Source organism: Podarcis erhardii, assembly GCF_964252035.2.
Source record: "Podarcis erhardii genome assembly, chromosome: 15".
Lineage (NCBI taxonomy): Eukaryota > Metazoa > Chordata > Lepidosauria > Squamata > Lacertidae > Podarcis > Podarcis erhardii.
In genome coordinates, this window is record NC_138505.1 from 14,684,118 (window position 1) to 14,811,086 (window position 126,969).

The 126,969-nt window shown below is 47.3% G+C and overlaps 4 protein-coding genes across 7 annotated transcripts; 3 read left to right on the plus strand and 1 right to left on the minus strand.

The window, feature by feature from the left end:
• The first annotated feature begins 27,223 nt into the window (after positions 1–27,223).
• LOC309330828 (C-reactive protein-like) lies at positions 27,224–30,001 on the plus strand. Its single transcript, XM_081842715.1, has 2 exons — positions 27,224–27,408; positions 28,774–30,001. The coding sequence occupies exons 1-2, from the start codon at positions 27,345–27,347 to the stop codon at positions 29,391–29,393; spliced, it is 684 nt and encodes a 227-aa protein (XP_081698841.1). The 5' UTR covers positions 27,224–27,344; the 3' UTR covers positions 29,394–30,001.
• Positions 30,002–39,723: 9,722 nt separating this feature from the next.
• Positions 39,724–71,669, minus strand: AP5B1 (adaptor related protein complex 5 subunit beta 1). 4 transcript variants are annotated; one of them, XM_081842338.1, is made up of 4 exons: positions 59,997–60,184; positions 59,674–59,899; positions 43,647–43,809; positions 39,724–42,394 (listed from the first exon to the last, which is right to left on the minus strand). In XM_081842338.1, exons 2-4 carry the CDS (start codon positions 59,733–59,735, stop codon positions 39,812–39,814), a joined length of 2,808 nt encoding a protein of 935 aa, XP_081698464.1. In that variant the 5' UTR covers positions 59,736–59,899; positions 59,997–60,184; the 3' UTR covers positions 39,724–39,811. The 4 variants fall into 4 exon arrangements, with proteins under 4 accessions (XP_081698464.1, XP_081698462.1, XP_081698463.1 ...); XM_081842336.1 differs by lacking the exons at positions 59,674–59,899; positions 59,997–60,184 and adding an exon at positions 71,475–71,669; XM_081842337.1 differs by having other exon boundaries at positions 59,674–60,184.
• Positions 71,670–77,186: 5,517 nt separating this feature from the next.
• On the plus strand, positions 77,187–89,617 carry OVOL1 (ovo like transcriptional repressor 1). Its single transcript, XM_081842561.1, has 4 exons — positions 77,187–77,849; positions 87,228–87,418; positions 87,771–87,957; positions 88,842–89,617. Exons 1-4 carry the CDS (start codon positions 77,750–77,752, stop codon positions 89,138–89,140), a joined length of 777 nt encoding a protein of 258 aa, XP_081698687.1. The 5' UTR covers positions 77,187–77,749; the 3' UTR covers positions 89,141–89,617.
• Positions 89,618–99,205: 9,588 nt separating this feature from the next.
• LOC309330633 (solute carrier family 22 member 6-A-like) lies at positions 99,206–120,594 on the plus strand. The gene is made up of 10 exons (XM_081842344.1): positions 99,206–99,831; positions 102,922–103,025; positions 105,020–105,174; positions 107,376–107,544; positions 108,619–108,742; positions 110,886–111,001; positions 113,371–113,585; positions 114,363–114,471; positions 115,690–115,893; positions 120,146–120,594. The coding sequence occupies exons 1-10, from the start codon at positions 99,430–99,432 to the stop codon at positions 120,231–120,233; spliced, it is 1,686 nt and encodes a 561-aa protein (XP_081698470.1). The 5' UTR covers positions 99,206–99,429; the 3' UTR covers positions 120,234–120,594.
• The last annotated feature ends 6,375 nt before the right edge of the window (positions 120,595–126,969 follow it).

Here is a 126,969-nt window from a genome sequence, read left to right on the forward strand (position 1 = left end):
TGAGCCTTTAAAAAAACCAACAACACCACAAGCTCTTGCTCAAGTGACTCCCAGGTTTAATATGTAGCCAGCTCTGGTGCCCTCTTTTCAATACCAAGCCCTCAAATAGCAAGAAATTAATTAATGACTGGTTTTTGTGGAGGAAGCATGTGGAGAGAGCAAAGCACGTCCTGCAAGTTTCTGAAAGAATCCGGATGGCTGGCTGTTTTCTACCTGACACTGGCGGTCTGGAGTTCAAATTCTGTCCATTCCCTTCCCCTTCCAAGCTACTGGTCGCCAAAAAGGCTAGAACAGTGTGAATAAATGGGAGGTTCATGAGGACATAAGGAGAGCCCGGTGGCTCGGGCCAGTGGCCCCACTCGTCCAGCATCCTGGTGGCCAGAGTAAAAGAGTGCCTCTGAGCATGTGCAGAGGTCTGCCAACCCCAGCGACCTCCCCTGAGAGGAAGACAAAGAAGGCTGCCGAGGCTCACTCCCACGTGTTTATTTATTCTGAAACTGCAGCTGAACCTTCCTTTGGTCTCCTCCAACCCCCTGCCCCAAATTTGGGGAGGGGAATCCATCGCTCAGGGAAACACAACACCCTCCCCCCCCCCAATTTCCTGCAACGGGAGAGTGTGCGTTGAAGACCCTGGGCGGGCGTCCTTGTTAACGGGCTTTGCGCTCGAGCGGCGCTTGGGTGGGAAAATCAGCCATCCGGCCCACACACAGACACTTGCCGAGGGACGGAGCCAGGAAATGGGGTGGGTGGGCGAGGCCTGGGAACTAGGACGCCAGGGTTCCCTTTTAGGGACTGCGAGCAGCAGCAGCAGCAGCGCCTTGTGGTTAGAGACGAAGGTAGGTCAAAAGAGGTGACGCTATAAACCCTGCTGCACACAAGATGCGGGAAAGGGATAAGGAGGGTTAAGCTGGTTTGTAGGATTGCCATATCCCTCCCTCCATCTTCCCATAGTTCGGGCATCTTTCGTGGCTTTAACATTGGCAGAAATTCAACAGGTGCAGCTCCCATCCCATATTGGAAGTGAAGTAGAACCAGCACACTTGATGAATTTCTAAATAAATACAGACGTTCCAAATATGACACCCCCTGTAATTATTGCATGGTAGGGATGTGCTGAAAGTCTGAGTCTGCCCCCCCCACTTTAGTATATTTATATCCCAATTTTTTTGCAGGGAGGTGGAGGTGATGTATATGATTTTCTCTCCCCCCCCTCCCTATTTTACTCTCCCAACAACCCTATGAGGAAGACCAGGCTGAGAGAGTGCCTGGCACACTGATCACCCAAGGAAGCCTTTTGGAGAAGTATGGATTTCACCCCAGGCCTCTGACAGCCCCAGTCCAACACGGTAACCAATTACAGCACACTGCTGGCACTCCAGAGCGGCTACCTGACCAGCATTGGGCCTGCTCCTCTGCCTTTAGCTGAGGCTCTCGTTGGAGAAGTTAGCTGGGGACTTTCTACTGCTTGTTGTGCCCAATCAAAACAGCAGAGGAGCGGGGGCTAGATGGGCAGTTGGCAACCCTGTTTCTCAGCCACTGCTGCATGCACATGTGTGTGGGGGGGAGGTGCATAGTGGTTAGAGCGCTGTGTGGCAAAGCTATTCCTCCATCTCTAGGTAGGCATCTCAGAGGCGGAGAATCTGCTTGGCAAGCAAGCAGAACGCCAGGGATCCGCGAGGGACTCCTGTCTGAAACAACAGAGAGTCACTGCTGCCGGTCAGTGCAGACAGTATTGAGCCAGATGGACCCAAGAGGCTGACTCAGTATAAGGCATCTTCCTCCAGTCCTCCGTTTCCAGGCAGGGTGGAGGCCGCCGGCCGCCCTTGCTGCTCGCTGGCTGTTCCTCCTGGCCAGGGTTGCTGTGAGGTCAGGAGGAACGCTCAGTCCTTTCTGCTGCAGACGGCCGTGTTGCTGTTAGTGACCAGGGTGGCCCCCACCCAAATGGTGAGCCGGGGCGGGGCGGGGGGTGCTGAATCCAGCCCACAAGATGGTCTGCTTTGTCTCATGTATTTCTCCTAAACCTCTCTCCCACAGTTCAGCTTCTTCTTCAAACTTTTTTTAAAAAAATAAATCCCAGTTTTGTCATTTCAGCCTTCCTGAGAATAAATGGAGGCTGGAAGCGCTGGATTAGGAAGGAGCAGCTCCCACCACTAGGCACCGCTCCCTCCTGCAAGGCCCAAGTTCTGTTGAATGCCAACCAGAAGCTTAATCCCTTGCATTTATATATGCCCCACTTCTCCAAGTTGCTTGGGGGGGGGCACTTCTTATCCTCAAAACTACCCTACATGGCAGGTTAGGCTGAAGGATGGCGAATTTAAGGTTTGCAGAGCTGAAGGCAAGCCATGTTGGCTGTGTGTGGATTTGAACCCGATACCCCTTGGTCCTAATCTAAACGCTGTGGGGCTTGTAAGCCTGAACCCTTCAGACTTCAAGCATATGTGTGGAACTGGTTCTGGTGAGACTGTGATGGTGGGCACAGAAGGCACTCTGTACATTCTCAGAGATACTGCTTCCTATTTAACAGGGCTTCACTTTATATTGAACCTGTCATAAACAGCTGATTTGGAGCATGGAAAGGTTGCCTCAGTACCTCCATCATGCTTTACTTACAGGTAGGTGGAATCCCCGGTGTCCCTGTAGTCCCTGAGTACCAGAACCAAACTCTTCCAATGGAGACTACCAGAGGACAGTGAGATGCCAAAGGCAGGCTCTCACCAGACCAAGAGTAGGCTGGCAGCTCTTGCCTCGTTCAGTGTGGGGCTTGCATGGGAGTAGAGAGCTTTCCAGTGGCTCAGACTATACGCTTTCCATTCTGCTGCTCTTAACAGCACCCCAAAATTGCCCCTGATGAGGACTCCTCACCTCACCTCACTCCAGAGCTGTCTCTATAGCCATACCCCCCACAAGCCTCCTTTTCCCTGGGAAACATGGCATCAGGCCTGGGAAAGGTGGCTGTGTTTAGTCCAGAGGTTCCCCATCAGTGCACTGAACAATAATTTAGGAAGGGGTCTGCCAATTCATACACGCCCCCCCCCCATTAGATATCTCAACGGGGAGGAAAATGGGAAGGACCGCTGAAGTTAGTCTTTATATATATATATATATATATATATATATATATATATATAAAATTTTTTATTAATTTCCAAATAAAAAATACATAACACATCACATTTCAACTCTGACAAATTTTTCACTTTTGGACTTCCTTCAGCCTCTCTGATAATCATCCAAATTTAATTTTTAAATACACATTTCTTAAATTCACTATTGCCTTTCAATATACCCTTTGAAACCTGTTTTTCTTTTTTGCAATATTTCTTTGACTTTTACAGAGCTTCTTTAAATGCCACTAACGTTATTTCTCTATCACTTATGCCTTCCCACTGAAGTTAGTCTTATCCCTCCCCCACAAACTTCTATGCCTCTCACTATTGCAGGACAGGCATAAATTCAACAGGTGAAGGTGGCACACCCATCTCTGTGTGCGACAGCTCAGGGCTGGGGGCAGTTGCATGTCTGCCTGTCTTGACAGGAGCCAGGATGAGTCCCTTAGCTGCCCCCCCACCCCACATCCCAAAGGGAGTAGGGTACAGCAGTTAGAGTGAAAATGCTTCAAGCCAGGGCATTTCATGGTTAAAAGCGGGGGCTGTGGGCCTTTCTCCCTGAGAACTCCTGGGTCCCAACAGGCGATGACTTGAGATATCAAACACATGGAAAGGGCTCATCATTCAATTCCCTGTTTTCTGGCAGAGATGGTGGCACTTAATTGTTTTAGAGCAGAGGGAGGTGGAAGATGATCTTTTTCTTTTCTTTTGCTGCCCCCTATTTTAAAGAGGGAAGTGTGGGGCTTTGCACGGGGGGGGGGGGGGGAGGGGCTGGCAGTCAGGACTCCTGGGTTCTTTCCAGCCTTTGTCCTGCAAAAGCCATTTCCCCACTTGGCTCTGCCCCAGGCTGAGAGGGTGGGAGAGACATCATCGTGCGCCACAGGGGTTGGGGTTGGGTGTGGGACACTGAGTTCCTTCTCTCCTTCTCTGGGGGGTGGAAGCCCCCCCCAATCCAGACAGCTATCTCGGCCCCTGCTGCTGCATATGGAACCCTAGACCAGCCCCATAAGAATGGGGAGGGGGTGTTTGCAGGGGGAAAGGAGAGGCGTGTGTGTGTGTGTGTGTGTGTCTTGGACTGGAGGGTATTTTTTCAGAGGGGAGTGAATCTTTACTTTTCAAGGGTGGGGACTGTGTGTCAAGGAATCACCCCCCCCCCTGTTCTTAGTTTGCAAGAGCTGCTGGGGCTGAAATTTCAGAAGCCCTCTGTCTGGCCTGGCTGTGATGATGACCCAGCTGCAAAGGAAGAACACCCTCTGTCCATGCTCAAGGATGCTGTCTTTCCCAAGCAATTTGCAAAGAAAATGCCCATGTTTCCCTGCTATTGCATGCAGGTTCAAGAGCTGAGCTCTGGGAACTCAGGGAAGGCTATCGGACCTCACTCACCCAACCTGGCAAGATGCTACCATATTTAATAGCGGCACAGAGCAGCAGAAAAGAAATATTACAGGTTTTACTTTCCCCAAAGTGTGGAGCTGAATTGACTGGAGAGGGAGGGCAGCTTCTTCTCTTGAATTTCTGCCTGTCCTGCAGGTGTTAAAGGGGGTGGGGGAGAGAGAAAGGTGGCAATTGTAGAGGCCTGGCAGACTCTTATTTCAGGAAAATCCTAACCCAGATGCAAAGTAAATAGAGCCAAAAGGGTTGACTCCATGTTAGGGTTAAGCCCCAAAATGCATGGATGCCTCTTTCTGCCTCCATCCCACCCTGGTTCTCATCACTGAATTTCTCCACCTCTTGCCTTTTGAGTCTTGGATTGATTCTCTGCCAGAGATGTCCACAGACCCAGATTGCATCCCTCCCAACATGACCACCAGCTAGAGAAGCTCCAGCCCTTTCAAGCATCAGCAAGGCAGCCCCACCCCATGTGAAAAGGGTACCTGACGCATCATCATTCCCAGCATCATAGACTCTGCCGAGCCAAAAGCTGGGGCTGCAGTGTTGCTGGGGTCAGGGCGACAGACTGGGAAGGGAGACTGGACTCAGCTACAATTGGCAAAGAAAGAGCACTTTATATGCCTTGTTTATGCATTCTAACACTGCGACAAGAGATGGCGCTGTGGAGTTCAGTTTTTTGCTAACCTGATTTCCCATACAAAGTTTGCAACTCGTTTATCTGAAACGCTTCTTGGATGTGTCTAGATCCAGCCTGAGTTCTTCCCCACCCCCACCCCCACCAAAACAACAAGAAGAAGAACAACAACCCAGTCAAAGAGCAAAACAGTGCTGCTCTAAAATGATTGACATGACGTTTCTCCAGTGGAAACGTCCTTTGGAAAGTACTTAGCCACAGATTGCACTGCAGAATTGACCTTTGGAACCTCTTGCTTCAGGATGTTGGGGTCACCGCTGGCGGAATTGGGAGAGGAGCTGTACCTTTGTGATCATGCATGCTGCTCCTCCTGCAGAGTCCATCTCTAGCTCAGTATTGTCTACAAGGGCTGGAAGTTGCTCTCCAGGCCTCCTCAGGGGCCCTTTGCACCTCAAGTGTTTATGGCCGGCTGGGATTTGTCCCAGAACTCTGGTCACGCCTCTTGGGTCAGTCACAATCTCTTAACCTGACCCACCTCACAGGGATGTTGTGGGGGTGAAATGGGGAGCGAGGAAGAAGCATGTTCAGCTCCTTGAGTTCCTTGGAAGGAGGGTGGGATAAAAATGAAATAAACAAATCAATAAATCGTGGCAGCTTGACAAAGTGAAGTTGCAATCACAGGGATTGCAGCTGTGTCTCAGTTAAACCACACACACACACATGGAGGCTGCATATGCACCATACATTGAAAGGACATTTAAAGCATATACACAACCAAGAATCTTGGGAATGATAGTTTGGTAAGGGTGCTGGGAACTGTAGCAATGTATGCATACATTTAAAGCACACACAAACTTGGTTTTGTGTGTATGTGCATGCATGCATGTGTGTGCTTTAAATGTTTTTTAAATGTATGCTGTGCACACATGCACACACACAGGCACACAAACACACACAAGGAAGGGTGGGAAACCTGGGCAAAATGTGCATTATTTTGTCAGCTCTAAAGGGGTGGAGATCTGCAGGCTTTTGCAATCAGGGCTGGACCTCAAATGGATGCAAAGTGGAATTGGATGGGGACTGTATGATCTCATCCCATACACTTAGCAGATACAAGCAAGGAACAAACAGGAAAACACACAAGGCCTAAAGATGTGAATTGTGAATGAAGAACCACAGTTCTGTTCTCGCTGGCTCTCTGTGCAGAGAAAGAGGGGTGCATGTGGGGGGAGGCAGAGTGTCACGCAACCTGGGGTCCCAACAAGAGTGGGAAGGTACACTGCTAAGCCCAGATCCACGGAGCCAAAGATTTCATGACTCTTCTGGAAGGGCCCTGCGGGTATTCTCTAAGGGCTGGTCTACAGTAGAAGAATTTATTGAAGCTCAGAGCTGAAGTGCAGCTAATTTAACCGGCAGATGACTGGAAACAGCCTGAGTAACATCTGGGAAGCAGAGTTGGCATTGTCAAAAAATGTGCTGTCTGTGCACTCCGTTCAGGTTCTGCTGCTTCGAAGGAGAGGGAGCAATGTCACCAACTCCGGAAACTGATTTCAAAGCTGGGAATCATATGGTGCAACTGTCAAGGGCGGCTCGATCTCTGAGCAAGCACAGAGTGCAAATTCATAACAAAGAAGAGAGTGACCTCAAACATGTGCAGAGCTTTTATTCTGCACCATGGAGGAAACACAACTATGTTTCAGGAAATGAAGAGTAAAAAAGGGATGCTGGTCTGAGCCCCAAGCCCATCTCGTTAGCCGCTGAGCCAAATATCCATAATTATCCATAATTAACCGCCAAATATCCATGCTGAAACTTTAGGTAGAAAACTGAGCTGGAAACAGACAGTGGCATTAAGTAGGGCTTGGCTTGTGAACCTGTCAGGCTAACAACATTAGGCTCTTACACAAGAGCAGAGGGTTTCCTGAGCATGGGCAGAGTAGCTTTCCATCACTGGCCCTTACACCTGTGGAATCAGAGGGAAGAGTTTTCAGGATAGGGGAAATAGCATCTGGGTGTAATGATCTTTTCTTTCTTTCCCCACTTCCTTCAAACCCCTTTACAATCAAGGACCTTTCCTCCTTTATCAAGGATAGGGAGCCAGTGACCCTTAAGATGTCGTCTTCATCCACTTTGACCAGCAGCACCAATGGTCAGGGATCATGGTCAGAGTAATTAATTCAGTAACACCTGGGGGGCCACAGATTCCCCTTTCCTGTTCTATAATCACCGCGGCACTGTTTACCATGGGCACATTCATTTGTGTGGAGCAGAGTTCAAGAGTGGCAATTAAACATCTCTGTACTGAATTGTCATGGGTCAAAGTGGCAGGTGGGGGCTCTTGCATAGAATCATAACATTGCAGAGTTGGAAGAGACCCCAAGGCTCAACCCCCCTGCAATGTGTTGACTGTGAGTCTTTGGCCTGGTACCTTCCTGGGACGAAGGATTCCAGCAACAACTGGAAGGCCACAGGTACACTGGCTGTCAGCAGGGCTCCTAGGTTCCACCAAACAGGCTTACCTGGAGATGCCAGGGTTTGAGGCCAGGACTATTAGCATATAAATGGTTGGGCTTTAGCTATGGCCCACCCACAGCTCTTGGACAGGAATCCCGGGATGGCTTTATAGCTTAGATAAATTCACAACAGCTAATTTTCTTAATGGCCACTAGCCGTTACTGCCCTCCAGGTGTTTTGGGGCTACAACTCCCATCATTCTGTTTGTGGCTGATGGGACCTGGAGTCCAATGATGGGCCACAATTTCTCCATCCCTTCGTGATGACAGGAGCAAGCCCAGCAGTAAATCAGACCGTGCAAGTTGGAGTTAACTCTTTATTAGCAAAACAGGGGAGTCAGGCCTAATGAGTGCAGCAACCTGTTTCCACTAAGTCTTGCCCTCCAGGAAGCAGTTGCTGCGACTGAAGGTCGCTGCCTAAGTCTCCTCCTCTCTAGGGTTTTCCCCAAACAATCTGAGACTGTGCCTGCATGAAGCCAACTTCTCCTCCTCCCTCTTCATGCCTCTCCTGGTTCTGAGAGACCAGGGACAAGGGGAGCTTGTCATAGCAGGAGGGGAAAACACCCTCCTGATGTATCTCTGCCTCTTGGCCTCCCTCCTCTCCTGCTTCAGCTTCTGCCTCTGATTCTAGTCTTCTCTCTGCCACAGACTCTCCCTGCTCACTAAAACCTGGTGCCTCTTCAGCTTCCGACCCCCCCCCTCCTCTTCTCCCTCTGACCACTCATGCCCCCCCCCCGGGCTCTGAGCCTCCTTCCCTTGGAGGTTCCTCAGCTGATTCCTGCTGCCATTCCTCTGCATCCAACCAGTCCATGACAATACGCAGCATCCAGGACTGTGGCTTTGCTGTCCTGCTAGTTGGCTTTCCAAGGGCACCCGACTGGGGATGGGGATGGTGGTCTATATTGGCCTTTGGCCTCAGGTTCTTACAAGGGGAGACTGCTGGCAGGGCCTCTGCTTTTGTGGGTCAGGCTTGCGAGTGCAGCAGATCCCGGTCAAGGAGGGGGTGCCTGCGTGGGCCCATGCAGCCAGGGGCCCCTCATTCTGCACCGTGGGTGTGTGGGAAAGCCATGCGGAGCTTGTGATTAGAGCCAGGTGGATGTGGGTGAAGGGCAGGGCTTGTGCTTTCCCCCCACCGCCCCGCCCCCTGGGAGGTGAGTCAGCCCGGGAAGAATCTGGTGAGTTCATCCCTTCTGTCCCCGCAGCAGGAGCCCCACCCTGGGCCAGCTCTTTGTTCCAGAGGCCATGAGCCAAGATGACCCAGAGGAACAGCTGGGCCCGCTCTCTTTCCGCGGTGCTCGGGTCCAGCCTGCCTGGAGAACTTTCGGCGTGGCCAGGGTTACGAGCTGTCATTGACCTCAGTCTCTGTGTGCGCTGAGGACTCCCATGCACCTTCCCACCTCTGGCTTGGGAGGATTGCCCTGGCTGGCTCTAACCACTAGGGGCCCACTGCCTTTCTGGAACTGCACACAAGCTCACTTCCTGTGGAGCACTTGGAGAGGGCAAGCAGACAGACAGAAGCAGCGAGGGGAAATGGAGTTAGGAGGCCCCGGGGGGGGGGAGGCAGTGGGTCCCCTCCTGAAGATGGGGCTTTGGCGACGAGGAATTGGACCACCAGTTCCTCTAGCTCCATATCATCCTGGCAAAGGGGCGTAGCGCAGTGACAGGACGTCTGCTTTGCATGCAAAAGGTCTTGGGTTCAATCCTCAACATCTCCAATAAGGATGAGAGAGACCCGTGCCTGAAATCCTGGAGATTCTCTGCCAGTCTGTGTTGGCAATACTAAGCTAACCAATGATCTGATTAAGTCATGGGTAGGCAAACTAAGACCTGGGGGCCAGATCCGGCCAAATCGCCTGGATGGTCCAGGAATCAGCGTGTTTTTACATGAGTAGAATGTCTTCTTTTCTTTAAAATGCATCTCTGGGTTATTTGTGGGGCATAGGAATTTTTTCTTCCCCCCCCCCTTCAAAATATAGTCCAGTCCCCCACAAGGTTTGAGGGACAGTGGACCGGCTGACCTCTGGATTAAATATACGACATCATTTCTACATTCCCAGCTCTACACTAACTGGCAGAAGCTCCCTACAGATTTGGGATGGGGACATTCCCAGGTATGCCAAGGTTTGAACTGAAGTCCACTTGCATTGTAAGGCAGGTGCTCAGACATTGGGCTATGGCTCTTGTTTAAACAGAGGGACCTGAAGACAACAAAACGATGCTCGTTCTAGGAGAGTCTAGAAGGATAGAGTTGGAAGGGACCACAAACATCATCTAGTACAACCGCCTGCAATGCAGGAATCCTTGACCCTGAGGTTAGAAGTCTCCTGCTCTGCTGAATGAGCAGCAACGGCTGGGATGGGAATGGGGCAGGCAGACTGATTCATCCTCTTTTTTCACTGCTACCCCAGAAAGTCAGACCTCCAGACCAGCCTGTCCCCACTCCTGGCCATGCCACCTGAGGCCGATGGGAGATCCAGGGGGACACAGGTCCCTCTCCCTGTTCCTTGGCAAAGGCTGCCTCTTTCTCTCCCATGGCTGGTGCTGGAAGCCCAGCTGAGCTGCTCCCCAGTTCCCAGCCTCTTCCATCCCCGTCTCACTTCCTGTTCTCCCAGGGATAAGATGTCTGAAGGCTAAGGGAGGGCAGGCCAGGCCGGATCCTGCCTCCCTTGGGACCTCGTCCCCACGGCAGCTGTGGGGCACAGGGGCAGGGTGGTCAAAGGATGCCGCGGAAGTGAGGGCGGGGGGCGCAGCTGGGCCTCTGTGGCTGGAGCAGGGCGAGGGAGAGAAGGAAGATGTCCTCTCAGTTCTTGGTCTCCCACCCCCATGCTCAGCAGGGACCAAAGGAGACTTTTCTTTAAGGGGGGGGGGTGTCAAATGGAAAAACGATCCCTTGTCCTTTGTACTCACATGCTCTGCCTGCTTCCCTCCTCAGAGACCCAGCGTCTGAGCAGAGTGTTCGTTTTGCAGCGCACCTCTGGGTCGCAGCAGCGCCATGAGAGGGGGCTGCTTCGGTGCAAATCTCTGGCAGCGCAAAACATTGGGAGAGAGCCTGGCCACAACCTCCTATGTTGCAAAGGAGCTGCTGTGCTCTTCCTAGACCAGATGTGGCTTCGCTGGGACCCAAAGACAGGCTGTGTACACACCCTACATTTGAGGCACATGACGACCTTCCCTTCAACCCCCCCCCCCAATTTTCCTGGGAACTGTAGTTTATCCCCATTCCCAGCACCCTTAAACTACGGTTCCCAGGATTCTTTGGGGACAGACATGTGCCTTAAATGTACAGTATGCCTGCACCCAGTGGTGCGCGGCAGAGGAAGGTGCGCTCTGCAGAAGTGGGGGGAGAGGGGGAGAAGTGGGGGTGGACAGGTGCCCCCTCCCAATATTTTGTTCAAGTTGGTTGCTTAAGGTCACAACGTCTTCCACACTGTGGTGAGATGTATTGCATTTCTACTTAAACTTACACAATTATTTCTAAATCTGCAGCTATAAACCAACACGTGCAAATCATGCGCAAATTAACCCCTGTGCATTTTAGGCAAGTTTGCATCTTCTTTTGTCTTTTTCGGGGTCAGGAGTTCCTGGCAACGGCTCAGCAACCGAAATCCAGTACGTGTAGGCTCAAACTGGGCAGTCGTTATATCCCATAAAACCTGGGATTTGACCACACAATCTGTTCTGGGCCTCCTGGCCTCGGATTTCTGTGTACGTTAGATCCCTGTGCAGTTGCGACACCCACACAGAGAGATGATTGAGGGGCCCAGAGGCAGGGCAGGCCCTTGCAGTGGGTGGGTGGGTGACCGGCCGTGTTTGGGTCACCTGCAACATGCAGCTGCTCTCTTAGTCCGAACGAACCGGCTTTGCAATGCTAGACTCTGGGATACAGGACTGGGATGTGAGCATTTTCCTTTCCTTTCTTTGCATGGGCCCAGGGAAGTTTCCCGTGACCATGCTGGAGAGGACAGGGAAGAAAACCTGGAGGTGTTCCCGAATGATCTTGGCCAGGGATTCTTCCACTGTCTCTGTCCCTGGCCTGTCTGGCAGAGTCAGCATCTCCAAGGCCTCTTGGCTAATTCTCCCATACGCTCTTTCAATTTTCAGTTACCAGCCAAGAAAGGAAAGACCTGAGCAGGGAGCGAAAAAGTTCTGGTCGCCTCCCCTCAAAACAGATACTGTAGAGCTGGGAAAACTTCAGAAAAGGGGATCCAAAATTAACCGGGGGGGGGGGGGATTGGAGGGATTCCCCTGTGAAGGAAGGCTGCAGCATTGGGGACATTCTAGTTTCGAGAGAAAGACGAGTGAGAGGAGACATGATAGACGTTTTATAAAACGTGCATGGCAGGGAGAAAGCAGATAGAGAAAATATTTAGTCCCTCTCTAGTACCGTAACTCTAGAAACTGGGATGTGGGTGGCGCTGTGGTCTAAACCGCAGAGCCTAGGGCAGGGGTCAGGAACCTTTTTAAGCTGTGGGCTGGTCCACTGTCCCTCAGACCTTGGGGGGGGGCGGACTATATTTTGAAAAAATAATAATGAATGAATTCCTATGCCCCACAAATAACCCAGAGATGCATTTTAAATAAAAGCACACATTCTACTCATGTAAAAATACCAGGCAGGTCCCACAAATAACCCAGAGATGCATTTTAAATAGAAGGACACATTCTACTCATGTGAAAACATGCTGATTCTCGGACTGTCTGCGGGCTGGCTTTAGAAGGCGATTGGGCCGCATCCAGCCCCTGGGCCTTAGGTTGCCTACCCCTGAGCCTAGGACTTGCTGATCAGAAGGTTGGTGGTTCGAATCCCTGTGACAGGGTGAGCTCCCATTGCTCGGTCCCTGCTCCTGCCAACCTAGCAGTTTGAAAGCACGTCAAAGTGCAAGTAGATAAATAGGTACCACTCTGGCGGGAAGGTAAACGATGTTTCCGTGCGCTGCTCTGGTTCGCCAGAAGCGGCTTAGTCATGCTGGCCACATGACCTGGAAGCTGTCTGTGGACAAACGCCGGCTCCCTTGGCCTGTAAAGCGAGATGAGTGCCGCAATCCCAGAGTCATCCGCGACTAGACTTAACGGTCAGGGGTCCCTTTACCTTTTAGTAACTCTAGAACTGCAGGACGGCCATTGAAGCTGAATGTTGGAAGATTTGGGACAGACCGGGGGGGGGGGGGAGTAGTCCTTATTCACTCAGCGCATGTGGAACTCACTTCCACTGGAAGCAGTGACAGACCCTCCAAGTGCTCTTATTTCCCAGGGACAGTCCTGGATTTATAGAAACCATCAAGAGACAATTTCCGCGACATTATTAATGCAGTGAGATCTGTGAAGGAAAGGAGGATGATAAAGACTAGACCACCCGCAAGAAAGAAGGAAAAGGAAAAATCACGGCACCTGCCACCAATTATATTGGAACACATGAGCAGAGAACACATGGTTCATTTGGAAAAAGTAAGTTTTTACATTATTATTATTATTATTATTAAAGTTATTATTAAACTTATTAACATTGTTAAATTTGAATTAAATTTAAATTTTTATTATTATATTAGTAGTATTATAATTAAATTATTAATTAAATTTCTATGCCGCCCTTCATCCAAGAATCACAGGATGGTTTACAATATAAAAACGCAAAAATACATGCCATAGTAACAAACAGAAAGAATACCCCCACCCTATCCCCCCCCCAGTTTAAAAGGCCACAGATGACTGAATCAGGCAAAGGGCTGGGAGAAAAGGAATGTTTTTGCCCGGTGTCTAAAGATATTTAATGAGGGCACCAGGCGAGCCTCCCGGGGGATAACATTCTACAAATGGGGGCCACTAAAGGGAAGTTTTCCTTCTGCACATATGTTTTCCCTCTGCACATAACTGTTGCATTATAGGGAAGCATTGCATCGTTCTCTTTCTACACATAACTGTGGCCTTATGGGAAGCATTGCTTCTTTTCTCTTGCATTCTGGGAACTCTCACTTATAATCTTTTCTCTGTTTCTGCACACACTGTACGAACCTGTTCCAAACACCAAGATATTCTCTCATCGTTCAGTTTACTTTAAGTTCATGATGACTTGTACTCCATGCATAGCTGACCACATCTATAGCTATGTTAATCTTTAGTTATTATTAATTAGGAGGTTTCATGCTTGTCTAGTCCCAACCTCGTTTCCCAGCCTTTAATCTACCAGTGATTAATGTTCACATGTAATTCCCACCCCTCACATGTAATTCCCGCCTTGTATGTATGTTAACCAATCAGCATTAAGTTTCTTTGTGTTTGTATCAACCAATCAGCCACAAGCACACCTGTGGCAATGTTTGTAATATTCAATAAAAGAGAGTTCCCGGGACTTCCCCGGCAGACGCCTCATGACACCCACTACTCGTCTGTCGTGATTTTCATTCCTACATCTGGTGACCCCGACGTGCCAGATCCCTTACGCAGCCCAGCCCCTGTACTTCACTCGACTGGAAAAGTCTCAGCGCGCTATTTCGTGAGTATGGGGGGCGATTTGACTAAATTGCAGAAAGAACATGCTAGGGAATTGTTTTCTTTAGTTAGACAACGGGTTGTGGGTGCTCATGTTTCTTTAAAAGAAATTGAACAACTACTTGGTGAAATTAATTGCCAATGTCCTTCCTATCCTGAGACTGGCTCTCTCGACGTGGAGACTTGGCAAAAGATCGGGAAGACCCTCTTTACTGAACCGAGGGCTCCAATTCATTGTCTGCTCACCTGGCAGAAATGTGCAGAGGCCGTTGCAAAGTTTGGACCTCGGGTCCCCCAGGCGTCTCCTTCGGCCCCTGCTCTCCTGCCTGCAGCAGACAATCCCCCCCCTTATCCCCCTTCTCCACAGCTTCTGCCTCCTTCTCCTTCGCAGCCCGGCAACCCCCCCCCTGCTTCTCATCCATCTCAACCTGCTTCCACCCCCCCATCCCCCTTCCCCCCCTCCTTCTTTGCCTGCTCCTACTGGAGCCGTGCGTGCTGCACTTTCTCAGGCAAGACAGAAGGGGCTTTTGTCCTTGCAGGAAGAATCTGAGTGGGCGGGGGAAATGCCATCTGTCTTCCCTATCACCTATGCAAACGCAGGAAATGCTCAACAACAGGTGTTTTATGAAACCCTTCCTTATTCTGTACTGAGAGAATTGAGGAGGGCCATCGCTGATTCTGGCTTAAAATCCTCCTATGTCACAGGGATGCTGGAGGGGATTGCGTCTGGTTATACAATGCTACCCCAAGACTGGAAAGATTTAATGCGCATGTTGCTCTCACCAGCCCAGTATGTTGTCTTTGATAGTGAATTTCGGCTTAGTGCTTCAGCCCTGTCTGATGCCCAGCATACAGCTAATGAACTTTATGGTGCCGGTCCTTTTGACAATATAACAGCCCAGGCGACGCTGACGCCTGCACATTTTAGCCGCACCGCGACTTGTGTACAGCGCGCCTTTCGGAAAGTCCCTGTCTCAGGGCAGCCGCTGAGCTCTTTTGTTAATATTAAACAACAGCATTCGGAACCCTACCACCAATTTATAGATAGATTGAAAGAAGCAGTGACCAGGCAGGTTGATAATACTACGGCCCAGAATGAGCTGATGAAAAAATTGGCTTTTGAAAATGCAAACACCGACTGTAAGAAGGCTTTGCAGTCGATCATTAATCGTCCTAATTATGATCTGGCACAGATGATTCAAGCCTGTGCGGACATTGGAAGCCAGAGCCATGCCATGTCCTTGCTTGCCGGTGCCATCCAGGCTGGCAATAAGCCAACTGGCAACTGTTTTAATTGCAAGCGCCCTGGTCATTTTGCAAAAGAATGCAGGGCACCTGGCGGTGGGGCGCACAGGGATGGTACTGCCAATAAGGCTAAACCCTCCAAGAAATGCCCAAAGTGCGGTAAAGGCTATCATTGGGCTAATCAGTGCAGGAGTTCGGGAAACTCCATGCTGGCCCCGCCCTCGGGCCACGAGAATTAGAGGGCCCATTGCCATCAGCTACCACCATTGATGCTTTTCCTAAGGAGACACCTTCAGATTTCACCATTGATTTAATTAATCAGGAATCCAAAGATTCTGTTTTACCAGGTGAAATCGTGCTCATGCCCACCCAATTGGCAGGCCCACTACCTCCCAAGGTCGCGGGCTTGATTTTGCCGAAATCTTCTGCAGCCAAAGAAGGAATCATGGTTATTCCTGCAGCCTTGGATCCTGACTATGTGGGCACAATAATGCTTCAACTTTGGAGCCATATGCCCATGCAGTTAAAAAAGGGTGACTCCTGGGCACACTTGGTAGTGCTTCCTACCCCTCCTACTGCTTCTATTATGGATAATAATTTGCACCAGCTCTGTCCCCTTTCTCCACAGCTTTTAGCTGTAATCCAGAGGATCGGTGAACAGAAACTTCTTCGTAAGTATAAAATCAATGGCAAAGTTCTGGAAGGCTTGATTGATACAGGCGCAGACGTTTCTGTGATTTCCAGTAATTGCTGGGACCCCACGTGGCCCCTTGAGTCTGCCTCTGCAGTTTGGGGTGTAGGTGGACCTCAAACCTCTTCCAAAAGCGTACAATGGCTGCCTGTTTCTCTGCCTGATAGCTCTGAAACCATTGCATGTATTCAGCCCTGTGTACTGAAAATTCACCTCAATCTGTGGGGCAGAGACCTACTACAACAATTACAAGCTACCATTCAATTTAATGAGTAAGCTTGCATTCCCCCTCAACTGGAAATCCACCATCTTTGTATGAGTGGAACAATGGACCAGTGACAAAAAGCATCATTTGTCCCACTCTAGATATCGCCACTCTGTGGAATTGATTAATGATTGTAACGATTTTGTTTTTTCCCCTAGCAGATCTGAATATATTTTTTTAGCTGTCTCTTTTTTAGGAGTCCCTGGATTGGCTGTCCGGAATAGCAGAAATATTAACTCCTTAGCTTGCTCCGCAGCAAAAGCCTTGAATTCTACTTCACAAGCTCTTCACCTTTTGAATAAAGAACAGAGGGAATTGCGTCATGGACTCTTACCGCGCTGCTATCGATTACCTATTGATGCTCCATCATTACGGATGCGAACAAGTGGAAAACATGTGCTGCTTTAATATCACTGACAATTCTAAGGCCATCCAAAAACAAATCTCTCATTTGCAAAATCTCACACATCACATTAAACAGGATGTTGGTTTTCCTGCTTTCTGGGATTCTTTCACCCAGTGGCTTACCGCTTGGCTGCCAAACTTTACTTGGCTTCGTAGTCTTTTTCAATATGCCATTGTTATTATATGTATATTAATTTTGTTTTGCTGCTTCCTCCAATGCATTCCTGGCCTCATAAGTCTTTTCTCTCGGCTTCTCTCTCCCCCTCAGCCACCCAATAAAATCCTTGCTGCTTATCTTGCGAAATGGCAACACCAACAGTAAACCAAAGGGGAGAAATGGGCAGATTTATTTCGAGCATGCGCTGGCAAACCACGTATCTCGTAGTATCTTCTGTCCCATCCTCCCTGGCGAACTTATTTTGGGCATTTGCTGGCACACCACTAATCCCGAAATATTTTTGCCTTACCCAGTACGCCTCGCAAAAAAGAAAAGAAAGGGGGAGATAAAGGGAAGTTTTCCTTCTGCACATATGTTTTCCCTCTGCACATAACTGTTGCATTATAGGGAAGCATTGCATCGTTCTCTTTCTACACATAACTGTGGCCTTATGGGAAGCATTGCTTCTTTTCTCTTGCATTCTGGGAACTCTCACTTATAATCTTTTCTCTGTTTCTGCACACACTGTACGAACCTGTTCCAAACACCAAGATATTCTCTCATCGTTCAGTTTACTTTAAGTTCATGATGACTTGTACTCCATGCATAGCTGACCACATCTATAGCTATGTTAATCTTTAGTTATTATTAATTAGGAGGTTTCATGCTTGTCTAGTCCCAACCTCGTTTCCCAGCCTTTAATCTACCAGTGATTAATGTTCACATGTAATTCCCACCCCTCACATGTAATTCCCGCCTTGTATGTATGTTAACCAATCAGCATTAAGTTTCTTTGTGTTTGTATCAACCAATCAGCCACAAGCACACCTGTGGCAATGTTTGTAATATTCAATAAAAGAGAGTTCCCGGGACTTCCCCGGCAGACGCCTCATGACACCCACTACTCGTCTGTCGTGATTTTCATTCCTACAGGCCACCAGATAAAAATCCCTTTCTCGAGTTGCCAGCCTCTGGACCTCTTGCAGAGGTGGCACATGAAGAAAGGCTTCAGGAGATGGTCACTGTATTTAAATACCGATTTCATTGATGCTTTGCAAAACATAAATGCACTTCACACTTCACATCTGGAATTCCCCGATTCTTAATTGGATTGCTTGACACTGGCATGCGCAGCCGATGAAGCTGACATGTAGCGCTGAAAAGCTCAGGGTTGACCACATGTGCTTCTCTAATTCTTTTTTGCAGGTCAAGGTGGGATGAAGGGAGGTAGCCAACAACTCTAGACCACTGAAGGAGAAGCATCATCTTCACAGTCCTTGTCTGTGGGTGAATGAAAATCAAAGTTTAACAGGTATGCTCATATTTAAAACCTGGCTACCTTTAATGGTTGCTTTGTGCATGGTGGCAATTGATTTGTCCAGGACATTTCATTCTCTCTCTCTCATATATTTGTTGTTGTTTTTAGTCATGTCTGACTCTTCATGACCCCATGGACCAGAGCACGCCAGGCACTCCTGTCTTCCACTGCCTCCCACAGTTTGGTCAAACTCCTATTAGTAGCTTTGAGAGCACTGTCCAACCATCTCCTCCTCTGTCGTCCCCTTCTCCTTGTGCCCTCTATCTTTCCCATCTTTTCTCTTCTCTTCTCATGAGGGGGCCAAGGTACTGGAGCCTCAGCTTCAGGATCTGTCTTTCCAGTGAGCACTCAGGGCTGATTTCCTTCAGAATGGAGAGGTTTGATCTTCCTGCAGTCCGTGGGACTCTCAAGAGTCTCCTCCAGCACCATAATTCGGCAGCACCTCTGCTTCAAGGGAAAAGCATTTGCTGGTGGCAGCAAGTCTTTTGCAGAGATTGGCCCCCTCCCCTCTCTGGCACTCGTACCAAAGTTCACTGATGTCCTTGTATGTTTTATGCAGATTACTGTAGCCCTTTGGGAGCTTACGTTGTACTCCTTACATGCCGCGTTGCCCATATAAACAATTGGCAGAAATATCATTCAAAACGCCTGGCTCTGAGCCAGAGAGCATACTCAGTGATAGGATAGGGGAAGAAAACTATGTTACCAAGGGAATATTCTTAGAGGAAGGGTCTGGATTAGGCACAGTGTAACCCAAGTACTTTTCTTTCAGTTGATCCCCCAAATCCCTCCAAGTCTCACAAAGGAAGGAAAGTGCAGACATCGCTGCTTCTCTCAAGCACAACCCTGACTTTTCTTTGCCAATGGCTATAAAGGCTTTTTGTAAATCCTCAGACCCAGTACTGCACTCAGCTCTGTTGAGGAATCCCAAACAAACAGTGCCCAAATCTTTTTGGAAGTAAAATCCTCTCATTGTAAGGAAACCTGGAATGTGTTTGTGTCACACATACAGCCAGCCAAAGAATGGGGAGCAGTTGATGGATAATGTACAGTAGGTGTGTTGATGATTATTCATTCTGAAGATTTGCTCGTGCCTTCGGACCACCAGACCCCAGGCAGGTTGGCAGAGGCTCTTTTCCCCTCCCTCATACCTTCCTTTCTGGCTCATGGAATCGCACTTTGCAATCACGTACAAGTTTTTTTTGAGTTGCAGGAGTTTCAGGCTAGAAGAAACTCAGGGTCCCCTTCCAAACCTGCCATCCTGTATTTGCGAGAGTGGAATGTGCAAGGTAAGGAACGGCTTTGGCTGGCTGGCTTAAGTACCACAATTCAGCATACCCAAAGAAGTTGCCCTGTGCCATAAAACAAAAATGGGCGGGCCTTTCCCCCCAGCCTCTCTCACTTGGCTGGTAAGGAGAATAACAATAGACTGAAGTGTGTGTGAGAGTTAGAAGGTGGGGCACACAGAGACATGTCACCCCTGGAAAACCTAAAGACAAAGCAAGGTCTGTCTGATTCTTAGGTTGTATATATGTGTAAATAAAATCGTATATCCTAAAGACACCACAGTCTCTGTTGACCTTCATTCCAAGGAAGCCAAACCTGGGTAAATACAGGAGTCCCCGAAGTCCCTCACCTATCAGAGATTGGGGTGGCAAGTAACATTCTTTTCTGCAGATTCACGGTAAATGTGTGTGTTGCAGAAATCCCACCCCCACTAAACAAAAAGGCAAATGGAAACTCAGCATGTTGTAGACAGACTTCAGAATGTCTCCTGCTTTACAGGACCAAGAGTCCAGACACTTAAATAAGAATTTAATGTACAATTAACATACGTGACAATAGTCCACATGTCTGTTCAGAGGTCTTTTTGTGTTTAATTCAGCTTACTCCCATTAGCCTAAACAAAATAAAAAAATTCCTTCCAGTAGCACCTTAAAGACCAACTAAGTTAGTTCTTGGTATGAGCTTTCGTGTGCATGCACACTTCTTCAGATACACTGAAACAGAAGTCACCAGACCCTTCTATATAGTGAGAAGGTGGGGAGGGGTATTACTCAGGAGGGTGGTGGGAATGGGTGATTGGCAGATAGCTGTGATGAGCCTGTTGACGACTCTTAACGACTGCAATAGGTCTTACAGGAAAAAGCAAGGGGTGAGAAGGTGAAAATGGCTTTGTCATGTATAATGAGATAAGAATCCAATGTCTTTGTTCAGACCAGGTCTCTCCATGGTTTTAAGTTTGGTAATAAGTTGCAATTCAGCAGCTTCTCTTTCCAGTCTATTTCTGAAATTCCTTTGTAATAGAACAGCTACTTTGAGATCTTGTATAGAATGTCCTGGGAGATTGAAGTGTTCTCCTACTGGTTTCTCTGTCTTGTGATTCCTGATGTCAGATTTATGTCCGTTTATTCTTTGGCGTAAGGTTTGGCCTGTTTGTCCAATACAGAGAGCTGAAGGACACTGTTGACAATCTGTAACTCCCATTAGCCTGTTATGTGCAGATGACATGCCATGTGATTTCAACATTGCCAAGTGATGCAAGACCCCCCCCCCTTCATGGAGAGACACCTCCCCCCCCTTGAGTTTCAGCAAAGCTTTTGGGGTTCCATGTATAACTGCTGCAGCATGACACCGATCTAGAGATCAGATGGAGAAGTGCTGCCCCCTGCTGGTGGATATATAGAGGACTTCAACATGACAACCTGGGTTGGTATCTAACAGCAGGGATTTAAGAGGCAGGGATAGGGATTTGAACATCTCTAAATATATGCTTTGTTAGACACACTCTTTATTATCTCCCCCACTCCATTGATGCCAACAATCTTGGCTGAGCCTTTGCTGCATCACATGACGTACAGCAGGGGTCAGAAACCAGGGCTGTGGGCCAAATGCGACCAGGTCTCTCTCTCTCTCTCTCTCTCTCTCTGGCCCTTGGAATGCTCTCCAGGCCCCCCCTCTCACTGGTCCTCCCGGAGCATTTTTGCTGCTGAAACCTTGAACTCTTGATAATGACTCTTGCCTGACCTGCATGGAGGAGAGAGACTTGCAAGTGTCTGCAGAAATGAGAGGTTTCCTAAGAGGGTTTTTTGGGGGGACTTATCCAAATTTTGGGGGCTCTGTAAGCCTGCTGATCAGTGCCAGATTTATGTATAAGCTAAACAAGCTATAGCTTAGGGTCCCACTCTTTTGGGCCCCCCCAAAAAAATTAAAGGAAAAAATGATGTACATTTCCAAAATATAAGATAAAAAACAAATAAAATAAAACCTACATACAGCAACAGTGTTTTGTGTTGTGTAGGCTCCTATGATGTAAGTAATGAGCCCCACCTGCTAGCCTGCTCCCTAAGATATCACTGGTTTGCTCATCTCTATACATAGGGTACCTACATTCTTCATGGACTGGTTGCATGGCAACATGGGCAAATGGTTTTGATACCTATTCGGTCCATAAATTACCATATAGCATATATTCAACACAAAAAACAGTTGTTGACAAAGGACAGCTGGACATATAAAAGGCCCCATTACCTTCAGTAGCTTAGGGCCTCATCAAACCTAAATCTGGCCCTGCTGCTGATATTTCCCCCTTGGGTGTAAATGGTACCATTTTGGTGACAGAAGGGACTAAGTGTATATGAAGACTGGGGAACCTTTGGGATTTGACTGCAGATCCCATCAGCTTGGACTACCAACCATGCTAGCTGGGGGGAGATGTAACTCAGCAATATCTGGAGGGCCCCGATGTAAGATGGCACCCATTCAGTTTTATTTTTTATTACAAGTAAGGTGAAGGTAAAGGGACCCCTGACAGTTAGGTCCAGTCGTGGCCGACTCTGGGGTTGCGGCGCTCATCTTGCTTTATTGGCCGAGGGAGCAGGCATACAGCTTCCGGGTCATGTGGCCAGCATGGCTAAGCTGCTTCTGGCGAAACCAGAGCAGCGCATGGAAACACCGTTTACCTTCCCACCGGAGCAGTACCTATTTATCTACTTGCACTTTGATGTGCTTTCAACCTGCTAGGTTGGCAGGAGCAGGGACCGAGCAACGGGAGCTCACCCTGTCGCGGGGATTCGAACCGCCGACCTTCTGATCGGCAAGCCCTAGGCTCTGTGGTTTAACGCACAGCGCCACCCGCATCCCGCATCCCAAGTAAGGAGTGGGTATTATTTCTTGGCATTCCATTCTGTACACATTTGTTACTCATTCCGGAGTACATTCCTTCCTCTGTTACAGGAGAGGTGATCACAGCCACCCTTCTATTCCCCCAGAATGAATAACTAAACTGAGTCAGGAACCTTTTTCAGCCTGAGCACCACATTCCCTTTTGGGCAAACTTCCTAGCTGGTGGGTGGAACCAGAGGTTTTAAAAGTGGGCAGAGTGATAGATGGGCATTTTACATTTTGTACTGCAGTTTCCACACAGGGTAACAAAGCTTCCCCACCTCTGAACTAAACAAATGTGATATAAACAAAGAAAGGAAAGGAAAGGAAAGGAAAGGAAAGGAAAGGAAAGGAAAGGAAAGGAGATTTTAATAACCAAAACAGATGGAACAGAGATGCAGAGGGAGAGGAGGGGATCATTCCAGTAAGAGGGAAAGAAAGCAAAGAAGGAGGGGAGGAAGAAGGAAGGAAGGAAGGAAGGAAGGAAGGAAGGAAGGAAGGAAGGAAGGAAAGAGAGAGAGAGAGAGAGAGAGAGAGAGAGAAATCCTTCCACACTTGCAGCCAGACCTGGAATAGTGCAAAGCCAAGTAATCTGACTGAAAGGCCAGCAAAATCCAGACTGGAAGGCGAAGTTTCTTGCAAACTCTTGCAGTGGATCCAGACTTGAAAGCTGACCAGGCAGCAGTACGAAGAAAACACAAGCAAATGCTATTAAAAGCTTGCTGGGCCAGGTTGTTGTGAGGAGCTGGGGGTGGCTACTGCAGCTTCAGAGCATAGAAGACCCCCCAGCGCTGGTCCCCATCCACAAAGCACCGAGGGACAAGTTATAGATATCTTTCCCAGTTCTTTCTGCCAAAGTTCCATTCCTTTATGTTCTCTTCATTTGGACAAGTCTTCTTGCCTCTAATAGCTTCTTTGACTCTGCTTCTTCACCATGCCACTGTCCTTTTGGCCCTCATGGTACCTTTCCTAATCTGCAGTATACAGTTGAACTTCTGACACCATGTTGTGTTTTGAAGCAACACCCAAGCATTTTGGAGTGATACAGCCCTTTGCCTTTCTAGTTCCTTTTCACCAATCATCTTGTTCAGGGGGCGTTCCTCTTTTGAAATCAAATGTGACCGTGATAGATTTTATCGGCAATTGCCCAATTGCGTCTTTGGAGAAGAATTAAGTTCACAGTGAGTTCATCTATCTCAGGGTAAGCACTTCATCCTTATGACATAGAGCAGGGCTGGGCAATATCTGGTTTTTAATATCATGATATGTGAGGAGGTATAAAGGTAACGGGACCCCGGACCATTAGGTCCAGTCACGGACAACTCTGCAGTTGCGGCGCTCATCTCGCTTTACTGGCCGAGGGAGCTGGCATATAGCTTCTGGGTCATGTGGCCAGCATGACAAAGCCGCTTCTTGCGAACAAGAACAGCGCATGGAAATGCCGTTTACCTTCCCGCTGGAGCGGTACCTATTTATCTACTTGCACTTTTTAGCGAGCTTTCGAACTGCCAGGTTGGCAGGAGCAAGGACCGAGCATGGTAAAAATCAATAAAATATATATGCTGTCAGGGGCTCAGGAGCAGAGGCACAGGAGGAGCAGTAGTTGGAAATCAGGACCAGCTTCCCCACCAGAGCAGAGTGGGGGGGAAGAGTCCCAAGCATCGGGGCCAGTGCATTCCCCACCAGGGAGAGAAGATGAGGCAGAGCTGACCACGCCTCCATCGGAGAGTCGGACAACGGAGGGGAGGTCAGATCCAGCCAGTATCCCGGAAGAGGGAAGCAGTGACAGAAGTAGTGTAACGGTTAGGAGAAAGGTCACTGGGTTGGCGCGAGAGGCAAGTTCAAATGTACAGGAGCGCGGGACAGCAGAGAATGAGGATTGGGAACCGGGTCCTAAAGCCCGCCGGAGGCAGGGGGAGGAGCTAAGCGACTCAGCCTCGGAAGAGTCCAGAAAGGGCAATGCCCCAGCGGGCAGGAGGACCCAGAGGAGGAGAGAGCAGCGGAAAAGGTGGAGCAGGGCTAGGATCTTAAACTGGTGTCAGAGGGGAGGAGACTCAGACAGGACTTCGCCGATCTAGAGTTTAAGACGTAGGGCTGCACGCTGCGGCTTTGAAATGGAAACTGAACTTCAATAAAGACTTTTGTACATTACGACAGCCTAGCGTTGGTCCTCTGTGAGCTGGGACCTAGAGGCAGCCCTGACATATGCTTTTTTTTTTTTAAATGCTGCCCATGCTTCTCCTTATTCACAACCTTCCCCCCCCCCCTTTTCAGCTTTTGACTTCATATGTCACTGTGTCGTTTCCATCTAATATCAAACTCATGCAGTGAGGTTTGACAGAAAATGAGGGCAAAATCGCCCAGCTGTGAGGCCTGAAGGTCGCTTCCTGCAAGGCCCTTTCCACCTTGCCTAGGGGGCAGGACCCAAACTCACCAGCCCTACAAAAGAGGCTCCTTAATTGTTTTATTCCGGGTTGGCGCCATCGCCGAATGGCAGACTCCCTCCGAGCTCCGGAGGGAGCCTGCTTGGCAGGGGCTGGGTTCCACCGCGTCAGCGTCGCGGGGACCCTCAAAAACCATGGGCGCTGAAACCCATGGGCATGGTGACTCGGCGGGCACCGTTTGCGCCCCCCCGACCCGCGAAGGAGCCTTTTTAAAGGCTACGGAGCGGGTGCCGGGGGTGTGTGTGGTGCTATGAGTCCTCCGCTTCCCCTGCCGAGCGAAGCCGCATGCCATTTGGCGGAGACCGCTGACTTCTTCCATTGAAAATTCGGATTAAAAGAACAACCCGTGAGTAATTGGAAACTGGACTTAAAAAGGGAAAAGATTTTAAATTTTAAATTCGGAGCGGGCGGGGGAGGTGCAAAAAGGAAGTCAGCCTCCCCCCTGTTGTAGAGGACTTAAAGCAAAGGATTTAACAACTAAGATCGAGTGCTACCTAAGTTTGATAAAGTTACTAATTTCACGATGGAAAATTATAAGACTGGGCTGGAGGAGAAAAGTAGAACGTCAGCTAAAATGCAACCCCCCCCCCCCGGGAACCGGGAGCGTTTCGCGAGAGCGCCGGGAGAGGAGAAACAGAGGCTTTGACAGCTGTCAAAGGAGCTGTCAAAGCTGAAGAATAAAAAAGAGACTTTGTTATGAGGACTTTGCCGGTTACATTTTGTTACAAATTAGATATAAATTGTTTAAAACAAGGAATAATAAGTTATTTTGACTGTTGGGTGTGATCTGGAAGGAAACTGAGTTACTATAATCCCTCTAGAGGGGCTGTGGGACACTACAAGTATTGCTGGTATGGAATTTGAATTGGACTTTTTATCTCCTGGGAAACTGCAGAAATGGAACACTATTTTGTCTACAGAGGTCTCTACACTAAAGGAGACAATAGACTTATCTATTGAAGAATGGAAGGGACTTGACGTAAAGTTTTGTTCCTGAATAACAAAGCCTCTGTAGGAGATTTAGAAGCTTTTGGAATTGGAACATTTTTGCAGGAGAGCAGGAAAAGAAATTAGAGAAAAATGAGGAGAGAGAATAATAAGAACAAGATGAACAACAAGAATTGGACTAAGCTGGAAGTGGGAACATTTGGGACATCCAGATTTGAAAGGCCTAAAGAAACAAAACTGGAGTTTTTACTCTTAAATACAGAGATCTGGATGGAAGAAATGGACCTTTTTGAGATAAAGTTTTTTCCAAGATTGGACGCTCGAAACTAAAGATGATCAAAAAGATGGCAAAGACTATTAAAAAGACGGCAAAGTGGACTTGTGAAGGATTTCGGCCTAGATGTGGGATCTCCAGGATGACAACAGGCATTGATGGACATTGGGGAACGCAACCGGGAAAGGGGGGAGGGAAATTTGGAATCCAAAGGGTGTTAAATTATACTTTATTCTATTTTTTATTTTTTATTATTTTAATCTGTTCTGCATACTAAAAAGGGGAACTCGTGGAAGGGAGCGGGGTCGATTTTAGGGGAGGGAAAAATATTTTTAATATTGGGTTAATAGTAATAAGTTTAAAATTTGGGGTAAGAATTTGTTGAATCTATTTGAAGGAATTGGAATACAAGAGGGGGTGGGGTGGGGAAGTCCTGGAAGGATGCTAATGAAAATAAGGTTATAAAATGGATGTTTTATTTTTTTTCCTGGCTTTTTCTGTTATATTTGAAAATGTTCAATAAATATTATTAAAAATAATAATAATTGTTTTAATATGCTGTAAATCGCTTTGAGATTTTTATTAAAAATATAAAGCAGTATAGTATTTTTTTAAAAAAATCAAAAAAAATCTGAGAAACAGGAGGAGAACCCCAGGGATTGCAGAAGATTCAACAACCTTCACATAGACTGTGTTTCAGCAATGTACCGTATTTTTTGCTCTATAAGAAGCACTTTCCCCCTTTCTAAAAAGTAAGGGGAAATGTGTGTGCGTCTTATGGAACGAATGCAGGCTGCGCAGCTGTCCCAGAAGCCAGAACAGCAAGAGGGATTGCTGTGCAGCAAAAGCAGAGATCCCTCTTGCTGTTCTGGCTTCTGGGATTCAGAATATTTTTTTTCTTGTTTTCCTCCTCCCAAAACTAGGTGCATCTTATGGTCTGGTGTGTCTTATACAGCGAAAAATACGCTAAGTGTGCAAGTGTGGCCATTTCTACTATCTCCAGAAAGGGCCCCACCTGCTACAGGCTCAGTTACTTTTTATCTTATGTGCAGTTCGCTTTATAACCTCTTTTTCTGAAGAACTTTAAAGGAGGAAGCATCAGATGCAACTATTAGGCAATCTTTCCTGGGAAAGGAGTTTCCTAAACATGCTTCCACACCCCTCGCAGCTCGAGGGTATATTTTGCGTGGAGCCTGAAGCTCTCAAGCCAGATTCTTCCTCTTCCAGAGCGAGAGACCATCCCAAGTCCATTTCTTGACACCTCTTCTGCCTTGCCTTGGTTCATTCTGCAGACGGCCAAGATGAAGGTGCTTCTCTTCTTCCTCCTCCTCCTCCTCAATGCCTGTCAGTCTTTTGGCCAGCAAGGTAGGTGACCAGGGAGGTGGGTGTCAAGCTTTGGGGAATTGACTTCCTCCCCCCATGGCAGCAGATAAGAAGATCAAACGAAAGGAACGTCTTACCAGTTAGAATCTTTAATAATCACAGCGAGAGAACAAAGAACATGTCTCCTAGAAATGGCGGTGCTCCCAATTAAGGGTCACCCCCCCCGGTCCCTATTAATCTATGTCATTCCTACGTCTTGTAATCTGAGTTTGTACCCTCTGCCCTTTCTGTTTGGACACTTTCTGGGGGGTGGGGGATGAATGCTGTTCAGAGACTGAATCTGTTAACTCTCTCTCTTCCAGTGTTTCTTCTGCTAGCTGTTCCCTATCCAGTATTTCCCAGCTTCTGCCTTCTGAACTGTGCCCCTCTGCACACTGCTGTTCCAAACCTATACTGTCCTCCTACTCCTGGGAAGATTCAGGATCAGGGGGAGGGGGTGGCTCCCACCTTCCTTCTTCAGTGCAGCCCTCCTCAGCACAGTCTCTGACAGTGGGGTGGGAAGGAGCAGGGCACGGACCATTTCACTTGGAAAACACACACAAGCCACATAAGCACTGGGTGGAGGGGGGTTTGACCTGAGGAGTGCCTGGACACTGGCTCAGAACCTTTTTACATGTCATCGCCCCGGTGCATGCCAAGTCCCCTCCCATCTGGGTCTGCAAGAGTAAGGAGGAGGGTCGCAGCAGCAACTACTGGAGAAGAAAACCCACTGGCAGCACTGCAGGGCTGTTGTGTTGCAGCTGGGCAACAACGGAGAAGTGAGAGGCTCTCTTGAGCATCTCCCCTTTGTCACACCTGCTCAGATGAAAAGTTTTGAAGAAAGCTATAAAGAATTTATTTATGTATGCGACAACAGTGGCAAGAGTCTTGATTGCACAAGGATGGAAGAATGAGGAAACCCCGACAAAAGAACAGTGGCAAGAAAAATTGATGAACTATGCAGAACTGGCAAAATTGACATGCAAACTGCGAGACAAAGACAACTGTGACTTTAAGGAAGAATAGGAGCCTTTTATAAATTATCTAAAAAGACAACAAAATGAACTGGACTCCTTGGCAGGTTTTGAATAAACATACACAAATTTACTGAGGGTTAATATATTAGATATATAATAGAAGGATGTATACAATTTTACAATATGCAGAGGTTAACATAGGTTGAGAAATCAGAAAGAGGAGCTGAGGGAAGGAGGTTTTGCTGGGGAGGTGGGAGGGGGAAAAAGGGGTGAATAATGAACATGATTTGCTTTGATAATTTGTTATGTTGAAATTGTTAATAAAAAACTTTTTAAAAAAAGTTTTGAAGAAAGCTGCGACATTCTCTCTTCCTCCTTCCTCTTCCTTCAGGTTCAGGCCTCTCTGGGAAGCAAGTCGTTTTCGCGCAAGCATCGAATAAAGCCCATGTGGTTTTGAAGGCCTCCCCGAAGCAGCCGTTGACCGCCTTCACCGTGTGCCTGAAACATTACACGGACCTGACCCGTGCTTACAGCCTTTTCTCTTATGCCACCCGGAAAAGCCACAACGATATCATCATCTACAAGTACAAACCCAACCAATACAGCTTCTACGTGGGAGGTGAAGCAGTGACCTTCTTGACCCCAGAAAAACAGTCGCTTGAAAGAGAGACTTTGTGTGCATCTTGGGATTCTGCCACAGGGCTGGCGAGGTTGTGGGTGAACGGAAAACGTCTGCCGCCCAGGAGCCTGAAGAAAGGATACTCCATCAGCGCAGACTCATCGATTGTGCTCGGTCAAGATCAAGACAACATGGGGGGTGGCTTTGACATCAAGGACTCCTATGTCGGAGAGCTGCTGGACGTGAGGATGTGGGAGAGGGTGCTGTCCCAGGAGGAAATGAAGCGTGCCCTGCTTGACGACAATATTCCTGGAAACGCCATATTTGATTGGGAAACAGTCAATTATGAAGCAAAGGGTGGTGTTATTATTGAGCGCGCATGGTCACCTTAAACACAAGAGCATGTTATGGAAAGTGGGCGTGCGATTATTCTTTAAAATGTCTTGGTTGTTCATGTTTGTACACAACTGGTTCGTGTGCAGTGAGTTTGTACGTATCTTCAATCCAATCATTGAAGGGAGCTGCATTTTTATTCTTCCAGTTAGTCAATAACCTGTCTTTTTGCCATAGTAAGGGTACGGAGATTCCACTCATATTGTCCCTTTGTTAGGTTCCATGTATAATCCAAAAGCCTATTTCCCTCTGCAAATTTGAGATCATTCTGTACAGTCATGCTGATCGTCCCTACTACCTCCTGCCCAAAACTTATCAATATTGTACAAAACATATGTTTTAGAGAAGCGTTATCCTTGTTACATATCCAGCAGCTACACGGCTTAGCTCGTCCTAAACATAGACATGCCATGGACAAATTCAATGATATTTGGAATTCAGTTTTATAAATACTGTATTAGGTTAAGGTCTGGTTAACCACAATAACTTGATTTGTTTGTTTTCTACATGGGTCCTATCTTTTCTTCTTCTTTTGTGTCTTATCTAACACTGTGCACTTGCAATTATGTACTTTTTAATCTTTCAGTAAAGAATATAAAAAGGGAAATGTCTTGGTTGTTCAGTAGATATGGCCTCTGGGCTGATTCCTGCCATTTCCTCCAGATAAAATATTGCATTATACAAGCCTCTACAAAAATGTGTTCTGTCCACGGCAAAGCAGCACAGAGTTACCAAGAGAGCACTTCTTCCTCATGGTTATATGCTAACAAATCCCGTGAGAGGGACAGGGGAACAAGAAAGTACTTGGTTACGACCTTTGGTTCATCTAGCTCAGTGTTACTCACACTGACTGGCAGCGGCTGTCCAGGGTTTTGGAAAGGGTACCAGGGAATGAACCAGACAGCTCTGCATACAAAGCAGGCACTCCACCACTGAACTATGGCCTGTCTCCAAATATTAGTGTATGAAAGTTGCCATCATTTGTCTATCCAGCTCCGTTTCACTTACTGGTTGTTGTTGTTTTTTTAAAAAAATAAATACTCTACAACATGCAAAGCAGCATAGAATTATAGAATTGTAGTTGGTAGGTTTCCCCCTTGGGTCATCTAGTTCATGGGTAGGCAAACTAAGGCTCGGGGGCTGGATCCGGCCCAATCACCTTCTAAATCCAGCCCATGGATGGTGCGGGAATCAGTGTGTTTTTACATGAGTAAAATGTGTCCTTTTATTTAAAATGCATCTCTGGGTTATTTGAGGGGCACAGGAATTCATTCATTGTTTTTTCCCCAAAATATAGTCCGGCCCCCCACAAGGTCTGAGGGACAGTGGACTGGCCCCCTGCTGAAAAAGTTTGCTGACCCCTGATCTAGTTCAACCCCCTGCAATACAAGAATCTCAACTAAAGCAGCCATCCCAGACCCTCCAAGTATCCTTATTTTCCAGGGACGTCCGTGATTTAGAGAAGCTGTTTCGGTTTCTGATTTGAACCCGGAATGTCCTGCTTTTCCTTAGGATGTCCCTATCTTCATTGGAGAAATGTTGGAGGCCACGGCATCCACAGACCCACCCACACCCCAGACCCTTTGAACAGTAAGGTCTAGGATAGAGAGCTCACCCTGTCCCAGCCCACAGCCCTCCAGGTTCAGCCCTCTCCCCAACACTGGGACCCATCAGCTCTCAGACAGTTCAGGCAGGTGGCATGAACCATGAGTTTCAGAGATGTTCTGCCGTTTCCAAATACTGTATGACTGTGGCAGCACGGCACTGATTTGTTGATCAGATGGAGAGCTGCTGCCCCCTGCTGATGGGTTTATAGGACTTCAACGTGACAAGGAGGCAAGAAGGAAAGAAGGAAAGAAACAGAGAGAGGGAGAGAGGCAGAGGCAGAGGCAGAGGCAGAGAGAGAGAGAGAGAGAGAGAGAGAGAGAGAGAGAGATCCTTCCACACTTTGAGTCCAGAGGCCAAGGACTCAAACTCGCTCTCTGAGAATTCCTAGGCAGAGAAGAAAGAGGAGAAACAAAATAAAAAAATTCCTTCCAGTAGCACCTTAAAGACCAACTAAGTTAGTTCTTGGTATGAGCTTTCGTGTGCATGCACACTTCTTCAGATATCAGGAATTTTTTTATTTTGTTTTGACTATGGCAGACCAACACGGCTACCTATCTGTAACAAGAAAGAGGAGAGTCACTCACAATCCCTGGTGGGGTGAAATTTATTGTTTTGTTCTCTGTCTAGGGAGGGGACAGATCTGTCAATTGAGGTTTCTTCCAGTTTCTCATTTTTCCAAGCATAAGTTCAGTTTTTTCCATCTGCACATCAGTTTGGGGACTTATTTTTAAAGTCCTCGTGAAAATCCATCAGCATTTCAGTACAAATTTCTCCCAACATACACATTTTCTTAAGTATTTTTGCCTAATGCATGCATTTTTGCAAAGCGTCTTTCCCCATATATTTTTTATTTCCCCTCAAAATGCATTTTTATGCTTCCTTTCACCAAGGTGTGCTTTTTAAATGCACACCTTACCTTCATTTTTGCATTTTTGTACATGTTGCTTGGTTAGAAACTGCTTTGCAAAATCCAGAAAAGTGCAAATTTCCAAGAATAGCTCTGTTTCAGTTCACATATTGTTTCAGTTAGTGCAAATTAGGTAGGTTCGTCTTTAAATTCAAACTGAATCATGTTGTCCCCCCCCCACCCCTATCACCATATGGTTTGTTTTTATTTACACTGCTCAGAAATGCTATGATTATGCACAATATAAATGCTGTAAATAAACAGAGAACAATAAGGAATTGTAAATGTCCTCATGGTGCAGTAGAAATATTTATACTGCCCGCTCTCCGCTCCCTTGGAAGTTTTGCCTAATGTTTGTCTGAAATCTGCTTGCCTGGAGCTCCCACCGGCTGCTTGATATTTTTTTTTGAGGGGGGGGGGGAGGATTATTACAATTAATTACACCTATTTGTTGCTCATAAAAGGTCTCGAAGCAACTTACAACTGTAAAAAAAGAGAGAGAGAGAAGTTCTAAAGCTTAAAACATCATATTCTAAAAGTGCTTCTCCTGCATTTTGATAAAAAGGACAAATCCTGCCTCACCTCAGCCAAAGATGAACACCATAGCATTATTTACTTTGAGTGGCCATAATGCCACATGATAAAAAGGACAGATTGTACCCCAGCCTAGGTCACTGGTTCTACTTCGGCCCTTTTCAACTGCTTGCCCAGTCCTCAGAAATGCCCTTGCTCTCTCCCAATATTTGTTTTCGTGGTGCTGTCATTGGTCAGGGCCAGCCTACCCATGAGACAGACTGAAGCAGCTGCCTCAGGCGGCGGAATCCCAAGGCGATTCTCTGCTCCTGCCACCAGAGAAGTGAGAAGCGGCAGAGGCAGCTTCCGACGACATCTTACCACTGCTTCTGCTCGCTTTTTCCCTGTCACTGGAGAAGTGACTCTGGCTTCCAGGTTTCGGCAAGATCTCCCCGGAAGCTGGAAGCCAAAGCCGTGTGACCCTGGTAAGCGAGGCTTTGGCGGAGGGGTGACGAAACAGGACAGGCTGCTCCTGCCTGTGGTCCAAGTCCGTCAGTTTTCAACAGGTGTGTGTGTGTGTGTGTGTGTGTGTGTGTGTGTGTGTGTGTGCAGCCACACAGGGAGAGAGATAAGCTCAGCTCTAGGCTGCTTCATCTCCAATCTGCCAACCCACCTGGACAAATTGCTGCCGACTTCTTTCCAGCTCTTGCAGCTCTTGAGTCAAGGCTGACAGCATCCGCTCTGTATAGTCCAGCGCCTGGACCTGCCTGAATCCAGCCTCCTGCAGCACCTGGAAGGTGATGGCAATGAGGATGAGAGGTGAGGGACCTTTCTGAATTCAGCTCTGCCAGAATCAATGGCTCCCACCTCTACCACACCCAGCCTTTCGGGAGCCTGTTTATACGATCACATTCCCTACAGCAGTGGTTTTCAACCAGTGTGCTGTGGCACCCTAGGGCATAGATGTCAACTTTTACCTTTTCTAAAGGGAAGTTCCCTTATTCTGAATAGGACTCACAAGAAAAGGGAAAAGTTGACAGCTATGCCCTAGGGCGCCTTGAATGGTGCTCAGGGGTGCCTTGGGCAACACTGGCCTCCGTCCCTCCTTCCTTCCCTCCCTCCCTCTGATGCCCTCTCACGTCTCTGCCTCCCAAAGGCTTGCACAGCTGTTTGTTGCAGCAGCCCTGGCTACAAGCTCCCCAGGCGAATGGTGCCTCTGGCGCTGGCCAAGGGGTGCTGGTTGCCAGGAGCTGAGGTGGCCTCGGAGTAAGCAAGCAAGCAGCTGAGGGAGCCCAGCCAGCCAGCCCTCCAGCCCGTGCTGTTGGGAATGGACAGGCAAGTCCCAGGCCCCGGTGGGGCAGTGTGAGGAGACACCTCTCTTTGGGGTGGGCGTGGGGAGCAGCTCAGAGACCAGGAGTGGCAGCAGCGGCTGGCCAGAGGACTCTCAAGGAGAGGGGAGAGGAAATGAGGCTGAGGGAACCCTAAACACAAGGGAGGGGGTTCGAAAAAGGGTGAGAGGCTGTGGGCTCTGCAGGCAAGGGGTGACATAACTGGGCTCCTGAGCCTCACAGGGGTGCCACAGAAAGAATGCAGTGGGTCAAGGGAGCCTTGGACTCAAAAAGGTTGAAAACCCCTGCCCTAGATTGAAAGCAGCATGTGAAGGACAATCATGAACGATTCTGGATTGAGAAAAGCTATGTTTTGGGGCTACAAATAGGGTACGCAGCCTTAATCATACATGCAGAAGGTCCCAGGTTCAATCCTAGCATCTCCAGGTAGGGCTGGGAATGTCTACCCTACCTGAAACCCCAGAGAGCCCCCTATCAGTCAGGTGGACCTGAAATAGGTATAACTAGTATAATAGGGCATCTTCCTTTGGTTCCCCTCCCTTTCCCCTCATCATTACCAAGGATCCAGTCTCCTTTTGCGCTCGTTCCAAAGCCAACTCCACCATGTTGTGGGAAAGATCCATGGCCAGGACTTCCACGCCAAACTCCTGGGGAGGAAAGAAGAGTCAGGCCACCTCAAGGCTAGATGATAGCTCAAAGATGGGACCATAATCATGGGCTGTCCGTGAACTCATTTTCTTTTAGGTTTACTTAAAATGTTGTGGTCCGGAGGTTTAATGCTTTGAGTTTTATAATGTACACTCTGGGAATGGGAGATCGTTTAATCCTGTTTTGTATGGTTTCCTTCCTTCCTTCCTTCCTTCCTTCCTTCCTTCCTTCCTTCCTTCCTTCTTTCGTTTTTCCTTTCTGCTCTTTTGCTATATCCTTGCTGTCGTGTTTTTATGCTGTCACTGCTGAAAATACCATAAAAAAATTCCCTCCCCATAAAAAATTATGGGGCCATCATGGAAGAAAACAGGAGCTTCCAGCACTCAGTGGCATAGCGTGAGTTGCCAATGCCCAGGGCTGCCCAGAGGAGGTGGTGGGAGAGAGGGAAACAGATGGAGAATGCATGCACATTCAGCTGTCTAACAGTATCCGCGCCAGCCAGGAGATCACAGCCACAGAGATAAGAAGAGTCGTTCCATTGTCTGGAGAGGTCACTCCCTAGTTCTCACTGCGAGAAGTGAGGTTACAGGGAACCAGGCAGAAGGCCTTCTTGGTAGTGGCACCCGCCCTGTGGAACGCCCTCCCATCAGATGTCAAGGAAATAAACAACTATCTGACTTTTAGAAGACATCTGAAGGCAGCCCCGTTTAGAGAAGTTTTTAATGTTTGAAGTTTTATTCTGTTTTAGTCCTCTGTTGGGAGCCACCCAAAGTGGCTGGGGAAACCCAGCCAGATGGGCGGGGTATAAATAATAAAATTATTATTATTATTATTATTATTAGTTCGCATGGAGAAGCTGTTTTCAACGGAGCCCAGCGATGGAAGTGCTTAGCTGCATTGAGGCAGCACCGGGTGTTGAAATTTTGCGCCCCTAACAATTGTGTGCCCGTGCCCCCCCTCCCACGCCACGTCACTGCCAGCACTAGAGTCTTACGTCAGCCCTACTCATTGCAGTAATCTGATGTCTAGGTTAGATGACTGCAAGGTGTTATACGTGGGGCTGTCTCTGAAGACGGTTCAGCTGGTGCAGAATTCAGTGGCCAGGTTGCTCACAGGGGCAAGGCGGTTTGAGCATATTACACCAATCTCGGCCCAACTGCAGTAGCTACAAGTCAGTTTCCAGGCCCAAGTCAAAGTGCTGGTTTTGACCTATAAAACCTTAAATAGACTTCATGGAAGATACAACTATCGGTATCTACTAGCTGGGATGGCTGTGTTCCAGCCTCTGAATACCAGTTGCTGGAAATTGCAGGTGAAGAGAGTTGCAGCGGCACCTCTCCTGTTTGGGGGCTTCCTATAGACATCTGGCGGTCACCGTGAGAACAGGATACTGTACTAAATGGACTTTGGGCCTGATCCAGCAGACAGGCTTTTCTTATGCTCACAGTCAACCCATGTTTTCTGGGATAAGGGACAAGAATGGCATGCATGTCAAAAAGGCCATACAGTCTGATAGAAGATGGAATGATGGCGGATGATGCAATACTGCGATGTCACAAGTTGCACTCTTGCATCATTCCTTCTTGTCCGCTGCTCTGTAAACCTGGGGTGGGGAATCTGTGACCCTCCAGAAGCTGTGGGGAAGCTAACGTCCATCAGCTCCAGCCAGCCCCTTCCCCCCTGTGTTGGATTTTAGTTGTGTAAGCTCTTTGGGAGTAGAGACCCATTCTCTTGTACTCGGTGGAAGCACCATGCGACGCTGCCAGAGCCAACCATCATCACCATTCTTATTCAAAGGTTTATTTGCGCTTGTACCTTAGCCATGTAGAAGTCACTCCTGCCGAGTCCGCAGCCAACATCCAGCACTCGTTGGCCCTGTTTCAAATGTGTACAGAATGGAATGCCAAGAAATAATACCCACTCCTTACTTGGGATGTGGGATGCGGGTGGCGCTGTGGGTTAAACCACAGAGCCTAGGGCTTGCCAATCAGAAGGTCTGCGGTTTGAATCCCTGTGACGGGGTGAGCTCCCGTTGCTCGGTCCCTGCTCCTGCCAACCTAGCAGTTCGAAAGCACGTCAAGTGCAAGTAGATAAATAGGTACTGCTCCGGTGGGAAGGTAAATGGCGTTTCCATGCGCTGCTCTGGTTTCGCCAGAAGCGGCTTAGTCATGCTGGCCACATGACCCGGAAGCTGTACGCCGGCTTCCTCAGCCAATAAAGCGAGATGAGCGCTGCAACCCCAGTCGGTCACGACTGGACCTAATGGTCAGGGGTCAATTTACCTTTACCTTTAAGCTACTAAAGGTAATGGGGCCCTTTATATGTCCAGCTGTTCTTGGTCAACAACAAATTGTTGCTATTTTTTGTGTTGAATATATGCTATATGGTAATTTATAGGACCTAATAAGTATCTAAAGCCATTTGCACAATGAGCAAACAACAACAACAACAACAACAACAACAACAACAACAACAACAATAATAATAATAATAATAATAATTTAGTTATATCCCGCCCTTCCCAGCCAAAGCCGGGCTCAGAGGGCCTGTTTTTTCCTCATTTGAGACTGTTTTGAGAGCTAGTGTGGTGTAGTGGTTAAGAGTGGTGAACTCGTAATCTGGTGAACCGGGTTTGCGTCCCCGCTCCTACACATGCAGCTGCTGGGTGACCTTGGGCTAGTCACACTTCTCTGAAGTCTCTCAGCCTCACTCACCTCACAGAGTGTTTGTTGTGGAGGAGGAAGGTAAAGGAGATTGTTAGCCGCTTTGAGACTCCTTCGGGTAGTGATAAAGTGGGATATCAAATCCCAACTCTTCTTCTTCATTGCATTGGCAGCGCATTTTCCAAGGCATTTGAGGTTCCCCCAGGAGTGAGCGCAAGGAAAGGAGCTCTAGGATGTGCAAAGTTGCTGGATTTGACATAGCAGTTTCCAGCTGCTTCCAAGAGGTGGAGAACTTCAGGCCCAGGGGCCAGATGCGGCCCTACAGAGCTCTCTGTCTGCTGGGATTCTCCCCAAGGGCCCTGCCCACCACAGGGATGTGGCCCTTGGAATGTGATTTTTGTGTTGCATGCTGTGCCCATGGCCATGATATTTGATCTGATGGTGACTTTGGGCTGATCTAGTGCAAAAATCATGAGGATCCATGAGGATCCGTGTTTTTAACCATGTTTTTGTGCCATTGCGGCACCACGAAACAGTGGATGCGTGATTATTTTGGTTCTGCCTACAGACTAAGATGTGGTCTACAGTATCATGGTGTTTTTATTTTGTTTCAATATAAAAATCATATGAATTCATGAGGATCCGTGCCTCGGATCCATGTTTTTGTGGTGCTGCAGCACGGTAAAGTGTTGGATCCACGTTTTTTATAGTCCAGTCTGTAATCGTGCCTTCCAGGTGTGATTTGACACTGCATTTGTTGGAGTTATTTTTTAAAAAGTGGAGGATCCATGAGGATCCGTGTAGATCCGGCTTTTACCCAGACCCGTTTTTATGAACAGTTCCCATGCACATTTTTGTTTGGCAGGAGAATGGCAAAATAGCGAATTTGGGGCAAATGCAAAATAGTGATGGGTGGTTGGTTCCAGAACATGAGAACTTGATAAACCCAGCTTTAAATGCAAACTGAATTCCACCCCCCTCATCCCTAGTTGGCGGCCATTGGCCATGCAGGCTGGGACTGATGGGAGTTGGAGTCCAATTTAGTTGGGAGCCCAGATTTAGTTGAAGGGAAAATCTGTTCCAGCTCAGATTTAAATCTAAGCGGGAGAGCAACTTTTTGGTCAGTGGTGTGTGTGTTCAGCTAGGAATGGCGAGCTGCAGGTTCAAATACTTGGAAGCAGTGTTTTCTTTTTTCATAGGCCTTCCCTCTCCAGAGGTTAGCTATGAGCGTAAAATGAGTGTGAAGGAAGAAAGAACCATATACAAGTTCCTTGGAGGAATGCAGGCCCACTTAGGGCCTCACTGTCAAGACCTCCCCCCCCCCCCCGCTTACACCAGTCTCTGGCAACCTGGTGCCCTCCAGATGTTGTGGGACTACAACTCCCATCTCCCCCAGCCAGCACCAGTTGGGCCTAATGGGAGTTGTAGTCTGATATCATCTGGAGGGCACCAGGTTATTTATACCACCTGAGAGCACCCTCCACAAAGACTGCCCCCTCTCCACCCAATCTGCAGAGGGTCCCTGAAGGAGCCACCAGCTTCTATTGAATCAGCTGTGGCTGTGGAGCTGCCTGTTCTTTTGAGTTCTGTGGGTCACAGACTCAAAATTTGAGTTGTCAAGTTGGAAGGGACCCCATTTTGAAGGTTGTGGCCTACATATCCAGCCACCGACAATACCCAGGGCACCTTCAGGAAAGTAGGGGCCTTATGTGCATTTAGATCTGTCCTATAAATATGTAAATAATAATAATAATAATGACTTTTAAGCAAAATTACCCTGGAATGGGGGAGATCAGAATTATGTCCACGTGGAAGAGAAAGGCACTACAGGAGAGGTGAGGGGATGTATGCGAGAGCAGCCCTGTTGGATGAGGCCAACGGCCCAACTGGTCCAGCATCCTGTTCTCACAGTGGCCAACCAGATGCCCAAGAGAAGGACTTGAGAGCAACAGCACAGTTCTTGACTGCGTCCCCCACTGCACTTGCATATAGTGAGAAGGTATTTGCATCTCTCCTCTGTTCAGAACAGGCGGGAGGGAGAAGGTCCCGTCCTGGCATCCAGTGAAATGTGGGCGTGCTTAAGCCGACACATTCCCTGTCCAGAGAGGCCGAGCCAGTGCAAAGAGGAACTGAGCAGGAAGAGGACACGGTCTCACCAGCACAGTCCATTATTTGAGGAGATATATATACTGAGACTTTTTTGCAGGAGGTAGCGCAGGCAGGCAGGAGCTGGGTTGGCTATACTTGAAAGATTGATTGAAAGATTGATTGATACACACACACACACACATACACACAACATCCCTTTTTTTATCATAGAACTGCAGAGTTGAAAGGGACCACGAGGGCCATCTGCAATGCAGGAATCTTTCCACCCAATGTGAACCCACAACCCCAAGATCGTCTCATGCTCTATCGACTGAGCTATCAGAAATCAAGATACATTATGTCCATAGCATCCCCCTGATCCACCAAGCTTGTAACTCTATCAAAAAAAGCAAAAAAATGAGATTTGTCTGGCATGACTTGTTTTTGAGAAATGAGATTTGTCTAGCATGACTTGTTTTTGAGAAACCCAGGCTGGCTGGGTCTTGGTCATCGCAGCACCCTTTTCCACCAGACTTGCAAACTACATCCATACATATGCATTTATTTTGGGAATGCCAAAATGTTTAACAGATATACAAGCCCAGACCTCGCAGGCTTCCTCCCCCCCCCAATCCATTCTTTCAATTCACTTCCACGAGACTTTGCAAGTAGCTGTTCAGCGAGGGCAGCAGTCTCCAATTGTCTGTGCGAATGCCCACGCAGGCCGCCTCTCCCACACTCTGCACCCGGAGGAGAATGTGGTACTGGGGAGGGAGGGCCATGCCAATTTCGTAGGAGCCCGACTGCTCAGCCAAAACATACCGGGAAAAGTGATCGCATATCAGGGACGGCAGGGACTGAGGTGCCACAGGCCAGGTGGTGAGGCTTTCGGCGCCTGCTTCATTGCTGCCAGGGTGAAGGCGTTGCCAGAGGGCGCCAAAGAGACGGCGGCGCTTTTCTAAACTCCAGGAAGGCACCGCCAGGGGCATGAAGAGATCGGGAAAGGCTACCTCCAATGGCTCCAGCTGGCTGGAGCGCGTAAGGCCTTCCTGGGTTGTGTAGAGAGCAAAAACATCCAGCTGCGTCGGGTAGGGGCAACGTGGCTGCAGCGTGAGCGTCAGCGTTCGGGGAGGGCGTGCTGCTGAGAGGCAGGGCACGCACAGTTCCGGGACGGGCTCATAATGCCGGTCCAAGCACATGAAGCGAAGGACCACGCAGAGCAGGAGGTCATAGGGGGGGCTTGAAGGACCCGTGTGGACCAGCTGGTACGTCAAGCTGAGCTGCGATGGGGCGTGGGGCTCCAGCAACCACTGGCAATAGCCCTCCACATCTTGCTCAGGGCAAGGAGCCTGCTCAGGCCTGTTGCCACTCGCCCCCACCCGCCGCAGCCTCAGTGGGGCTGGTTGCACCGGGTGCACGGTTAGAGAGGCCACGAAGCTCTGGCTGTCAGCCACGATGGAGGAGGAGAGCGTCCGGGCCTTGACGGCACCTCCCGGAGCCAGCACGGCCCCAAGCTTCTCGCCAGAGAGGTTGGCCACCAAAGTGTAGTAGAACCGAGCCCGGTCTCGCACGTCCACGTCCAGGTGGCTGAGAGACACAGCCTGCAGGAGGTCGGCTAAGTGGGCCGGGCTGGGCAGCGGGCGCAGCTGCATCAAGTTGCGGCAGACGCTCAGGAGGACCTGGCCTGAGCGCCAGCCCCCAAGGCGGCCTGAGGCTACCAGGCGCCTCAGGAACTGCATGGTGCTCCCCTGAGGGACGTCCTTTTCCTTTGCCAGCCGCGCCAAGACCCTGAGGTGCCAAGGCAGGTCCTCCTCTTGCAAGGAAGTGCCCACGACAAGCCCTTGCAAGGCCTGGGCCAGCCCGCCAGCCCAGCTGCCCTCTTCTGGAAACTTCCATGCCTCGTCCAAAAGATCTATCAGGTTCGGTGCCAGGGTGCAGTTCTGGCGGTACAGGCCCAAGAGGCACTGGGTGAGTTCTGCCATTGGCTGCTCTCGGGAGCCAAAGTAGCGGGCAAATAGGAAGGCTGCCCGGAAAAAAAGCCGGGTGGCCTCCGGTCCTCCTCCCCTGGCCACCAGCCCCGCAAGGGTCAACACGTGCTCCAGGAGGTATCCCACAGCGCGCTCGGCCGTTGGGCCTTCGCTCTCCACACACACCAGGCACAGCAGGTTCAGCCGGGCCAAAACCGTGCCCTGGTCCTGGAAGAGTCCGGGGAACAGGCCGGACGTGGTGCGAGGGGTGAGCAAGACCGGCAGGCCCTCGTCCTCCGTGGCCGAGCCCAGCGGCCGGTTTTCAGGGAAGTGCAGGAGGCAGTCCAAGTGGAAGAGCTTCACCGGGGCGGGCAAGGCCGGGTGTTGGGCAAGACCCACGAGGCGTCGCAGCAGGAAGGCCTCATCCTCAGCCGTGAAGAGGCTGTCGGTGAAGAGGCCCTTGAGCTGCAAGACGGCATGCTGGAGCGTCACCCCCGCCGTGCCAAAGAGGCGCACCAGCTGCGCCTTGAAGATGGCGGGAGACTGGGTGCGCACAACGCTGACGGCCTGGGCCAGCTGCCACAGGAGGTGGCTCTGGGCCACAGAGGACAGCAGGTAGGAGCTGTCAAGGAGGGAGGACACCACAGCTTTCAGGTCCTTGACATCGCCCTGCGAGGGGAGCAGGGCCAGCTGCTCGAGGGTTGCCACAGAAAGGTCCCCCAGTTCCCTCGTGGCCTCCCACACCAGTCCCTCTTTGCTCTCTAGGAGCTCCCCCAGAGTCCCTAGGCCTCCCCGTCTGGCCAAGCGCAAGATGGCATTCCTCAAGGCCAGCCCGTAGAGCAGCGTGTAGCCCTGGTGGGCGGGCGATGTCTCCTGGTGTTGCAGGGAGCGCAGGACGGCCAGGCGCTGAGAGAGGAGCCCCGGGTAGCAGCTCTCAAGCTCCCGCAGGCACTCGCAAGCCGCAACTCGCACGGGGCGCTCCGCGGCTCCCCCACAGCAGTCGTTGAGGTCGGACACCAGTTGCAGGAGCAGGGAGAAGTATTCATGGGCAGCCTGGCAGCTCTCGGCGAAGGAGTCCGTGGCCACCAGTACTGTTGCCATGGCATAGAGGAGTTGGCACCGCAGATACGCCTGCTGCTTGGACAAGGGGCCCAGCTGCCCGAAGAGGGAGAGGAGGGACGTGGCCACCTCTTGCCCAGCCTTGGCATCTGGGCACAACAGGGTGGGGTACTCCAAAAGGAGGGTCAACATGGAGATCTGTCCAGAAGGGGGAAAAGAAGAAGCTGTCAGAGAAAGCCAGGTGGAAAAAAACAAGTCTTTAGACTTAAGCTGACAGAATATGTGCAGCTTGCAGACTTAACATATAGAATAATAGAACAAGAAGAACATACGTTTAGAGAAGATTGGAAAACGTTTATTGAATATATGGGGAAAAATTGTGTACACTTGAAAACTTTGGCAGAGTTAAGATAAATTCAACAGTGTAAATAAGTTTTGATGGATTTAATAATGGAATACTGAATGGTTTTGTTTTTGTAAAATATGCAGGGATTTATGATATGCAAAATGACCCATAGAAAGAGAAGAAGGGAAGTCATTGATATTTTAAGAATGCTTAAATGAGCATTCTAAATTGTAAAACAGAAAATTTAATTTAAAAGTATATAAAAAGAAAAAAAAAGTCTTTAGAAGGCCCTTCAGGAGAGGGCACGCCCGACACTGAGCAGGGTTGAAATCCCCACTCAGTGAGCTTAGGCTAGTCACTTAGGCAAGCCCCCCACCTTGGGGGGTCGTTGTGAGGATAAAGGTAGAAGGAAGAGAACTATGTATGCCACCTTCAGCTCCATGGAAGAAAGGTGGGCCGTCAATGAGACAAACAAACAAATATTTATTGGTTTTTGAAATGTTTTCTCTCCCCTCCCCCATCCTCCTTCTTTAGGTCTTTTGAGTTTTTTATTTGCTTCTTTGTTTTGTTTTTTACCTCGTATTATAAGTATCTGTTGGTGTTCACATTGCATTTACATGGGGTACACGTGCAGAATGGTTTGGTTCACGGTTTTGTACACCAGTGGGCACATTCCGAATTTTGATGAAGCCGATCACAAAATGGCAGCCGTGTGCTATGATGTGCGGCTAAGACAAAATGGCCGCCACGGGCAACGCAGCACATCCCAAATGGCAGCTGTGTCTAAAAAAGCAGGGAAAGAAAGGGGAACACAAAATGGCGTGTTGCTGCCCTCTCCAATCTCGTGCATTGTGGATTTTTGAGGGGATGTTTACTTGAAGACCTTTTGTGGGCGCCATACTGTAGGGTTGGTGGACCTGCGAGCGAGACTCTTTGCTGACTTTTCCTCCTCTCCAGACTAGTGGGTTTAGTGGGCAGGGTGGTCTTCCCAAACGAGTGACAAGGCCAGTCTCACAACTCACCCTTTTGTGGGTGCTGGGGGAAAGTTAGAGGCATGTTCTCACCCCACCTACAAACACCCTCCAAGCCGTGGGTCTCACATACCTTGATCTGCTCCCCCAGCCTCTCGCCTCGGAGCTCCTGCAACAGCTCAGCCACAAAGGTGTCGCCGGCCCCATGGGAGAGGAAGGCTGTGGGGCACGAGCGGAAAGAAGCAACTGTGCTGGCCCAGCCTTCCCCGCTCCTGGACCCCATGGCTGACAGAAGACTAGAGGGAAAGAAAGAGAATGTCAGTCATGCTCATGGACAATGGGCCTTCACACATCCCACTTAGTAGCAACCCTAGTCTTAAGGATGTGGAGGGCTACCTCCTCCTCATCTTGCTTTGGTAACCCCAGAGGGCATCATTTAGGGCATTTCAAAGGCCCTACATTGGTAGCAATTCATCAGTGCGGGATTCCACATAAATAGGAACCATCCTTCTAGGGGTGGATAGGCCCATGTGGCTCAGTGGCAGAACGCTTGCTTTGAACATAGAATGTCCTGGGTTCTATTCCTGGTGTCTCTAGGTAAGGCTGCGAGAGACTCCCTGCCAGAAACCCTAAAGAGCCGCTGCCAGTCAGTGCAGACGATGCTGAGGTGAATGGACCATTGGCCTGCCTTGCTATAAGGCAGCTTCCTGTGGCAGCAGTCCTGTTAAAGCAAATCTCTGCCCAGGAAGAACAAGTCTATGAGTGGAACTGCCAGCCTCAGGGGCAGTCAACCTCTAAAGTACCAACTGATTGGAGAAACAGCAGAGGACTTTTGTATCCCATGCAGAATGAAAGGGAAAAGGGAGGAGGGGTTGCATTTTAATGTTGTGAACCAACCTGAGAACTGCAAATTAAGGGCAGTATACAAATTTAATTATTATCATTATTAATAATACAAAGTCCTCCTCCCCCTCTTCCCCGCTTCTTCTTCTTCCTGTTTAAACCAATTCATGAACCAAGAACATATGCATTGACCACTAATAGTGAAACATAAGTTGTAGATATTTTTCCACATTTGTTCTGCCATTTTTGTGATACAGAATACAAATGACATGAGAAAACTTGGTATACTTATTTGTATAACATTATTCTTGTTTATAACCCGCCCCAAATCCTATAAAACAAACAAGAAAGAAAGAAAGAAAGAAAGAAAGAAAGAAAGAAAGAAAGAAAGAAAGATACTCAATGGCTGCCCCATAGAGTTCTGGGCCATAGGCAGACGGAGTGAGAGTAGTTCAGTCAGTAGAGCATGAGACTGTGAATCTCAGGGCCGTAGGTTCAAGTCTCATGTTGGACAAAAGGGGGTTGGAATAGATGACCCACGTGGTCCCTTCCAACTCTACAATTCTATGAAATGTAATACTGTAATAATATGTCAGGCGAACCTGTGGCCTCTTGTTGCTGCTGGACTACAACTCCCATCATGCATTTCTACCCCACCTCCAAGCAGCTCCAGCTGGTTGTGCACGGTTCCCTTCTTCCCCATTTTAGCCTCACAACAACTATGTGGGGTAGACCAGGCCGAGGAAGCAGGACTGGCCCAAGATCCTCCAGGGAGCTAGGGGGCCACATACTCCCCCGCTTCAGGAAATGGGGCCCGCATTGTGTGGGGCTGGGAGAAAACCCCTTTGCACAGGGGAGGAGAGAACGTGACTTCCATCGGGTGCTGTAGGAAGGATGGTGTGCCGCCCCACCCCACGGAAGGGGGGTGGCCAGGTCTGGATCCACAGAAAGTTTGTGCGCCTGGAGGGAGACCTACAAACAACATGGACTCGTGGAGGTGCAGGGCGGTGGGGCTTCTGTGGGGCCAGGGAAAGTGTGGGACAACGCACCCCACCCCCACGAACCGTTTGCACGCAAATGCAACAGCTTCCCAGTCGCGACACACACGTACCTGCGGGCCTCGCTCGCTTCTCCACCTCCGCTTTGCAATTGCAGCCGCTCAGCTGATCTCCGGTCCCGGGCAAAGCGGCGCTTCCGACTTCCCTTCCCGACGATCCCGCCGGCCGCCGCTAGAGGGAAGCGGAGCAGCGGCGGAGGGTTCATGATTACAGTATTTTAAAAGGCTCCAAAGTTCTCCTCCGAAAGCCATTGCTGCCTGTCCTGGGAGGCCTCTCCTTTAATCCCGCCCCTATGAAGCCCGCCGAGGACGAGTGCTGGCGAAAGACACTCTGCACATGCTCTGAGACCAATTCCAAAATTATAATTATTATTTAATTATGTTTGAAGCAGGCCCAGGAAAGAACACACACAGAAGGGCGGTAGCTCAAAAGCACAGCCCCTTCCTTGCACACACAGAAGGTCCCTGGTTCAGTCCCCAGCATCTCCAGGTAGGACTAGGAAAACTCTAGAGAGCTGCTGCCAGCCAGTGTCTACAGCACAGAGCTAGATGGACCAGCTGTTCCCTATGTCCCTGGGAGAGCATGTTCCATCACTCCCGGAGCCACCAAAGAAAAGGACCTGCAAGGTAAGTCACAGCTGCAGCCCACAAGAGGCTAGAACTTGGCTCAGGACCTCAACAGGTGAGCTTAAAACCCGAGGCTGTACTGGAGAAGGCAGTCCCTGAGACATTCATTGTGGCCAGCGGTCAGGGAGGGTGGGAATTATAAATCATTTGGAGGGCCACAGGTCCCCTTATCCCTAGTGCAAGCCTTTAAAAGGGGGAAAGGGAACCCTTAGCAGCCCGAGGGCCACATTCCGTCATAGGAAAGCTCCCAGGGGCCACATACTTGGGGGGTGCAGTGCCAGAGGCAAATGTTGGCCGAGTAACAAGACTACAACAGACTACATCTCAGCCATGCAGATGCTATAGCTTTCCATACAGACAGACACTGAGATCTAGCAGGGCTTCATTGGGCCCCCAGGTTCTCCATTCTTGCTTTAAAAACGCAGCCATCTTGAGCCGGGCCCAGGAAAAACACGCTCCTTTTCTTTTCCTAGGCCAGAGCACAGGTCTCTCCAGCAATCTGGAACTGCACAATCGAGAAAAAATAAAGAAAGGGGAGGAGGCTTTTGTTCAGCTTCTCAGCTGTCAGGGAAGGGAACGGTGCCAACAGCTCCAGGGAGCATCTCTCGGGCGCACAGCTCACGGTGCCCAAGCAGCCTGTTGGAAGAAAACAGTTTTTGCTGGAAACTGTTGGCTCACCTTTTGGGAGGGGGCAAAGTGAGCGGTTACATGAACTGTTACTCAGGCCTTACTCAACGAAACTCCTGCAAGCCTGCTCTTGCCTTCAGCCTCCCTTCGCACCCAGGGCCGGGCGTAGCTACCACGGCAGCGCCTCCGTTAGTCGCTCTGGAGATCTTATCTGGAGAAGGAGCCTGTCTCCCCAGGTTAGCTCCCCGGTCCAAAACTGGGGAGGGGAGGGGTTGCCCGTCTTGTATCTGAAACTAGCCTCCAGTTTAGAAAGTTTCTGTTTCTAAAAACCATGGCAAGTTTCTCACAGGAGAAAGGGGTTCGTAGGGTGCTTGCACTTCCTAAACTTAAGCAGGCATTGGACAAGGCTGGGGGGAACAAGCGTCTAAGCTTGTTCTCTCCTCCCCCTCCCACGCCCCCCACACCAAAGTTATTGCTTGAGTGGGGCTCATCCTCTCCCCACACAGTACGCCCTTTGACCTGGCCCTCTTGCCACCAGGGGTCTTCTGAACTACAGTGGTACCTCGGCTTAAGTACTTAATTCGTTCAGGAGGTCCGTTCTTAACCTGAAACTGTTCTTAACCTGAAGTACCACTTTAGCTAATGCCGCGCCGCCAGAGCACGATTGCTGTTCTCATCCTGAAGCAAAGTTCTTAACCCGAGGTACTATTTCTAGGTTAGCAGAGTCTGTAACCTAAAGCGTATGTAACCTGAAGCGTATGTAACCCAAGGTACCACTGTAAGGGCACAAAAAGGACTGCTTTTGACCAGACACAGAGTGCTGAACATTTGGGAAAGTGCACCCCCAACCAAGGAATTGCACAGATTCTAGTTGACTTAATCAGCTACATCGTGTTGCCACCCCTAGTCTGCAAAGTGGATTAGCTAACGAATTGTAGGTACCCCAATAGTAAGTGGCACTCTGTAGCTGCTTAGAGGCTCACAGCAACCAAATCTGTGGCTCGAAATTAAGCCTGTGTGAGACTGAAGGGGGCAGTGGTTTCTACAAAGCAGTGCTCGACTGCGAGTCCCCAGCCAGTTTAGCCAATGGTCAGGGACGATGGAAGGTGTAATCCAACAGCTGGGGACCCAAGGTTGAAGTATGTTGCTTTAAAGGTGTGGTTTTTTACCTCGTACCAAGTATTTGAAGCAGAAAGCTTCCTCCTAGGAATCCTGGGAACTGCAGTTTGTTAAGGGTGGCGGGAATTGTAGTTTTGAGGGGTAAACTACAGTTCTCAGGGAAGCTAGGTGGTTTTTAATGTGTGATATTAAGCCAGCCCTGCTGTGTTTGGAGGAGTCCCCCATATTCTGTCTGGTGAGGTGTTTGTGGGAGGAAGCTCTGGGCCCCTGCCTCCAAATTCTGCTCTGACAGCATCCACTGTGCAAAAATAAAAAAAATGAGAGAGCTGTTGCTTTTGCAAAATGGGAAAGGTTGCCTGAGGTTGACGGCTGGGGATCAGAACTCCCTGGGTGTCCACTCCACCTGCCCCCACTTGGCTTCCACATTCCTGTTTCAGCTAACACACCTTCCAGCTTGCACTGGGACCTGTTCCCCAAGCGGTACCCGCCCATCCTGCCTCCAGGATTCAGCCCCAGGCAAGGGCAAGATCAGCACCTCCAACAGCAGGCGACAGTTCTGAAGCATCAAAACAAATCCAGTCTCGGGATCAGCTAGGAAGGGCCACGGGTATAGCTTGCAGAGCATGTACTCCACTCCCGAAAGGTCCCAGGTTCAGTTCCCTGTACCATCCTTACTTGAAACCCCAGAGAGCACCTCCCTGCCAGTGCAGACTTTTTAAGCTGAGATTAATTTGCCAAAGGTGCGCACAGAAAAGCTGAATTTAATCCGAACAACCTGTTTGCAGTACAGTGGTACCTCGGGTTAAGTACTTAATTCGTTCCGGAGGTCCGTTCTTAACCTGAAACTGTTCTTAACCTGAAGCACCAGTTTAGCTAATGGGGCCTCCTGCTGCTGCCACGCCGCTGCTGCGTGATTTCTGTCCTCATCCTGAAGCAAAGTTCTTTACCCAAGGTACTATATCTGGGTTAGCGGAGTCTGTAACCTGAAGCGTCTGTAACCGAAGGTACCACTGTACTAGGTTTCCATCTGAAAGCACTAGGTAAAGGTAAAGGTAAAGGTAAAGGACCCTTGGATGGTTAAGTCCAGTCAAAGGCGACTATGGGGTTGCAGCGCTCATCTTGCTTTCAGGCCGAGGGAGCCAGCGTTTGTCCACAGACAGCTTTCCAGGTCATGTGGCCAGCATGACTAAACTGCTTCTGGAGCAATGGAACACCATGACGGAAACCAGAGCGCACAGAAACGCCGTTTACCTTCCCATCACAGCGGTCCCTAATTATCTACCTGCGCTGCTGTGCTTTCCAACTGCTAGGTTGGCAGGAGCTGCGAAAGAGCAATGGGAGCTCACCCCATCATGGGGATTCAAACCACTGACCTTCTGATTGGCAAGCCCAAGAGGCTCAGTGGATTAGACCACAGCACCACCCACGTCCCATACTGAAAGCACTATCCCAGTCTTGTCTGCTGTGACTGACTCTACAATGTTGTGTCCTCTGGGTGTTGCCAAACTACAGCTTCCATCATCCCTGACCATCGGGCTATGCTGACTAGGGCTGGTGGGATTTGCAGTCCAACAGCAGCTGGACCCAATCGGCAGGCAGTTGGACACTTCCAGGCAGACACCCGGGAAGGGACTGCCAGGGACTGAAGCAATTTGCATGCGTAAATTGTATCCTCTACCCAGTGATTTAGCAGGAGGTTGCACCAGCTGCTAACTATCGGAGTCGGAATGCCACACTTGGCAGGCAGCACTCGCGAAAAGCCTGACCTACTTACCAGCTCCAGGTAGTTGGGCAAGAGGCCTTCTAAGTCCCTTCTCCCCCTAGGCAGGTGAAGAAGAAAGAAAAGAAGGTACGTGGGTTTTGGCTCCATACTATAACTGTAAACAGCCAGTCTCAAAACACCTGAGGTAAAGAGAAGGTGTTTAAAACTTAGTCCCAAATTATTGAATGTTAATGACGTTGGAATGAAATGAAGTGGTTCTAGTAATAGGGTAAAATAAGAATAGGCAAGAAGGGATGGATTTTGGATGAAAATTTGAAGTTATAATATGTGATGATAAATAATTAAGGGTAAAATATGAGGCTATGAATTTGCTGAATAAATCTTTAAATGGAATACAAAAAAGGGAGGTGTGAGGAAGTCACGAAAATAAGTAAATGAATGTAAGATATTATAAAAGCGGGATTTTTTAGATTTTTTTTTTTAAAATAAAAATTTTATTATATTTTCAGTTTACAGAAAAGAAAGAAAAGGATAGAAAAGAAGAAAGAAAAATAATCCAACTTTCAGAATACATTTTTAAGTTGTTAACTGAACTTCCCCACATCTCCCTCACCCTGCGTTCTTTACAATAAAACATATCAGCAAATTATTACCTTGTTTCATGTCTTATTTATATCTTTCAAAATATTTTACTTCTAAATTTAAAGTACCTTTTGTCAAATATTTATACCTTAAAATAATACATATAATAGCTTTAAATTTCAACTTTTTCTTACATATAACTTAATTTTCTGTTTTCTCAATCTAGTTGCAGGAGCTAAATTTTCCAAGTCATGCAGATTCTTAACATTCATACAACTTATAATGTTTTTGTAAATAGTCCTTAAATTTTTTCCAGTCGTCTTCCATTGTCTCTTCTCCCAAATCTCGGATTCTGCCAGTCATTTCAGCCAGTTCCATATAGTCCATCAACTGCGTCTGCCACTCTTCCAGCGTGGGAAGATCTTGTGTCTTCCAATATTTTGCAATAAGTATTCTTGCTGCTGTAGTTGCATACATAAAAAGTGTTCTATCCTTCTTTAACACCCTTTGGTCCACAATGCCTAGGAGGAAGGCCTCTGGTTTCTTGGGAAAGGTGTACCTAAACACCTTTTTTAACTCATTGTAGATCATTTCCCAGAAGGCCTTCACTTTTGGACAAGTCCACCAAAGGTGAAAGAATGTCCCTTCAGCCTCCTTACATTTCCAACATTTATTATCAGACCGATGGTAAATTTTTGCAAGTTTGACTGGGGTCATGTACCACCTATATATCATTTTCATAATATTCTCTTTCAGGGCATTACATGCCGTAAATTTCATTCCGGTGGTCCATAACCTTTCCCAGTCTTCGAACATAATGTTGTACCCAATGTCCTCAGCCCATTTTATCATGGCTGATTTAACTATCTCATCCTGGGTATTCCATTTAAGCAGCAAGTTATACATTCTCGAGAGTACCTTGGTCTTAGGTTCTAACAATTCTGTCTCTAATTTCGATTTTTCCACCTGGAATCCTATTTTTTTGTCCAACTTAAAAACCTCTTGAATTTGAGCATAATGAAGCCAGTCTTGCACCCTATTCTTTAATTTTTCAAAGCTCTGCAACCTCCAATTATCTCCAGTTTTTTCTATTATTTCCCAATATTTTGGCCATCCGACCTCCATATTGAGTCTTTTTCTGGCCTTGGCCTCCGCTGGTGATAACCACCTCGGAGTCTTACCTTCTAATAAGTCTTTGTATTTTGTCCAGACCATAAATATAGCTTTCCTGACAATATGGTTTTTGAACATTTTATGAACCTTTACCTTGTCATACCACAAATATGCATGCCATCCAAAAGCATTATCGTACCCTTCCAGATCTAGGACATCAGTGTTCTCAAGAAGTAACCAATCTTTCATCCAGCAGAAAGCCGCAGCTTCATAATATAACCTTAAATCTGGCAGGGCAAACCCCCTTCTCTCTTTGGCATCTGTTAATATTTTAAATTTTATTCGGGGCTTTTTGCCCTGCCAGACAAACCTAGAGATATCTTTCTGCCACTTCCCAAAACACTCCACTCTGTCTACGATCTGTAGGGTCTGAAACAAAAATAACATCTTCGGCAATACATTCATCTTTATAGCTGCAATTCGGCCCATCAAGGAAAGTTTCAATCTTGACCAAATCTCTAAATCTTTCTTAATTTCTGACCAGCATTTTTCATAATTGTCTTTAAATAGATTCAAATTTTTGGCAGACAAGTTTACCCCTAGGTATTTTACCTTTTTAACAACATTTAATTCTGTCTCTTTCTGAAACCCATCTATTTCCAAAGGTGTCAAGTTTTTCTCCAGGACCTTGGTTTTTTGCTTGTTCAATTTAAACCCCGCTACCCGACCAAATTCATAAATTAGTTCTAACACTCTCTTCGTACTAGATTCTGGCTCCTGTAATGTTAAAACCAAATCATCTGCAAAAGCTTTCAATTTAAATTGTTTCACTCCGACCTGTATTCCTTGTACCAACCGGTCTTCCCTAATCATGTTCAAAAGCACCTCCAGAACAGAGATAAATAACAGAGGGGATAGGGGGCATCCTTGTCGTGTTCCTTTTTCAATTTTAAATTCTTCTGTCACCACATTGTTTACTATCAATTTAGCTTTCTGCTTTGAATAAATTGCTTCTATTCCATTTTCAAACCCCCGTCCCACTCCCATCCCTTCCAAATTTTTCTTCATAAATCTCCAGGAAATGTTGTCAAAGGCCTTCTCCGCGTCAACAAAAATTAACACTGATTTTGTATTGATGTTGGTTTGCAAAAGTTCCAGAATGTCAATAATATTCCTAGTATTATCAGACAAATGTCTTCCTGGGAGAAAGCCTGCCTGGTCTTTATGGATTACTTCATTTAATACTTTTTAAAGTCTACTCGCCAAAATGTCTGCAAAGATTTTGTAATCCACATTTAGGAGTGAGATGGGACGGTAGTTCTTTAGTTGGGTCTTTTCAGTTTCCACTTTAGGGATCAATGTGATGAAAGCTTCTTTCCACGATTCCGGTGCCTTCTTCCCCTCCAAAATCTGGTTGCATACCTCCATTAATGGTTGTATCAAATAATCCTTCAATGTCTTATAATACTTGGAGGTAAGCCCATCCTGACCTGGAGATTTGCCTAGTTGCATATTCTGAATGGCACTCTCTATTTCTTGTTGTGTTATTTTATGATTCAGGATTGTTCTCTTTTCCTGAGCAAGTTTTGGTAAACCATTTATTTTCAAAAATTGGTCTATCTCCTTCTCCTCTTGTGGCCCTTGGGTATAAAGCTTTTTGAAGTATCTCTGGAAACACTTCCTAATTTCTTCGGGTTTCTGGATATTTTTCCCTTCAATCTCTAGATTGGTGACTGTATTCAATTTTTGTCTCTTTTTCAATTGCCATGCTAATAGTTTTCCACACTTGTTAGCTGATTCAAATGATCTTTGTTTCATTTGTTTAATTTTCCACTCAACTTCTTGATTTATCAGTTTCGCGTACTGTGCTTGGTAAAATTTAATTTCTCTCAAGATCTCCTTCGATTTTGGCTTAGATCTCAACTTTTTCTCTCCATCTCTTATCTTCTCTAAAATCTTATCTTTTTTTCCATTCCAGAGCCTTTTCTTTATCGTGTTCTGTTGTATCAGAAACCCTCTCATAACTGCTTTGCTTGCGTCCCAGATTGTTCTCTTTTCCACCATGGTGTTCAAATTTATTTCAAAATAGTCTTTCAAAGTTTTTTGGGCCTTCTTCACAATCTCCTGATCTCTTAGTAGGGTGTCATTCATTTTCCATCTAAAGGAACCGGTTGGAGTAAGTCTTAATTCCATTTTCATAGCGTTATGGTCGGAGCAAGTTTTTGGGCAGATTTCCACTTTTCTAGTCATAGGTGCCAGCCTTCTAGTTGTCCATATTTGGTCTATTCTTGTCCATGACAGATGGGCCTCAGAAAAGAAGGTTCCTTCTCTACCTAAGGGGTTCTTTGTCCTCCAAATATCAATTAAGTCCATATTGTCAGTTAGTTCAAAAAAAGTTTTGGGTAGTCTGCCATCTTTTGTTAGACTTTGGTCTTGTGACTTATCCATATTTGTAGAGACCACTCCATTCATATCTCCCATCATGATGATGTTAGTGTAGTCTAAATAGTCCAGGATTGTCTCATGCAGTTTCTTATAAAATTCTGATTTCCCCTCGTTCGGTGCATAAATTCCTAATAACAAAATTTTTTCTCCTTGGGCCTGTATTTCAATAGCCAAAATTCTTCCTTGCTCATCTTTGAATAAAAATTTTGGTGACAGGCTCTCCTTTGCATAAATCACCACTCCTCTTTTCTTTACTTTGTCCGATGAGATAAATTCTTGGCCTAATCTTTTATTAATCAAGACTTTTCTATGGAGCCTGGTCACATGTGTTTCCTGCAAGCAAATGATGTCCAATTGTTCTTTTTTCAGATTTTTTAGATTTTATTTTTTCTTTTTATGTTGAATGTTGGTTTTTGTATTTTTTTGTTTTTGTGTGTGTGTGTCATTATTCTGTAACTCTTTTTTGTCAAAAATTTAATAAATATTATTAAAATAAAAACAAAAAACTTAGTCCTGCATCCCGTTCTGCCAGCGGCCAAACCGATGCCTCTGGGAATCCCGCAAGCAGGAGCTGAGGGCAACAGCAAGCTTATAATTAACAGCAACTGATATTTGAAGGCACATTTCCTCTGACAGTGTAGGAAGAACATAGTCGTTGTGGCTAGTACCCATTCTCCATGAATTTGTTGGAGGGTGCTGGTCATCAAGCCCTCCAAAAAGTTCTCCAATGAAAAGAGGGTCGTCCTGTTCCATCATCAGCTTTGTTCTTGTTATTTATACCCTGTTCATCTGACTGGGTTGCCCAAGCCACTCTGGGTGGCTTCCCACACATATAAAACATGAAACATTTTTTAAAAAAACTTTCCTATGTGGGGCAGCCTTCAGATGTCTTCTAAAGGTTGTTTAAATTACAGTGGTACCTCGGGTTACATACGCTTCAGGTTACATACGACTCCGCTAACCTAGAAATAGTGCTTTAGGTTAAGAACTTTGCTTCAGGATGAGAACAGAAATTGTGCAGCGGCGGCACAGCAGCAGCAGGAGGCCCCATTAGCTAAAGTGGTGCTTCAGGTTAAGAACAGTTTCAGGTTAAGAACAGACCTCCGGAACGAATTAAGTACTTAACCTGAGGTACCACTGTAGTTATCTCCTGGGCTTGGTGGTCACATAACTCCATGCCCTCCAATGTTTCTCCAATGAAAATAGGGACATCTTTAAGGAAAAGCGGGACATTCCGGGATCAAATCATAAACTGGGATGGCTTCTGAAAATCAAGGACTGTCCCTGGGAATTAGGGACACTTGGAGGGTCTGTATCTTGTGAGTACAAATCCCCCAGTTTCGGGATGTGCTGGGTGGATTCCTTTTGTCTGTCCTTCATTGGCTCGTGCGAAGTTCTGGCGACATGAGGGCAGGAGCAAACCTATCCATTTACTCCACAGGGTGCCTATTTTTAGACACCTCTGTGGTTTCCAAGACAAGAGAGATCATGATTGCCAGGCAGCACCTCCCTTTTTATATATTTATAGAACTTAGGCCTGGCGATTGCACCCAGGTTCTGGAGGGGAGATCATACCCCAGTTTCGGATGGGGATTACGGCAGCAGGGATCAACACGGTGCATGCGTAGACGTGCTCAACAACACCTGACAAATGCTTGGCTCTGCCCACTGTAGATGCTGGCCAGGGGTGACAGAAAGGCAGCCAGCACATGCTCAGAGATGCTCTCTTCACAACAAACAGCAGAGAGCCTTACATGCCACACTTTGTCGTATTTTAAAGGATTTCATGGGACATGGGTGGCACTGTGGGTTAAACCACAGAGCCTAGGACTTGCCGATCAGAAGGTCAGCGGTTCGAATCCCCGCTATGGGGTGAGCTCCCGTTGCTCAGTCCCTGCTCCTGCCAACCTAGCAGTTCGAAAGCACGTCAAAGTGCAAGTAGATAAATAGGTACCACTCCGGCGAGAAGGTAAACGGCGTTTCCATGTGCTGCTCTGGTTCGCCAGAAGCAGCTTAGTCATGCTGGCCACATGACCCGGAAGCTGTACGCCGGCTCCCTCGGCCAATAAAGCGAGATGAGCGCCGCAACCCCAGAGTCAGTCACGACTGGACCTAATGGTCAGGGGTCCCTTTACCTTTACCTAAGGGATTTCATACCTGCGCTGTAAGGGCCCATGAATCACCCCTGGCCCCTGGATTCCACTTCATGACAATCATGACTTTCTCTCTTGAGTTTCTAGTCCTTAAGATGCATATGGCTAAGAGAGGATTTTAGGACTGTCACTTTGGGTGCCTTCCATAGCGTCCTGTTCCTCAGCACATCTGGCAAGGGCCAATTACATTTATTTGTGCAAAAACAATGCAAAATCCAGCAGATTTGCCTCACTAGCTATTTTAATAACAAGTCTGAGAATCTTTTTTTGTTTTTTTGTTCTCTCTCTTATTCCCTCCCCATATTTTGATTTTATTGTCTAAATTATGCAAAGAAAGAAAGAAAGAAAGCCTGACAATCGTGACATTCTTGACTCCTTCCCTCTGACCCCGTTTTGCAAACAGCAATCCTCCTCCTGCCTCAGTTTCCCTTCTGCGGGATGAAGTTAATGATACTCCTCCTGTCCCCAAGGAGGGGGCGGGTGGTTTCACTAGTGAATGCGGGTGAGGCAATGCCTGCACGGTGCAGATGAAAGCAGCAGCAGAGCCAACATTTTAAAAAGCACGACGGGCTGTTATTAAATTAATATTAACTGGGACGTGATAACTGTGGGTCACGTGCTCTTTGTGGCCTCTGCAGCTTAAGCCCCGCAGCCCTTTGAGCGCTGGGCTGGAAGGCAGTTCAAAGAAAGCACTCCCAGTTAGCTAATGGGCAGGTTGCCAAACACACACCCCATTCAGAAGTTGCGCTGGCTAAGCTGGGGCACCCAAAGCTTGCCTCCCTCTGGAGATCAGACTTGTGGGCAAGGCAGCGTCCCAGAAATCCTAGCTCCAACTCTCTCCCCCTGCCCTCACCAGCCCCACTGCCTTAAGATAGGGGCCCTCTCTGAATATCTCAGCTGACCATGAGATCTGGGGTTGGTGTAGTATTGCCACATTTGGTTGGGCAAAACACAGGGCAGGGCAGGGTGGGAATTGGGGGACACACATGAAGCCGGATCCTCAAACCCACCCACCCCTTTGTGGAGGGGGATTAACTGCCTACCCCACTCTTCAAAATAAGCTGCTGATTTTGAAGGCAGCTCCCCTAAGTTGGGATGTTTAGAAGTCCCATTCTCTCTCTCTCTTTCTCTCCCTCTCTCCCTCTCTCTCTCGCACACAAACACATACACCTGCTTCAACTTTAGCAGACTAAAGAGGTTACTCTGTCATCGGTGCCCATTTTAGATGGTAAGCGGATTCTGGAAAACGCCATCAATGCTGATGGCATGTATGAAAAGCCCTATTGAATCAGGCACATCTAGTCTGGCATCCTGTTTTCAATGGCCAACCAGGTGCCCATGGTGGGAAGCCGTGAAGCAGGACCTGAGCACAGCCGCAACGCTCTTCACTATTTAGAGCAGGGGTCCACAAACTAAGGCCCGCGGGGTGGATAAGGCCCGAGGGACTCGTTTATCCTGCCCGCGGCGACAAGCCGCCACCTGCTGCCACTGCCCGCTGTTACCAAGTGCTGCACGGTGCGGCTGCCCACTACCGGGTCAGAGGAGCACCGGAAATAGATAGTGCGCATGCACAAGCATTATTTGCGCATGTGCAAGCATTATTTTCAGTGCACATCCGGGTTGGAGGAGGCCCATGACATACACACAAGCTATTTCCGGTGCTCCTCTGACCCGGAAGTGCGCCGGAAATAGCGTGTGCGCACGCGTATGGGCACGTGCTCCCCCGCCCTCCGGCCCGCCGCACAATTGGTGCTGGAGACACTGGCCTGAAGCGCGGTAAGTTTGCTGACCCTTGATTTAGCGGCATACAGTGGAGGAGGAACAAAGCCATCATTGCTAGTAGCCATTGACAGCCTCCTCCTCCATGAATTTGTCTAATCCTCTTTTAAAGCCATCCATGTTGCTGGCCATCACTGCCCCTGTTGCAGGGAGTTCCATAGCGTAACAGTGTGCTGTCTGAAAGCCTTTCTCTTGTTTGTCCTGAATCTTCATTTGATGTCCATAGGTTCTAGTGTTATGCGAGAGAAAAGCTTTTCCCTATCTGCTTTCTCCCTGCTCCATGAAAATTTTTTTTTTTTACATGTCTCCTCTTTCTATCGTGTCTCTTGTTACTCACATTTCCTCTAAACTGAAAAGTCCCAAATGCTGCACCCTTTCCTCACAGGGGAGTCACTCTGTGACTTGATCATTTGGGTTTGCCCTTTTACAAACTTTTCCCAACTCTACAATATCCGGGTCAGGCGTCCAGAACTGCCCACAGTGTTAACAAAAGCAGTAACACCATATAGATTTGTAGAACAGCAATATAATGTTGGCAGTTTTATTTCCAGTTCTTTTCCTAATGATCCCTAGTACGGAGTTTGCCTTTTTTCACAGCTTGCCTGTCCTCTGAAATAAAAATCCCTGAATATTGTAACTTTTTAAATCATAACATATACAGTAGTACCTCAGGTTACAGACGCTTCAGGTTACAGACTCCGCCAACCCAGAAATAGTACCTCAGATTAAGAACTTTGCTTCAGGATGAGAACAGAAATCACGTGGTGGCAGTGTGGTGGCAGCAGGAGGCCCCATTAGCTAAAGTGGTACCTCAGGCTAAGAACAGTTTCAGGTTAAGAATAGACCTCCGGAACGAATTAAGTTCTTAACCCGAGGTACCACTGTAATAGCAGGGTTACCCTGGTTATGTTTACTATATGTTGAAAACCAATGAAACTTCCATGAAACGATGACTGGCAGAATCCGAGACTTGGGAGAAGAAACAATCAAGGAAGACTGGGAAAAAATTAAAGACTATTTGAAAAAACATTATAAGTTGTATGAATGTTAAAAAATGCACTTTTTAGGAAAATCTAGCTTCAGCAATTGTAAATTAATGAAATGAAAATTAAGGTACAAGAAGTCAGAGGTGGAATAATGAAATAACTTTATTATGTTTAAGCTAAAACGTATAAGATTTGGGTTACAACACTTTGGAAACTAGGTAACATGATAAAATGAAAGATACAATAAGTTTTGAAATAAGTTAACAAATTGCTGATGTTTTGTATCACAGAGAACGCAGGGTTAGGAAGATGCGGGGAAGTCCATTAGATTTGCTGAAAAAAAGATTATGGAAATTCGTAACTTCTCTATTTTATTTCTTATATCTGTCTTTTATTCTTTTTTTCTGTATTTCATAAACTCAATAAAAATATTATAAAAAAAAAGAAACTTCCATGAAACGAAAGAATAAATCCCGTTCTTAGAGATTACAAATCTGAAACCCTGCCCATGCCACCCCCTCAAAGGCATTCTTTCCCTCTCTCCTCTAACCATTAGTCACTACTTCCTCTCCACAACAACAAAAGAACTTGGGGAAAAAATCGGGACTCAGTAGCCTTGCTTCAGAAGAAGAAGGAATACCCTCCTTCCCTCATGTTCTCTCAGCATTTAAGTGTTTTCTCCCACAAGGTGGACAAGGAAAGGAATCCTAGCTTTTGTTTTATCCTCTCCCTGCAAGCAAAACATTAGCAACCCAGGAATCTCTCCGCCTTCCAGGATGCCCACTATGTAACACTTTGCCTGATCGTCATTCCTGTTAGTTTCTCCTTCCCTCCCTCCTCCCGGTATTTGGAGGAACCTGTTACACTGGCGCCACAGCCGGTCCCTTTGGGCGTGATCAGCGTCTTTCGGAAGCCTCGCATCCTGCTGACAGGCTATGTTATTGGGGGGTGGCGGTGGTGCGGGGGCAGATGGGCAAACTGGAAATCTGAGCGTCCCTTTAGGCTGCAAGGCCAGTTTCCACAACCGGATCTAAGAGATGTGGCTCCCCAGGAATTTTATAGCTGCTCCTTCCTCAGTACCTCCTTACTTCTGTGAGCGTACTAACCTGTGCCAAGACAGTGTGCCTCCGTATAACAGCAGTGCCAAATTTAGGATGGTGTGGGTCATTCCCCGCAACAGGGTGCCGAGCCGAGGGGGCACAAAATAATAATCATCATCATCATCCTATACAGTCATACCTCATGTTATGTTTGCTTCATGTTACGTTCTTTCAGGTTACGTCCTGCGGCAACCCAGAAGTACCGGAAAGGGTTACTTCCGGGTTTCGCTGCCTGCGCATGCGCACAAGTGCCAAATCGCGCCACGCACCTGCGCAGATGCGGCGCTTCAGGTTGCGCTCTTTTCATGTTGCAAACAGGCCTCTGGAACGGATCCCATTCGCAACCAGAGGTACCACTGTATTTACATACCCTCCAACTTTTCTCCAGTGAAAATAGAAGCATCCTAAGGAAATGTGGGACATTCTGGGATCAGATCAGAAAATGGGACGGCTTCTGTAAATCTGGGACTGTCTGTGGAAAATAGGGACACCTGGAGGGTCTGTTTTTATATGGGTACCTTCTCAGAGGTAGGCCCCGGTCAGATGGCCGATTGAGTTGTCACAGCTACTGTGCTTCAGAACATTCGCAGAATGGAATGTGAGTGGGAAGAGGGCATGAAAATAAGAATTTGTGGGGGGTGCGCCAAATTTTGTCCTGGCTCAGGGCGCCATATTACCAAAGTCCGCCCTAATACCAGTTTCTAGGAATCGCAGATGGAGAGAGTTTTGCTGTGTTCAGCATGGCACCCAGGGACCCACCTGGTATCTGGATAGACACACCTCAACCTTTAAAAATCCATGCCCCCTTTTAGCTAATGCAGCAATCGCATGCCCACCACCCTCCAGCTCCAAACCTGGCTCTCCTACTTACTTGATCTGAATTTTCAAAAGAATGGCAATATAATTACTTCTAATTATAAATTATATTTTCAAGCTTGATAATAAAGATGAACCAAAATACTTACGTTTTTGTATTAAAAAAATCCACAGGAAATTGGAAACTACACCGAATGACTGATACCTCATGCTTGTTGCAAGCATTTGGATTCTGGGCACATGGAAGACAGAGCACATCTTAGGTTGATTTCAATGTACAGTGGTTAAGTACTTAATTCATTCCAGAGGTCCGTTCTTAACCTGAAACTGTTCTTAACCTGAAGCACCACTTTAGCTAATGGGGCCTCCTGCTGCCACCACGCCGCCAGAGCACGATTGCTGTTCTCATCCTGAAGCAAAGTTCTTAACCCGAGGTACTATTTCTGGATTAGTGGAGTCTGTAACTTGAAGAGTATGTACCGTATTTTTCGCCCTATAGGACGCAGCACCCATAGGACGCACCTAGTTTTTTGGGGGGGAAATAAAGGGGAAAAAAATTATTCCCCCCCCAAGCCGCGGATATCTGCCTGAAGCACGGGGCGCTCTGCTTCAGCGCGCCCTGCACTCCGGGCAAGCAGGCTGCTATCCGCAGCCTAGCGAGCCTTGCGGGAACTCCCGCAGGGCTCCCTAGGCTGCAGATATCTGCCCGAAACGCGGGGCACTCTGCTTCAGCGCGCCCCGAACTCCGTGCAGCAACCTGCGGATGTCTGCCCGAAGCGCGGGGCGCTCTGCTTCGGTGTGCCCTGCGCTCCGGGCAAGTAGGCTGCTATCTGCAGCCTAGGGAACCCTGCGGGAACTCCCGCGGGCTCCCCAGGCTTGCTGATAGCTTCCTGAAGCATGGAGAGCGAGAGGGGTAGGTGCACACTGACCCCTCTCGCTCTCCACGCTTCAGTGAAAGCCTGCACTCGCCCCATAGGACGCACACAGATTTCCCCTTCATTTTGGGAGGGGAAAAAGTGCGTCCTATAGGGCGAAAAATATGGTAACCCGAGGTACCACTGTACAGCCTGTTGCGCTGCTTTGTTTTAGCAGCCATCAGGGCAGAAGCACCAGCTTTGCAAAGCCATATGGGTGAAAACAGCATAATGATGCACAGGGACTGCTCTCCTGTTTTGCGGTATACAGGGAGCCATTTCAACCCAAACTTTCCCAAAGCGAACTGTTTGGAATCATCTTTGGCAGACGAATCACACTTGCCGTTCAGAAACTCCTCCTGGAAGATACCCTGGCAAGGACTGGATGTCAGTGGCAAAAAATGTTCCTCACAGAGTGCTCCTAAACGGTCTGCTCCATTTCCTGTGCCAGAGGATTGTGTGCCATCTGCAGAATCAAGTTTGCTAACTAATGAAACTTTTTTCCAAAGGGTTTCTAGATGGTCCACGTCAAGGCTTATCAACTCTTCATCTTGTTCCGCTGATTTTTCCTGGGGGGAACTGCTCTTTAGCACTCAGTCGGAGCTAATGGCAATTCAAGTTTTCCCCAGATTGCCATTATTATTATTATTATTATTATTATTATTATTATTAAATTTGTATACCACCCTTCATCCGGAAATCTCAGGACTATTCATAGAATAGAATCATAGAATCATAGAGTTGGAAGAGACCACAAGGGCCATCGAGTCCAACCCCCTGCCAAGCAGGAAACACCATCAGAGCACTCCTGACATATGGTTGTCAAGCCTCTGCTTAAAGACCTCCAAAGAAGGAGACTCCACCACACTCCTTGGCAGCAAATTCCACTGTCGAACAGCTCTCACTGTCAGGAAGTTCTTCCTAATGTTTAGGTGGAATCTTCTTTCTTGTAGTTTGGAACCATTGCTCCGTGTCTGCTTCTCTGGAGCAGCAGAAAACAACCTTTCTCCCTCCTCTATGTGACATCCTTTTATATATTTGAACATGGCTATCATATCACCCCTTAACCTCCTCTTCTCCAGGCTAAACATGCCCAGCTCCCTTAGCCATTCCTCATAAGGCATTGTTTCCAGGCCTTTGACCATTTTGGTTGCCCTCCTCTGGACACGTTCCAGTTTGTCAGTGTCCTTCTTGAACTGTGGTGCCCAGAACTGGACACAGCATAAAAATACAAGACACATAATACAAACAAAATACACAATAAGAACAAGAACAAACCAAACCAATAACCTCTCCACTCACTCCCACAAACACAATCAAAAGGATATAGGATGTTAGCCCAAGACCTGGTTGAAGAGGAACACTTTCACCTGGCACCTAAATCTGTAAAATGAAGGCACCAGGCGAACCTCCCTGAGGATGTTGCCACCCTCTGGACCTCTTGTGGAGGAGCCACACAAAGAAGGGTCTCAGAGGATGATTTCAGGGTCCATTTGTTCCAATCTATCACAAAACGGAAGGGTTTCCCTTGGAAAGGAGTGGGGCAAGGTGGAAACCGCTCAAACCCATGCTTTCTAAGCAAAGCAGAGACCCCCTGACTCAGTCCAGGCCTATGGTTGGTCTGGTCCAGGCATAGGCAAACTCAGCCCTCCAGATGTTTTGGGACTACAACTCCCATCATCCCTGAGCACTGGTCCTGTTAGCTAGGGATGATGGGAGTTGTAGTCCAAAACATTTGGAGGGCCAAGTTTACCTATGCCTGGTCTGGTCCATCTGAAAGGCCTAACTAGGAGATAGATGAGTTTAGTGAGCAAAGCCCAAAGGGATGAATAAATTAGTAGTCATTTTCTGGATTGGCTCACTAACTGGATCTCATCTGCCTCTCACACCCAGTCGAAGATCTCCCTCTGTCTCTTATGTTTGTCCGTGGGGGGGGGGGGGATAAAAGGGAAATCGTGAGTGCAGCACACCGCCAAGGAAGCAAACATAGGTATTTGGTTTGACTGATGGGCCGTCATTGTGCTTGAAAAGAAACACATGGCCCCCCTATCTATGGAAACAGAAAACGTTTTACCTTTTTTCATCCATTAAAATATGGCACCATGGACTGAGCAGGACCCAGAGCAACTGTTTTGCATCGGCTTCAGAAGAAGACATGCAGAGCGTGAGACAAGCCTATGGAGTAAAAACAATGAGGAATTGGAGGTGACAAAGTGTTACCTACCCAAAGAGTAACCTGAAGCAGAGAAAGTTCTGGCCAAAAAGAAGGAGGTGTCTTAATATGGCTAGGTAAACTCTTAAGTATGGATATTGAGTTCACCTAATTTGTGTACTGTACATATCGTTCCTGACATTGCCTGTCATTTAAGCACTGATTAAACACCTACACTCTGCATATCCAGTCTTCTCCCCGCTTTCCCCAAACGGCACATTTTGGGTGGAAGAAGTCTATGACGCAATATGACGACTGGGGTGTATGTGGTGTTCGGGGAGGGGGACACACACCATGCTCCTTCTGAGGTAGTTTATCCACTGTTGGACCTGATCCTGCACTCACCTCGTTCGTGGCTCCTAGAAGCTGTCAGTATGCAACAGCGGCAACACCCTGGGAACGGCTTCAACTGGCCTGCTAAACCGGGTGAGGATAGCCAGTGGTTCTCAAGCACCCAGCGAGTTAGGGGCTTCCTCTGCCTGCGAAGACAGGATCCGGCAGATTGAGCAGACGGAACCAAAAGTGGGTCCAAGGGTAAAGAAGGCAGTTTGCTAAAAAAAACTGGAAAAAAGAAACTGTGCCAACAAAAAAGGAATGGCAAGACAAACTGTTACGAGTATATTGAACTGGCTAGATTAACAGAGGCAGTTAGAGATCACACTAGACAAGAGTTTCAAAAAGCATGGGGGAAATGCAGAGAACACTTCACAAAACGGTGCCTAAAAATACATACCTGGACTTGTTTCGATTTTGTCTGCAGGCGACTTTGTGGATATTTAAGTTATAATTAGAAAAATCTTAATAATTATTGATAAAGGAAGCAGCTTATAAGAAGTAAATAAGGAGGCCAGATACAGGATAAAGGAAGTCTTATTTGGTTGTACAGTGGTACAGTACCTCGGTTAAGTACTTAATTCATTCCGGAGGTCCGTTCTTAACCTGAAACTGTTCTTAACCTGAAGCACCATTTTAGCTAATGGGGCCTCCCGCTGCTGCTGCGCTGCTGGAGCACAATTTCTGTTCTCATCCTGAAGCAAAGTTCTTAACCCGAGGTACTATTTCTGGGTTAGCGGAGTCTGTAGCCTGAAGTGTATGTAACCCGAGGTACCACTGTATGTTATGCTTATCGTACGTTATGTTCACGTTTAATGAGGGTGGATTTCTGTATTTGGGGGGGGGTTATGTTATGTTGTAAATAAAATTTCCAATAAAAAAATTATTTAAAAAGAAGAAGGAGGAGGTGGTTTGTGCATGTGTTGTAGAAGGAAGCGAGGGGCAGATGGGGCTCATCCACCTGGGAAGGTAGCCCATCTAGGAGAAAGAAAACTCTAATCCTAAACTTCTGCTACCTTGAAGGATATCTTCAGAAGAAAAGGCTAAAGAGTAAACACTACACAAATCCAGAGCGGAGTCCATAAGACAGTCGGATGGCACCATGTATGCCTCCTTCTGACAACTCCTGATGTCAAGCTGGTGCCAAACATCTTGCTCTGCTTTCCTTTGAACCACATCAGCGAGGCCAAGAGGGGGTCTTGTCCTCTGGGCAGCCCAGGACCTCCATACACCCTGCCCAGGCTTGCGCCCCGGAGAAGGCCCTTCAGTGCTGCTAATGCAGCAATCTGATTCCACCCCCGGTGGGGCACTCCAGTCAACAACAAATGTGAAAACTGTTCCATCTCCACAAGGGCGGCAGCTTTCTAGATGGAATGACCCCCCCCCTCCCCTGTGCTCTGTTCTGGGAATTATCGCTCTCCCCCCCACCAAGAGTCAGATATGAGTGAGGGCCGCCAAAAAAGGTCTTGAGGGCCACATGCGGCCCTTGGGCTGCGTGTTGGACCACCCTGCGTTAAAAACACGAATGGAGAACTTGTGGCTCTTGTTGTTTCTTCTTCTTTGACCACTGGCCATTCTTCCTGGAATCTGGAGTCCCAACAACTTCTGGAGGGCCACAGGTCCCCCATCCCCAGGCTAGGGACTGCGTACACACCACACAGCACCCCCCCCCAAAAAAAACCCCTGGGAACTGTAGCTTAGAGGGAGACCATTCCAATGTTGAACGGCTTTTACCATCAGAAAGTTCTTCCTGGTGTTGAGTCGGAATCTTCTTCCTCGTAACTTGAATCCATTGGTTTGAGTCCTACCCTCCATAGCAGGAGAAAACAAGCTTGCTCCATCCTCCTTGCGACAGCCCTTCAGATATTTGAAGATGGCTATCTTATCTCCTCTCTAGAAAACTGCATGCATTGAGATTGTGGAGATGGAACAGTCACCATAGTGGTTCTTGGCAACCAGCCAGATGGGCAGAGTAAAAACAAAACAACAATCCATTGGGTCCTGGAATGGGTGTAGCCAGGATTTATGTTGGGGGAGCAAGACACCCACCTGCCATTATCCTCTTGTCCCCTTTAGTTAAGTATTTTTATTTGTTTACTTGATGGGGGGACAGCAGCCCCCCTGCTCCCCCTGCCTACACCTGGGTGGCACTGTGGTCTAAACCACTGAGCCTCTTGGGCTTGCCGATCAGAAGGCCTCAGTTTGAATCCTCACGGAGGGGTGAGCTCCTGTTGCTCTGTCCCAGCTCCTGCCAGCCTAGCAGTTCAAAAGCACACCAGCACAAGTAGATAAATAGGTACGCTGCGGCGGGATGGTAAACGGTGTTTCCGTGCGCTCTGGTTTCCGTCATGGTGTTCCGTCACGCTAGAAGTGGTTCAGTCATGCTGGCCAACATGACCCAGAAAGCTGTCTGTGGACAAACACCAGCTTCCTCGGCCTGTAAAGTGGGATGAGCACCGCAACCCCCTAGTCTGGACTTACCATATTTTTTGCTCTATAAGACTCACTTTTTCCCTCCTAAAAAGTAATGGGAAATGTGTGTGCGTCTTATGGAGTGAATGCAGGCCGCGCAGCTATCCCAAAAGCCAGAACAGCAAGAGGGATTGCTGCTTTCACTGCGCAGCGATCCCTCTTGCTGTTCTGGCTTCTGAGATTCAGAATATTTTTTTTCTTGTTTTCCTCCTCCAAAAACTAGGTGCGTCTTGTGGTCTGGTGCGTCTTATAGAGTGAAAAATACGGTAACCGTCCAGGGGTCCTTCCCCCTTTTTTTTAACCTAGCGTCTGGAGCAGGGGAAAAACAAGCTGGCTCCATCCTTAATGTGAAGATGCCCTTTATGCAGGTTCATATGGCTGCTGGGAATCATAGCTCTGTTGGCGGGTGGTAAGCTAGGTGCCATGAATTGGGGAGGGGGGGCAGGGAGAGAGGTAAATGTGCTTTACCATAGGGGATGTAAACAGCCACTGTCCAAAGACGGCTGCTCCCTGGGTGTGCCCCCCCCCCCAGTCTCTGGCCGCTTCCCGTCACTCCAAAACACCCTTTCTTGTTTGCAAGAGCCTTGGCACTCCAAGTGCCGTTTGGAGTGCCAGAGGGTGGAACGCAGCGAGCAGGTGCCTGCTGAGCCAGCCCCAATTAAGCACCCGGGACCTGGCTCGGGAGCTCCTGTGGCTTTGCCCGTGGGGCATCGGCAGGGCCCCAAGCAGGAGAGCCTGCCAAGGGACTCAACGACGCAGCAGCAGCAGCAGCAGCCACCCCGCGTGGCAGGTGAATCACGTATGGTCCGGTCCTCGCCCAAGCAGAGGAACCTGAGGAACCGCACGACGCCGACGCCACTGGGGAGGCTCCCAGCCGGCACCGCAATGAAGTCGCGAGCTGCTTCTGAGCACCCGCTCCCTTCCCCGAGGGGGAAAACGCAAGATTGGATTCCAGAGCGGATTCCAGGAGCATTGCCGCATCCACACCTGTCGCAGGCAGCCACTACAAAGAGCTTTCTCCTGGCACCTGGAAGGATAACGCATTTGCTGAGGAAGGGCCTTCACAGAACCATAGAGCCCAACCCCCTGAAATGCAGGAATCTTTTTGTCCAACGTGGGGCTCAAACCCACAACCCTGAGATTAAGAGTCTCATGTTCTGCCGACTAAGCTATTCTTCCGGAAATGACAGGACAAAGCCAGCTTTTCAGGGATACAACCCCAAGCTTCGTACCTGATTACTGCTACTACTACTACTGTTGTTGTTGTTGTTTTTACCATGCCCATCTGACTCTGGGCAGCTTCCAACAGATATAAAAATATAATAAAACATCAGACATTAAAAACCTCCCTATACAAGGCTGCCTTCAGATGTCTTCTAAAAGTTGTGCATTTATTTATCTTCTTGACATCTGATGGGAGGGCGTTCCACAGGGTGGGTGCCACTACCGAGAAGGCAGAGGCTTGTAGCTTCACTTCTCGCAGTGAGAGAACCAAACAGAAGGCCCTTGGAGCTGGGAGCTAAGTGTCCAGGCTGAACGCTGATCATTTGCCAAGATCCCAGCTCAAGCCTAAAACTGCTCAAGGGGGGTGCAGTGTCCCCCCCCCTCCTCCATCAACGGCCACGAGCCGCAGTGGCTCCGATTTGCCCTTGCTGATGGAGGCAGTGAGCACTTCCAGATGTCCCGTTCACTGAGCATTCACCTGGATCCATTTGTGGGGAAGTCAGAAGATGCTGCATCAAAGCAAGTCTTATCCCTTTACTGTGCATTTTTCCATCCCTTTCCTTATTGCAAACGACAACAAAAAAGGTTGGCTTTTTGGGGGAAGTGGGTTTCTTGCCCAAGACCTTGTAATGGACTGTAAATCTGCAACCTGAATTTTCTGGGGTGTGATTGAACCTGACCCCAAAATAATGACAGGTGGGGAAAGGCATCTGTAGATTGGCACTAGGACACTGGACTACATGGGCCACTGGCCTGATCCAGCAAAGCTCCTCTTGTGTTCCCCCACTCCTGTCCTTGTGCCACAAAGAGGTGCACTTGGCTCTAGCCATTAGGCCTCACACCCTTTTGACATCCAGGGCCTTGTGGTACTAGGGCACCAGGTTGCCCTCCCCCATAGCTCATGGGAGAGGTGCTTCTAGGACCAAGGTGAAAGCTCCCTTGTTATTTTTGCTCTTCAGGTTTGGATGTTGCTAATGTAATCATGTTCTATTTACAGTGCTGAAATGTTTTTTTTAGGTGCCTTGTATTTGCTACTGTGTTGTTTTTATTATGAAACTGTTTTTTGCATGGCTAAATTTTCCGATGCGTTCCTGCGATCTTTGTTGTAACATGCTTTGAGCGTGACTGGTGTTTTTGTGTGTGGAAATGTGGCGTACAGATAGCATTATGAATAAATGATTGGAGACCCTCCCCCAGCTTTGTTGTCCCCCCCTCCCCTCAAAGAACCGGGAACTTGAACCCTGGAAGACGCGCTCCCCTCATTCAACCACCACTGTCACTGAGCACCACAACTGCAAGCCCTCCAACCTGCTCTGCCAGAACTACAAACAGGACCCAGGAGTCCTGGTGCCTGGCTACCATCCTTTTGAGTGAAATGAAAGGGTTTGCTTTGAGAAGGGGCTCCTCTGGAAGAGGGACACAGCTTGTCCCCCGATCACTCACTGCTTCTTTAAACAGGTTACCTTTTGCTTCTGAGCTGGCAACTGGGGGCTGATGGTACATTTGAAGACAGATGTGGCCCTTGAGCCACCTGCTGCTGAACCCTGCTGCTACCAGAAATATGTGCGGTTGCGTTCTTTTTGTGGAGTGTATGGGGTCGTTTGTCCACTGTTGGTCCTCACCCTGCACTCAGCTCTCCCCTGTGGCTCCTAGAAGCTGTCAGCATGCGACAGCAGCCACACCCCAGGAAATTGCTTCGACTGGCTGGCTAAACCAGGTAGCCTATTGGTCTCAAAACACTTGGTGAGTTAGAAATTCTGCCAGCAAGTGAGGATGCGCTCTGGTGGATTGAGCAGACGAGACCGAAGGCAGCGGGTCTAATGGTCAAGAAGGCGGTTTCTGCACAGGCTGCGGAGGGAAGTGAGGGGCAGATGGGGGCTCACCCACCTGGGAAGGTAGCCCATCGAGGAAAAGGAAAACTCTGCTCCTAAACTTCTGCTGCCTTGAGGGATATATTCAGCAGAAGAGAAGGCTAATAATAATAATAATAATAATAATAATTTATTATTTATACCCTGCCCATCTGGCTGGGCTTTCCCAGGCACTCTGGGCGGCTTCCAACCAAATATTAAAATACAGTAATACATCAAAAATTAAAAGCTTCCCTAAACAGGGCTGCCTTCAGATGACTTCTGTTTGGTAGTTGTTGTTCTCTTTGACATCTGGTGGGAGGGCGTTCCACAGGGCGGGTGCCACCACCGAGAAGGCCCTCTGCCTGGTTCCCTGTAACTTGGCTTCTCGCAGTGAGGGAATCACCAGAAGGCCCACAGCACTGGATCTCAGTGTCCGGGTAGAATGATGGGGGCCAAGGAGTAAACCCTACACAAATCCAAAGTGGAGTCCCTGAGATGGTTTGGCAGCTCCTGCAGTCAAGCCAGAGCCAAATGTATTGCTCTGCTTTCCTTTGGACCATAGCAGTGAGGCAGGTAGAAGTGGTAGATCTTGTTGTCTGGGCAGCCCAGGACCTCCTGGTTTTTTTCCTGGGAGGGCACTTTGGCGCTGCTAATGTAGTAGTTGGACTTCACCCCCAGAGGCGCACTCCATTGTCTCTCGAGACAGATGGATGCCAACAACTTATTTTCATCCACTCCAGGTCTCCTATGTCCACTTCTTCACTGCTCACACTATCCATGCTCAAATTTGCCCTAACTGCCCCTTGCACCACTGCTGTTCAGCCGAGCATGGAGACAACACTTCACCCATCTCATTATTAAGCCTTCACCCTTTTCACAAACGAAAACCAAATTATCTGAAACTTAGGCCCCAGAAACGCCCAGTTCCACCCCCCTCCCTTCATCCATACGATACTAATTGAACCCTTCTGTTCCTTTTTCTGTTTGCAAAACGGTTCACAGCCTTCAACACTTCAACAATCCCAGACCCGCCAAGTGTCCCTATTTTCCCGGATTTAGAAAAGCCATCCCTGTTTCTGATTTGATCCCGGAATGTTCCGCTTTTCCTTAGGACGTTCCTATTTTCATTGGAGAAATGTTGGAGGGTATGGAGTTATGCGACCCTCCCCCCCCAGCCAACGAGATAAGTAAATCTACAACCTTTAGAAGACACCTGAATGCAGCCCTGTATAGGGATGTTTTTTTTAATGGACAGTGTATAAATAATAAAATTATTATTATTATTATTATCATCGTTAATGGAATTGTTGTTTAGTCGTGTTTGACTCTTCGTGACCCCATGGACCAGACCACGCCAGACACTCCTGTCTTCCATTATGGAATAGGACGTCCCTATTTTCTTCAGAGAAATGTTGGAGGGCATGCAATCCTTGGAAGCAAAACACATCCATACCCCCCACTCTGATTCACAAAACACACAGAACTCATTATACACCTTTAGGCGCCAGGCAAAAACATTCCTTTTTCAACTAGGCCTTTGGCTAATCCGATTTACATCTTATACCCTTTTAAAATGTGGGTGGTTTTTTTTTGGGGGGGGCTATTGGGCTGTTGTTTTATTTTTATTAGGTATATTGTGGTTTTATATCTTGAATTTATTCTGTGAACTGCCCTGAGACCCCTGGGAATAGGGCGGTATATAAATTCAACAACAACAACTGTAGAGGAAAGCGACAGTGACTTGACGAAGGTTGCACACCAAGGTCTGTAGCAGAGGTGGGGAATTAAAACCAGCTCTCTCTTCTTAAAAGCCACAACGATCTCCATAACCCTCGGGGAGCTTCTCCTCTTCTGGGGCCCCGCAGTCCACACCCAGGGCTCTTCAGGAGACAGCAAACACGATTTGAAAAGGCACCAGCACTTGCAAACCCACGCAGGAAGGGCCTGATTTTCCACCTCACGCCACCCGCCCAGCTGACTTACCGCTGGAATATGCTCCGCCGCCCGCCTCCAGCAGGATCCTCCGTGCCGCAACCTGGAGAGGAACAACAGCGCAGCTTCGCCGCCGCCGCCGCCGCCGCCGCCGCACCCTGCCCCATTCCCCGGGGCGCTGCGAGGCAGTTGTTGGCAAAAGCGCCCTGTCATTTCTTCGGAGGCCAGCGAGGCACACCTGGACCTGACCTTGCCCAAACGCTCACCTCAAAGAATCCAGGCACGCACCTCGGGAGCAGGTGGGGACATGGGCGTAGCCAAGGGGTGGGGGGATAAGGGGGGCAGCTGCCTCCCCCCCCATCAAGTAAAACAATAGAAATACTTAAGTAACTGACCAGTCACGTCAGTTCTAACCCCCCTAACAAAAGTCTTCCCCCCCCCCACCACTAAAATCCTGGCTACACCCATGGGTGGGGAGGCTGGGAGTGAAGGGGGGGGGGGAGAGGGAGAGAGAAGAAAAAGCACATACACAGCTTGCCCAGTGCATCAGCTGGGGGGGGGGGAGGAAAGGGGCTAGCTGAGTTTTTTGCCCATTGAGGCTCCCAGCCTGTGTATGTGTGTAGGAAAGTGTGCACTGGGTGTCTCTGTGTGTGTGTCAAACTGGGCCTTTGACCCGGGTGGAATAAATCCTAGTTTTGACCCTGGGTCCCCCCACCCTTCCAGAAAAATCAGTGGCCTCCTCTCTCTCTCGCTCTCTCTCTTTCCGAGGGATGGATAACAAAAGACTTCAGCAAACAGCAACACAAGCAGCAGCGCTCAGATCAGGCTGCAGGAACAGCCAGTCACCTTCTCTTGCGAAATCGCAACAGCTGGAAGGAACATCAAGAGTGGCTGGACGAGACCAAAACGGACGTGTAGTCCAATGTTTATCGTCCCTGGTGGGGCTCTGCCAGAAGCTTCTGGGAAGCTCACGTGTGAGCTGAACACCATCCAAAATCGCACCAAAAAACCACCCCTACCTGAAAGACAGGGCGAAGCAGCCACTGCGCTCCCCACCCCTTGCATGTTGCTGTCCTAAGGAGGGAATAATGCACTTAGTAAGCAGAGGTGCTGTCGCAGAGGACTTTGGGGTAGGCATGGGAGGGGTAACCTGGAGAAGGACAGCCTCCCACACATTGAAGTGTGTTGCAGGGGGTTGGTCTAGATGACCCTTGGGCTCCCTTCCAGCTCTGCAATTTTGTGATTCTATGAATAAATGCACACAAATGTCTAAAAGTTGCAGCGGGGTGGGGAGACATCATTTGAAGTATGACCATCTAAAGCAGTGTTTCCCAAACTTAGGACTCCAGCTGTTTTTTTGGACTACAACTCCCATCATCCCTAGCCAGCAGGACTAAATGGTCTGGGATGATGGGAACTGTAGTCCAAAAACAGCTGCATTAGGCACTTGAACAAGAGCATGGAGCTGTCTCAAGGGCTGGTGGAAGAGACTGGACAAGCAATTCTCCTCAGGTTGCATCTGCATTTTAATCTGTTTTAGCATTTTAACTTTCACATGTCTTATCAAGCTAAGGCTGTCAATTTCCCTTGATTTTATTGTTTTATCTTTTTGCAAAAAGCTTTGAGATCTCCCCCCCTTTACAATCTGGCAGTGTATAAATTTCTTGAAAAATATAAATAAAGCTGCCTTGGAGGAAAGGTGGAGGACATAGATGCAATCTATAAATAAGGTCATCTCATGAAAGTTGCGGCTGTGGCAAGATTTGAACTCAGGACTTCTCAGCTCAGAGCTGGGTTTTAATCACTAGCACAACCTCCCAAACCCTGTCTTCTGGGCTTATGCGCTGAAGCATGCAGAATACTAATAAAGAATAACATGCCCCAGATCATGGGTAGAGTGCTTTTCTGTCACCATCACTAAGATTCATAGAATCATAGACTTGGAAGGGACCCTGAGGATCATCTAGTCCAACCCCTTGCAATGCAGGAACAGGCAGCTGCCCCTTGTGGGGAATCGAATCTGTGACCTTGGTGTTATGAGGATCATGCGCTAACCAGCTGAGCTAACCACCAGTACTGGGACACAGAGAAATACTTTCTAAAGTGTTGAATCCTTGAGAAATTATTTTACATGAGTAGAATGTGCCCTTTCATTTAAAATCCATCTCTGGGTTATTTGTGGGGCATAGGAATTCGTTCATCCCCCCCCCAATATAGTCTGGCCCCCCACAAGGTCAGAGGGACAGTGGACCGGCCCCCTGCTGAAAAAGTTTGCTGACCCCTGATCTTCAGGCTCGGGATACAGAGGCAAACAGCCTCCAACAGTGGAGGGCAAACTTAGCCGCTGTGGCTGGTAGCCACCGACAGTTTTATCGCCCACCAGTTTGTCCAATCTTCTTTTAATGCCACCCAAGTCAGTAGCCATCACTGTGTGAGCAAATGCCACCAGTAGACCCACACCACACATTTAAAGCACATCCATGCACATGACTCCCCCCAAAGAATTGTGGGAACTGTAGTTCCCACCCACCGTACTACATTTCCCAGCACCCTTAATGAGTTCCCAGGTTTCTTTGGAAGAAGTCATGTGCTTTGAATGAATGTGTGGGGTGGATCTGTCTGCAATTCACCTGTCCCCCGTGTGAAAAAGTCATTTTTCTCTGTCCCAAATCTCCCAACAGTCCACTCCATTGGATGCCCCGAGTTTTAGTTTTCCGTAAGGTGGCAAAACGACACTCTAGCCACTTTCCCCCAAACCCTGCTACATTCTGCACCCCACTTGCTTCGCCCACCCAAAACGTCATAACTTTTCCTCGCAGGGGGAGTTGCTCTCCACCACCTCCTTGATGTTGCCCTTTTCCAAAGCTTTTCCAGGGCCTTTTGGAGGTGAGGCACCCAGAACTGTCCACGGCACAGTATTCCAAGTGTGAAGAGAAGCCTTGTTTCAATGTCACAGGACTTTTATTACTTCCCAGTAAGGCTGCAGTTTTCCCAGTAGTGATGTATGGAAGTGAGAGCTGGACCATAAAGAAGGCTGATTGCTGAAGAATTGATGCTTTTGAATTATGGTGCTGGAGGAGACTCTTGAGAGTCCCATGGACTGCAAGAAGATCAAACGCATCCATTCTTAAAGAAATTAGCCCTGAGTGCTCACTGGAAGGACAGATCGTGAAGCTGAGGCTCCAATACTTCGGCCACCTCATGAGAAGAGAAGACTCCCTGGAAAAGACCCTGATGTTGGGAAAGATGGAGGGCACAAGGAGAAGGGGATGGCAGAGGAAGAGATAGTTGGACTGCGTTCTCGAAGCTACCAACATGAGCCTGACCAAACTGCGGGAGGCAGTGGAAGACAGGAGTGCCTGGCGTGCTCTGGTCCATGGGGTCACAAAGAGTCGGACACGACTAAACAACTAAACAACAACAAAGGCTACAGCATATTTGGGGTCCAACAATTAACAACAGCAACAACAAAAGGTGGGGAAACGTTATTCAAAATGAGGATGGCCAAGGTACACCAGTCTCAAGGAATACAGAGTTACCTCCTAGAATTACATACAATGTAATCAGCTTGCTGTGAAAAAACACAAAAAACCCAACACCCTGGGGCAATGCACCCATTTTGGAAAGCCTTGCATCCTAATTCAATGCATGCTTAGAAGGAAGATTCCTAGGCATTTTGGTCACCTCCACCCTGCATATTTAGGGCAATCTTATACCACTTTGATAGCCACAGATTCCCCCACAAAATATATATATTCTGGGAACTGTAGGGGGGGTCAACTATTAGCACTGTTAACAGTTCCCAGGATTATTTGGGGGGAGGTCGTGACTGTTAACAAGGTATAGGAACGCTTTGCATGTATGGTGTCAATGTAACTAAATAGGACTGACACCCAAGCAGACACGGTGTTAGGCTCGCACTGTTACTTCCTAACGTGGCACAAACAGGACTGTAACGGAAGATTTCCTCTTTGAGATTGCCGAACTGGACTTGGGAAAGTTTAGTCTCAGAGGAAGCAGTAGCCAAAACAAAAAAAAAACCCAAGAACAAGAAACTCATCAAATGTACTGGACTTCAGTGATTTTTCAGGCCCTGTGTTTGCCACTGATGCTATTGTTTCAGCCTTCTCCAGTCTCACACCCTCCGGATTCTCTGAATTACCTCTCCCACAGCTGGGCTGGGCTGATTGGTTTTGGTCCTGAATGCCTGGAGGGCACTAGATTGCCTAACTCAGAGGTTTTCAAACCTTTTTGAGTCCAGGGCTCCCCACCCCCTGCCCAGCCTCAGAGGCACCATTCACCTGGGGAACTCGCAACAAACAGCTGTACAAGCCTTTGGGAGGCAGAGACATGAGAGGGCATCAGAGGAGGGAGGGGAGGAAAGAGGGGCAGAGGCCAGTGTTGCCCAAGGCACCCCTGAAAGGAACCCCAGGGGGCCCTGGCACACTGGTTGAAAACCACTGGCCTAACTATTCGGTGCCCAGCCAAGGAGGTGGGGACACAAAGAGGATGGGGAGGGGGTGATCCAGACACTTACAGTGCCACTTAATCCATGGGGGAGGGCATAACATAATGGGAAAGCACTCAGTCCTTGATTATTTCAAAAGTCTCATTTGATTCCCCCTTGAAACAGACCCTAAGGATCCCAAATTCCACCCCTCCCCTGGCCTTTGCTTGGGATCAGTGCATCTGAACTCTCTCCCTCCCTCCCACACACCCACCCCCTTCAATTGTTTGACTGAGCTTTGTTCTCCGTGTTTACTGAAGTTTCCCATTCCAGGTAGGTAGGGAAGGGGGCTGGGGAGAATGCAGCCTTTTTCTCCATCAAGGCCCCTTATCCAAATCCCTTGGTTGGTTCCTCTTTTCTTTGGGTGGGGCTGGAGGGGAGAATATTGATAAGACAGCACAGCCTGGTCATATGCATGATTTCCCCCCTCCGCACAAGCAAACCTCACCTTTTGTTTTCGTTTATTCCTAAATGAACAGAGATTTTTTCCTGGTGGTGGTGTAGCCTGGTTTTCCAGCAAATTAGGGGACTAGTGCTTGCACACTTTATCTTACATCTCAGATTCCACAAATGCCACCCCCCCAAAAAGCAGGCACATGGCTTCCCCCAAAGAACCATGGGAACTGTAGTATACCCTCTCACAGAGCTACAGTTCCCAGCGCCCTTAAGAAACTACAGCTTTCAGGATTCTCTGCAGAGAGCTATGTGCTTTAAATGTATGGTGGCCTCACTCCTTTTTTCTTTTAAGGGAAAACTGAGAATCTGGGTTTGTTTGTTTGTTTGCTTGTTTAGTTAGTGGGTTGCTACCCAAAAAAGTCTGAAAGTGACTTAGTGCAACAGATAAAAACAATTAAAACAAGAACATTTAGACTAATGTACAATACAAAATATCTAGATTATAGGATATGGGTTCATGGGAGGGGCAAAGGGGGCAATTGCTCCCCCCAATTTACGAAGAAAAGTCCGAGGGGGAGCATAAAAAACCTAATTTGCCCACCCTCCAAAAAAAGAAAAAGAAATGTGTGCGTGGGGGAACAACAGCCAAACCCAGGCGCCATCCTGGAAAATCGTGGGTGCTTTAAGCACCCGCCCCCTCCTTCCCCCTCTCAAACCGGTTTGGCAGCCAGGTAACAAAAGGTAAGGACACCGTTATTTCCAAACGCATGCGCCATCCCCACCACACCCCCAAACATCTGATCTAATTAGAGGCAAGGAGAGGGACGAGTTTTGCTGGAGTCTCTCATTCTCCTGGCGCAAACAGCCGAACTCGCGTCTCGCTGGGGTGGAGGAAAAAGCATCTCTCCCCCCCCCCCCCAACAACAGCGAATTCCACCGCGAGCGCGCAACTAGCCGCTGCCCAGACGAGGTGGAGGTGGAAAAGAGACGGCGAAGTGCGAGGGACTTAACCTGCCCGCCTCGCCGGCTCCCTCCCACCTTGCTCGCTGTACCTTGACCCTCCGAGTTCAGCCCGGGGCGCCAAAGACGAACCGGCTCGCGGGGACAGGCGAAACCGAGCGGCTTTGGAACGTTCGGCGCGCGGGCGTTCCATCCGTAGAACGCCGGGAAACATTTTTTTGTCTTTCTGAACGTTCCATCCGCAGAACGTCGGGAAACTTTTTTGTCTGAACGTTCCATGGGCGCCCGTTAATAACGAAAACTAATAGGGCCTTTGTTTTTGTTTTTTTGCTTTGTTTTGTCTTGAAGTAGCGGGGGAAGAGGAAGTGGGCCAGGAGTAAGGAAAAGGGGCCATTTTTGGGGGGAGTAGCGGGGCTTTATTTATTTTTTAAATTTTTTTAAGCGCTCACCAAAACAACTTAAGATGCCCAGAGCTTTCCTCGTGAAGAAAACTTGCGTTTCTACCGGCAAGAGGAACTGGAGCGAACTTCCCGATGAAGAAAGAGGCGAGATTTACGTCCCAGGTGAGTCTTGGAGGAGAGGGATCTGGAGTGTGGCGAAACAACGGCCGCGGCGGCTTTAGAATTAAAAAACCTTTGCTTTCGAGCGAGTTTTAAATTTTATTTATTATTTGATTTTTTTAAAGGAAAATTGGTTTAGAGATGAAAATGCCTCCGGGGTGGGGGAGGAAAAGAGAGGAAGGAACCAGGTGGCGCATAACGGCCACCATCGTTGGAGGGCAAACTTACGGGCTCCTTCGGGGCTCCGGCACATTCCGGAGAGGCTCCGATCCCCACCCACTTCGTTTCCTGGAGGAAGGAGGGGGGTGTCTGAGGGGAAACTGGGAGGAAGGGGGAGCGCGGTGGGTGAGGGGGAGGAGGAGCAGGAGGAGATCATAACTCCGTTCCCCATGAATCACCTCCAGGCAAAACAAGGGAATCGCTGCCTTACTCATGGCAACTCCCACACAGACCTTTTGTCGGAGCGGATCGCACCTGCGCGGCGCGCCGGGCCATCCAGACCTGCCGCTCGCCTGAGAATGCTGGGAAAGGGCAGTTATGCGCGACAAGGCTCCGCTCGATCAGAGCGTGCGGCGTTTAAACACGCCGGCGAAGGGGCTGGTTGGTTGGCGGGGAAGATCGAGGCGCAAAGGGCGGCGGCGGCGCCTTTTCTAGGATGGGATTGGGCGCTCCTGACGCCGCTCTTGCTGCTCCCACGCTAATTAAACAAATGCAAACAAGCAAATTTAGAAGTTAGTTAAAGGCTCGCTTCGTGCTACGGATTGAGGTGTCAGTGTTTCTGCCAGCACCGTCCGGAGGAGTTTGTGCTGATTTGGGGTTAAACGATCTGAATTTTTAAAAAGGCATAAACATTTGAGTTTCTGCAATATTTTCACTAATAATAATAATAATAATAATAATACCATAGACGACTAATTTGGCAGCCTAGGGCTGTATCCAACTGAGTCAAGTGCCGGATTTACGGATAAGCTAAACAAGCTATAGATTAGGGACCCACTCACTTGGGGGGCCCAAAAAAAATTAAAGAAAAAAACCCTTCCAAAAAGAAAAAAACATTTCCAAAATATAAGATAAAAAAGACAATAAAAGAAAACCTACATACAGCAACAGTGTTTTGTGTTGTGTAAGTAATGGGCCCCCAATCATTTTATGTTAGAGCTTCATAATTATTTCACTATTAATATACTTCTTCTTAATTATATTTCAGTTCAACAATTACTTTGATAAAATACATATTTTGTTATGTGCAAATGGCTTTAGATACCTGTTAGGTCCATAAATTACCATACCGTATAGCATATATTCAATAAAAAAACAGTGACAGTTTGTTGTTGACAGCTGGACATATAAAGGGCCCCATTACCTTCAGTAGCTTAGGGCCTCATCAAACCTAAATCCGGCCCTGAACTGAGTCCTGCTTGGAGTAAACCCACTGAAACCAACGGACTTTAAGGTACTGTAGTCATGGCCATTGGTTTCTATGGGCCTATTCCAAATAGGACTTATTTGAATACAGCCATTGCTTTAAAAAGAGAGAGAGAGAGAGACTGCAGGAGTTTGAAGTGGTATGCAACAGTCAGAAATTGAGCTGGGTGCCTAGCAGGATTCCCAATGAGTGTGTGTGACTGGCCTGATGAATTTCTGCCTGCCCTACAGCTGTGAAACATGCAGAAAAGCAAAGTATAACATATTTTAATAAATCAGTAACTCTCATGGGTGTAGCTAGGATTTATGGCTTTATGTTGGGGGAGGGCAGAACCGAGCTGTTAGTTAAGTACATTTTTATTTACTGGAATTGGGGGGAGGGCAGCTGACACCCCCCTCTGTTCACCCATGATAATCCTCCCACTAACATACACCAGAAACCTTTGCCTAACTCTTGCATCTCCACCGCTCAACATTCTGCAACAGAATAAAACCCTGCGAGTGAGTTCTGGATTACAGCCTCTTGCCCTAACTGCTAGGCCCTACTCCTTTCCTTAATACAGGGTACAGAACGATAGTGCAGTAACTACTGGGTGTCACTTCCCTTCAGGGAGCAAGCAACAGAGAGGAAGAAACTGCATCTTGACTTTCCCCTCTAATTACTCTGCACTTGCGCCCTAGACCAGTGTTTTTCGGCCTTGGTCCCCCAGTTTCTATTGGACTACAACTCCCATCAACCACAGCCAGCTTAGCCAACGGTTAAGAGTGGTGGGAGTTGTAGTCCGGCAACATCCAGGTTGCACCCAAGGTTAAAGAACGCTGCTACATGTTTGTCACTTCATTTTACTTCCAATAATTATAGGCCTCTTTTCATCACAGAGTGTCACCACCAATAAAACAATTGATCAGGTAATGCTGTGTTGAAAACGAAAACTTCAGACAAGATTGTGGGGGCGGGGGGAATCATAAACAGGCGTAGTACAACTTGCTTGAAATTGTTTTTGAAGCGGAAAGGTCTTAGTCAAGCACATCTTGGGAGGGAGGGAGTTCTGCGGAACTGGGTCCACAGAACTGAATGCTCTGTTGCTGGTGGATACAATGAGCTTCTCATCTGAGACCACAAACAGAGATGCCACAGGAAGATCTCATTGATTGGGCAGGAGGCTAAGGAATCAGGTGGTCCTGAGGTTATCCTGGACCCAAGTTTGTAAGTTAATAGAACCCTGAACTTGATGCAACCACATTACTGTATGAGATCATTTCCATAAGGGTAGCTCTGCCAGGCTCTGTACACACCATATATTTAAAGCACATCCCGCCCCCCGCCCCCAAATATCCTAGGAACACTAGCTTTTTTAAGGCTGCTGGGAACTGTAGTTTTGTGGGGGGTAAACTACAGTTCCCAGGAGTCTTTGCAGTACGTGTGCTTTAAACATATGGTGTGTGTACAGCTTTAGTCTGTGGTAACAGCAGTCTTATGACATCTTCAAAAACAAGCACATTTATTACAGCAATACGGTGGTGTGGTTAAGTAATTTTACAGTCTGGTTACATGGGGAGGGTGCCCCATCTTAAGACAGTAACGTGTGTTCCTTGACTGTCCTTGGAATGTGGCAAGCCAGCCCTTCTGTGTGGGTTTTTTTTGGGGGGGGGCATTCCTGGTCATTCTACTGAGTGGGGACCTGGGCTTCTCCCCCTAATGGCACTACTTGTGGCGTAGGTTTTGCAACTCACACTTTGCTTTGATGAGATGCATGCTGCATAATCTCTATTGGCAGGTGGTACCTCGGGTTAAGTACTTAATTCGTTCCGGAGGTCTGTTCTTAACCTGAAACTGTTCTTAACCTGAAGCACCACTTTTGCTAATGGGGCCTCCTGCTGCCGCTGCGCCGCTGGAGCACGATTTCTGTTCTCATCCTGAAGCAAAGTTCTTAACCTGAAGCACTATTTCTAGGCTAGCAGAGTCTGTAACCTGAAGCGTCTGTAACCTGAAGCGTCTGTAACCCGAGGTACCACTGTACACTGTATGGGGTAGTGGGAGAATCTTGAGGTGTGTAAGAGACAGAATCATAGCATTGGCAGGGATGGCGAGTGTCATCTTGTCCAACCCCCTTCAATCTTTTGTCCAATTTGGGGCTCGAACCCACAACCTTGAGATTAAGAGTCTCATGCTCTACCAACGGAACATAAGAAGAGCCTGACTGCTGCCGGATCAAGCCAAAACCCATCCAGCCCAGCCTCCAGTGGCCAGCCCCCAGTGACTGGTATTCAGTGGTAGACTGCCCTTGACTTTGGAGGTTCCATTTGGCTATCGGGGCTATGAGGCCACAGAGAGCAGCAGGGTGGTCATGAAGAGAGTGGGGTGGTGGATGGTGGCACCTGGCTTGGTGATGGAGGGGGAGCCCAAAGGAATTAGGCGGACGCCTGGCGCTCTGCTCGTAAACCTCCCTGTCTGTCTTGGCAAGCATCACAGGGCCTGACTTGAGAGTCTGTAATTAGCTTTTAATTAATCACGCTGGAAGCCTGCTCCTGGTTTCCTCAATAGATTCCAATGTGCTGACATGGGGAAAAGAATTCCACTGGTTCCTGCTGGCCCTCTGCTGAGGACCAAAAGGAAAACAGCCTGCCTTTCATCTGTCTGTAAGCTGTATTAGTTCACTAGCAAAGTGTTTCCGCGGGGAGTCTGGGTTAAAGATAACAGGAGGGAAATTGAGGCTGAGACACACAATTACTTTGCTATATCCTGAATATCCTGCCTTCTCTTCAAGGAGCTCAAACTAGTGCACATGATGTAGTATGGGGGGGGGGTGGTTAGAGTGTTGGCTTAGGACCTGAGAGACCAGGGTTCGAATTCCCACTCAGCCACGACACTTGCTGAGGTGACCTTGGGCCAGTTGCTTTTTTTCAGCCTAACCTACCTCACAGAGTTGTTGTGTGAATAAACTGGGGGACAGCCATGCACACCACCTTGAAACCTCCACCATGAAAATGAAATATCCACCTCTCCCTGTGAGGAAATTGTGTGCTTCATGGCTAAATAGGCACTGGAACCCAATCTCTAACCACTAGGCCATGCTGCCTCCCCCCCACTACCTCTTTTGAGGTAGCTTTGGTGGGGTCACTCCCTCTCTTGAGGGTGATCTGTAGCCTTCCTTCAGAGGTTGTTGGAACAACCGCCATCAGCCGTTGCGGAGTTCGAATCTCACCACAGCCGCAGGTTGTTCAGTTTCCTCCTTCCTGATCTTGATTGCAAGCTCTCTGGGGCAGAGGCCTGTGTTTGTGGCTCTGCTTCTCTACAAACAGCCACACCGTGCTTTCTCTAAGTCCCACATTCTGACGCTCCATCCCACTCTCCTGTAATTGTGTCACATACTAGTGTGACCAAGAAAGTGAACCTGGGGCGGAGCTATGGAGATTAAGGTCTAGGGCTGGGGAAAGTTACTGGGCCACCAGTGATGAGGATATTTGATCTAGCCCCCTCCCCAATTACAGCTAATAATAATAATTTAGTATTTATACCCCGCCCATCTGACTGGGTTACCCCAACCACTCTGGGCGGCTTTCAACATATATAAAAACATAATCAAACCATACCCTCCAACATTTCTCTGATGAAAATAGGGACGTCCCATTCCATAATAATAATTTTACCATTTATAACCCACTCATCTTACTGGGATGGCCCAGCCACTCTGGGCAGCTTCCAACATAAATAAAAACAGTGCTTTTTTCTAAAAAAACATATTTAAGGGTACTCTTATTTTCCTACTCATATTGAAATATTGTCCCTCAATGAGGCCAGACTTAGGTTCACAAAAGGTTTAGGGGTATGAGTACCCCTGCTTCCCCCCAGAAAAAAGCACTGTATAAAAACATAATAAAACATTAAACATTTTTTTAAATTCCCTATATATGATTGCCTTCAGATGGCTCAGTGGTCAGATAACTCCATACCCTCCAACATTTCTCCAATGAAAATAGGGGCATCCTGAGGAAAAGTGGAACATTCTGGGATCAAATGAGAAACTGGGACGTGTTCTCTAAATCAGGGATGTCCCTGGAAAATAGGAGCACTTGGTGGGTCTGTAAAACATTACACATTAAAAAGCTTTCCTATACAGGGCTGCCTTCAGATGTCTTCTTAAGGTTATGTAGTTATCTCCCTGACATCTGCTGGGAGGGCATTCCACGGGGTCGGTGCCACTACCAAGAAGGCCCTGTTCCATTCCCCCCCCCTACAGTGCCAGGCTGGAGACCCTCTGGCCTGCCAGATGTGGCTGGACTCCAATGCCCATCAGGCCCAGCAAGCATAGCCAGTGGCCAGGAATGATGGGAGTTGTAGTCCTGGCAAGATCTGGTGGGCCACTGAATAGATCAGGCATGCTGCCTGGGGGAGAGCGTGATGAGTGTAAGGAGCCCAAGACACCTGGAGGGGCATCAAGTTGGGGAAAGGGTGCTAAACTAATGAGCTGTCAGGGAGGACGCTGTGACGATGAGGTTAAAAACTACCTTCCGCCGCTGGCATTGGGTGCCTTGGCCCTTCCTGCTGGTGTTCCCATAGTGGAGACCAACGTGTCCCAGTCACACAGTCCCCTTTTCATAACGCTGGGTACTTTGCTAGTCACAGCAGCGAGATGCTATAACTAATTGTTCTAGTTGTGCATATTGGGGGGTTCTGCGAAAGAAACACTCTGTACCTGCTCAGAGACACTAAGAAATTACTTTTTTTTTAAAAAAGGAAAGAAAGCGGAGGATCTGGAGAGGATGGTTATTTTATTTTACTCTTCTTTTTATATCCCACCTTTTCTCCAAAGAGCTCAATGTGGCATTAGCTGAGGTCCCTTTGCCCCCCCCCGAAAAATATTTGAGGAGGCTGCCCCCCCAGTTGATGGGCATTGCCATTCAAATGGTGTGTGTGTGTGCTGCATCTTCTGATCGATGCAGGGTGGGGCTTCCCTGCCCCCCCCAATATTTTTTTCAAGTTGGCACCCCTGGATGACATACACAGTCCCCCCTTCTCTGTTTTATCCTCACAACAACCCTGTGAAGGGAGGTTAGGGATTTGAACCCTGGTCTCAGGTCCCAGTCTAACCCTCTGGCCACTGTGCAACACTGACTCTCTGCCTTGCTTCACCCCCCCCCCCAACTGATAACCACACTTCTCTCCTTTTTGTGGAACTTTGAAAAACAGCAGCTTTAATTGTGGCTCAGTTGGAACCTTGGTTCAGCTCTGGAACGTGCCAGGTGGTACAATGCCTCTGAGCACGTGCAGAGATGCTGAGTAACTGCAGTCAGCCCTGACAAATATATCTGCAATTAATATAGGGGGTGGGTGGGAAGGAAGAGAGGTGACTTTTCAGGGAGATTTAAGTTCCAGACCCTCCTTTCAAATTGCAACTGCTTTGGAACAAAACAGTTTCATCAAACTCTTTTTAATTAAAGAAGGAGGGGGGAGGAGGAACACCCTGACAAATTTGACAGGCTTCAAATAGCTTGCCAGTTCACTCCGGGCTCCTTGACGGATAAATCAAAACGAAACTTAATACTGTTTCCGTGCGAAGAAAGTGGCTCAAAGAAAATGTGCGGAGACTTTTCTTTTTAAAAAAGTTTGGTACAAATGGGTTCTCCAGTCTGCAAGGTGTATCTGAAACTTTGCTTAAGTTTTTTCCCCTTTTAATATAATTATCGTTGATCAGCCCCATTTTGGCTACTGACCAGCTTTTGGCTGGCCATTGATCAGCCCTTTTCTGCAGACCCGGTGAGGAGGGCTTGGGCTTGGGCATCCTTTGTCTCCCCGTTGCCTTTTGAGCCTGGCTTGTTGTGTCCTGAGCCTTTTGTGACTCCCACTTGGCCGCTGCCTAGTGCTGAGGTGTTCTTTCTCTTTCCAACGGAGCCGAGAAGAACGGGAAGGTCGGGAAGATGTGCTTCCAGTTGGTTGGAGGGCAATTGCGACATGTGCCCTCCCACCCCGCTTCCCCCCCAGGCAGGTGACAGGAGATGGAATTGTGGCGCCGGCCCGGAAACGCTTAATTAACTACCTGGGCTGGGTTGGACTTTCCAATAACATCCCGGTTAACCGGTTCTGAGCTGTTTACTTGCTGTTACAGCTGACCCTGGGAGGTGAGGATGATAGTGGAAGGGAAGGGGGTCAGTTGTGGTGGTGGGATGGAGAAGGGAACCCCGTGACATTTTCAGTTGTGTTCCTGTAATGAGGACTAGCGCCTTGGGGTGGGGGGAGATGGGTGTTACGTGTTATTCTACGCTTCCTGTCTCTGTGTGTTTTCAGTGTTGCATCCACTTACTCCACTCTTTAATTAGCCACTTAATTAAAAGTTAGGCTATGTACACCTTTAAAGCACATTCAGAGCACATTCATTCCCCCTCAAAGAACACTGGCCACTGTAGTTTGTTAAGGGAGGCTGGGAATTGTAACTCTGTGTGTGTGGCAGGGGGAACTACAGTACCCAGAATCCTTTGAGGGAAAGGATGTACTTCAAATGTGTTTTAATGATATAGTGTTTACATGGCCTTAGTTTTAGGGCAGGGTTGAGAAAGCCTTTTGCATGTTCTCGGAGTCCAGCTCGCATTGGCCCTAGCCAGCATGGCCAATGTCAATTTTTTATTATTTTTATTTATTTTTATTAGATTTATATATACCACCCTTCATCGAAAGATCTCAGGACGGTTCACAAGATAAAAACACAAGAAAAAACCACAAATAAATAGTCAAAACAGAAGCAACAAAACAGTAACCCTCCTTCCCACAAACACATTTAAAATACGGTACTTTAGAATATTCATTGGGGATAATGGGAGTTGTCGTTGCGGTGGCATGGGCCACAGGTTCCCCATCTCTGGTTTAAGTATTAAGTGAACACATATTGTAATCCTGTACCCCCTTACCTGTAAATAACCCCCACTGAATTCAATGGAACTAAAGAGTGGGGAACCTGCAGCCCTTTCTGGTGTTCTTGGACTCTGTCTCCGACCAGTCCCAGCCAGCCTGGCCAATGGTCCAGCAACATGTCATGGATGTTCTAGGTAAGATCCCTGCATTGCAGGAGGTTGGACTTAATGCCCCTTGGGCTGTGTTAGAAATTAGCCAGGCGCATTTTGCTACTGGTGTGGGTCCAATTGCGACTAGCTGGAGATTTCTGGGCACCAGGTTGGTGACCACAGTTTAGAAACCTCTGCCTTAATCTATGGAGACCCAAGTTTGGGAAACCTTGACCAGGGGGGACAAGATGGCACTTCTCAGATCCTTGAAGGCCTATTGCAGCAGTGAGGAATGTCTTCCCTTCCAGAGATTCTCGGACCACAACAACTTCCATCATCCCTACTCCTTAGCCCTACTTGCTGGGGCGAGTTGTGGTTCAGCAACATTTGGAGTGCAACAGGTTCCCCACTGCTGGCCTGTCACCTCCATGGAGTCAAAGACTTGCTCCCTGCTGCTGTCCCAGAGGGCAGGTCTAACTTAACGGGATTGAGTTACAGGACAGGAGATTTCGGCTGAATGTGAGACATTCATTTGTCGAAGGCAGGGATGTCCCTCTGAAGGCCAGCAGCTGGGAAGGGCAAGCAGAGAGAGGGATTGTTGCACACAGGTCCTGCCTGCAGGCTTCCTATTGGGGCATCCGCTGTGAATGCTGGGCTGGATGCATCGTGACTATTTCTATGTTCTTGTACCAGTGGAAGTGACCACTCCCCAGTGTGGTGCAGTGGTTAAGAGCGATAGACTCGTAATCTGGGGAACCGGGTTCGCTTCCCTGCTCCTCCACATGCAGCTGCTGGGTGACCTTGGACTAGTCACACTTCTCTGAAGTCTCTCAGCCTCACTCACCTCACAGAGTGTTTGTTGTGGGGGAGGAAGGGAAAGGAGATTGTTAGCCGCTTTGAGACTCCTGAAGGGGAGTGAAAGGCGGGATATCAAATCCAAAACTCTTTCCCACCTTGCAGTCTCCTTGGGCGGCTATGCCCTGTGGAAGGATCTGGAGCCTTCGGTGGCCGAGCCGCCGTCGTACCCGATGCCTTTGGACATGACGATACGGAGCTCCACCTACACGGCCGCCCAGCCCCATTGCACAGCCCAGGTCCCAAGTGGGGTGCATCAGGATGAAGAGCCGGGGTTCTTGCACCCCAAGATCAAGGTATGAGCTTGATAAGAGAGGGAGATCTCCTACGTTTGAAGGGATTTCAGGTAGCTTTAGTACGAAGGGTCTGTTAGAAATTAGCAAGGCGCCAGGCGCGTTTTGCACCTGGCTTCCGGCCATTTGCAACCAAGTGAAGATTCCTGGACTCCAGGAAGGCGCCTGACATCTCCACCATCTGGAGGAGTATGCGTGGGGATCCTTGGATCTTGACTGTTTTCACACACTAATACTCCACCCTATAGAATTCTATTTTATCTGCACAATCTGAGGGCAGCTGCCCGTGCCCTCCTCTGGCTCCATGTGGGCAAGTGAGTCTCACAAAGCCTCTTCCACCGTATTTTCTCTGCAGGTGACGCAAGGCGACGGTCCTGGGGAGCAGTTCTCCTGCCCCTACTGCAAGAAGGGCTTCTCCTACCAGCGCATGCTGAACCGCCACTTGAAATGCCACAGTCAGGTGAAGCGCCACCTCTGCCCCTACTGCAACAAGGGCTTCAATGACACCTTTGACCTCAAGCGCCATGTCCGGACGCACACAGGTGAGCTGTGGTCCTCTCTTACTTGAGAGCAGAGTTGAGGCAGGCTGGTGAAGAAACACAGGTGTCTCCACCTCCTGCTGCAACAAGCTCCTCTCCCCACTGGTCTCCCAGGACCAGGAGAGGCGTGAAACGGGAGGAGCAAAGTCAGGCATGCTGGCGTAGTCTCAGATTGCTTGGGGAAAACTCTGGAGAGGTGTAGACTTAGGCAGCTGCAGGAAGGAGGGGACCTTTAGTCTCAGCAACTGCCTCATAGGGGCAAGACCTACTGGAGAGAGCTGCTCCACTAGGTCTTGCCCCCATGGAGTTGCTTACTCTTCTCTACTATGCAGCAGTGATTCATTTATGGATCTGCCCTAGTTCAGTAGCAGCTGCAAAAGTACCACACCCTTCTGAGTACACGTAAAAGTGCTCTGCTTTTTGCAGCAGTTACTGATCTGCCTGCCCAAAGACGAATGAGAGGGGGTGCCAGCCCAAGAAGAAGGTGCTTTAATACCATTTGGAAAGTTGAAATGGAGCACATTCTGCTGTTGTAAGAAACAGGTCTTTCAGTGTGCCAGCACCTGTACTTTGGAACTCCCCGCCTATTGATCTCAGGCCTTTTTCTCCCTGTGTCCTTTTCAGCGCCTGCTAAAATTGTTTTTGTATATGCAAGCCTGTCCGGGCATGTATGAGCTGTCATGTGTTTCCATCTGGTTTTTAGCTTGTCACTGATTTTAATTAACTTTCTTTTTTAAAAAAGTGTTTAACTCTTTTTCTGATAATCTCATTGTTTCAAACAACACATTCAAGCTTTCCGATTGCACTGTTTCTCCCGCCCAAATGCCTCTGTGTTTTGTGTCCACCGGTGCACTAAAAAAAGGACTTTTGTTTCCCACTCTTTGCAGGCGTCCGCCCTTACAAATGTGACCTTTGCGACAAGGCTTTCACCCAGCGCTGCTCGTTGGAGTCTCACCTGAAGAAGATCCACGGGGTGCAGCAGAGCTACGCCTACAAAGAGCGCCGCGCCAAGCTGTACGTCTGCGAGGAGTGCGGCTCCACAGCCGACAGCCAGGAAAGCCACTTGCGCCACCTCCAGGAACGCCACCCTGACAGCCCGCTGCTGCGCAAGGCCACACGCAAGACGGCTGCTGCTGTCCACGCCGGCGCGGCACCCACTGTGCTGCAGGGGGGGCCTTGCCTCTGAAATGTGTGCCTGAGTGTTCTCACGCGGTTGGGGAGGAAGTGCCTGTCCCTGTCCCGCGACCCTCTGGCACCCCTCTTCTGCCCTCCGTGCCCCCACCCCCTCTGGCAAGCACAACCCTCTTCCTAGCTCAGGGATTCTCAAAACTTCTTATGCTGGTGACTCTCCCAAGTGGGAGACAGGGCCGGCATTTTTATTTTGAATCACGGCACAGAGCGAGAGGGAAAAGGAGAAGGGACTATGTTGGAAGTATGACGTCAAATGTCCTTTTTTTCCTCTGGGAGGAAGGAGCCGGAAAGCAAAACCCAGAGCGTGAACTCAAAGTGGTTTTCAGGCCCAGGAACGAGAATTTTCCAGTTGCTGCCTTCAATTCCACCAAGGAATTGCCCTCCAAAAACCCAGTTATTTGGAGAGAATGGAAGGGGGAGGTTGGCTGTGTGGGCAGTGGTGTAGCATGGGTTGCTAGCGCCCGGGACCACATGGGGGAGTGGGTGGGTGGGAGGGAAATAGATGGAGTACGCATGGGCATTCAACTACCTAATGGTGTCCACGTCACCCAGGAAATCACAACTGCAGAGATTTTTTTAAAGAGTTGTCCGGAGAGGTCACTTCCTGGTTTGCATGGAGAAGCTGTTTTCAACTGAGCCCAGCAACAGAAGTGCAAAGCTGTGTTGAGGCAGCACTGGGTGTTGAAATTTTGTGCCCCTAACAATTTTGCACCCGGGGCAACTGCCCCAGTGGTACACACACACACACACACACACACACACACTATGCCAATGTGTATGCCTCAGCCCTAGGACTTTGCATTGTTCTTCAGAGTGATGCTAAGAGTGCCTTAAGAAAACCCCTCTTAAGACAGGGTTGGGGAAGCTGGGGGGTCCTTGAGATGTTGTTGGACCCCAACTCCTATCAGCCCCAGGTCACCGAGTTCAGAGGTCAGGGAGTCCAGCAACTTTTGGGGTGCCACAGATTCCTCATCCCTGTGATCTCATGGGTTTTGTAAAAATGAAAAAGCATACCCTTAGTAGAGTAGTAGATAGTGCAGGAAAGGGCTTCTTTCTTTGCACAATGGTCATATAATCATGGAAGGGACCTCAGAGGCCTTCTAGCTCAGCCCCCTGCCCATGCAGAAAAAGTGCTGCTACAGCATTCCTGACAGGAGGCAGTCCAGCCTCTGTCCCTCCCACAGACATGTAGCTGTTGAATCCAGAGGTTTGGGTGGCTGCACATTTTCCTGATTCTGTGAACCAGATGCAGCCTCTAAGGCATGGATTTCCCTCTTTGTGTACTGTAAGAAATGAATGTTAAACATGAGGCTGCCTCTGTATGAGTCCCCGTTCTGGCCTGCCAACCAGCCTCTACCCAGAGCTGCAAATCCTGTTTTGCCTTTGTGCCATGGCTTTGATTGCATCCCATAGCTGCTTTCCTTTGGAAAGCAGCGGTGGAGTTAACTGTCCTGTCACATCTCTGTGCTAAGCTACTATAGGGCCGGCCCTATCGTTGGGGAGGTTGGCTGATTTGGGGCGTCATGAAACGGCAGCAAATTGTGAAAGTTATTTAAGTTAATAATGTAAATTGTATTTTTTTATTATTGCGGGGGGGGGGGGGGGGAGAGAGGCACTTGTGGGATATTCTGCCTTAGGTGCCAAAAGTAACTGGACTAGCCTGGTGCATTGTTGCCACGCAGGTGTGATGGAACAGTGGGAACGTCAGCATCTTAATGGGACCGGGGCATAAAGTAAATTATATGAGGGTGTGAGTTTTGTTTACATATTGGTCTTCTTTCTCAGATCTGCTGGGAACAGAGCCAGGCCTGTGAATTTTTAATGTTATTATATTATTATTATTATTATTATTCATAATCAAGGATTCTCCCTCTCATGAATGAAAATAAAGGAACTGAATATTTTGCGAGTCTGTAGGGTGCATTGTGTTTTTGGATTCCAACAAAGCAGCCTTCAGTATCCTGGTACCTCCAATAGATGGGAGCTGTAGACCACCAACATCTGGAGGGCATCAGGTTGGTGCAGGCTGCAAAACTCTAGGGCTGAATGCTGCAACTACATTTGCTGGGCCCAAAGGGTCTCGCTCTGGATCCAAACTGAGGCCCACAAGCTGGATTTGGCCTCCAAAGAATAAGAAGGTTTCTGCCCAGTTTGGTTTGTAGGGAAGAGGAAAAAAATGTTGCTAATGCAGGAAGGTTTCTGCAATCCCTTTCAGCTATAGGCACCCAAGGCATCTCACGAAAACCCCAACTGTCTACATAAGAAGAGGGACCCTGCTGGATCAAAGCCCAGTGGCTCACCTCGTCCAGCTTCCTTTTCCACAGTGGCCGATCAGATGCCCAGTCTGGGAAGCTTGGATGCGAGGCCTGAGTAGTCCCTTGGGGGTCACTGGAAGGAGGGCTCACATGGGATCATATTCAGAGGCATAAAAGGCTTTTATGTGCGGGTGTGACTAAGTGTGTGTGTGTGTGTGTGAGAGAGAGAGAGAGAGAGAGAGAGTTGGGGTTTGGTCTTTCCCCTTTGATTTACAGTTATTGAAAGAGGGTGAGCAGGAAAGCCCTCCTCAAGGCCACCCCAATACATTTTGGCACCTGAGGCAAACCACAAAATGGCGCCCTTCCACCATGGAAGAAGCTGGGAGTGAAGATCTACCTCAGAAACAAGGGGTGGGGGGAAGCGGCAGCGGCAGCAGGTGATGTGTTCCTTGGAGGCCGGATCCTGCCATCCCTGTGGATCCTAAGGTGGTTGCCTCACCTTGCCCCATGAGTGGGTCCGACCTGGCCCTCCTTCACACATTTCTGCCTGTTTTGTTACTCTTATTTAGTTATTGAAAGAATTAACATATTACCTTTAAGGTATGGGTGGGTGGCAGCTTTCTTCACAAGAAAGTTTATCAACAGTGAAGCTTACAAATCAGTGTGAGCCCAAGGAGATTTACTCTAAAACCACCCCAGGGAGTCTAGTCCTGGTGCTTCTTGTTTCTTGGATGAATAAAAATTCTTGTTGAGGTGTTGTTTTTGTTTTTTTTAACTAGGGGAGCAGTGAGAGGGAAGACCAGTTATGTTATGCAAAGTTAACTAAGCAACCTCCTTTTGACAGGGTTAGGGTGTTGGGGAGACAGAAGCCTTGAGAGGAGTGGGGGAGAATAAAAATAAATCGGAGGACAGAGAAACAGTGAAGGAGAGTAGATTTTGGGGTTATCGGCGGCGAGAATGAAATCGGCTTTGCCAGGAAAATGGAGGTGGAGGAGACAGCTTGCCCAAGAGGCCCATGCTCTTTTCTTCTTTAAAATGAGGGCACATTATACTGTAAACTGGGTTTGCATCCTCTTCTGTCTGGACCTGCAAAGAACAATCCAAGTTGTAAATGTACACACAACCAGTCAGAAACTGTTCCTTACATGTAGCTAAACATCCCCTTCTGTTAAACAGTTTATGGAGCAGAGGAAAGAAGGACAGTGTAGAAATTATATATATATATATAATCTATTTTGTCTGAGGATCTGAAATGAATGATATTGACAGGCGGAAACCTCTTTTAATCCTTGCTTTTTAAAAGTGGCTCAGAGAACACGATTTTGTTGGAGAGCTTCACCACAAAATTTGGAGAAGTGTATTTTTGAAGGCCATTTGAGTTTTGGTTGGCATGTTGCTTTTAACCCTTCCCAAGACCAATTCTATTTGCCAAGAAACAGACTGGTGATTTTTTTTTTTTAGTAGGTAGCTTTGCATTCCTCAACTACTATTTTGGCATTAAAACCTGAACATGGAATACTTGCTGTGGCCAGCAGAGGGTGCACAGATATTACACATAGGCAGTGGATTTTGAAGATTATAAGACAAGCACTTAGAACAACTACAAATGCCACACACCAACTGCAAATTTTCTCTCACACGCCGATTGCAATGGCATGTTCTAAGATGACACTTGCGGCAGCAGATATCTGGAGCATCTGAAAACAAAGAAAATAGAATTTCAAGCTTCAGAAATATTGCTTTTAGGTAAAGGGACCCCTGACCATTAGGTCCAGTAGTGACCGACTCTGGGGTTGCGGCGCTCATCTCGCTTTACTGGCTGAGGGAGCCGGCGTACAGCTTCCAGGTCATGTGGCCAGCATGACTAAGCCGCTTCTGGCGAACCAGAGCAGAGCACAGAAATGCCATTTACCTTCCCGCCGGAGCGGTACCTATTTATCTACTTGCACTTTGACGTGCTTTCGAGCTGCTAGGTTGGCAGGAGTCCGAGCAACGAGAGCTCACCCTGTCGTGGGGATTTGAACCACCGACCTTCTGATTGGCAAGTCCTAGGCTCTGTGGTTTAACCCACGGTGCCACCCGCGTCCCTACTCCTGTGCAAATTCAACCCATAGATCAGGCATGGGGAATGTCAGGGATGGGGAACCTCAGCTTCAGGGCTGAATGTGGCCCTCCAGACCCCTCTGCCTGGCCCCTGGAACTCTCCCAATGCCACGCCCCTCAGCAGCTGTGCTCCCCAAGAGTTTTTGCCAGACTGGAATGTGTCCTCAAAGTGGATAGAGGCATGCGTCTAGAAAGCTTTGTCTGTTGGGTGGCTGGAAGACACCATTGCTTCATCTACTTGTTGTCTTTGGCCCCCTGCCCACCTCTGGCATGATGCCAGTGCAAAGAGGCAATGCAGCCCTTGTGGGAGGGCAGTGGCTCATTAGCAGAGCAGGCAGAATTCCTGGGTTCAGTCCTCAGTGGCATCGCCAAGTAGGGTTTGGAGAAATCCCACTGATATCTCACACCAGGTCCTGGGCGCCACTCAGTGTGAAGTCCAGGGTTGCCTTCCCTCTGGTTGGTTTCTGAACCAGCTGTTCAAAAGCACAGTCATTTAGGGAGTCTAGAAATCTTGCCTCTTCGTTGTGAGCAGAACACTCGTGTAGCCTGGAGAGTTGCTGCCAGTCCGTGTAGACAATACAACAGTTTCCAGTGCTCCTTTGGGCTGAAAATGCTCCCCATCTTTCCTCTCAACTTTGACCCTGGGCATCGAGGAACTAGTGACCTGATTTAAACTCCAGGATTTGGGTGAAGGTTTCCCCCCTGCCTGCGTGGTTTCCCCGAACTTGATGTCTGTCCCTTCATTGGGTACTTAAATTCTTATTCCACTGACGTTGAAGAGCAGAGTCCAAACACTGGTCAACGATGCAGACAACTAAGTCATATGTCCCTTGTAATGGGAGCATGCACAAGTAATGAGGATGTAGTTGCAACATTTTGGCACTTAATTGAAATCGGAACATTTTATGTTTGGCTCTCGAGATGCCTTCGGTGAAACCACTGAGTGCTGCTGCTGACCTCAGGATTTTTTGCTTGAGCTGTGCAGACACCAGAACTCTGGAGATGCTGCACACAAGCCCGCAGAAGTACTCGGACTCTTGTTTTTAAATCACAAAAGTGTTGAATAATAATAAATAATAAATTATTATTATTATTATTATTATTATTATTATTATTTGAAACCCTTGAAAGAAGCTCAGAAGGGGATGCTTGTCTCTCATCAGGCATAGCATTAAAGCAGGGGTTGGGAAAAGTTTGTAACCCAAGGGCCACATTCACTTCTACGCAACTTCCCAGGGGCCACACTCCAGTGGGGGCGTGGCCAGAGGCAAAAGAGGGTGGAGCTACTGATACATATTTCTACACAATGATGTCTACACAACCGCCACACACCTGCCTATCATCCACCTAGACCAGGGTTCCCCACACTTGGTTCTCCAGCTGCTGTTGTACTACATCTCCTATCATCCTTAGCTAGCAGGACCAGCGCTCAGGCATCATGGGAACTGTAGTCCAAAAACAAGTTTGGGAAACCCTGATCTAGACAAGTGAGATGCATAGCAAGGCCAGCGAGGGGTGTGGCCAGCAGAGAGGGTGTGTGGCCTGAGGGATAATTCTGAGGGTCAAATAGAGAGCCCTAGGAGGCCACATTTGGTCCCTGGGCTTAAGGTTTCTCACCTGGGTCAATGGCTCTCCAAGGTTTAAGACAAGAGCCAAATCAGGAGTCCTCATGGATTGGCCACAGGGCCTTCTGCATGCACTATGGCCCTTTCACAGCAGATGGAGCTGTTGGCTCTGCTCGTGTCTTTCTTGTCTTCTGCTAGGGGCCACCTGGCCGAATTTATGGAGGAGGGTCTTATATTTGAAAGGGCATCATTTCCTCTGTTTCTTTGGGATGCCTGCTCCAAATCTGTTTTAAATAGCAAAAGAGCCTTAAGGAAGGATAACAGGGATGGGGAGCAGGTACTGAGCAGGCAGACTCCAACATCCCACCAATCAAAATCAGGATTTGGTCCTGAGCTCTCGCAGGAACCAGCTGACTCATGAGAGAGACCCAAAAAAGGAGCGTCCTTTGGTCTGCTGCTCTAGTGGGAGTCTGCTAACTCGTGCCAAAATACCAGACCAAAAGATGGATCCAATCAGAAGCCGAGATGGCTTCTGTAATTCCAGGATGTCCCATTCAAATCAGGACGGTTGAGGGGTATGAGGTAACCTGGTCAATATCTTGCTTCCACTATGATGAAATTGGGGAGGGGAGGGGAGGGGAGGGGAGGGGGACCTTTCTCAGCTCAAAGGCCATATTCCACTTCCAGGCGCCACATGCCCTTGGGGGAAGGAGGGTACAAGGAGCAAATGATTCAGCAGAGGAAACACAGCCCAGAATAACTAAGGAGATAGTACAAGAATACTTGGCTAGTTTAGATGCATTCAAGTCTCCAGGGCCAGATGAACTGCATCCAAGAGTATTAAAAGAACTGGCAGATGTGATCTCAGAACCACTGGCAGTCATCTTTGAGAATTCCTGGAGAACAGGCGAAGTCCCGGCAGACTGGAGGAGGGCAAATGTTGTCCCTATTTTCAAAAAGGGGAAAAGAGAGGACCCAAATAATTACCGCCCAGTCAGTCTGACATCAATACCAGGGAAGATTCTGGAGCAGATCATTAAGCAAACAGTCTGTGAGCACCTAGAAAGGAATGCTGTGATCACCAATAGTCAGCATGGATTTCTGAAAAATAAGTCATGTCAGACTAACCTGATCTCGTTTTTTGACAGAATTACAAGCCTGGTAGATGAAGGGAACGCAGTGGATGTAGCCTACCTTGATTTCAGCAAGGCATTTGACAAGGTGCCCCATGATATTCTTGTAAAGAAGCTGGTAAAATGCGGACTTGACTATGCTACCACTCAGTGGATTTGTAACTGGCTGACTGACCGAACCCAAAGGGTGCTCATCAATGGTTCCTCTTCATCCTGGAGAAGAGTGACTAGTGGGGTGCCACAGGGTTCTGTCTTGGGCCCGGTCTTATTCAACATCTTTATCAACGACTTGGATGATGGACTCAAGGGCATCCTGATCAAATTTGCAGATGACACCAAACTGGGAGGGGTGGCTAACACCCCAGAGGACAGGATCACACTTCAGAATGACCTTGACAGATTAGAGAACTGGGCCAAAACAAACAAGATGAATTTTAACAGGGAGAAATGTAAAGTATTGCACTTGGGCAAAAATGTGAAAAGGATCTAGGAGTCTTGGTTGACCACAAACTTGACATGAGCCAACAGTGTGACGCGGCAGCTAAAAAAGCCAATGCAATTCTGGGCTGCATCAATAGGAGTATAGCATCTAGATCAAGGGAAGTAATAGTGCCACTGTATTCTGCTCTGGTCAGACCTCACCTGGAGTACTGTGTCCAGTTCTGGGCACCACAGTTCAAGAAGGACACTGACAAACTGGAACGTGTCCAGAGGAGGGCAACCAAAATGGTCAAAGGCCTGGAAACGATGCCTTATGAGGAACGGCTAAGGGAGCTGGGCATGTTTAGCCTGGAGAAGAGGAGGTTAAGGGGTGATATGATAGCCATGTTCAAATATATAAAAGGATGTCACATAGAGGAGGGAGAAAGGTTGTTTTCTGCTGCTCCATAGAAGCAGACACGGAGCAATGGTTCCAAACTACAAGAACAAAGATTCCACCTAAACATTAGGAAGAACTTCCTGACAGTAAGAGCTGTTCGACAGTGGAATTTGCTGCCAAGGAGTGTGGTGGAGTCTCCTTCTTTGGAGGTCTTTAAGCAGAGGCTTGACAACCATATGTCAGGAGTGCTCTGATGGTGTTTCCTGCTTGGCAGGGGGTTGGACTCGATGGCCCTTGTGGTCTCTTCCAACTCTATGATTCTATGATTCTAAGAAGCAACAAATGTCAGTGTACTCACACGCCTCTCTCTACCTTCCATCCAGCAGTGGGCGGAGTCAAAGTGGGTGGAGCAACGGTGCTGGCTTCTACATGCACGGACCCCTTGTACATTTCTCCATCCTCCAATCGGGTAAGCAAGAGGCAGTGTCTGAGTTCAAGGACACACCCCAGCCTTACAAAAAAGCAAGAAGAAGCAGGGCTTTTGAGAGGCCTAGTCTGAGGATGGAGACACATCCTGGAAAGAACACAGAGGCATATGGAGAAGCCATAGAGCACAGCCTCCAACATTTCTCCGATGGGAAAAGGGACATCCTATTCCGCAATAATAATAATAATGTTATTTTTTTATATCCCGCCTATCTGACTGGGTTGCCCCAGCCACTCTGAGCAGCTTCCAACATATGTAAAGCATTACAGTCATACCTTGGGTTGAATATGCTTCAGGTTGAGTCTTTTCAGGTTGCACTCCGCGGCGATCCAGAAGTAATGGAATGCGCATGCGCAGAATCTTAAAATGACATCGCGCACATGTGCAGAAGCGGCGAATCGCGACCCGCGCACGCGCAGAAGCAGGTTGCGTTCGCTTCAGGATGCGAACGGGGCTCCGGAACGGATCCCATTCGCATCCAGAGGTACCACGGTAAATGTTTAGAAACTTCCCTATGCAGGGCTGCCTTCAGGTGTCTTCTAAAGGTTGCATAGTTACTTATCTCAGGGTTCGCGCAACTCCATGCTCTCCAATATTTCTCCGATGAAAATAGGGACGTCCCAAGGAAAAGCGGGACATTCTGGGATCAAATCAGAAACTGGGACAGCATCTGTAAATCCAGGACTGTCCCTGGAAAATAGGGACACTTGGAGGGTCTGATAGAGGACCATATCAAGAGGCCTTGGGAGGGGGGCTGCACCCTCCCCCTGGCCTGAGGTTCCTCACCCTTCATTTAAATCCATGCATATCTATGACCATATGGGGAAGTTATGCATACCCGAGCCCTCTCTTGCTCTTTCTTTTCTGCTGACTCACTTCTCCTCCAGAAACTTGCATGCACCCCGACCTCTTCTATGCACCGTCATACCATATAAGCAATGGGACGGCACTTACAACTTTGAACTTTGGTGCTGTACAACCACCAGATCCACAGCACTGTGGAGCATCAACTGTTCCGCTAAAGAACACCCTGGTTAGGCAAATCTTCAATCTACACTGTTTGGGTGACCAGTGACCAGCAAGCTTTTTGGGGGGCGGGGCAGAGAATGAGGGGTGGTCGTGGCACATGATTGACACATTCCTAACCCTAAATGAGAACAGTTACAAATCTCTGCCGGCTGTTGCTGCACTTTCTTCCACATCTCTCTGGCTCTCCACTTGCTTTCTAAAACTTTTAGTTAATCCCTTAAAACAAGAGTAAAACTTTAACGGAGTGAGCTGCTTACTGTTTTACATAAATAATCCACTCAAAGACCTGGTAAAGGGGAGAGCCAGTAAGATTCCCTGGCAAAAGTGAGGAGAGAACATTATTTGACCTGTGGCTGCTTCTGAAGTTTTCCTCCTTCACCAAAGAGTGGATTCCTCTTGCAGGATTGAAGAATAAACACCAAAAGAAGCCTGAGTAGTACATGGTGAGTGTGAGAGAGAAGACGCACAGACTTCTAGCAAGTGTGTGGCTCCATTCCCAGACTGGCAGAAGACCCACAGCTTCCCGGAGAGATAATTTGAGCCATTTTTGATCCAAAACGATCCCGCCGTCCTGTTGAAAGCTGTTTGCTAGGTAAATTAAGACACTCCCTTTAGCGAGACGATTTTGTTTGTCTCCTCCACAAGCAAGAGAGCCACCGCCTCCAAAGGTCCTGCGGTCACAACCAGGCTCATATTAAACCAAATCTTTCCAGCTGCGGCGGATTTGCTAAGCTGATCTGCCTTAATTTTCCCACCACAGGGTTTTGAATCTTGCCTTAACGCCGAGAGAATTTGCTTTTTGGGCTCGCAAGGTCTATCTGCCTGTCCATCGCTCCATCGATCTACACAAGCCGCCTGCAACTCCCCAAAGCAAGGAATCTCTCGGAACGCCATGACTTTTGCAGAGTTCCTGGACCAAGTCGGAGGCATGGGCCGCTTCCAGTTTATCCACACCATGCTTCTGTCCATCCCCATTGTGCTGATGGCAGGTCACAACCTTCTCCAGAACTTCACCGCTGCCATCCCAGGACATCGCTGCCAGATCCACATCTCCACCAACAGCAGTGGGTACCCCAACACCACTTGGCCTCTGGAAGCCAGTGACCTGCTCAGAGTTGGTATCCCCATGAACAGCAAAGAGGAGCCGGAAAAGTGTTGGCGTTTTGTCCATCCCCAGTGGCATCTCCTTGATGCCAATTCCACCAAGGCAAACCTGACTGAGGCGGAAACCGAGCTGTGTGCTGATGGATGGGTGTATGATACGACCACATACACTTCCACCATTGTCAGCAAGGTGAGAGGGGAAGAGGGGAAAGGCTAGCTTGGAGGAATGGAAAAGTCTGAAAGGGAGCAGGGACGTAAGGGAGCATATTATATGCCAAATGAATGCATATTGATGGAGGGCAATGTTGCTCAAACTTGGGTTCCTCAGCTGTTGTTGGACTACAACTCCCATCACCCTTAGCTAGCAGAACCAGTGGTCAGGAATGATGGGAGCTGTAGTCCAACAACAGCTACAGACCTAAGTTTGAGAAACACTGATGCAGGGATTTAGTCTGAGCAGTTCTGGAGTGGTTTCCAGTGCTGCATCTGAGGGTTTTGGATAACTGCACCAGAAATGGGAATGGGAGCAGAAATCACCACCCTTCGCATGTGCGCTCAAGGTCAGGAAGGGAAATCATGTAAGCAAATTGCTACTGTTGGGTTTATTCGGTCCACAAATGTTACATAAATAATTACATTGTTTTCTGCATTGTTTCTGACATCCCCCTTCCGCTGAAATGCATGGAAGTTCGTTATATAGCCATTTATGCAATGTTGGTTTCGGCCACAGCAGATAGTGAGACAAATAGCACTGGTTTCAGCAGAAGCCGAGCTGCAGCAGGACAGAAACTCTGCTGATTGCGAGGAACATGGAATGGGATGGGAATGTCTGCCTCCTTACATCCTTAGTTGGAGTTTGGAAAGCAATAATAACAGCATAGCAATGTAGGTGTCTTATGCACAGTTGGGCCACACTGATTGGCTGTGGCTCTCCAGGGTTTCAGGCAAGGAACTTCCCAAGCTTTCCCCAGAGACGTTATTTGAACCCAGGACCTTTTGCATGCAAAGGAGATGCTTTACCACTGAGCTACAGCACTTCTCCTCCCCTTTTTTTTAAAGAAAAGGGTAAGGTCTTCATGGTTCTTCAGAATGGCCAATGGTCAGGAATGATGGGTGTTGTAGTCTAGAGGAGTAGTCTGGAGGGCCACCTCTGTGTCAATTGCTGAGCTCCTTTGGAGAGGCCTTCTAGGTTTGAGACTGTCCATAAAGTACATCACATTATTTTTAAATGCCTTTTGAAAGCCTCGCTGTTTCCTCACTTGTCACTGTGTAGCTTTGCTTTAACCATTGTTCAACTCCCCCCAAGGTCATAACTTTGCTATTCCCCTCCTCTCCTCTTGATGTAAACTTTTCGGGTGGCCCCTTCCCATCTTGTTTAAGGGCTAAACAGGAGCCAGTGTGGGATTAGGGCTGGAGGAGTGGTCTTTTCCAGCTATGTTGGCGACTGAATTTGGGGCAGTCTGCACATGCTCCGACCCTTCTCTCAGTCAGCGCCAATGTTCACTGGGTGGCCTTGGGCCAGTCGCTGTCTGTCAGCCCGACCTACCTCACAAGGTTGTTGTAAGGTTAAAATGGGGTGCCTTGAGCTCCTTGGAGGAATGATGGGATGTAAATGTAATTAAGAAAGAAGTTGTTCTCATTTTACAAATAGGAAACTGAGGCAGGGAAGAAAGATGGGGTGAGGTGGGAATCGATAGGTAGATAGATTTGTGCATCAGAAATGAGAATGGTAGGATTTAAATCTGGAGCCAAGCCCAATATAATCTGTCCAGAGAGCCAAATGTTATTTTATTTATTACTCCATTTATATCCCATCTTCCAAGGAGCTCAAGGTGGTGGTCCTGGTTCTCCCCCCCTCCCCATTTTTATCTGCACATCAGCCCTGTGAGGAAGGCTGGGCTGAAAGACATGCGCCTGGCCCAAAGCCATTCATGTCTGAGCAAGGATTCGAACCCTGGTCTCCCAAGCCCCAGCCCATATCTCTCACTACTGCACCACTACGGAGCAGGCAATAGCCGAGAGCCTCCACTGCTGGATCTGATGAAATCTAGTCCATCAACCTGTGTTCTCGATTGTTTGGAAAGCCCTCAAGCAGGGCAGGCAGTACTCAGTGGTACATTGCTCCTCTACATGGAGGCTCTATTCTATCTTGAATAATCATAATAAGTAATTGGCCATCTCCATGCATTTCTGTAAGTGGATGAGAAATCTCTCTCTGTGTGCCTTACAGGGTTTTGTGGGCTTCAGCTTCCTTCAGCCCAGAGCGTAGAAGAACAATTGTTTCAGAGCCCTCCAGGTGTGGTGGGGGGGCACCTGTATCCCTCCAATTGGACTACAAATCCCATAAGCCCCAGCCAGCATGGCCAATGATCAGGGACGATGGGAGCTTAGCAACATCTGGAGGGCCACTGATCCCCCACTTCTGCCCCGCAAGGAAGAGGGAGAAGGTGGGAGAGAGAGGGAAAGTGAGCCTTTGGGACTTTCCAGCAAACAAGGGGTTCAGCCACAGGATCCGCATGGGGTGTTTGCGTCCGGTGGATAAACAGGGTGGTAATTGACAGCCCTGCTGGGAAGAGAATAATTCAAAACCAGCAGGCACTGCTGCTGGCAGTGATCTTGAGCCAAGGGAGCAGCTGGTTTTTCAGGAGACAGCAAAAATTTTTGTCCTACATTCTAGTCCTTCAGCTCCCCCTTCATCCTTGTCATGTTATAACAAGCCACAGGGGTGGGAAGGTGGGTGCTGGAGGCGATTCTGTGCTCTGCCAGGCCTTCTTATAAAAACAGATAGATGTGCAGGCAATCCAGCCAGACTCAGCATTCATTCAGCCTTGTATCTGGGTAACTTTGCACACTAAAGTTTGTTCTGTACAGAAATCAAAGGAACACAAGCAAAGAACCTGCACAAGCAATGCTGACACCAAACCCTACATATAGTAAGTAAAATAGAAACATCGCCACCCCACCCCGACCCATCTCCCCCCCTCCACCTCTTTCTCCCTTTTCTTCCTAATGTCTCAACAAACGAAACTGATTTGTAAAAGTGTTACATGGGAAAAAAAATATGAGAGACATTGCAAACACTTTCGTAAATCAAGAAAATATTTAATAAAAAAAGAGAAAAAGAAGAAGCAGCAAAGGGTCCCATTGCCTGTCGAGGGTGCAACTGCAGCAATCCTGGGTGCAATGGCAACCTTAGCCCCTCCCAAACCCATGGCTCCGTGGCCCAGGATGCTCCTCTCGAGCTTCTGTCCCCTGACCCAGTCTCCTTCTCCTACAACAGTGGGATCTGGTCTGTGAGCGACGGAAGCTTCGGGATATGGCCCAGTCGATCTACATGGCTGGCGTGCTGGTTGGAGCAGTGGTCCTTGGGGGGTTGTCCGATAGGTAAGCTGAATTCGCTTTCTGTGATAAAACAGATGTCTTAAACAAGACTTGAAGGTAAAGAAATCTTGGCAACGGCTGAACTGCCCTTGAGCCCAAGAGAGGGTTTAGTCCTTTTTCTTTCAAAACGTATGTTCACTTCTAATTGGTTTACAAAAAGCATGTTCCTATCTACTAACCGCACCAGGGCAACCGATAGTTCTGAACAGAGTTTATCAATTCACTACCCTTCTGCCTCATACAAAATGTTGCTTTTCTGCTATCTGCTACATGAAGACTTGTCCGGGTCAGGAGAATTTATTGTCCTCTTGGCATGGAAGTTTCTGCTTTGGAAGGTCTACAACTTCCTGCCAGGTAATGAGTGAAAGGGCACTGCTTTGCATAGCAAAGTCAGAAATGCGTCTTTTGCTCACTAACTGGGGGTGCAGGGACACAAGAAAACGGATTTTTCGATTCTTAAAATGAACACTCGTTGCATTAAGTGTCGAAAACAGATATATAAACATTTCCCAACTAACTAACACACCTGCATCTGGTTTTAGTTTCAAGGTTTTAATTAGCAAGTGGACAGTTAAACGAGGGAAAAGAGACAGAGGATATAAGCATAGGTTTGCGTGTGCTCTGGGTTCTGGCATACTTCCTGGGCCACAACATTCACCTGGGTCCCAGGTCACAACACCCAGGCGTCAGTTTGAAGTCACCACATTCCCACAGTCTCAGTCAAAGAATAACCAACCAACTGCCAACTGCCACCTCCGATACCACTTACTCTTTGTGAAATATAACACAATATAAGGCAAATACAATACAATACAAATACTAGCAAGTTGGGTGGTACGGCCTGCTTGGGGTTGGCAGTGTTGGGGGAGGAAGTTGGAGACAAGATGGAGTTCCGGGGAATCCAAATGATATCGCCCACGTTATTAATTAGCTATAGGACTGTCCCAAGGAATCTTAGTCAATTAATCAACATATCTTATGAGGAGCAATTTTTATCCTGCTCTTTAACTGAGAAAAGGCTCTTGAAGCTGCTTAAATGACTGGTAATAAGGCAGTCCCTGCCCTCAAGCAGTTTACAGTTTTTTTTAAAAAAAATCATTTTATTTATTTAGTAAATCTGGTAGTGGCTTTATCTTCCCCAAGGCAACCCAAAGTGACTTACAACCAACCAACCAACCAACCAACCAACCAACCATGGATACACTAAAACCAAGGGGGGAAGGGGAAAAGTACATTAAAAATCTTGCCCATTTCTAAAAGGCCAAAGATAGTTAAATGCCAAAGGACTAGGAGAAGAGGAATGTTTTCACCTGGTGCCTAAAGATATATAATGAAGGTGCCAGGCGAGCCTCCATGGGGAGAGCATTCCACAAATGGGGAGCTACCACGAAAAAGGCCTCTTCTCGTGTTGCCACCCTCAGGACCTTTTGCAGAGGAGGCACATGATGAAGGGCCTCAGGTGATGACCACAGAGTCCAGGTCGGTTTATATGGGGAGAGGCAGTCTTTGAGGTACTATGGTCCTGAGCCATTTACAAATTTATAGGTCAAAACCAGCACTTTGAATTGGGCCCAGAAATTAATGGGTAGCCAGTGCAATTGGGTCAGGGTTTGTGTAATATGCTCAAACCGTTTTGCCACGGTGAGATGGCATAAAATGTACAGCAGCCATCTTCTCCCCCATACAATGTCAACAGTTTTGAACCAGCACAGCAAGTACCACTTAAAACAGTCTAAAAACCGGCACGATCAGAGGAATCTGTTGGGCAACCTCAACAAAAACTCACCCCTGTGAATAGGAGGCAGAGATGGGGGGTCAATTCAATTCAGTTGTCCTGTAGGGAGAATGGAGAGGGGTGTCTGCAAGTGTGTGTAGAAATCAGCCTACTCTACAAAGGTAGCATTCTTTGCTCCACCCATTTCCACCTGTGGCCACACCCACCCCAACACCACCAATGGCTTGGTATTCCAGCTGTTTTTGCTTCTCTGTGCCTGCAGGTACGGCCGCAAGCCTCTCCTCATTTGGTCGTTTATGCAAATGGCAGTGATGGGGACCTGTGCGGCCTTTTCGCCCAACTTTATCTCCTACTGCATCTTCCGGTTCCTGAGTGGCATGGCGCTCTCTGGATTTGGCCTTAGCATCGCCTGTTTGGGTAAGAGCGGAGCTAGTGGTGCTGGCTGGGAACTTTTGTGCAATGTAGGGATTTAGCTGAACATTCTATATTCGATGCATTAATGGAGGATATGTCTGTCCATAATTAGTAGCCTAGACCAAGGCCAGCCAGTTGTGTGGACACTTCTCAAAGTACAGTGGTACCTCAGGTTACATACGCTTCAGGTTACAGACTCCGCTAACCCAGAAATAGTGCTTCAGGTTAAGAACTTTGCTTCAGGATGAGAACAGAAATCGTGCTCTGGTGGCGCGGTGGCAGCAGGAGGCCCCATTAGCTAAAGTGGTGCTTCAGGTTAAGAACAGTTTCAGGTTAATTACGAACCTCCGGAACGAATTAAGTACTTAACCTGAGGTACCACAGTAAACAGAGGAGTTTGGCCACAGGACACTCTTCATTTGGCCTAAATCAGGCTTCTTCAACCTTGGCCCTCCAGATGTTTTTGGCCTACAACTCCCATGATCCCTAGCTAGCTGGCCCAGTGGTTAGGGATGAAGGGAATTATAGTCTCAAAATATCTGGAGGGCCGAGTTTGAGGAAGCCTGGCCTAGATGGTATCTTGTTGGCTACCTTGGACTAGGGAGTTGGTGGAACTGAGGCAGATAGTGGTGACAATAGCTGAAGCTCTAGCCCTAATACATGAAATGAAAACTGACAAATTGCTAGGTTTGGATGGCATCCACCCAACAGTTCTCAAAGAACTCAAATGTGAGATTGCTGATTTTTTAACAGAAATATGTAACTGGTGCCTCAGATTCACCAGAGGATTTGAGAAGTAACTAAGGCAACACCAATTTTTATAAAGGGATTTAGAAAGGAACCTGGAAATGACGGGCCAGTTCACTTAATGTTGGTCCTAGGATAACTGGCGGAAATTTTGGTTAAAGGTAAAATAGCCAAACATACAGAGGAACAAGCCTTGCTGAAGCAGAGTCAGCATGGCTTCTGCAAGGACAAGTCCTGTCTCACTGGCACTCTTTGAGTGTGTCAACAAGCATATAGATAGATGTGATCCGGTTGACACAGTGTTCTTAGACTTTCAAAAAGCTTTTGACAAGGTACCGCACCAAAAACTCCTGAGAAAGCATAGCAGCATGGAATAAAAGGAGAGGCCCTTTTGTGGATCAGGAATAAATGGAAAGTTCTCCAAATGGATGGAGAGATGCAGAAAGTGGGGTCTCCCAAGGCTCATAATTGGAACCTGTGCTTTTTTTACTTGTCCATAAATGATCTATAGTTAGGGGGGAACAGTGAGGTGGTCTGGCGTGCTGGTGATACTATATTGTTCAGAGTCATTAAAAGAAAGAGAGATTGTGAAGTGTTCCGAAAGAACCTCCCCAAGTTGAATGAATGTGCAATAAAATGGCAAATGCAATTCAGTGTATACAAGTGTAAAGTGTTGCATGTCAAGGTAAAAAAAATATTAATTTCACATATATTCTTATGGGGTCTGAACTGGCAGTGACTGACCAGGACTGGAACCTTGGGGGTCCTAGTGGATAGCGCAATGAAGTGGTTGACCCAGTATGTGGCCGCTGTGATAAAGGCAAATCCCATGCTAGGGATCATTAGGGAAGAAACTGAAAACCAACCTGTGACTATCATAACGCAGTTAGACAAATACATGGTGCAACTGTGTTTGAAATTAAACATTAGGGAGAACTTCCTGACGGCAAGAGCTGTTCAACACTAGAACAGACTACTTCGGAAGCTCGTGGACTCTCCTCTCTTCCTATGCCCTTATGGCAATGTTGAGCTAGATAAGCCAGTCTTCTGATGCAGTAGTGGGAAAAGTTCAGTACAAAATGGGTGGCAAGTATTACAGGGGTTGCCAGCCTGGTGACCATGGGCACCAGTGTGCCCACCAGTACCTCATATCTTGCCCATGGAATATCTCAATGAATATCCTTTTTAAAACCTGCAGTTTGCAGAGACTGTTTTCTCTTCCTGCTGTTTTTCAGTTTGCACTGACTTGGTTTGTTCTCCATGCCTGGCCTCATGGCAGCTATTTTGTCAAAGGCACCCTTGACACTTTCGCAGAATTCCAAATCTACCACTTGCCCAAGAAAGGTTGGCAACTCCTGATGTAGGGTCTAAATTTCATACCGGAAGGCCCAGCTGGATGATCTGTCGGGTGTGAGTGGCAAGGCAAAAACCTGAAAGTGTTTTCCTTTCCCTTCCAGTTGTGGAGTGGATTCCCACCAAGTACCGCACCATCTCCATTGCGGCCACTGGCTTCGTGTACACGCTAGGCCAGATCCTGCTGGCTGGCTTGGCCTACGGCATCCCGGACTGGCAGTGGCTGCAGCTGACTTTCTCGGTGCCCTTCTTTGTCTTTCTCCTCTACTCTTGGTATGTTGTGCTGCCAGTGTGGTGTAGTGGTTAAGAGCGGTAGACTCGTAATCTGGGGAACCGGGTTCGCGTCTCCGCTCCACCACATGCAGCTGCTGGGTGACCTTGGGCTTGTCACACTTCTCTGAAGTCTCTCAGCCTCACTCACCTCACAGAGTGTTTGTTGTGGGGGAGGAAGGGAAAGGAGATGGTTAGCCGCTTTGAGACTCCTTCAGGTAGTGATAAAGCGGGATATCAAATCCAAACTCTTCTTCTACTTCTTCTGCTCAGATCAGACCCCTCCTCCTCCTCGGGGTGCTGTGTTGGGATACAAAGAGATGCTGGAATGCTGTTTTCAAATAAATAAGCTTTATATATATAACAAAACAATTGAAATGTATCCTGTGCTTGGCCTTATGCTCTCACCTGCTCAAGATTACCCCAATGATGACCTCTTGGTCTTTCTATTGACAGCCGCCCATATGGAAATAGCCAGATGTTGGAAAACTGGCACTGGGCTTAATAGCGATTTGTGGTACACCAGTGTATGGTCAATAGAACTGGCTGAGAAATTGACATGTCAAGTCAGAGCGGCAAAGGGCAAGCAGGATCCCTATTCCTTTTATAATATATGGCAAATGTTTACCAAATACATAAATTGTTCGGGCCGTGGCAGGAATACACCCAGCGCTCATGGAGAAAATGTGGCGTGATCTTTTAGAGTGATCAAATGGAATTTTATTACATAGCATGACAAAAGTCTGTAATTTTATCGGGACAAATCATTTGTGGTTTACTTTTGTAACAATTGTTTCCGCAAAAGGTGTTTTCTGTACCATGAAAAATGAATAAAAACATTTTTTTAAAAAAAGACCACAGACAGAGAACTGGATTGGAATGAGAAAACAGGGTCAATTCAAATGTTTGCAAGCAAAGTCAAGTCAGGATTCTTTTCTTTTCTTCGTTTTCTTTAATCAAATTCTCCCTCCTTGAGAAAACAACAACAAAAGGATTCAGTTCCATTTTACCACCTGAAGGTTTGTGGATGGATTTTACTGTTGGCCGAGATGACGAGGCTTGGCGTCTTTGGCACAGGTGGTTTGCAGAGTCAGCTCGCTGGCTGCTCCTTTCGGGAAAGGCGAGCACAGCTGTCAAGGTCCTCCAGAGGGTTGCCCGGGTCAATGGCAAGGAGGAAGCTGGAGCCAGCATCACCACAGAGGTATGAAGCCGGTGGAGGGAGGTGGCTCTCCATATCCAGGTGGCTGTAAATCCAGCTGAATCTATGTAGAAAATAGAAATCTTGGGAGCTTCTGGAGAGCAAAGCCTGCTAGAATCAGGGCACCTCCTGGTGAAGGTTTATTTGCTCCTGCAAAACTTTTGGGGCAAGTCATACTGACCTGCAAGTCGCTGCTGAAATCCTGTAACTCACTTCCCTCCCAAATTTGGACTTTATTTGAGATACGAGGAATACAGTGAGGAAATGCACAATGGAAGGTGTGGGATCACATTTGCTTGACACAATAGCAACCAAGTTCCCTGCAGGCAAATCAGTGTAAATTCTCAATAAATAGTCGAACTTTGTGGGTGGGGAGAATTAGGATAAATGCTCAATAAACAGACTATCTGGAAATTCCCGCTTTCACGGAAGGGAAGCTGCCTGTGTAAAACAGGCCCTAGAACTTCCTATTTGCTAATGTTAACCCAAATTTCCCTAGGGTAAATCACACGATCAATTCTCACCAAAATCTAGTTTTGTGCTGTGTATTGATTGTGCTTTTTAGGATGCTGAAGGTCAGCCTTCCCCAGCCTTATGCCCTCCTCATGTTGTTGGACTACAACTCCCATCATCCCTGACTGGCAGAGGCTCATTGGAGTTGTAGTCCAATGATGTCTCAAGGTCTCAGGCTCGGAAAGGCTGTTTAAGGACATGGGCATAGCTGGGGGACAGAGGGGCAGCTGCTCTCCTCCCTAAATCAAGCAAATAAATAAAAATACTTAACTAACTGACCAATTACATCACCAGTTATAGTTACAGATAGGTAGCCGTGTTGGTCTGCCATGGTCAAAACAAAATAAAAAAATTCCTTCCAGTAGCACCTTAAAGACCAACTGAGTTAGTTCTAGGTATGAGCTTTCGTGTGCATGCACACTTCTTCAGATACACTGAAACAGAAGTCACCGGACCTTTCTATATAGTGAGAAGGTGGGGAGGGGTATTACTCAGAAGGGTGGTGGGAATGGGTGATTGGCAGATAGCTGCGATGAGCCTGTTGACGACTCTTAACGACTGCAATAGGTCTAACAGGAAAAAGCAAGGGGTGAGAAGGTGAAAAATGGCTTTGTCATGTATAATGAGATAAGAATCCAATGTCTTTGTTCAAACCAGGTCTCTCCATAGTTTTAAGTTTGGTGATAAGTTGCAATTCAGCAGCTTCTCTTTCCAGTCTATTTCTGAAATTCCTTTGTAATAGAACAGCTACTTTGAGATCTTGTATAGAATGTCCTGGGAGACTGAAGTGTTCTCCTACTGGTTTTTCTGTCTTGTGGTTCCTGATGTCGGATTTATGTCCGTTTATTCTTTGGCGTAAGGTCTGGCCTGTTTGTCCAATATAGAGAGCTGAAGGACACTAGTTACAGATAGGTAGCCGTGTTGGTGTCCTTCAGCTCTCTATATTGGACAAACAGGCCAGACCTTACGCCAAAGAATAAACGGACATAAATCCGACATCAGGAACCACAAGACAGAAAAACCAGTAGGAGAACACTTCAATCTCCCAGGACATTCTATACAAGATCTCAAAGTAGCTGTTCTATTACAAAGGAATTTCAGAAATAGACTGGAAAGAGAAGCTGCTGAATTGCAACTTATCACCAAACTTAAAACTATGGAGAGACCTGGTTTGAACAAAGACATTGGATTCTTATCTCATTATACATGACAAAGCCATTTTTCACCTTCTCACCCCTTGCTTTTTCCTGTTAGACCTATTGCAGTCGTTAAGAGTCGTCAACAGGCTCATCGCAGCTATCTGCCAATCACCCATTCCCACCACCCTTCTGAGTAATACCCCTCCCCACCTTCTCACTATATAGAAAGGTCCGGTGACTTCTGTTTCAGTGTATCTGAAGAAGTGTGCATGCACACGAAAGCTCATACCTAGAACTAACTCAGTTGGTCCTTAAGGTGCTACTGGAAGGAATTTTTTTATTTTGTTATCACCAGTTATGTCTGTTCTGCTTTCCCAACATAATGCCTACCCCCCCTCTAAAATAAATCCTGGCTACGCCCATGCTTAAGGACATCACTGGAGCTCACCCACCTGTTTTTACACAGCCACCTCCTGCCTCTCCTCTCCCCACAGGTTCTGCTTTCCAACATGGAGAAAGAACTGTCGACAGCCAAGGCCTCTTACACCATCTCTGACCTGGTGCGCACACCAGCCATCCGGCGCATTTTCTGCTGCCTCTCCATAGTGTGGTGAGAGAACTTGTTTCATCTGAGAAGACTCAGGACGGAGAGAGTTCCATTCCAACTTTGGGAACCCGAGGAAACGGAGGTTTAGGCACTGCCTGACAATGTGGCCCATTATCAAAGTATAGACAGCAATACTTATTGCTGTAAAATAGGGATGGGGGACATCAAGCCCCGGGGTCAGATGTGACCCTACAAATCTTTCTATCTGGCCCTTAAGAGTCTCCCTCCTGAACCACACCTCTTACCAGCCCGGTTTTGCACCCTCTTAGAGTGTTTTGGCCTGGCTTGGAAACATGCCCCTGCTTCTTGCTTGCCTGGATGGAGGATGCAGCAGTATGGCTGAGCATGTGCAATGACATATACGCAGAGTCCTGCAGTGATTTCATGCTCTTTATTGCAGCTTGTAAAACAGTGATGAATCCCGCCCCCCGAAACCTCAGGCTTTTATATACATTCTTTACACAACGAGTCCCATCTGATTGGCTGATTCTGCTTCTCTCCTGGAGCCTGATTGGACCGCTACTGCAGGCCAATCAGTTGTTGCATTCTACTATCCTACCAGCCTAATAGGCTGATTAGCTTCCTCCTGGGGTTTGATTGGGCTGCTGCTGCAAGCCAATCAGTTGTTCCATTCTAGGATCCTACTTGCCTATTCTAGGATCCAAGCTCCGTACATAACATGCAGAAACTAGTCTACTACACAAAGGCAACATTTTCCTTCATTTCTCTGCCCACCTTTGCCTATGACCCTGTGCATCAGTGGTACATGGACCCCAGAAAGTTGTGTGGAAAGCTGCTGCTATTATTATTATTATTATTATTATTATTATTATTATTATTATTATTAAAATTTGTATACTGGCCTTTATATACTTCCCTATGTATACCACAGGTCTCAGGGCTGGACATCATAACAGAAAACTATATTGTTTGGTTCAATTCTTGTTCATAAAGCTCTGAACTCTTACATCTCCAGCAAAATCCACTTGCTGTACCTTAGATCTGAGCTGTGTAATAGCTCTGACTGAGCAATCTTTATGTGCATTAAAATTGCTCAGGACGAGCCTTATAAAGATTTCTCCTTTGAACTAGCAGCTCAGGTCTTGAAAGGCCAGCTGAAGGTCTAAGATTTGCAAAACAAGGAGCTGCTTTGGAATACAGTGGTGCCCCGCAAGACGAACGCCTCGCAAGACGGAAAACCCGCTAGACGAAAGGGTTTTCTGTTTTGGAGGCGCTTCGCAAAACTAATTTCCCTATGGGCTTGCTTCGCAAGACGAAATGTCTTGTGAGTTCTTGCGGGTTTCCCCCCCCCTTTTTCCCCCTTTTCCTAAGCCGCTAAGCCGCTTATCAGCTGATCCGCTAAAAGCCGCTAAACCGCTAATAGCGCTAATCCGCTAAGCTGTCAATGGGCTTGCTTCGCAAGAGGAAAAAACCGCTATACAAAGAGCCTCACGGAATGGATTAATTTCGTCTTGTGAGGCACCACTGTATAGTCACTGAAGCTAGTTGGTTCACTGGTTCACTGAAGCTCCCGGTAGTCCCCACTGGTTGGGGGAAAAGAGTACAGACCCCTTTCTCCTTCGTGGAAGGAAAACGTGAAGGTTCATGGAAATGTCAAAGGTTACAGAATTTGTTTGATTATTTAAGAGACAGAAAATCAAGATTTTCTGAACTAAATGCTCCCCTTTCATTTAATTTATTAGTATTAGTATTATTAATTTATTACTTAAACCCCACCCATCCAATTGGGTTGCCCTGGCCACTCTGGGTGGCTTCCAGCAGAATATAAAAACACCATGAGACATAAAATGTTAAAAACTTCCCAATACAGGGCTGCCTTCAGATGTCTTCGGAAAATTGTGTAATTATTTGTTTGACATCTGATGGCAGAGTGTTCCACAGGGCGGGCGCCATAAATGGGAAGCTACAGTTTAGAGATTGATTTGTCAAAGACTCGTTAAAATAGTTAATGTTTTCTGTTAGGAAGACTTTTCCAAAAGCATCCCATAAATTATCAATTCACTTATTTATTCAGCCAAGGAGGTCCTAAGAGTGGCTTATGTACGCTCAGTAAAAATAAGGCCTTTGCTGCCTGTAGGCTTGCACTCTAAGAAACATGACAAAAGCAAAAAACTGATGAGGAGGGAAAGGGAAGGCAAGCGAGTTCGGACTCCAGTTCCTAACATAATGACCCACAGGAATGAAACAGTCCAGGGAGAGGAACTCAATGGAGCTGGTCACTCAAGAATTGATGAAGTAGCCCTGCTTCGCTGCAGCCTGAGGAAATGGCTGCTGTCAGGTGACAGTTAAGAGCAGGAGGAGCCTCTTCTCACGCCTTCTTGAGTTTTTCCTTGTCTCTATCTTCACGTCAGGTTCTCAGTCAGCTTCTCCTACTACGGGCTGGCCATGGACCTCCAGAATTTTGGTGTCAGCATCTACCTCATCCAGGTCATCTTTGGGGCCGTTGACTTCCCAGCCAAGGTGATTGTGACCATTACCATGAGCTACATTGGGAGGAGGATCAGCCTCGCGTCCTTCCTCATCCTGGCTGGCATCATCATCATTATCAACATCTTTGTGCCCACAGGTGAGTATTGGCTCACTTTCCACCAGGCCTCACCTTTCGCCTTTAGATGCACTGCAAGGCGTCCAGATGGAGACATTTTGGCACAGGCTGAAAGCCCAAAGAGTACCACCTCCCACAGATATGCTGCGCCTCTGATCTCCTTCATTTCCGAGATATGCACAAAGCTAAATGTTGTTGTCACTCTCACAAAGCACGGGGTCCCTTCCAACTCTACAATTCTGTGATTCCGATTTATTATCAGCACCGCAGCCATTGAGTGGCGGTGCCTCTGCATCAATATTACAGTCACAGCAAGTTTATAGACCCGAAGCACAATCTTTTCGAGCAGGTATAGGGAACCTCAGACCAAGGGGCTGAATGCGGCCCTCAAGACTTCCCTATCTGGCCCTCTGGAACTCTTTCTGGGCTACAGTTCCTCCCCAGCCACATCTTCCTTGAGTGTTTTGGCTGGAAATGTGTCCTTGAACTCTGATAATGCTTCTTACTTGCCTGGGTGGAGGACACGGGTGGGCGGGCCAATTCATTAGGAGAAATCAGCACTAAAATGTAGGAGAATTTCTGTGAGGATAGACCTTAAAACCGCAAATTGCTGCAGAAATGTGGAGAGCCGAGTTTAAGACTGGAAAAAAAATGAGAAACCAATGTGTTAGTCTGTTAATTATTCTTGACAAATCTGCACATCAACCCTATAGAAAGCGGGGAGGGGGAGGGAGTTCCTCAGCTGCACACTTTGTTCATGCCACACTCTCTCTGACCCACCCCACCTTTCCCCCATAGATTTGCAGACAATCCGGACAACACTGGCCGTCATTGGCAAGGGGTGCCTGGCAGCGGCCTTCAACTGCACCTTCCTTTTCACGACGGAACTCTACCCCACGCCTGTCAGGTGAGGAGCTGCTTTTCAACACCATTTCCCCCTTGTTTCCCCGCTTCTGGGGCTCCTGTGGAAATGGAGGTGGCTTTAAAGCAGGGGTCTCCAACCTGGGACCTGTGGGCACCTAAGGTGCGCCTCTCGCTACCTCCTAGGGTACCCTTGAATGATCTCAATAAATACCTGTCACTGAAATTCAACTCAATATTGATCCAGAGCAGACTGCAATGTATAGTTATCAGAGTAAAAACTTAAACACGGTGCAGGATTAAAAAAAAAAATAGACCAGAGGCATTTCATCCAGCAGAGCTTGACTGCTACTGAAAGCAAATGAGCATAATGGTCACAAATCCAATACATTCAGGATTGGCCCTGTCCATAAGAAATCCAGTTGCAGCAGACTTAACTTAAACTTACAGTAAGACAAAACCTTAACACTATACAGTGGTACCTTGGTTCCCAAACTTAATCCATTCCGGAAATCTGTTCCAAAATCAAAGCGTTCCAAAACCAAGGCATGCTTTCCCATAGAAAGTAATGCAAAATGGATTAATCCGTTCCAGACTTTTAAAAACAACCCCGAAATCAGCAATTTAAGGTGAAACCGTAACGCTATATACAGAACATCACACCAGGAAGAAAGAGAGACAGAAAGAGAGAGAGAGAATGAAACCCAGGCTCCTCCTGGCCCCACTATTATAGTCAGCATGACCTTGACAGAAGAGATAACAGAACCAGTTTATTTATTTTTATTTATTTTAAATATAACAGAACCAGTTTAAGCCAGCTGTGCTCAGCTTCTCAGAAGGAAGAACCCAAACATCATGAACCTTCTGCTTGTTTCTTTCACACAGAGAACCCTCTTGAATTAAGTAGAATAGGAAAGATCTCTACACATCAGGTCAATACTTTCTGCACTAAGAAATGCAAACTGACAAAAAGCCTGAATGCACAAGAGGCTGTGTTTGCTCTTCCTGCTCACATCCTCTCCGTGCTGGCTCAGCCTCTCCTAGAAGGAACATGCCCCCTCAGCAGAGCTGGCCTGATCATGGGGCATGGGTAAGTGGTTGCCGCAGGATGGCAGACTCTGGACGGCTTGGAGGTGTGTCACAGCTGCTGCGCAGCCGTTGGTGGCGATCACATGGCAGGTGCCTTTTTCTTGAGGTTTGCCAGAGATCACTTGACCCAGCCGTATCTCTTGCCTGCTTTTCTTACCCTGCCCCCCCATCCTAGGCAGACGGGGCTCGGTTTTGGCAGCACCATGGCCCGGGTGGGAGGCATCATCGCCCCGTTGGCCAAGATGATGGAGGACTACTCTGCCACCCTGCCGCCAATCATGTACGGAGCAGCTCCCATCCTTTCTGGCATCATCGCTTGCTTTCTGCCTGAAACCCTTAATGTCCCCCTTCCAGATACCATTGAAGAAGTAGAGAACAGGTAAGTGACTCTGTTATTTGTGGCAAATACACTTTTATTTATATCATTGTACTAATATTCACACATATATTATTTGTTGCAAAGTATTTATTTATCTTTAATTACATTTATATACTGCCCTTTGTCTGAATGTTGTGGGTGGTTTACAACATAAAAATACGAAATGAGAACACAAAATATATACAAAAAACCCCAAGAGCAATAACCTCCCCTTCCACACACTTTTAAAAGGCTGTATATTCTTTAATCAGCCAAATGCCTGGTTATAGAGAAACATTTTGGCCTGGCGCCTAAAGATATGCAATGAAGGTGCCAGGCAAGCCTCCCAGGGGAGAGTATTCCACAAATGGGGAGCCACCACAGAAAAGGCCCGTTCTCGTGTTGCCACCCTCCCAATTTCTTGTGAAGGGGGCACATGAAGAAAGGCCTCGGATGGTGATTGAAAGGTCCAGGTTGGTTAATAGGAGAAACATGGTCCTTGAAGTGTTTAAGGCTTTAAAGGTCAAAACTAGCACTCTGAATTGAGTCTGGAAACCAATTGGCAGCCAGTGTAGTTGGGCCAGGATCAGTGTAATATGTTCCCAGTGAGCAACCTGGCCGCTGAATTCTGCACCAGCTGAATTTTCTACACCACCTTCAGAGGCAGCTCCACGTATAACATATTGTAGTAATGTAACCTAGAGGTTATCAGAGCATAAAGGTAAAGGTAAAGGATCCCTGACAAAACAAAATAAAAAAATTCCTTCCAGTAGCACCTTAAAGACCAACTAAGTTAGTTCTTGGTATGAGCTTTCGTGTGCATGCATACTTCTTCAGATACACATCAGATTCTGAAGAATCTTCTTCAGATTCTGAAGAAGTGTGCATGCACACGAAAGCTCATACCAAGAACTAACTTAGTTGGTCTTTAAGGTGCTACTGGAAGGAATTTTTTTATTTTGTTTTGACTATGGCAGACCAACACGGCTACCTATCTGTAACTGGATCCCTGACAGTTAAGTCCAGTCACGAACGACTCTGGGGTTGTGGCGCTTAGGCTATCCCTGTCCAAATACGGGCACAGCTGGGCCACAAGCCCAAACTGGTGGAATGCTCCACACCACCTGACCCTGAAGCAACAGCAATGGATTCAGGAGTACCTCCAAGCTGCTCATCTGCTCCTTCAGAGGGGGCGTAACCGTATCAAGAGCAGGCAGCGTCCCATCCATCTGGTCTAATCATCATCATCATCATAATAAATTTTTATTTATACCCTGCCCTTCCCGGTTTAAAAACCGGGCTCAGGGCGGCTAACAGCAAATATAAAACATTGATTAAAATACGACTTAAAAACAGCATAAAACAGCATAAAATACAACATAAAATGCAGCATCAATATCAATAAAATTCAAAAATTCAGGGGTCATTTTGGGAAAAACAAAACAAAGCAAAAAACAGTCAGTAGACATCAAATGATCACCAGGGCTAACTGGTCAAGTTGGTCCTACTAGGGCCAGCAAGGAGACCAGGGAAGAATTTAAATGTGGGGTCCCAGAAAGGGTTTCTTTATAGAAGAGGAAAGGGAAAACGGAATAGAGGATCAGGCTAATTCAAATTGAAGGCCAGGCAGAATAGCTCTGTTTTATAGGCCCTGTGGAAGGAGATCAAGTCTGCCCACTAACAGTCCCTCAGTCTTATCTGGACTGAGCTTAAGTTTGTTGGCTCTCATCCATTATAAGGCAATACATCAGTCCAGCACATTCACTGCCTCACCTGCAGATGTAAAAGAGAAGCAGAGCTGTGTGCCATTAGCATACCAGGTACCTCAGTTGGTTAGAGCATGGTGCTGATAATGCCAAGGTTGTGGGTTTCAAAGGCTGTATGAACGACTTACATATTCCTGCATTGCAGGGGTTTGTATTAAATGACCCTCAGGATCCCTTCCAGCTCTAGGATTGCTGATAACATACTCCAAAAGTCTGGATGACCCCACTCAGTGGTTTCGAAGTAATCCATAAACCTCAAGCAGCTCAACAGAACAGCACAAGAGCATTTTATATCATAGACGCCTCGATACAACGAAGTGTTCTACCTCATGCATCCTGATGGATCACATTGTTTCATATTCTTTTATAACTTTACCATAATGGTTCCACAAGTCATCTGAATGTGTCAAAGCAATGTCAGTCCATAGCCTGTATCAGGCAACTATCTCTTCCTGTTATAATAAGAAATAACATTTACCCATCTATCTACTTCTCAAACAGTGCGTTAACTTAGCATTTTTGTGGCCAATTCCCACTGTTCATCATTCCACTCTTGGACAGACTGTATAGTAGATTACCTCCACTTTTCCATATAAGGAACCCTTAGCTGCTGCTAACAACGTGTATACTTTTGAATAAGATAATTCAGAACAAAATATTTGTGTATCCCATCCTTGGAATTTTCATGATGAAGGGTGGCAGATTAAATGCATGTTAATCAAATGCCCATCAGTCCTGCTGCATCCCTTGCAAAAGGGATTTGGTGGAGCATGTGGAACAGAGGGAAGAAAAAGCAAGACATTTTGTGGTTTAGGGGGAAGTGTTGAGTCATCAGCTTTTGATTTCAAAACACTGGCCCTTCTGGGAGGAGAGAAGGTAGAGCTGAACTCCAGAGCTCAGTTTTCATGCTTGGGCTTGAAATCACAGGAGCAGAGGGTTTGAAGTTAGGGAGAACTCAGATTCGGTTCACATTTAAAGGTGAGCTTACCTAATTCACACATTCCAGAAGACTGTAAGAATTGAAGCACAGTCGTCCTTTGGAATTCACACTTCCTTGGCTCTTGCTGTGCAGGCCTCCAGCCAAGCAATGTGAGCAAAAATGCACATAGCATCATAGAATTTTAGAGTTGGAAGGGATCCCAAGGGTCATCTAGTCCAACCCCCATGTTAGAGTAAAGTGTGCATAAAAATTCATATATCAGTGCAAAATGCACTAATGCATTAAAAAAATTGCTTTGCAGAAAGGTGTATAATTGCATACAAAAGTGAGAATATTAGGAGAAATTTGCACCGAGATGCTGATGAATTGTCACGAGGGCAACAAAAACCACCCACCCACTGGTGTGGAAATGTGGAGGACGGAAAGTAAGATTAGAAAAATGATAAATGGAGAGAAACTGAAATTCTTATTCCACACTTTCTGCTTTATGGTCCTGTCATTTCCCTTCTTGCAAAAAGTCTGATCTTAGGGGCAGCAGGGCTTCCTTCTGAAGAGCTCCAAATCGACTATAATTGTACAACCTGAATTTGCAGATTATGTGACTGAATTTCACACTGTTATGGAAAAATCTAGGTGCGAGGCTGCTTAGTCACCCAGCTCGTCAGGCAGAGCCCGCGGGTCCCTGCGGAATAAAGGAAGGTGTCCAGCCATAGACCAAAGTTTATTGCGCAACAGGTTCAAAGAGGAATTTTGAACCCCGAGGATGGGGTGACAAGGTCTTTTAAATGTTTCCCACCATATCCCAGAATACAGTTTGTACAGCATCATTGATACATCAATGCTACATCACTGACATGTCACAAAAGGGGAGGGGTGGACAGGGGTTACACTAGTTCAACCTTGGCAAACATGTCCAGACAAGTCCTTGGTACAAGGTTAGCATAGGCAAAACATGTCCAAGCACCTCTCAAGTACCAATCATCAAAGGACAATAGAGCTCTCTGTACATCCATGGGGCAAGTCCGGTGATGGGCTTTTGGAAACTATCTGCTCAGCAATTGTTACCCCTGGGTGCGGGGGGGTGTATCGTGTCCTCACGCTTGAGGGATTATGGCAGGGAAAAGAGTTGTTTTTACAAAGGCAAAATACTGTTGAAATGGAGGAAACTGGCAAAGGAGTTGATTTTATATGATTGTTAAAGCTTTCCTGAGCTGCCAAGTCAAAAGGATACATTTATGCACAACATTTGTAACATTTAAGAACTTTAAAGATGTGCCCTCCCCCCAATTTCAGTAACCACACCGATAACAGTGACTGCCTGGAAGCAAATCAAGTGACTGCTCAAGCCAATCAAGATTAATTCTGAATGAACAGGAGGTCTGGAGGACCCAGAGGCCACCAATATCTGGGGGTTCTCCAGACCTGCCTTATAGCAATGTTTACGTATATTTGAACATAGAGGGGAACCTTCCAAATTTATTTCTGTGCTCTAAACATGATTGGGTGTCCCAGATACTGAGCCTTTTTCAGCCCCATTGCTGATCTTTCTTTCTTTCCCCCCTGAAAGGTCCAGAAAGAAGACAGTGGAAGAAATAGCCCAGGAGAAGATTTTGCTCCAGAGCCCAGAGAAGGCCCTGTTCAAAGAGGCTTGCTGATCCAGAGACCTCCGACCTTTCATGTTTCCCTGATGCTTGGTTCTGGGAAAAGAAGTCTTCACGATACTTTGCTGATTGCTTGTTTTGAGCTAATCCCGGGGAATGCTTTATGAAGGGGGAAACTGTGAAGGTGTGGGAAGATTCTGGGCATTTTTGAAGGCACTTTTAAAAAGAGAGCTAGAGAGAGAGAGAGAGAGAGAGAGAGAGAGAGAGAGAGAGAGAGAGAGAACACTAGCGTCTTATAATTTGATCTTTACTTTTTCCTTTTATTCCCCAGGGGGGTAAAGGGAATAGGACTCTCCCATTTTCAGTTGCTGGGAGGACTCAGTGCAATAACAATAAAGATGAGGGTGCCTCTGAACACGTGCAGAGTGCATTTCCTCATTCTAAGGGGCCCACTTATCATTTTAGAAAGCAGTCCCAACCTACACCTATCTCATACCTAGAAACGGAACAAACTACCATTGCTCCTTCTAGGGCCACATTCATACCATAGATTAAAAGCACTACGATGCCATGGCTTTCCCCAAAGAATTCCAGTATTTTTAAGGGTGTTGAAAGTTGTAGGAGATCCCTATTTCCCCTCACAGAGCTACAATTCCCAGAGTTCCCTGTGAAGAGGGGTTGACTGGACTCCAGTAGACTCACCATGATTTAGTCCACAGAACTAACCACTTCTAAGCTTCCCTCCAGATTAGTGTTGTTTTTGAGGGTGTTTTCTGCAGCATGTTGCTGATGCAATAAAAGCGCATTAGGGGTATTCTGAGCCATCCACATACCATTCTGTGATGCTTCCCCAATATTACCACATTATTGCTATCTGGAGGAAGGTCTTTTTCTTTTTTTCTTTCTTCTTCTTCTTTGGCGATCACTTGTAGCTGAGTAAGATTGTCTTCCATAAACACTGTTTTAACAATGATCCATAAATGACTGTGGAGGCCAATTCCGGAACCACACATCCTTCCACAATGGGGACATTGGTTTCCGGGCGGGAGTTGATCACGGTGTGGATTTGCCAAGCATGCCTTCCTCTTAGCACGTTTCTCCCTTGCATCCTGAGTTTGAGTGTCTTCAAAACCCATGACACCTTTGGTAAAGGCTGTTCTCCAGTTAGAGCACTTGCAGGCCAGTGTTTCCCAGTTGTCAGTGTTTATACTACATTTTTTTCAGATTTGCCTTGAGACAGTCTTTAAACCTCTTTTGTTGACCACCAGCATTTCCATTTTTAAGTTCGGAATAGAGTAGTTGCCTTGGAAGACGATAATCAGCCATCCACACAACATGACCAGTCCAACGAAGTTGATGTTGAAGAATCATTGCTTCAGCACTGGTGATCTTTGCTTCTTCCAGTACACGGATATTAGTTCGCCTGCCTTCCCAAGTGATGTGTAAAAATTTTCGGAGACACCACTGATGGAATCTTTCGGGGAGTTAGAGAATTCTGTGGTGACCTATGTAACATTTGTAAGCTTCTTTATATCATATTTTGTGTTTTAGCTTATATTATTTAACTCCAATTAAGATTAAACTCTTAACTATCATCACCTTTCCTACAGTAATACTCAAGAAACATGCCACAGGTAGTTTCAATGCTTTCTTTTTATTACGTTTTGAAATATGTGACCCATGCAAAACTTTTGCAACCTTGAGAATCTTATCTGTAACTTGGATAAGTGTTTTCTCTAAAAGTATAATCAGAGCTTTCCATACTTTTCATGCTGGTGGCACACTTTTTAGACATGCATTGTTTCCCAACACAGTATTTCAGTTCTACTAGCAAACTGGAGGTTAAACTAACCCCTTTCCATTTCTGGGAGGAGCCTTCGCGTGACACAACTGCACACTGCAGCCGACACGCTAACATGTCGCAACATACAGTTTAGAAAGCTCTGGTATAAATCACTTGTGGAAATATACATAATGAGCTAATGTTTCATGGGCAAGTGTCAAACTTATGGTAATATTGGAAATTGGGAAATGGGGGGGGGGGGGAGCTTTTCTGGCAAATAACTTGTGACCAATGTAACCAATGTGAAAATTCATTGACAGACACCCACAAATAAATGCCTCCAAAGAAAGACCCTGTGCATGTGAAATTTTACTATGCATTCAACAAGTTGCAGGTCAACATCAAGATCATATGGGAAGTTTCAATGCCTGTGGCAATTTACACTTAGCTATGGCAATACCCATATGATTTGTCTGTTTTCAACCCAATTTTTATCATTTGCAGGGAAGACGAATGTCACAGAAGTCCCCATCTTTAAAAAGAAGATTTCTTACTAATGAATATCATATTGGCTAACTGCTTTCTTTTCAATTTCCTAGTCTCAAATTCAACAATAACAAAGCTAGCAGCTGACACATGTACTTCTGCAACTGTTCCTGATTCTGCATTTTATTTCAGCACAATTACATTTCTTATCAGGACATTATTCTCTGTCTTAGTGGTGTTTGTTTTAAACATTATGTTAAAATTCATTCACACTTTGTGTTCAGGCCTGCCTTCAACCTTTACCGAGGTGGTATTGTTGCCTGAGGCAAGGCAAGAGGCCTTCAGCTCCTGAGGTGAATTTCTGTATCCCTAGATCAGCAGTGGGGAACCTCCAAGCCATGGACCGGCCTTGGCCCACCAGGCTTCCCCATTTGACCGATGAGGAAATTTGGGGCAAGCCATAAGTAACAGCAGAGCTTGACTGAAAGGGTGGCACTTGCCCAATGCTGCTTTGTGCAGCTCCCAAAGAGCCTGACCAGCAGCACCGCACAAAGCGAGGACCTAGCGCTAAGCAGGATTGATCCCCCTTCACACAAGCTGACACAAAGAAAGAGGGATCCTGTTGGGTTTGGGTGAACATCCAAACTCAGCCCTAAGCAGGATCACACCCTGCCATCAGATGCAGGTGGACATAACACCACAAAATACATTGTTTGACTGCCAGAAGTTTAATGCCATCCGTTGAGCTAGGGTTGCCATATTTCAATAAGTAAAAACCAGGACACCCCAAAATTGTTGAGCTTTTTTTTAAAGATCCAGGACAAAGCACTGCCTGATAGAAAGAAAGATGCTTGATCTGTGATGGAATCCAAAGCTGAGACTAAGGGAGAAGGAATATTTGCGGGGATGCTGCGAGCCCCTCCATTGAATGCTCAGGTTATGTGTAAATGAAACCATATAGCCTAAAGACACCACAGTCTCTGCTCACCTTCATTCCAAGAAAATGTGTTACTGCTATCTGGAGGGGCACTTCTGCATGATAGCTCAACAAAAGTGGGGAACATCCCACCAGTGGCCTAGGCATTTATGTTATACAAATTACAGGATTTCAGCTGGAAGGTACAGGACATGCACTGATTGGAGATGAAGCTTCTTGTCTACCTCAAAACTACTGGACGTGTCTAACTGCCCTGATATACCATCATGAACACAAATGATCATGAATGCAAAATAAAAAGGATGTCTGAAGGGGCCCTTAGACTGGTCTTTAGTGAGCATTTGTTCTTTTTTTTAAAAAAATAATATTTATTAAATTTTGTTTAACAATAAATATATATAAAAACATATCAATTTCAGATATCATCATTTCATAAACATCCTTGGACTTCCTCACGCCTCTTGTTCCTACTCTCTAGACTCATAAGTTTTACCAGCAAATTATTAACTTAATTTAGTTTATCTAATTAAAATTTCCCAATATTCAAATCTCAAATTTAATCTTTTAGATTTCTTTTGTCAAAGGTTAATTATAGGATACCATTTATCCACAATTTATCTTATTTTTCACTTACATTGACTTTTATACATAAAGGTTATTAATTTGTTAGAGCCTTGATGTTACAGATCTTACATTTTTCTTAACATTCATACAGTTTACAATGCTTTTGCAGATAATCTTTAAACTTCTTCCAGTTCTCCTCCTCCAATTCTTCTCCCTGGTCTCGGATTCTGCCAGTCATCTCATCCAGTTCCATATAGTCCATCAGTTGCATCTGCCATTCTTCCAGTGTGGGCAGGTCTTGAGTTTTCCAGCCTTTAGCAATAAGTATCCTTGCTGCTGTTGTAGCATACATAAAAAAGGTTCGGTCCTTCTTTTGCACACTCTGGCCGACAATGCCTAAAAGAAAGGCCTCTGGTTTCTTGGGGAAGGTATACTTAAATACCTTTTTCAGTTCATTGTATATCATTTCCCAGAAAGCCTTCACTCTAGGGCAAGTCCACCAGAGGTGAAAGAATGTTCCTTCAGCTTCTTTACACTTCCAACATTTATTGTCAGACAGATGGTATATCTTTGCAAGCTTGACTGGGGTCATGTACCACCTATATATCATTTTCATAATGTTTTCTTTCAAGGTATTACATGCCGTAAATTTCATACCGGTGGTGCATAACTTTTCCCAGTCAGCAAACATGATGTTATACCCTATGTCCTGTGCCCATTTTATCATAGCTGATTTGACCGTTTCATCCTGTGTATTCCATTTTAGCAGCAAGTTATACATTCTTGAAAGTATCTTAGAGCTGGGTTCTAACAGTTCTGTTTCTAACTTTGATTTTTCCACCTGAAATCCTATCTTTTTGTCCAACTTAAAGACTTCTTTAATCTGAGCATAATGTAACCAATCTCGCACTTTATCTTTTATTTTCTCCATACTCTGCAACCTCCAATTATCTCCATCTTTTTCTATTATTTCCCAATATTTCGGCCATTTGGCCTCCATATTGAGTCTTTTCGGGGCCTTAGCCTCCATTGGTGATAGCCACCTTGGGGTCTTATTTTCCAATAAGTCTTTATATTTTGACCAGACATTGAACACTGCTTTTCTGACAACATGGTTCTTGAAAGCCTTATGTATTTTAACCTTGTAATACCACAGATACGCGTGCCAACCAAACGCATTATTAAATCCTTCCAAATCTAAAACATCAGTGTTTTCAAGAAGTAGCCAATCTTTCAACCAGCAAAAGGCTGCTGATTCATAATACAACTTTAAGTCTGGCAGGGCAAAGCCCCCTCTTTCTTTAGCATCAGTTAGTATCTTAAACTTGATTCTGGGCTTTTTGCCCTGCCAGACAAATTTAGAAATATCTCGTTGCCACCTCCCAAAACACTCCATTTTGTCCACTATTTGCAAAGTTTGAAATAAAAACAACATCTTTGGCAATACATTCATTTTAACAGCAGCAATACGTCCTGACAAGGAAAGTTTCAATCTTGACCAGACATCTAGGTCTTTTTTAATTTCAGACCAACATTTTTCATAATTATCTTTAAATAAATTTCTGTTCTTCGCTGTTATATTTACCCCTAGATATTTTACTTTTTTAACCACATTTAATTCTGTCTCTTTTTGAAACCTTTCTGACTCTAAAGAAGTCAATTTTTTCCCCAAAACCTTAGTTTTTTGTTTATTAAGTTTAAATCCTGCCACTCGACCAAATTCCTGAATCAGTTTCAGTACCCTTTTAGTGCTAGGCTCTGGCTCCTGTAGGGTCAAAACTAGGTCATCTGCAAATGCTTTCAGTTTGTATTGTTTCGCTCCGACCTGAATACCTTCTACCAACCGGTCTCCTCTAATCATATTCAAGAGCACTTCCAGGACCAATATAAATAACAAAGGGGATATAGGGCAACCTTGTCTTGTTCCTTTCTCAATTCTGAACTCTTCTGTCACCACATTATTAACTATCAATTTTGCTTTTTGCTCTGAATAAATTGCCTCTATCCCATTGTAAAACCCCCGCCCCACTCCCATTCCTTCCAAATTTTTCTTCATAAATTTCCAAGAAATGTTGTCAAAGGCTTTCTCCGCATCTATGAAAATTAACACAGCTTTTGTATTTATATTTGTTTGCAAAAGTTCCAAAATATCAATAATGTTCCTTGTGTTAGCAAACAAATGTCTACCTGGGAGGAAGCCTGCTTGGTCTTTATGAATTGCTTCATTAAGAACTTTTTAAAATCTTCTTGCTAGAATGTCTACAAATATTTTGTAATCCACATTTAAAAGGGAGATGGGGCGGTAGTTTGTAAGTTGCGTCTTTTCAGATTCCAATTTGGGTATCAATGTGATGAAAGCTTCTTTCCACGACTCCGGTGCCTTCTTCCCCTCCATAATTTCATTGCAAACCTCCATTAGTGGATGCATCAAATAGTCTTTCAATGTCTTATAATATTTGGAGGTAAGCCCATCTGGCCCTGGAGACTTGCCCAATTGCATGTTCTGAATGGCCTCCTCAATTTCTAATTGTGTTATTTTATAATTCAGGATTGTTCTGTTGTTAAGAGACAACTTTGGTAAACCATACTTCTGTAAAAACTGATCTATCTCTGATTCATTTTGCGGCCCTTGTGTGTAAAGTTGTTTGAAGAATCTCTGGAAGCACTTTCTAATTTCCACCGGGTTCTGAATATTTCTTCCCTCAATTTCCAAATTTGTTACTGTGTTCAGCTTTTGTCTCTTTTTCAGCTGCCATGCTAGCAGCTTTCCACATTTATTTGCCGATTCAAAGGATCTTTGTTTCATTAGCTTAATCTTCCATTCCACTTCTTGGTTCATCATTTTTGCATATTGTACTTGATAGTGTTTAATTTCTCTTAAGATCTCCTCTGATTTCGGTTTCGATCTTAGCTTTTTCTCACCTTCTTTAATTTTCTCCAAGATCTTGTCTTTCTTGTCATTCTGTGCTTTTTTCTTAATTGTATTCTGCTGTATCAGAAACCCTCTCATCACCGCCTTG

Bases quoted from the DNA above. Each gene is read 5' to 3' on its own strand.
- LOC309330828 (XM_081842715.1), top strand. From the start codon at position 27,345: ATGAAGGTGCTTCTCTTCTTCCTCCTCCTCCTCCTCAATGCCTGTCAG. The intron at 27,409-28,773 runs GTAGGTGACCAG...CTCTTCCTTCAG, and splicing joins TCAGTCTTTTGGCCAGCAAG to GTTCAGGCCTCTCTGGGAAG.
- AP5B1 (XM_081842336.1), bottom strand. From the start codon at position 71,590: ATGGGGCAGGGTGCGGCGGCGGCGGCGGCGGCGGCGGCGAAGCTGCGC. The intron at 43,810-71,474 runs GTAAGTCAGCTG...CTTTCCCTCTAG, and splicing joins CGGCGGAGCATATTCCAGCG to TCTTCTGTCAGCCATGGGGT. The intron at 42,395-43,646 runs GTATGTGAGACC...CCTTCTGGACAG, and splicing joins GGCTGGGGGAGCAGATCAAG to ATCTCCATGTTGACCCTCCT.
- OVOL1 (XM_081842561.1), top strand. From the start codon at position 77,750: ATGCCCAGAGCTTTCCTCGTGAAGAAAACTTGCGTTTCTACCGGCAAG. The intron at 87,419-87,770 runs GTATGAGCTTGA...TTTTCTCTGCAG, and splicing joins TCTTGCACCCCAAGATCAAG to GTGACGCAAGGCGACGGTCC. The intron at 87,958-88,841 runs GTGAGCTGTGGT...CACTCTTTGCAG, and splicing joins CCATGTCCGGACGCACACAG to GCGTCCGCCCTTACAAATGT.
- LOC309330633 (XM_081842344.1), top strand. From the start codon at position 99,430: ATGACTTTTGCAGAGTTCCTGGACCAAGTCGGAGGCATGGGCCGCTTC. The intron at 108,743-110,885 runs GTATGAAGCCGG...CTCTCCCCACAG, and splicing joins GAGCCAGCATCACCACAGAG to GTTCTGCTTTCCAACATGGA. The intron at 114,472-115,689 runs GTGAGGAGCTGC...CCCCCATCCTAG, and splicing joins CTCTACCCCACGCCTGTCAG to GCAGACGGGGCTCGGTTTTG.